Below are 104,441 nucleotides of genomic sequence, written 5' to 3' on the forward strand. Positions count from 1 at the left end.
AAATTACTTTATATCAAAGGCCAAATGTTCCATGATCCAACAAATAGATATTTTGTTAATGTTTATGTAACAAATGAAAATAAAAACAATTATACGTTTTTCAAATGTATACAGAAAAAAAAAATAACTACATAATTATTCCTTAATAATAAATGATTATTATTGATGTTAAATAACTGTTAAATTATGAAGACAATTATTGTTTAACCTTACGGTTGTTCTGTGTGAAATTTATTTACAATGGTTTCAGTATTTATTTCCTGTGCTAAAGCTCATAATCATGCAAGACAGTTTGTTTTCCCATTTGATCTTCATCAGGTCATTTAATACTTTTTCAAAAATCGAGGTATTTTATAAAAATGTGTTTATTTAATGTAATAAAATTATCACCTAATTTATATATGTATCACTCTCTCTCTCTTGTGTATATACTGTATCTACATACATACACAAAGGGAAACTGACCCATTTAAAGGTCCATTTCTTGCTCAGTCCATCCCTTATCTTCATATTTCCACTTCTCTGTGCATTTACGGTTTAGAAAAGGCTTGTTTTTTTTTCTTCTCCACAACATGTCTTTGCCCTTTGCCTGGAGGATTCCCTTTCATTGCAAACAAATGTATTTTAAGTAGTACTTACATCATGTAGTGTACATCGGTCTCAGTGTTGGGCTGTGATTTTCCTCCCTACTACAAAAGGTGTAGAGCCAGGCCGCCGCTCTTTCACAGCGTCAGCTATAGTGACTTTCGACGGCACGGCAAAGATGTCATCTCGTGATGGAGCCGTGATGATGATGACAGGCGCATGGCAGGGAGTTTTGGATGAATCGGTCTCAGTGTTGGGCTGTGATGAGACGTGGTTCTCTGAAACTTAAAAGAAGTTTAAGTTTCTTATAAGATTTATAAATGGCACATTCCTAACCGGACTCACCACGAAAAAATAATCTCAAGGGTGATTTGTGAGATTAATCTGGATTTAGTATTCCAGCATATTTACTAAGATGGTCATAACAGTCAAACACTTTCATTAGACCACAGGACATGAAATCCATTTTTATTGTGTTGCTTCTGAAGTAATGGTCTCTTCCAAGTTGAGAGGCTTTTCAGGAAATTGACAATGTCTTCTTATCAATTTCAAATTCTTTTGTTTTTATTCTATTTTATTTTATTCCGATCAAGTCTGGGACGCAGTGTGACATTCCCACAGTGTTTAAACTGCCATATAAAACAGATGACTGTCACCTCCGGATATTTGGGCATTTTACCCGAGGGTTAACCAGAAATGTGGAGGTACACATTTCTCATTTTATTTTAAGTGCTGGAAATCAATTTCAGGTCATCGAGATGTGGTTGGTGAAGCTGAACTCAAACTCATAGCCTTCTTATTGCCGGACTATGGTTTGTGAAGCATTCAACAAGCCTCTGGTGTGTTTTCACCGCTCTTCTTGACAGAATTCAATTGGTCAGAATCCAAGCACAGATTTAGCTTTTAATCACTGGCCATTAATATTTAATCCAGTTAAGGAGAAGGAAAAAATCAAAAGCCTGATACCTGGTTTTGATGTGTGTGTGTGTGAGATTCCTTTTTCTGTTCGAACACCCAGCAAATTGCAACCGTCTGGAAAAACCCAGAAGGCTTGATTGAAACACTTCTGCAGAGAAGAGCGGGACAAAAATCCTCCACAGTGATGTAAGAGGATCGGTACGAGTTATGTGGAACCCTGGATTCCAGTCACTGAAGTCAAAGGTGGCGCAACGAGCTACTAGATTTAGGGGGAAGTTTAGATTTTCACAGGTTAGTTAAGAAAGCTTTACCCCGAATAAACAAAATAATCATTTTAAAAAGCATTTTGTTAATACTCAGTTAATCAAAAAAGAAATCTGCAGACACTTTAAAGGGAGAAAATTATTTTACAGCAATGTATTGCATATTATTTTCAGAAAACCTTGGGTTTCACCTTTTTTGTATTTTTGTTCCCATAAATAAATATCAGCGTTTGAACTGACTGACTGGTATAAAAGCTGTCAGATTAAATAACCAAATAACCTCAGGAATGTAGACAAAGTTGACTACATGCTACTTTTCTTTTTAGTAGACTGATTATTATCTAATAAATAATAATAAAAACAAAAATCAACTGGCATGCATTCCCTGACAGTTTATCCAGAGACCAGCAGGCACTAATAGAAAAGAGCCTTAAGAGTACGTTAACAAAAGTAAAGCACGGTGGTGGCTGCATCATGCTGGTCTGTCTTATTACAAATAGAATCAGTGTATTGCAGTGAATTGTGGCATTTGAATCCTTGAAATTTACCTCAAATCAACAGCAAGAAAGTTGAAAATTAATCATTCAAAGACCAAAACTGACGTGGTGATGAATGTATTTTCTGTCTGGAAATGTATAAAAAGCCACTAGAAAGGCTTTCAAACCATCAGTGATCTTTTGCACTGAGCTGTTGAGTGAAGGCATGTTTAGTTTTTACTTATTTAAATCAACTTAAAATAAAAGACAAATCAATTTTTGGTATTTTCCTTAGCTATTTAAACGTCTTTGTTCTTATTTTTGTTCTTATCAATGCTCAATTATAAGAAACTGTTTTTATGCTTTGCTTTTAAGAAGATTCTGAACTTACAGTTGACATTATTCTGACCGGGACCGCTGCTGTTTGGGACTCATTTAAACCTGATTAATGGTTTCTCTCTTCACCAGATGCCTAAGCCTCCTTTGTTGTGTCCTGCCACTTGATAGAAAACCAGGTGACCGTCAATAGCCTTAGCCCAAAGTGCAGCTAGAGGTGATCTAAACGTTCCCCGCTGACGTGGACGTCTCCATCGGTGCGTGTTTACGCTAAGACCTGTGGTTAGTCTTTGGCAGCCCCGGCTCAATTGGATTGTTCTAGATTCCAGATGGCATGGAGACTGTTCGGCTTTCATTATGTGAGAAGTACGTGGTGGAGACTTGTTCGTTAATTACAAGAAAGAGTCCCAACGCATCCTGAATGATATAAACTTTGTGTAGATTTGAAGCTAAAATAAACAGCACAAACTGTTTTTGTACGAACATCAATGCAGTAAGCTCCATCTCTATCAATCACTGAGTAATTTTGTATTTTAACCATCTGCTAGGTTCAGATAAACAGGAATCGCCAATTTCTTGATATTTTAAAGTTGTGTTTTCATACTAATTAGATCTTCTGCATCATTGTGGGACATTTATACTAAAGTTTATCATGAATTCTGATGCTAAAACAAATCTTTAACACTTCACAAAAATGGCTTTTAAACAATTACTCTTCTAATTTTCCCTTTTGTTGTTTAATGTATCTCCAGTCTATGTAATATGTTAGTATATATATTTTGCTCACCTGAATCTTGTCTCTGACTCGCTCCAGACCCCATTGGGCTTCAGTCAGCTGTTAAAAAGTGCATACATGTCCACACGCATGACGTTCACATGCTGCCTGGTCTACAGGAGTCACAGCTGGCATTCATGCCGACCTCCCTGTTCCCGTCTCCCTCAGTGCCTCAGTCTGAGTGAGGGACGACTAATCCTGCGCAGTCTCTTAAGGCAACGTTAAGAGATCCTGGATTTAAAGGGCAAATCTTGTTTAGGAGTGAACACCAAAACACAACCTTGTTTCCAGGAATGCAGGAAAGCTGTGAACACAGTGATGTCTCTAAAAGGTTTGGCCAACCCATCGAACTTTAAATAAATCATATTTAGTTCATACAAACCTTACAGTCATCTTCTTTAATCAAAGTCTTTGCTGGCCTCATCTGGCCATCCCTGTGAAAGTTTTCTGGGGGCCTCACTGTGTAAATAAAAAAATCCCTTAAACTTTCTATGACACCATTTTTTTTTAATCACCGTCTTTTTATTGAGTTTTTTCCTTTAACACATACAATTTGTGAATACGAAGAAGTGTATCTAGTTAAAGTGTATCTAACACATACATAAAATAATACACACAGAGAAAATAATCCCTCCAAAGTAATCCCATTTAGCCCACCCAGGTCACTGCCCAGTAGGTCCACCCACTACATTCCTATCCCTGACAGGAATGGAACACATCTTAATAAAATTAATTAACTTAATTAATCTGGAGCATTATTGTATGTTTTGAAATGAGTCAAGAAAGGCTCCCCATGTTTTTTCAAATTTACCAGTTGCGTGTTGAAGAGAACATCTAATCCGTTCCAGTTTCAAACACGACATGAGGTCACAAAGCCACTGCTTGTGAGTTGGAGGAGCAGCACCCTTCCACCTGGTCAGAACTGTTCGCCTCGCTATCAGTGAGCAAAATGCCAGGGCCCGTCGTTTAGAGGCTGGTAAAGGCAACCCCTCACCACTGAGCCCAAAGAGAGCCAAGAAGGGGCCAGGTGTTACCACCACCCCGGCCAACCCGGACATCGTACGAAAAACATCTGTCCAGAACTGACCAAGAGCGGGGCAGGACCAGTACATATGAACTAGTGTGGCTACGCTAGTTTTACATTTGTCGCAGTATGGGGTGACTTCTGGATAGAAACGAGACAGTTTGCTTTTGGAGAGATGGGCTCTATGTACTATTTTGAACTGAATGAGACAATGGCGCGCACACAGAGATGTTGTATTCACCAGTTTAAGTATAGAGTCCCATGTCTCATCCAGTATAGTCATATTCAGATCTTCTTCCCATGCAGTTTTAAGTTCAGGTGAGGAGGACCCTTTTGTACTCAACATTTTATTATAAAGCCATGAAACCAGCCCTTTACGAGTTGGGTTCAACAATAGAATGGTTTCCAGCAGTGTATGCTCTGGTGGAGAAGCTGAGCCTGATAAGTGAGACTGAATAAAGTTTCTGGTTTGCAAATATCTAAAAAAATGGGACTTAGGTAAACCATATTTAGTGCTGAGTTCCTCGAAGGATGCCAAATTCTTCTCTATAAAAAGGTCCTTAAAATAAGTAAGCCCCCTCCGGTGCCACTCTAGGAACACCCCATCCTGAACAGATGGTTTGAAAAAATGGTTAAGTGCAATTGGACTCAGGAGGGAGAAGTCATGAAGTTTAAAGTATTTCCTAAATTGGCCCCATATTTTCAGCGAGTGTTTCACTACAGGGTTTGAAATGGCGTTAAATGAAGCGAGTGAAAGTGGGGAACAGAGCAAGGCAGGGATGGATATATTGTTACCACTGCGTAACTCCATAGCCACCCAGTCAGGACAGTCACCCCGGTTGTAGTAGAAATACCAAAACACTGAGCATCTAAGGTTGGCGGCCCAATAATAAAACCGGAAATTGGGGGAGGCAAATCCCCCCAGTTGTTTAGGTTTTTGGAGTTGTACTTTATTAAGCCTTGGGCGTTTACCCTGCCAAATAAAAGACGAGAGAGTTGAGTCTAGCTCATTAAAAAAAGTATTGGGAATAAAAATGGGTAATGCCTGAAAGAGGTATAAAAATTTGGGTAGTATATTCATTTTAATTGAGTTGATACGTCCCACAAGGGACATGGAAAAGGGTGTCCACTTTGTGAGGGATCCCTTCACTTGGTTCAACAGTTGAATCAGATTCTCTTTGAACAGGTTTTTATGTTTTTTTGTCACTGTGATACCAAGGTATGTGAATTTTTGTCTTTCAATTCTGAACGGTAGATTGGCTAAATCTGACATATTGGCTTTATTACCTATTGGGAGAAGCTCACTTTTGGTGAGGTTCAGCTTATACCCAGAAATCGGACCAAATTGGCTAAATATATCGAGAGCAAAAGGCAATGAGGTTGATGGTTTGGAAACAAAAAGTAAAAGGTCATCTGCATAAAGCGACACTTTATGTTCCATATCATTCCTCCAGATGCCGGAAATCTCTTTACTGGTTTTAAGTGCAATGGCGAGGGGCTCTATGGCCAGATCAAACAGCAGGGGACTAAGAGGACAGCCCTGACGGGTGCCTCTTTGTAATTTAAAAGGTTTTGAGGTCTGAAAATTGGTACGAACCGTGGCAGATGGTTGCTGGTATAATAGTTTAATCCATGAAATGAAGTTTCCTCCAAAGCCAAATCTGCTAAGGACCGCAAAAAGATAATCAAACTCAACCCGGTCAAAGGCTTTTTCAGCGTCCAGAGAGACAACACACTCATCTGAATCTGAGGCGCTGGAATAGATGATATTAAGCAGCCTTCTAACATTGAAATATGAGTGCCGACCTTTAATGAAGCCTGTTTGGTCTTTTGAAATAACCGATGGTAAAACAGTTTCAAGTCTACGGGCAAGAATTTTGGCTAAGATTTTGACATCTGTATTTAGGAGAGAGATAGGTCTGTATGAGGTGCATTCCACTGGATCTTTGCCCTTTTTTGAAATAAGTGTGATGCAAGCTTCATAAAATGACTGAGGAAGGGACCCTTGTTTAAAACAGTCAGTAAGGGTGGAGCTGAGCTCCACAGAGAGTAAGTCTGAGAATTGTTTGAAAAATTCAGAGGGGAGACCATCCGGTCCCGGGCATTTGCCAGACTGCATTGAGGCTACTGCTAGGGAGACTTCTGCCTGGGAGATGGGTTCATCTAACTTGTTCTTAAGTTCTGGTGAAATAACAGGAATGTGAAGTTTAGCCAGGAAATCAACAGTCCTGTTGGAATTGGTCTGTGATTGTGAGCTGTAGAGCTCCTCGTAGAAGTCCCTGAATACATCATTAATTTGTTTGTAATCCGTGACTATACTGCCATCTTGTTTTCGAATTCTAGAGATATTTTGCCTTGCCCTAGAGCATGGTCGCTAATAGTTTATCAGGTTTATCGCCATGCACATAAAATTTGGATTTGCTGTGTAAAAGCAGGCGTTCAGCTGAGTGTGTTGTCAAGAGGTCAAGCCTTGTTTTAAGTTCAACACGCCTTTTAAACAGTTCAGGACACTGATTCAGAGCATATTTTATATCAACCTCTTTGATTTGTTGAATTAGGTTGTTCTGTTCATAGATGGACTGTTTTTTAATTTTGGCTGAGTAGGCAATAATCTGGCCTCTAATGTAGGCCTTAAAAGCATCCCATACCACAAGGCTGGAGGTCTCATGGGAGGAGTTAGTGGCAAAAAAGAAACGTATCTCATCCTGAATAAACTTCACAAAGTTTTCATCAGACAATAGGGTTGAATTGAAACGCCATGGTCCAGTTCTTAAAGGGAAGTGAGGAAGGGACATGGACAAAGTGAGTGGGGCGTGGTCTGAGATAACTATGCTATGATAGTCACAGGAATGGATCTGCTGCAACCATTTAGAATCTACAATAAAATAATCAATTCTTGAGTAAGTTTTGTGTACATGTGAAAAGTATGAGTACTCCCTCTTGTCAGGATTTAAAGTACGCCACACATCACACAGCCCGTACTCAGATAGAAAGGTTTGGATGACTGATGCAGATTTGCTTATGGCATTACTTTTAAGGGATGAGCGGTCCAAAGTTGGGTCCAGCCAACAGTTAAAATCCCCCCCCAGGACCAGTGAGTATTTATTGAGGTCAGGTAGGAAAGAGAATAGTTGTTTAAAAAAATTCTCATCATCTGTATTAGGAGCATAAACATTGACCAAGGCGACCAGAGTGCCGTGCAGTTTCCCACTTACAATAATAAACCTGCCGTGTTTGTCAGCCACCACATTATCAGCCTCAAACGGAGTATTCTGGCTGATCAGTATTGAAACCCCTCGTGCCTTAACCTGAAAATGGGAGTGAAAACATTGTCCCTTCCAACAAGCCAGGAGACGACCCCCGTCCAAGCTCCTGATGTGAGTCTCCTGCAGAAACGCCACATCTGTATTAAAACGTTTAATATGGGAAAAAACCTTCCTTCTCTTCACTGGGTGGTTTAAGCCTTTGACATTCCAACTTAAAAAATTTAAATGCTGACTCATACGATTTCAGAGTGTGCGTGTTATCCTACTTTGATAAGTACGATAGCAGTGTGGTAGGCAGAGATTGAAACAAAAGAGGTGAAGAAAAGTTACAGTACCCTGCGGGACCCCTGGCCGTGACCTTAGCCTTCCCCCAACCCCCCCCCCCCCCCCCAAACATAAACAGCTGCCAAACAAAAAAACAACAATGTGGCAGCAAGCTCTTCAAAATGAACATTCTCAGAGATCCAATCTTCCAGTAACCAACAACCTCGGAATAAAAAAACCCAGAACTATCTATAGCAAACTAACCACTGCCCCTAGTGGGTATGAAGTAGATATAGACCCCCCACATTGATATTGATTTTGAGATATAGTTTACTGGCTGTCATAAACACCATAGGAAAGTAGTATTACAATAAAAATTGAGGCAACCACAAGAAATAGAATGACAGAGCTACCCTTCCATTCATTAAGTCCAATACCAACCAAAAGGATGGCCAGAAAAAGTCTATTGGAAATAGGGAAATATGACATAAGTCTATATTTACAGTACCTACTGCGCCCCGAGGAAAAGCAGCCTGTCTGTGTTTCTGAAAAAAGCCCTCGGCAAAACGTTGCTCCTTCATTGGTCCTCCTGTGGTTTTGGAAGCCTCTTCTTGATGAACTGTTGAGCCTCTTCCACAGAACCTAGAAATTTTCTGGCACCGCTGGGTTGCGTAATGCGAAGACGGGCTGGGAAGAGAAGAGCCGGCTTCAAGCCCCGCTTGTAGAGCTCCGCCATGGTGTCCTTATACTCTGCGCGCTGGGCCAGGACGTCTGGGCTGTAGTCCTCCACAATACGAAGAGACGCACCTTTGTAGTCGAGCTTCCCTCTCTTCCTGGCTTCTCGAATGATTAGATCTTTGGTCAGGTATCGATGCAGGCGAAGGATCACCGGGCGGGGAGGACGTCCTGCGGGCCGTTTGGCTGCCAGAGAACGGTGCGCTCTATCGAGCTCTGGTGGAGATGGGAGCACCTCTTTCCCAAATAACTCACAGAGAAGGTTGGAGAAAAACTGAGTAGGGCGCCCACTTTCAGTGTCTTCGGGCAGACCGAGGATGCGAATGTTCTGCCGCCTGCTGCGGCTCTCCAGGTCAATCACTTTATCTTTTAGCTTAGCGTTGTCTTCACGGAGAGCAGCACATGAGTCTTCGAGGCCAGCCACTCGCTGGCCCAGATCCTCTGTTGCGAGCTCCAAGGAGGAGATACGCTCTGCCTGTTCCTCCAGGGCCTGCCGCACCTGGTCCAGCTTGGAGCTCAGCATGTTGACAGAAGACCTGAACTCAGATTTCAGATCCTCACCATGCTGCTGAAAAAGTGCGGTGATAGCATCTAGCGTTAAGCTAGCGTCCTCCTTCTTACTTCCTTTCGCGCTCTTACAGGCCATCTCTAGTGCGTAAATAATTAAAAATACTTGCCAAGATGTTTTTTGTATTGATAGGTGGCGTAGAATTAGTTTTCTGTGGGGTGAATTTAGTTAAAAGTCTGGATTTTTCCGGAGCAGTCCGTTGCTACGTCTACCCTGCCCGCATGGCAAACCGGAAGTCCTATGACACCATTTTGAATGAAAATTGTGATTTTATATCACTGTCAGCTACAGAAGTCACAACATCTCTCTCAGACTGTAATTATTTCAATTTAGTAAATTCAGTGTTTTACTTGACCTCAAGTTAAACCCATTTCAGAAAACAAGCATTAAAATCCGACTGAATTTAAACCATAATAATTCACGTAAGTGCTTTTTTATTGTATTATTACCTCTTTCTTTTTGTTGCTAATACTACTAAATATATAGACAGAAGCAATATTAGCAGAAAGAAAGTACTTGCAGAGATTTCTTTTGTTATTGAATGTTGCCATAAATCATACATATTCTATGAAAAATTATATTTTTAATCTAAATTTTAATTAAGTTGGCTAAATAATTTATATCCTTCACAATAATCAATAGAAAACTAAGTCCAACTGTCATTTGCATAATTTTCAAATTAAACATATTCATCCTTTTTCCCTGGCGCCAATCTCCAGTGGTCAATAGGCGAGAGGCGGGGTTCACCCTGGACAGGTCGCCAGCCCATCGCTGTATATTCATTAAAGATTTGATCTTTCTCATTTGGAAATGTGTCCGTATGCAATAAACTCTAATGGCCGTCAAGTCATGGCTTTTATTTCTTGACAAAATACCCGAAACAACGAATCTTGAGTAAGAAAGCCGACAAACAGATGAGCATTAACACTGAACATGAGAATCAAGTTTACAAGTTTATAATCCAGCAGCTAATGCATCCAGTTCCATCAGCGAAGGATTTACAAGCAGTTACTGGGATTATGGTGCATTAAAAAGCTAAAATACGTCTAAAGTCATCAGATCAAGGATTTGAAATCACTTTACCTAAGAGACCAAAATTGGTCAAACATCCAGAGAAAGATAATAGGCTCATGAAGAACAGCATGAACAGAGGTTTGTTTATTCTGTCCTGTGCTTTCCTCTTTATTGTAACAGCCGGCCAGTTGAGCCTGATGTTGGGATTACAAGGATTCACTCGCCCAACGGCGAAGGTACTCCAAGTCCTCTTCATCATCATCCTCATCCTTGTCTTCAGCCCCGTCTTGAACCCCATCCTCCACCTCGTTTTCCACCTCATCTTCTTCCATAGCACCTTTGGTAAAACAAAATAGCAATAAGGTGAGAATTCAAGTTGTATCACAAGGGAACGTTGTTGACTAAAAATGGACACAAATATTTTTTACCAGGACGAGAAGGTGAAGCTGAGGACGTCACTGGAGAGGGATGGACTTTATCCTCTTTTCTGCTGACCTCCAAGAGGCTCTCATCCAGAGCTTTTTTAAGTCTCTCCAGCTCTGCCAGCAGCTCATCCTGATAAAAGAAAATGAACATTTTCATTCAAGGACCCAAGGAAATCTACTGTCTGAAGTGAATCGATAGTTTTTTGGACTTTTCCTGCTTTTCACTTATGCTTAGTCCAGTTGTCGTACTGCGTATAGTGCAAGTACATGACTAAATGGAGTGAAAAAGCAGCTGAAATCCAAAAGAAAACTTTTAATCCCATCTAGAAAACATGATGGGACATGACCCTGACACAAACGTCAGAGTCCCTGAAAGCAGACATAAAGAAATCAGGGACTTTTAAACTGTACTGCAAATCTTTTTTACAGAGTAATTCACAAAACACTCTTTGGCATGAATAAACACACACCCCAAGAGATGCCACAATCTGGAAAAATCCCTTCTAACTACTCCAATTTACAAAAAAAACTACAAGTTCTCCTAAAATACCTCAACAAATTCGACCTGCTCCAACTCCTGGTTTACAGACTTGTAGATATTGCCTGACGCCTCGGTCATATCATCTTCCAGTTTGATGCCCTTTATCATGTTGTTCACTTCAGTCATTTCCCTGCAAAGCACCAAAAAATGTTAAAGTCCAGGTCATATTGTCAGGTTCCAATTACCGTATTCATCATAGTGAAAAAACAGTGTTATAATAACAAAAAGAAATCATACATTTTACATGATTATACATGTATCTACGTAGAGTTTCTGGGGATTCACTAACTCCATTTAATTTCGCCTTGTAAGCAATAAGTGTTTTTGAATTCGGCTGATTTGAGTTTGGCTTATTCTAAGATTTAAAAAAAACAATGGGACACAAGAATCGGTGGTGTATTCTTTAAAAGCGAGATTATTGTTTCTATTTATATTGACACTTTTTATTATTAATTATTTTATTATTATTGGAGCCTGGCAACAACATTTCGCTCAATGTGTACGTTTTAAATGTACAACTGAATGACAATAAAGTTTGTCTATGTCAAGATTAAATTAACATTCAATACCTAAGAATGACAAGATTTTCCACTCTCTTCTCAACATGGTTTCAAGCACATCTGTACATGGACAATGTACAGATAAATTTAATGTTGAAAACCTAATTTCCTTGAATGTATTCTTACTTAATTCTATCAATGTATAGATTATTGATAATATTTTTCTTCTTACTTGTTTTTGTAAGCAGATCTTGTGGCCTTAACAGCATGGTCAACATACCGCTGATGTTTCTCATACCACCTCTTCCTTCTCAGAGCATGCAGAGCAGCTGGTAAGACAACAAATAAATAAATGCGTAAATAATGCAGAAACTGTTCTGACTTTTGAAAGATTTACAAATGGTAATCTTGTATCATTCAAAGTTTTCTTGAGAAAACAGAGAATCTTCAGTCAGAGGTTTCTTCATATTGGTTGTGATACAGGCCGCTAGAAGAGATCTTTCTTGAACATCTTCAATAACCCTTTGAAGAATCTGAATTAATGAGCTACAACAACATTTAATTTTGCCTTTGGGATTAATAAAGTATTTTTGAATTTGAACATAATTTTTTTCCACTTTTTGTGAATGTATAAATGGCAGCTACATCATGAATAAAATTTCAGAACAATTACTTGTCTACTATAATGAAAGTATGTCAAAATGCACACGTTATATTCTTTATTTACACAATATTTGAATACAAACAGTTTCCAAGGAAACGCTCAAGCTATTAGGTTAGACTTTATTTTCAACGTAGGTCTGTCGCTCTTAATTCATTAACACTGAAACTTACCTCTATTTATTAAAAGTGTAAAAGTAAATTAAATATCGTCCCTATTCAAATATTTACTTCACAGTTTAACCAAAGGTCGCACTATAGCTAGCTAGCTAGCTTGTTAGCTGGATTCTAGCTAGCTAATTATTTTCCATAATGCGTTATTATAAATGGTTTTTGAATTCACATTGGCAAGTTTTACAATCTATAAATTTTGTGGGGAAAAAAAAAAGCCTTCTCACCTCTTCTATTTGGCCCACAGTGTTTCTTGGCACACAGCAGATCGAGGTCCATGTTTGTTTCAGATTAGCTTCCTGCTCCACCAACGGCCCTCCGCCCGGATGATGCTAACCGCTCTCTTCCGCTCCAAGATGGCAGCGATGGGCTTTTCGACGCAAATGAGTAACTGGAGCCGTCTGTGACTATTTCTGGGGCACCAAACCAACTCTTCAGATGGCAGATGTTCGGTGGATGTCAGTAAGGAGATGGGGAGACGGCAGGCTCGGTTCGTGGCCGCTGAAGGTGTTTCTTCCTCGGCGCCTCTGAGTTCAGAAGAAAACATTCTGCAGCAGCAGCGCAGCTAGCAACAGGAGAATCTCCAGAAATCAGATTATTCAGATTAAAACAGTCTGATTAAGCATTTAACTACTAATCGTGGAGGAGTTTTGCTAAATATATTCTATAAAGCAAGACCGATGCAATTTTTCTTACTGTTTTTGTTTCCCTTGTTTTCACTTTTTTTTAATGTTTTTTTAAATCTTTTACATTGATTATTTATTTAGGGGTTTAATTAGAATTTTGAACTTTGATTTCTGTGTTTGCAATATTTAACCATTTTAAACACAATATTCTGACATAACGCTATGCCAAAAAATACGTTTTGTTATAATTTTAATCTATCAAATACTACAAATAAATGAAATTTAGAAGACCACATAATCACTGTTATAATATGTTATGCTTTTTTTGTATTTGAGGGATATTACATATTTTTCCAATTCACCCAAAACAATTGTTTTTTCTATTTTCATAAATATATTGAGATACAAGGGAGAATATTTTACTTTTTTTTATCTCTTTTCTCATGAACTGAGTAAATTTCTCTGTTGATATGATTTTGTTGCTCAATAATAGAGGGACAAGAGACAAGAATGACCAGCATAAAGAAAATGTTTTCTCAGTCATGATTCCTGCTTTAAGCCTCTTTTCTTTTTAAAGGTGATTTTTTTTTTTTAATCAAAAATGTTTAGAAATAAATAAATAAATAACTGGTAAAGGACAAATGAGGTAAATTATAAAATCTATGAATGTATTTTAACAAGTTCTGTTTTACACAGAAATACGCAAACAGATAAAGACACCTCAGGTCTGCCAATAACCCACTGTAAAAAAAAAAAAGCTTCAATGAACACAATGACTTTTTTACTCATTTAAAACATTTTATTAAAATTATTTTGCGTTTTAAAGATACGATTTGGTAAAACAGAACAACTGTAACAGAACAGGTTGCAGTCAGATGGTAAAACATTCACGTTTTGAGAAGTTATTCTCTTTTCCACTGATTCATTCAGTCAAAGTTAATGAAATCAGTCGATTAAAATTTGTAGAAAATAGATTTAGAAAAATATTATTTGCCTCACAATGGAATTCATATTAAAGCTAATATGTTTGGGAACAATCCTAAAATGAACTAAAAGATCAAATATAGAACAGTAAACAAAAAACTTTTTTTTTTTTTTTTAAATGAAAGACTCTTTGGTCTTTTCTGAATAAATCTGTAATTGGACATGGATTAGCACAGCAACTTTCTAGCCGTTGGCCTCCCCCCAAAACAAATCGGAGCCAAATAAAACAGATGTGAAGTAATAAAAAGGTGGATATGCTTTTGTAACTGGGCTCAGGATGATGATGCGATGAGTCTAAAAGAAGCAGGTGCTGTAGAGGGTGACCTTATGGCTGATTTCCTGCAGCAGCTTCTTCACTGCTGCCTCCATCTCAACCAGCTGTTCAGCTTTCAACTCAAGAGTTCGCTGATTGTCATCGTACGACTTTTCCAGATCTGAAACAAGGACATTTTTTATTTTTCTGTCACACATCTGTTGTGTTTTCTGGGTAACTCTTAAGTAAATGATAAGCCAAGAAAAATAAGCAAGCAGCATTCCTGGACTCAGAGGAAATTACCTTTCAGCAGCTGCAACTTGTCGCTGGCTTGCAGCAGCAACTGTTTGGCCTGGTTCTGCAGTGACTCCGCCCTCTTCTTAGCGTCGGCCACACCCCCCGCTTTCTGATCTATCAGCTGTTCCACTGTGCTGTACTTTTGCTTCACCTCCGACTCAAACTCCTAAAACATGCACAAGGACATCAGAACAGCAGAGGCAGAATTACAGAAAAGACTAAACTATCAGATGGGTGAGCCCACCTTTTTGACCTCCTCTGCGATCCTTCCGATGTCTGCGGCTTCCTGATTGGCCAGCTTGGTTCTCTGAGTAACGTTTGCGGATCTGTCGGCGAGCAGCTTCACATCCTGCTCGAGCCTCTGCAGCCTCTGGGTGGCGTTGTCCAGCTTTGACTCTGCGTCTGCCGTCTCCGTCTCTACCTGAAAACACAATATGTGCTTTTTGTTTTACCAGATCTGACGTCAAGGTATGACGAGGTGAATATCGATGGCGGCCGCCACTGACGGAGGAGAGCAGCTTGGCGGTGGTCTGGATGTCGGAGGCGGCCTGCTGGATGGCGCTGCTGGCAGCTGTGTGAGCTCTCTGAGCTTCTTCCAGAGCTTGTTTCACTTTCTCTGCAGAGTCCTTCGTATCTGTCGCCTGCTTACTAACAAGAACAGAAAAGTCTATTTAATGTCTATGTGAAACAAATATACTGTGTACATCCTGTTGTGTTTTCACCAAGTTCTCCGAGAGACCTTTAAAGTGGGTCACCTTGCTTGGCGGGCCTGGTCCAGCAGAGTCTCTGCCCTCTGAATGTCGTCGGCGCTCTGCTGTAAGATTGCCTCCACGTGTCCCAGCTCTCCCACCTTGTGTCGGATCTCATCCGTTAGGTTCTGCAGCTGAGCCGGTGTGGTCGGCATCTGCATGGCCAGAACTTCATTTGCCACCAGTTCGATGCTCTCCAGGTCTGCAGCGTCCTCTGAAAAGGCCACAAGAGTTTATATTCGACTGAAGCTTTTTAGTTTTGTCTCCAAGTATCTTGTCTGGATGGCGTTGCATCCAGACAAATGGAGTTGCAAGGGTTGGTTTTGAACACCAGGAATACCTAGAGATCTCGCTTTAAAGAAGGGGAAACATACGTGTGAGGAAGTCTTTGATCTGTCTGATCAAGCTTCGCAGCTCGTCGTTGCTCTGGTCAACCTTGTGTTTGGTTCTGTTGGTCTTCATAAGGACATTCTGGGCACTGAGCTTCGCCTCATCCGCCTGCATTTTCACCTCCAACACCTGAGGAGAGACTACAGCTGAAGACAGTCCTCACGGTTCAGCTCAGACCACAAACCAGGACTCCAGAGACCTACCATCTTGGAGAGCTTCTCCACCTCTGCCATGGCGCTGATGATTTCCTGCTCGGCCTCTTGAGTCTTCAACAGGATGCTGTTGGCTGCTGTCACTGCACCATCACATCCTTCTCCTCCACACTTGGGCTGACCTTCAGGGTCCACACAGCCCAGACCTCCGCAGGGCGAAGACCAGCAGGAGTCTTGGCCGGATGATGGACTGCCACAGGTCTGCAAAACCCAGGACATAAAAAGAACAAACTATAAAATCCTAAATCTGGTGAAAGACAAAGACTTTCTGAATAAAATACAGATATGAGCAGCAGGATTGTAAGGTATGATTTACATACTATTGACCCTACCAAGATCATGGATCACTCTGAAGAAATCAAAAATAGGTTAAGAGATCATGTTGCTTTATGTTTGGAAAGGAAATATTCTTGAAATGGGCATTTCATCAAGACGAGAGCCCTAAAAACTCCAATAAAAAAGCAGGTTCTTGGTTGAAGATACAGTTCAAGATTGTACTGTTCGCTATTGCAACCAGTACAAATGGTGCAAATGTGTCAGAGGGGATTTGACACATTTTGTTTCCACGGCAAAATAAAATAAATGCAGAAGATCTGGGGAACACGATAGCCCTGGACTACCAGGAGTTAGATCGATTCCATGCAACATATTGGAACCAGGACTTAAATGGTTATACAACATAAAATCACCTCAGTTCACATTAGAGGTAAATATTCAAACATTTTTTTCAGTTTAAACTGTAAATGTTGAGTTTACAAGACATTTATTTGTTTTAAACAGCCTAATATTCTTTTTCCCCCTCTTTCTGTAACACATTTTATTTATCTTTCCTTATGTTTTCCTTGTAAAACAAATAGCATTGTTTTTCCAATGCATTTGTTAAAATATAAATAGACATAATCATAATATCTTACTTTAAAAAAACACTGCTTTTATTTGTAACACAACTGTATAAATCAGACTGTATAATCTGCAGATGCTTTACCTTATAGCTGATCACTGATAGGTCCAAAGTCTCCATCTCTCCAGCCAGGTTGTCCAGCTTCTGAGCATGCTCAGACTGTCTCTCCAGAAACTCCTCCCTGGTTTGGTTCATTTTGTCTTCTGTGAGTTGCCGCAGGGCGGCAGAAGATTCAACTGGGTTGCCGGCGTTGATGGTTGAGGCATTTGCTCGCGCCTCGGCTGCTTGGGACTGCAGGAAGTACTTAGTGACGCTGTCTGTTGCCCCTGGTAACAGAAAGACTTTATATTGTGTAGATCGGAGAGGATCATCTCCATGCTTATAACAAAATAACTGATCCATACTGATGCGTTTTTGGTACAAATTATGATGATCATAAGGAAACAAACAGGTCTGAAATGCCATTCCCTCATGCCAGCTGCATTGGTTGCTTCTTCAGTGACAAACCAACCTCAGAAAACACAGAACTTATTTTCTGAAATGTAATCAGTTCAGTGATTGACCTGCAGGGGGAGACACAGCACATACAGGTAAAAGCCAGTAAATTAGAATATTTTGAAAAACTTGATTTATTTCAGTAATTGCATTCAAAAGGTGTAACTTGTACATTATATTTATTCATTGCACACAGACTGATGCATTCAAATGTTTATTTCATTTAATTTTGATGATTTGAAGTGGCAACAAATGAAAATCCAAAATTCCGTGTGTCACAAAATTAGAATATTACTTAAGGCTAATACAAAAAAGGGATTTTTTAGAAATGTTGGCCAACTGAAAAGTATGAAAATGAAAAATATGAGCATGTACAATACTCAATACTTGGTTGGAGCTCCTTTTGCCCCAATTACTGCATTAATGCGGCGTGGCATGGAGTCGATGAGTTTCTGGCACTGCTCAGGTGTTATGAGAGCCCAGGTTGCTCTGATAGTGGCCTTCAACTCTTCTGCGTTTTTGGGTCTGGCATTCTGCATCTTCCTTTTCACAATACCCCACAGATTTTCTATGGGGCTAAGGTCAGGGGAGTTGGCTGGCCAATTTAGAACAGAAATACCATGGTCCGTAAACCAGGCACGGGTAGATTTTGCGCTGTGTGCAGGCGCCAAGTCCTGTTGGAACCTGAAATCTCCATCTCCATAGAGCAGGTCAGCAGCAGGAAGCATGAAGTGCTCTAAAACTTGCTGGTAGACGGCTGCGTTGACCCTGGATCTCAGGAAACAGAGTGGACCGACACCAGCAGATGACATGGCACCCCAAACCATCACTGATGGTGGAAACTTTACACTAGACTTCAGGCAACGTGGATCCTGTGCCTCTCCTGTCTTCCTCCAGACTCTGGGACCTCGATTTCCAAAGGAAATGCAAAATTTGCTTTCGTCAGAAAACATGACTTTGGACCACTCAGCAGCAGTCCAGCTCTTTTTTTCCTTAGTACAGGTGAAACGCTTTTCGCGCTGTTTCTTGGTCAACAGTGGCTTGACACGAGGTATGCGGCAGTTGAAACCCATGTCTTTCAAGTGTCTCTTGGTGGTGGATCTTGAAGCACTGACTCCAGCAGCTGTCCACTCCTTGTGAATCTCCCCCACATTTTTGAATGGGTTTTTCTTCACAATCTTGACTAGGGCGCAGTGATCCCTATCGCTTGTACACTTTTTCTGACCACAGTTTTTCCTTCCCTTTGCCTCTCTATTAATGTGTTTGGACACAGAGCTCTGAGAACAGCCAGCCTCTTCAGCAATAACCTTTTGTCTCTTTCCCTCCTTGTGCAATGTGTCGATGGTCGCCTTTTGGACAGCTGTCAAATCTGAAGTCTTCCCCATGTTTGTGTAGGCTTCAGAACTGGACTGAGAGACCATTTAAAGCCCTTTGCAGGTGTTTTGAGTTAATCAGCTGATTAGTTTGTGGCACCAGGTGTCTTCAAAATGTAACCCTTACACAATATTCTAATTTTGTGACACACACGGAATTTTGGATTTTCATTTGTTGCCACTTCAAATCATCAAAATTAAATGAAATAAACATTTGAATGCATCAGTCTGTGTGCAATGAATAAATATGATGTACAAGTTACACCTTTTGAATGCAATTACTGAAATAAATCAAGTTTTTCAAAATATTCTAATTTACTGGCTTTTACCTGTAGATCTGATCCAGTCTAAATATCATTTTATGTTGCAAAAACCTGTTAATCAGGGAATGACATCATTTAAAGTTATTTAATTTACCCAGTTCTGATTGCCAAACAGATTACCGTCCATTTCTCGTAAGTTTTAGTGCTTTAATTTCGAAAAGATCGTGTTCAACAGCTCTCTACAAACTTTGAGCTGCAAGTCTTTACCTCTGATGTTGGAGTTCTTGATGAACTCCACTTGGTCCAGCAGCTCCTGGACCGTCCGCTCCAGTTTCTGAGCATCCGAAGTTACAGAGTCCAGTTGGGTTTTAATGCCAGAGTCCTGCTCAGCCACCAGATCCAGAGTCTCCTCGGTGTTGTTCATGGTCTGGCTCAAAGCTGCCATCAGGTCGCTGAGACACAAACGGAGATCAGAGTCCACATCCAGATGGGACATTTTCACACCAGGTCCCGTCTGACCTACCTGGCCTGTTGCAGCAAGTTTTGGACCTCAGTCAGAGGCTGCGAGGCCGGATCTTGATCTAAGATGCTCTGGATGTCTGAGGCACTTCTCTCCATGCTCTCTATGGACTTCCTGTACGGTCCGCTGATTCCACTGGCTTTAATGGAGCTGACCTTGTTGACCAGTCGGTGTGTCTGATTGGTCAGCTGACCAATGACGTTGTCCCACTCTGAGAAACACTGGTGGCACCGATGGCAGTCTGGGAAGGTCCCGTGGAAGCCGCGGGCGCAGGCGTTGCAGCGAGACCCGGCCACGCCCTCCACGCAGACGCAGTGGCCGCTCACTTTGTTGCACTGTGGCTCCAAGGTGCCGCGAGGGTCGCAGTCGCATGCTGTGGAGACAAACGGCCATGGCTTTATTCTGAAAAGCTGAAATCCTCCAGTTTCTCACACAACTCCACCTACTTCAAAGTTAAAAGAAGAATAAAAACCTGGTAACATGAGGACTTGAGCAACACTGGAAGTACTGATCTGTGGTTCCCCAAGGCAGATATAAGCAAGAGTCAATTAAGAATAGAAAACTTTGTGTATTTTTCTCTTTTTAATATCAGCAATAAATTAAACAAGTAACATTTTAATGAAACAACATAAACAGGTCTGAAAAAGGGCTGCAGTAGTTTGAGTTTGGATGTGCCGTTTTCCCGGAGTGACCAACGCAACCACACCGGCTGAGGAATGGGACGGCATCCCACAGCACTGTGTGACCAGTGACCACACCCTAATTATTAAATTACAAGTGTGCCATGTTTTGTTCAACCCAATGATTGTTTTTTCTGTATCTGGTTCAAATTAAGAAACAGCTGCTTTCAGATGTGGAAACTAACAGCAACAAACTGGGACTTTTCTACTCCAAACGTCCGTCGAAAACTAAAGACCCAAAAAGTACCGCAGACTCTCACAAAGTCCAGGTTTTAGGAGGATTTTTAATCATATTTCCCTGCAACACTTGGGTCTTCCTGCTACAGCTATCTTCATGCCTCATCCTTACATCCTAAATCTTCACTTTCAGCATCGACTCTTTGGTGTGAAGGACCGATTTAACGTCTTTGTGTATTTTTGAGTTTTGTGCTGGTTCTGATCAGTCTGGTCTTGTTCACATGGAGTAAAAATATTTGAAGCTCGTTGAACATCTGGATGTAATCCGACTGCAACAGAGAGGTTCTTTGAACACAGACATTCCCACAAAGTAGTTTGGGTTTTTTGTTGTTTTTTTTATGGGCCATTAGAAATGCGTCTGAACTCTGGATTCCTGGTTTTGGGGGAAAAGCTCTTGAAGAACACAAAGTTGGGGATATAAGCATTTGACCCCTTGCTGATTTTAGATTCATTTTAATGCACACTCAGAATATAAACAATAATTCAGAAAGAAAAATCCACTATATAAGACTTTGTAATAGGTTTGTGTCTCATTAAGGGATTTTAATCCACTCCTCCTCAGAGAAACTCTAAATCATGTCTGTTTTTTGGCTGCAGTTTGAATCTTCAGCACTCTTTGCAGATGTTTATCATACCACAGTCTGGAGATTTGCTATATGTTCTTCTTTTGCCACAGCATTGCTGTCTTAGCAGTGAATCTGAGTTTATTGCTATTTTTTAGCTCTCATCCACGACTCTAATTTACTGTTTTCATCCTAGTTTTCACAGAAAACATTAGTTTTTCTCCACAAATGGAAGAATTTCACCACTTCCTCTCATATCTCCTCTGGTCATTTAGGAAACCTAAGAGATTATCTGCAAATTTTAAATTGATTGAACTATGTGATATGACAAATTGTTAATTTAAGAGAGTCTGAACTCTGTTTCTGCTTGCACTTATTTCACTCACATGCAAACTACTTTTTACCTTGCATAAAATAATAATTACACCCCCCCCAAAAAACCCAAAACATTATTTCCTCTCAAAAATTATATATTTCTTTGGTTTGTAGGTGTTATGAACAACTCAGAAATTCAGCAGCACAGGAAGTACGAAACTAGATTTTCTAGAAACAGACTTAAAAGCCAGACTGATCTATTTCCAGTGAAACTCACCATGACACTGGACTTCAGGGTCTCCCCAGAACAGCTCTCGGCACTCGTTACAAGTTTTTCCTCCAAAGCCAGGTTGGCAGGAGCACTGACCGCTGATCTGAGGGAAATCAACCGTCTCCATTAATATTCTATCACTTCATCAAGCAGAAGCGTTTGTGCTTCTGCTTGATGAAGCAGAAGCAGAAGCATCATCTGCTTTATCAGAAGTTCAGCCTTCTGATGAACTTCTGATAAAAGTTCATCAGAAGGCTTCTTGTTATTCATGTTGAACTCCAGAGGTTAACAAACCGACACTCAGGATGAGTTGATGGAAATATTTGAGGCTTACATAAAGTCTGACAACAGAACAAAGCTTCAGTCTGAATTTTATCAGTGAAACAGAAAAGCTCTTCACCTCGTTACAGGTCGTCCCGTACGAATGCTCAGGGTTGCAGTCGCAGCTCTGACAGCCGGCGCCGCTGGCCATGTTCCAGGTGTCGGGCGCACAGCGGTCACAGTGTTGACCAATCGCGTTGGGTCTGCAATGGCACTGGCCGCTGCTGCGGTCGCAGTGGCAGTCGGTGGAGGACTGGCAGCTGGACTCGTCGCTGCCCAGCTGATTACAGACACATTCTGTGATCACAAAACAGAATTATGGACAGTTTATCAGCAACTCAACAACCTTTCAGCTGAATTTTCAATTTTTAAGTTTAATTTTTTCCTACTTTATGTATTTTTAATTTCACTTCTTGGCTTTTTGACTTCTGGCTACAGAGTCAGTTTCCTAATAAAAATTAAAAAAATCTTATCTGAATATTGTTTGCAATTTTAATTTAACAAAATATAGCAGCGACAATAACCCTTTGTTTCACATAATACATTTGATATTTTTCATGTTTAACCAGTCTGTACTGGATTTTTACCTATTGGTTTTCATTATTTCTGTCTCAGTTATACTGGTTTCTCTGTGTTGTGAGGTGTGCAGGAAGTTTTCACTTTCACTCACTCCTGCAGTCCTGAACCAAGGCGTTGCCGTAGTAACCCAGTTTGCAGTTCTGGCAGGACGGACCCTCGCTGTGGTACAGACAGCGCAGGCACTCGCCGGATCTGGCGTCACAGGACTCCGGGTCCAGCATGTCGATGTTGTTGTTGCACTGGCACGGGAGACACTGGCCACCGGCCTGTTCAGGGTTTCCATAGTAACCAGGTGAACACTGATCACAGCGAGCACCTGCAGAGGACGAGAGGTTTGGTTAACAACCCGATCATCAGCTTCCTTGAACTCTGCAGAGTTTTAAAATGGGTTCAAGATAATATACTGTAACACAAAAATGAACTCTCACACACAGATAAAAACTGAGATTCATTATTTCATTATCCAAGAGAACAAAATTCTATAAAGTTTGGAAAAATAAATCTCTTCAAGGGCCACAAACGGCCCCCAGGCTGAACTTGGGACACACTTCATCTAGGAAAATCCAAGTTTTCTCTTAGAAAAATAAAGCTTGTTTACTTTCATACAGGTAAACAAGTCACTGTACAAAGACACAGATAGTCCAGTTTTAACTTCTCCTCTTTTAGGTCAATCAGGATGACCACATTTGTTTGTATTTGCTAAAATCCCCACCCAACTTTTCAAATTGAGTGGGGATTCTTCCACAAGCTTCTCAAGATATAACATCAACGCCTTCTGAACTTAATGTTATATTCAGTCGAATAACTGCCTGTTTAGTTTATGAAAGCCAAGACGATGATGTCATGGCTTTGAGATTTGTGTTAAATGGAGAAACACCCAGTGACAAACATCTGCTTCCTTGTGCAGCTGTTTTAGTTTTTATTTCATGTGTCAAGAGATAAAAGCTTAAACTTAGCCTAGCTTCACAGAGAGTTACAGCGCTCCATGAGTCTGGATTATCCTCGGCAGGACCGACCCAAGCCTTTATGACATTTCCTCACTAATAATATGAGGAAATGTCTTCATATTATTTCCTCACATTAGTGGAATATTAAACAATATTAAGGAATTATCGACTTACATCAATCTCCTATACATTACTGAAAAGCTACTCAAGTTTTTTCATATTTTAAGTGAACTAAGACGTTTACACTAGAAACTAGACCAAAAATACTTGGTAAAATTTGTATTTTTTTTTAAGTGTACATCATACCAATGTTATTATGGCTCTTGATTTTAATCTTACAGGAGTAGCAAACAAGCAAAGATGATCTAATTAATTTACAATTTGAAATGGAGAGTGGCATTTACTGCAAGTGCGGCATATTAAGTTAAGTATTTGAAAATAAAATTTGGAGATGAACATTGAATTTACAGTAAACAAGTTACCAAATTTGATATCTTTTGTTTTTAAAATTGGGAACAGAAAGTGTAAACAGTGTAAAATGTGTAATCTATCACTACACTACTACCAGGTGGTATTGGGTGCAATTTCCAGAAACCTGCGGATGCCTCATTAATTTGCTCCAGTAATTATTTATAAATATAACCAGATAGGAAATGTCCAGCCAAAAAACTGTTGAGGAAAGTGACAGATTCTGTGTCCTAGAGATGTTTTGGTGCCAAACGCTTCTTTATCCCCATCCCATGGAGACTTTATGAGGACGTTGGCTTTAGCTAGCAAGATGTTGGCATTATCCACAGCAAAACAAGTCCAGTATTAACATGACGTGAAAAGTCACTCTGTGAGGACGAAGCCATTTCTAAAATAACAAAGAAAAGCCAGATAACATCTTGCAAATACTCTTATGGAGAAAGACCTTTACAGGAAGATGGATGAAAGCATCTAAACAGATTGGTGCACTTCACAAAGTAGATGAGGAAAGAACATGAGGTAAAAATTACCAAGGAGAGTAAAGAAATTAATTTAAAGAAAAGCATAAAAAACTCAATTCTCTGATTCTGATTGTTTTTGAATTTAGTAAATAGAATCATTGTGGTTGAGCTGAACTAAAACAAGTAAGGTTTAATCTGATTTAAGGTTATTCATCTATTCATACGGGGTATGTAAACATCTGGTTTCAGTTGTATTTGTTGGCAAAGCTGATCAATATTACTCTGGTCAACTTTGCTTCATCAAAGCAACCTGCCAGAAGCAATGACATTAGGTCAGACATGCAGACATTTAATCCCCTCTCTCAGCCTGTGTTTCTCCTGTCAGATGGAAACAAAGAAAGTTGGTGACTCATGCGTCTGTCAGCAGCTGATTTCCCCCTGAACATCTTATTTCCTGCTTTAATAACAGACCTGACGTCTCAACACATCCCCCGCTCTCAGAGTTTCCCTCGGACTGAATAACAGAGCAGCTTCTCCTCAAATTAAAAGCTTGTGTTGAGACCATAAGTCAGGATCATAAAGCAATCCTCAGAGAAACATCTGGAGCTCAGAGCTGGTCCCTTCAAGAGTGGTTTTGTTTTCAAGGGGAAAAGGTGATGCACTTTTTTATATATAAAAAATTAGCTTAGATCAATGTTGCAAACTAATTTACTAAAACCCCTTCAAAAATAAAGCGAACAAAAAAAAAAAAAAAAAGCCATTTTTTCAGTCTTATTGCTAGAGCTGGCATTTAAGGGAATAAAATTCAGAGATTTTGTGATTTATTTAGATTGTGTGGTGATGACTGTAGTGAGTAATGGCATTTGTATATTACATTTCAAATGCATTTTTTAAAAACGTACAGAAAGAATTTAGTTTTCACACAATATTTCTAGGCTTAGAAGAGCACAGGTGAGGTACAAAATCAAGAGACATTTATAAAATTATTCAGTTTGGATTTTCCTGACAGATTTGGACAAACTTGGAGAAAGTTATAAGTTCTATTTGTTTGTTCTGTCAGAGTGAATAAAGTTCCCACCTTTGAATCCTGGGTTGCAAACACACACAACCTGCTCCGAGGTGTCGCTGCGGTAACAACTTCCCGCAAACTGCCGCAAACTGTTCGGCCCGTCGGGACACAAACATGGGCGACAGTGGTCACCTGAGCCCAGAACCGGGTCGCCATAGTAACCATCCAGACACCTGAATGGGTGGGAAGGAATCTGTGAGGTCAGATGGAACTCATCTGAGATCAGATCCTGTCCCTACGGGTCACCTGGGCGCACCTGTCGCAGCTGTGTCCGGTGGTGTGATCCCTGCAGGCGGTGCAGCGGCCGGTGGCGGCGTCGCAGCTCTCCGTGTGTCCGTTACAGGAGCAGGGGCGGCAGGCCGGGAAGCCCCAGTGACCCGGCAGGCAGCGGTCGCACTGCCGACCGTAGGCGCCGGCGACACAGACGCACTGACCACTCAGCTGATCGCAGATTGGACTCTGGGACCCCTGAGGGTCGCATGCACACTCTGCAAAACACAGAACAACCTCAGAAAGTCCATCCACACTGCAAAAACACAAAATATCACCAATTAGGTTTGGTCTAGATTCCACTGCTACACCAAAAATAATTGGTGTAGCATTATTTTTGGTCTAGTGTATGTTAGCGATACATATGTTACTAAAATACCAGTGTACTAACATATTTATCATACTAAAAAGTTACTTGCAATTACTTCTTATTTTCAGCAATAGGAATCATCAACTTAAAGCAAACTCCTATATCTCACTGAAAAGTATTGTGTAGGTTAGTACATATGTACAAACATATGTACTAATATGTTAGTACATATGTCATACTAACATATTAGTACGCTAACATATTAGTACACTCGAATTAAGACAGAACTAACTTGCAAGTAACTTTTCAAGCAATATATAGGAGCTTGTTTAAGTCAATAATTCCTTAATATAAATAAAAAAAGTACTAGTTTCACTGGAAGATTATTTCACTTATAACAAGACCTTTTCCCATATAAAAAGTTAATAAATCTGCCAGTGCAAAAAGCACTTCTTCAACAATATCAAGGAATTATTGAAAAAAAACAAACTCCTATATCTTTCTAAAAAGTTACTTGCAAGTCTTAATTCAAGTGTACTAAGATATTTGCAGTAGAAACTACACCAAAAATAATTGGTAACATTTTGCTTTAGCAGTGTAGAAGTGTGAAACTATCCATACAACATATCAGCCGCTGCACCTTTTACTGCACCTATTGATTATCACATTATTGATCCGTATCTGACAGGCTGTTTATTCAAGAAAAGGTGTCTGACCTTTGCAGCCGCTCGGTCCAAACTGAAAAGTGGCCGGAGCGCATCTGTCACAGTTCCTGCCCGCCACGTTGGGTCGACACTGACACTGGCCCCCGCTGGGGTCACACACTGTGCTGAGGGAGCCCTGGGGGTCACACTGGCACTCTGGAAAATGGGAGTCCAACATAAGGGACAATTCAAAACACTAAATCTGCACATCCTGGGGAGAGACATGAAGAATTTACAAGCTCAGGGGAATTCAGAGAGGAAACAAGTCGAGTCTTGCTGAAGAAGAGAAGCTGGAGGCTGAGCGCTGATGGGAGGCATTTAGGGATCAGCAAAGACAACAGGTCACTGTTAAAGCAGCTGTGAGGGAGGCGGCAAGAGAACAAGAGGTGATGAAATCAGATGCATGTAAAGAGGGAGGAAAGGAGAAACATTGCTAATGGGATCGGTCACATCTTGATATTTTGAACAATAAAAGTCTTTCTGAAGTTTTTCTTCACTGCAAAAACAAAATAATTTTTTGTTTCTAGTGCAAATATCTTAATACACATGAAATAAGACAAAACTAACTAAAAATTAGCTGTTCAGCTCAATGTAGGAGCTTGTTTTAAGTCAATAATTTCTTAACGTTGCTGAAAAAGTACTAGTTGTAAGTAAACTAATCTGCCATTGCAGCAAGACACTTTTTCCAATACTATAAGAAAAATTGTCTTATTCCACTGGATGATTGTTTTATTTATTGCTAGAGTTTTTTAATCAATATTAAGGAATCTTCAACTTAAAGCAAGCTCCTTTACTGAAAAGTAATGTGTAGGTTAGCTTTGTCTTATTTCAAGATATTTGCACTAAAAACCAGACCAAAAATGTGTGTTAGAATTTTGTGTTTGCATTTGTTTTTACAGAGCTTTCTTGTTGAAAATGTTTTCATGCAGCTCTTCCTGGTTTTTACTGAGGTGTGACTGAAATAATCCCCTCTGAATCAGAGCGGAGCTGAAATCAAACCCTGAGGGGAATTCCTGCCGTCAGCCTGATTGGCCTGGGTCAAAGGTCGGAGTCCGGGGTTAAGTAGAGACATTCCTCAGAGAGCAAGAACTACCTTTGCTCCATCATCACTGCACTGCACTGAGTGCTGAGTACCTTTAGCTCCCTGCTGCAACAGGGCAGAGATGCTGAAGATGAAGTTCCTGCAGATGTCAGTCATCGGGGTTTTAATGACACTCTGGCTGTTCTCCAAACATCGATAACGCTGAAACGTTTCCCAAGCACTCGAGTCCCCTCCCACAGAGGAGGTGAATATTTCCAGGTTCTTACAGTGCGGCATCAACACGATCTGAGGGACGGGGAGAAAAACACTGAGCTGGAGGTCCAAAAGATGTGCAGACCTGCAGTCTCAGTCCGGTTAGCACGACATGGACCACTGATAAACTATGAATAAAACGTGTAAATGACTCAGTCGGTGAGCTATATGACCTCAGTGGCTTTGAGTGGAAGAAAGGTCAGAAATGAGAAGGTGAACAGTTCTCTCACCGAGTCGATCAGCGTGTACGGAGAATGGACTTCACTGAGGGCCGAGTAGAGCGGGAGACTGAGGCGGATCGTGTAGTTCAGCCCAGATTCAAAACAAACCGCCCTCGGCAGAACCACGTACCTGTGGACACAGATTCAGCGTACACTTCAATCACTCATGACTTTTAATCCTGTCTTTTAAAAAAACAACAAGTCAGTTCAGAATTTGCTGTTTTACTTGATTTGGTTTTTTTTTTATGTGGGGTTTCCAAAGTTAGCCAAATCCAGTCCTGACTGCTGGAGGTCACCATATTTTAAGATGTTTAAGATGAATCAAATGTATGGCTCATTAACAGAACTTGATGACACACTCAGGAGGTAATTCAGTCTGTGGTCCAGTCGTTTGAGACAGGGATGCATCTAAAACATGGAGGACGTGAAGATTGGAGTTGGCTATCCCTAATTCAAGGTTTTCTGGTCTTTCTGATTGGTTTCCTTTGAATGCTCCATTTTGTTCACCCTCTGATAATTTAAGGAAGCGGCCCACTCACCGCGAGCTGGGATGAAGGGAGATCATTTGGTTGTCGTCGTCTGGCACCGTGTTGACGCAGCGGCTGTCAGCTGTAATTGGTCCAGGCCTCATTACTATCATCAGAACCTCCTCCCATTGGTCAGGCAGCTGTAGAAATACATCACAGTAAAGTGAAACAGAGTCTTCCTGACTGACAATACATCCCACAGGTTTTCAGCTTTTCCTGGTTTGCGACATCAAGCCGACAGGTTGCGTCTCACCTGAGGCTCGTAGCGGATAAGAATGTCGTACTCCATGGAATGAGGGATGTTGTCCACAGAGAAATCCAGGAAGGCCCCTTCAGGAACATTGACCAGGCCAACGCCTGTCCAGGTGGGACTGCGGTCATGAGGGTGGGGTCTGGGCACCATCGTCACTCCCTACAGACACGCAGAGGAGGCCCAACAGGTGTTTGGGTTCAGGCTGATCCAGAAATAAATAAACACTACAGCTACTCTGTGACAACAATGAAGATGTTTGGAATAATGAGGAACATGGCAAACCATGTGAAGGAAACACTATTAAGTTATATTTAAAAGATTGGAGCAGAATAAGCAGCAGAACAAATCAGGGAAACAATTAAATTATGGAATTTTTGCATCCAAAGTTTTTCAGATGCAGATCAATAGTTCTCAGTCATATAATAATATAATAAATAATAATGTAATATCAGAGCAAACGTAAGACCCAGTTTGGTTAAAATATTTTAAACAAAGCAAACATAAAACAGAATACATATTGCCTTTATGTTTTTATAACTTTAATCTACTGTTTTACTATTGATGTTTTTAATGTTTATATGTTTTATATACACGTGAAGTTAGAGGCCAAATGTGTTAGAATATCTTTCATTACAGAGAACAACAAAAAGGATACACACTTTCAGCAAATTAGGGATCCATTTATGCAACCATGTGGAACTCCAAACATCCAAATATTTAGGTTTACCCCCCATGAAATGGATTTGTAGTTGCATTTTATTGCATGTAAATAACTTTCCACTAAAAAGTTTTCTTTCTTTCTTAAGTATCTGAACCACTAGTGAGGAACATTTAGGAACATTCCGAAATGTTCCTGAGAGTTTGTAATTTGCAGTTTATTTTCTGACCATGTACACATCGCCAGGTCTTTTTGTTTTTATCTTGAAGTTATGTTGATTGCAAGATAAAGAAAAAAAACTCTATTGGACCAAATGAAAACGAGTTAGAGAAACAGTTCTGTTTTCATTTCATGTTTAGTGCTTCAGAAATTAAAACATCTCAGTTTAAAGGTCTTGTGTCCTATAACAAAAACAACTAACAAGAATCTACCAGGTTTTTTTTTTCCATCCTGCTGCAAATATTTTGTTTTCTTTTTAGGAATCAACTTTAAAGTAGATGTTAGAACGCTAGAAAATGTTTTTCTTAAATGTTTAACCTTTTTTATTTTCCAGAGGTGACGTAGGATTCAAGCTCCTTCATCACATAAACAGGTCAGAGGTTAAACTCACAGGTCCAAACTTGGCATCTTCAGCCTCGTAGGTGTAGTGATCCAGAGCAACAAAGTAGAACCCGGACTCCACCTGATCGCAGCGACGGCCGAACATGTGATCCCTGCAGACACACTGACCGCTCACCTGATCACACCTGCAGACAGGAAGTCATACAAACTGATTCATCGCAACACAAAACTGCTTGTTTCAGTCAGGGAGTCTGATTTATTTCAGCAATTGTATTTCCTTCTTGATGGTTGAACTTCACAGTCAAACATTTGGTTCCGTGATCTCGTCTCACCAGTTCATGATGAACAGTCACACTCATATGGACACTCTGCAACGCCCAGCAGTTGTTTTTAGCTAATTTGAACTTAAAGATATGAGTTATTAATTATGAAAACACTGAGAAATTTAAGTTATAAAAACAAAGTAAAAGAAACTGAAGAACTTTTAAATTTTTGTAGAAAAAAAACATTGATTTTTGGTGAGGTCTAAATTTAATAATTTCCTCTTAAGATGGCTAAGCTTGAACATCATTACCCTGAATTTTACTGAGTTTAAGCCTCAGGAATGCAGTTTGATGCTCCATAATCAGAAAATGAACCACTGTTAGCTCAATGGGAGACATGAAAAGAGAAAAACATAAAAGTCTATGTAAGGTTTGTCAGGGAGAACTTAGATTGAAAGTGAGGAATGGGACAAAGATTTCAGAGACTGATATCAGAGTTTAGTGTAAGCCTAGAAGAAGTGTGTTAGCTAAAGAGACACAGAGTGTCTGTAGGTTGTCCTGACTGTTTTTCGTCTTTGCTGATATTGTTTGCTTAATGAGTAAATGAAGGTACAGTACATTTTGGTGTTTAAGAGCAATAAAACCTCTCTTTGCAGGGATAAAAATTGAGATTAGGCACTAAGCCTTTCTTTAAGAACTGATATTTAAGTGGGTTTCCTAATTTTCACCGGAATCCACTTAAACCACATGATACAATGAGTGGTGTTTACAGATCAAGCAGAACTTCTGCTGCAGTGTTAAACCTGAAGGTTAGTACCCAGAAAATCTATCTTTATGAAAAAACTCTCCCATCCTTCCTCTTTTCTAAAGTCAATAATTGGTGAGGGTGTATTAAAATGGACTCACCGGTTGTGGACGGCTCCTCCCAGATCGCAGTCGCACGGTCTGCAGCCGTCCATGTCGTTACTGAGTCCCCAGTGTTCATCCTGCAGACCCAGCAGTACGCCCAGTTACACATCCTCCAGTCTCCAATGTCTCCAACTGAAACTCTCCCGTTTTGTTTCAGAACGTGTCTCTCTGGTGTTAGCTCGCCATCTCTGAGGACCGCGATCTGATTGTAGGATAAGTGCAGAGTAATCTGAGTATTGTCCTCACCACACACTGGTCGCAGTCCCGCCCGATCACCAGACGTTTGCAGAAACAGCTTCCTGTTTCGCTGTCACACGGGTTTCCTCCAGGAGATGTTCCCAGGGGACTGCAGGTACACGCTGCAATCATCACAACTCATCAGTCCCAATCTACATCCTAAATATATCCAGTAACACCTGCTTCTGTCTAGGTTTGAAATAAAGGATTTAAGAATTAGGTTTTGCTCCCCAAAATCCTGATGATATTTGTCTTTCCTGCAGTCTTTTGTTGTTCTGCGGAGATTTCACCGATGCTCCGACATCCTTAATTATTCACAAGTATATTCCTAAGATCACTGATTTTTAATGTTTCAGAGAAAGTCATTGTTGCAACAAACCATGAGACTACCAACACCGTGCTTAGCACATCTAGCCATTTCTGTTGTTTCATTCACTTCAGTCTCTGTTTCTTGATATATTCCAGGGAGAAATTAATTGCTGACTTAAAGAGTCCACAGCCCTATACAAACTCACTGAAAGTCTGCCTCTAGTGTTGGTGCATTAGGGTGTAAATAAACCCATGGCAGGCCCCACCTTCAGATCTAACCACTCTGCATTTCCTGTCTTTTTTTTTTTTATAACCCCTCCAGGGGGTCTTTTTGTGGGCTCTAGAGTCCCTTTTTACGAAGTAGGCTGACAGGGAAGGGGGAAGGAGAGGAGGGAAGACATGCGGTAAACGTCGCCGGGTCCGGGAGTTGAACCCACGACAACCGCGTCGAGGACTTGAGGCCTCCAAATGTGGGTCGCACTAACCCCTACGCCACCACGGCATGCCCCTGCATCTCCTGTCTGTTTGTTACTGTTGAGAGAAAGTGAGGAAACATCTGTAAAAATCAGAAGAAGTGAAAATCTATCCTTTCCCCCCCAAGCGAATCTGCTTTCACACCGACTCATCGGTGTTCAGTGGGTCACGTAGATCATAGATGATCTGACTGATATCTGCAGCTACGCCTCCTGACAAGAAAATCTCCTCACTGCATCAAACCTGCATCCACCAAAGGGTGACATGCATTTTAGTTTGGGAGCGCCACATTGGAAATCTTTGCGCCTCATTTAAAGCAAACACTCCAACCTTCTCTGGAGCATGGCATATTTCTAAATGGTGTCGTTACTCCCAATGTAAGTGACATGGTATTTCAGAGGAAAACAAAACAAAGCGAAGAACCCACATTGTTTTGGTAGATGCACAAGAAAATGAAAGATCTGATCTAAAACTCTTTAGATCACTGCACGTGTGGTAGGAATAAAAAACGAAAATATTGGTACTTTAAACCACTTACGTTCATCCAAGCATTCAAATTTCAGATACAAGTTCATACTATGTTATCTTGTTCATTTATTTTCCCTACTGTGGGACAATAAAGGATATTTCTATATTTATTTATTCTATTTAGAACAGCATATTTCACACTGGCAACATTTATAGTCCTGTTTGAAAAGACCAAAACTCCTCCAACATGATTTTATTTTCATTTCATTGGTAATGAAGACTTTCTAAAAGATGAACAGAAATTATTCTGCAGGTAGATAACCTCGTTCATTTATTCTGCACGAAGCCCTTTACAGGTGCTGGGGATACTTTGGTTACTTTATCAAAATTTCTGATGGTGTCTTTATAGTATCAAAGCCAATCCAGCTGATGTTTGTACTCACTTATTCTTGTAGGATCGCAGAGAGGCAGAGATGCCGGGTTACCTGAACAGGTTGCCAGGCCATCGCACAGAACAAATATCCACGCACAAACTCATAAGGACAATGGAGAGAGACCAATTAAGGTAGCAGTCATGTTTTTAGACTGTGGGAGGAAGCTGGAGTCCCTTACATGAACTGGGAAAACATGCAAACTCCATGCAGAAAGGTTTTAAGAGCCTCTAGGAAATCCCACGTCCTCTTGTTGTAGTGGTTCTGATGTTTGTTACCTCGGATTTAACTCTTCTGACCCAAAAGGGGAATGTTTATACCAATCAGTTCCCCGTTTCAATATCAAGCATCTCAAGTCAGTCCAGTCTGATAACATGTCAATGATTTATCAGTGAATCTGTTCCGTCTGTGAGGATCTTTGAGAAATGATCAATGAACCGAGCCTCCATGTGAGCGTTTTATACCTTTGCAGCCTTCAGGTTCATCGCTGAGCCCGTAGTACGCTGGTTTGCAGTGTTCGCACCGTTCCCCCTCCACATTGACTTTACACCGGCACTGACCAGCGATCAGACCGACTCGGACATCCGTCAATCCGTCGCATATTCCTCCATTCAGGGAGCCCACGGGGTCGCAGTTACAGGCTGCAGACAAACAAATCACAGCTACCCAGTCGACATCAGAAGAGCAGAACTCCATGTCATGTCAACAAAAGGGGAAATCTTCTGTTGACATGGAAAAATATTAAAAACTAAATCTCTGGATGTTTTTCATATCTGCCTCAGTGTGATCATCAGGACGTCAGGCTGTAGATGTGGATGATTAAAAGTGTGATTCTGTCGTTTGAGGAAAAGGTGAGCAGATAATCTGTGAGGCAGGTCTAAGCCTGGATGAAACCACATCAAAGTCCTCCAACATGAAAACATTCCTAAATGTTTGGTCCCAAATTCATCCTTTCATCTTCCTTCATGAAAATGTCTGAGTGCCTGAAATCTGATCAGGACTCAGGACTTTAGCAGAAAATATAATACCATGTTATAAAGACAAAAGAACATTTGAAATGAAAGTGCTTCTGCAAAGCACAGAAACTGTACATAGATTTGTGGATCTTTGAGGATCCTGGTTCTTTCTAAAGACAGAACTCTGTACTGACTCAGAGACCTCACGAAACAGCTGGACTCTGGTGTTATTTCACACCTTCACAGGTTTAGATTTGAATAAAAACAGGTAGACTCACGCTGGCAGATGTTTGGGTCTCTGAGGTCCTTCTCCGGATGTTGGTAATAAAACGGTCTGCACTGCTCACAGTTGTGTCCGGTCGTGTTGTGCCGACAGTCGTTGCAAACTCCTCCGCTGACGTTTCCAGAAGCCATGAACACGGCCATGTCGAAGTGGCATGAGTCCGAGTGCTGGTTACAGTTACACTCTGTAGAGCAAAGAAGAAGAACAAGAAGGAGATTTCACCTCCAATCTGATATCCAGTTTACCATAGAAGCTGTTTCAGATTAGATTTATCCAATTATTAGCTGTTTTGATTTTATTAAGGCAGTAAAGAGACGATATAATTCTGACCACTGGCAGAATCATAAACTTGCATCTCAATTATAATCAGAACCCAATAAAGTATGAATGTGTGGCTCAATTTGGACCAGATCAGTGAAACCACTTTGGGTCATTGGAGATCTACATGGGCATTATTGGACCACTTTAAAGCTACAGAGACTGTATGGAAATGGCTTACACACAAGTGGATTCTTATGGACCAGTTTATAGCCATGTAGGCCATTCTGGACCAGTATGGAACCATGAGGACTCACGTTTGCAGGCATTGGTGTTGCGCCCCTCGGCTGGTCTCCAGGGCAGATCGTGGTAAAATCCTTCGCACTGTTCACAGTTCAGTCCTTTAGTGTTGTGGTTGCACATACAGTGACCATGAACCTAAAAGACACAGACAGATAATTAATAATCATTACACACTCAAAAACAATTGAAACTGAATTGAAGACTGAAGACGTGCACTGAAGACGCGCTGAGGCAAAAAACTCACCATGCCTTCCATGGTCTGGCCTGTTCCCTCAACAGGGGCGCATTCAGACGCATGTCCATAACAGAAGCAGTTTCCTCTGACCACCATGTCATAGATGGCATAGTAATATTTCTCCTTGATCTCCATCCGAGAGTCCAGCAGGTTGTCTCCGAGTGTGTGCAGCTTGGTGAACTTAACCCGCAGGTTGGTGATCTTCAACAAGTCTGAAAAAAGAGAAAATAATCACAGATCAATAACCTTTTGCTAACTGAGACTCTGGTTAAATTGTCTGATTCAAGGAGGCGCACTCTGGATCCGTGGACTGTAAGGGTCTTCAATACGAAATGCTGGGTCCAGGACTCTGTAAATCACCTAGAAGAAGAACAATTAACAACCAAAGAGCACCAAAAGGTCACAGTAACGGATCTTCATTACATCAATGTAAGGACACTGAAATTACCCTACAGTTGCCTTCAAATGTTTTCAGGAGCTACAGTACCTCGCCTTCAGTGGATGGCTCGATGTCAGAGTAACGAGAGTCACAGATGACATCATCAACCTTCTTCATCGGACCATGGGAAACTGATGGAAAGGATGACTCGCAATCGTAGGCAAAGTAGCGGTAAACCTGCCAGGTTTTTCCATAGTCTGCTGATCGCTCAATGACCATGGCAGCTGGTCGAAACGTCTGGCGAAAGAGAACAGGTAAAGATGACACGTCCAAAACTCATCTGACTGTCTAAATAAGCTTACCAATGAGCTCATCCAATAATCAACAGAGCTGGAATAGCCATGTTTCTACTTATTGCTGGTTCAAGAAATCAGGCACTGAAGTTACTTTAAAAAGAGAACCGAGTTGAAGCATAAAGATCTGGACCATTTTTATGGTTCCTCAAAGGTTCTTACCACCTGCTCTACCACACCAGCATCAACACTTTAACTCTACTTCATCAAATCAGATGGACTCTGTCTCCACCTCCTGCTGGATGGCACCCCATTTGGGCTCAGCGCCCAATTTCTCAAAATTTGTGATTTCTATCACCAGTAACTCACACTGTCAGGAAGCCTCTTCTGTGTGAAGAGCTCACCTTGAAGGTCATAATGAGATGAGTGAAGTGAAACTCGGCTTCAAGGTTCAGCTGGACGGTGACATTCTCCACACCTGAAGAAGCCACAAATGAAAATCAGTTCAGCAACCTCAAATGTTTTGGTAATGATACAGGCCACAGTGTTCTGGACCCACTAAGGTTAATATTTGAGAGAGAGTGCCACCAAGATGAAATTTGCAGTACGAGGAAGTTACTGTGGAGGGATTCAGTTTGGGAATGCAGCTAGGTGTTAGCAAAAGACCAACATGATTTAAGCAGACTGTTATTTGTATGAGCTTTGTACGAAAAAAGCAATGTCTAGAAAGACTCAAAAGGACTTATGGAGGAACTGTCAATACTGAAATCCTACCAAATGTCTTAGGAAAGTGTCCACATTTAATGTCTTGTGGACACTCAGAAAAAGGGGTAGATTGGAGGGAAGAGCTGGATGATATGTCAGGGAGAAGTTATATTGAAATTACAGAAGACATTATCAAGAGAAATCAGTTGTATGGTGAACATAAGGAGACCTAGGGTACAACATAACTAACCTCCATAGTGGCCCATAATAATGTGAACTTAAAAGGTTTTGATCTAAATATGTAAAAAGCCATGGAGATCAGTTTCAAACATTGTTAAGTTGATGAGTATCAGAATAGGTAATGGTCCAGAACCAGCTGCCCTGAGGATGTTGTTTCAGATCCTGTTTCTGTACGATGATGGGGATGGAAACCAGACTGAAATTCTCCTTAAGACAGTGTTACTGATAAATGGGAGGGAATCAAGTAGGCATTTGTTTTCAAGGACTCTGCCAATTGATGGTCTGTTAGCAGCTGAAGAAACACGCCTTGACCTCTAACTGTGAGGTCGATACCCGGCTCTGACGCTCATATCTACCGTTTGACCGGCAGAACAACACAACTGAATCGTTACCGTTCTCGGACTGCCACCAGGTCTTCAGCCTGTTGGGACCAAATGTGGTGACGACGTTTTCAATTCGGTGGCTGTGGTTGTGATTGGCCAGCTCATCGTCATATGGTGCTGCTGAGTCACACACAAAGCACTTCTTCTCCTCCTGGTTAAAAAAAATAAACAGAGGGGGAGGGCAAAGAGTTAACAGGGAGTTAAATTCCTCGGATTCCTCTCTGCTGGTGGTCAGTGGAGATAAAACTCCTCAAGCAAAGATTCCTGAGAACAAATTAAACCTTCAGCAACACCTTCAAGCTGGGAGGTTTCCACATGTGCCGCTGCTTTACCTCATTTGTTGGAATAAGACTTTCCTGATCCGAGGTTGTTGAGCACTACTATCTTTTCAATCACAAACATTCGATGTCTGATAAGTGCATCAGAGGCAACATGGGGTTTGGTGTTTTGCTCAAAAACGCAGAACCAGACCTCAAACACATCCTAAGCCCCAGCTGCTGCTTATATTTTCTTTGTCCTTTGAACCTCCTGACACCAACTGAGAGTCTAAAACTCAAAACTAACAGATCAAGTTCAAACAGTTTACGCAATCGGACCTGAAACCAACAGCAGGGTTAGTATGAACACTTTGTGCTGACAAAAAAATAGTCCCAGAAAGGTTTGGTTTTATATCAGAATGGATGGAGAGTGTTGGACCTTTTCGCCGTTCTGTTTGTTGAAACATCTGGATAAACATCTGCCTGCAGCCAGACTCTCGACCTCCTTATAGGGAGATCGTTTTACACAGGAAACACCACAGACTGTAACACAGACACACACAGTTTAACCAAACACACAGAGCGTCCATCCCAGGGACCGGCGGGACGTCTGCAGGAGGTCAGAAACTGAAGGTTGTTTCCCAGGAAACTCAAACATGCTGATGAGAGAGGTTCCTTTACCGACTTTACAGCCCTCAAATCTTTCAAAGAAGCCCATTCATTCATTCATTCATTCATTCATTCATTCATTCATTCATTCATTCATTCATTTTCAAACTAAAAAGCTCATAGAAATCCTTGGTAGCTTAGTTGAACGTTTACCCTGGACCATGAATTTTAACTTTAAGACGTTATTTCTGTCCACACACATATCCATCTTTGTGGAAGTCAAGTTTTGCTCCCCTACAACAAAGGGCAATAAGACTGAAGGTCACGACATAGAGCAGATTTCGTCATAGTGCGACGTTGAATGAGGCCAGTTGGTGTGACAAAGGATACTGGTGTTACAGTATCCACCTAGTGGCACCTAAACTCATCAGCCTTGAAGGAATGACTCCATTGGGAAAAATAAGCATCAAACTTGTCTTTTACCTGCAAGTGGCTGACAATGCAGAACGGTTCTGGACGCTTCAGTCCACAGGTAGAGGTGGACAGCAGCTGGTGAGCTCGGCCAATCAGAAGATCGCCTGTCGCTGGGTAACAGCTGCCTTCAGTGCAAACGTCGCCAAACTCTGGGAGGCTGAGGTCATCTGGGGTCCCACCCAGCGAGCCTCTGCCCTCCTGAGTGCAGGTGAGTGCCTGCAGAGCTGAGAGAATGAACCGGGATTACATTCAGACTGGCTCTTTCAAGCAGATGAACGTCTGAAGACGAGGAGCAGATACTACTCAATAGGATGAAGGTGGATGCATTTACAGCTGGCCACTACAGTTACATCCACTGACCTTCTAACCTGCTCTGCAGCGCCTCCTGCCCTGAGTTTAACTTTGGTCAATAGAAATCTAACACCTGAAATTACTGGAGGAGTTTCAGACAACATCATAAAGTTCTGCTCCACCAGACTGATCTCAGGTCGGACTTACAGCATTTCTCTAAATTGTTGAGTTGAATATTTAAAACACCAAGCAGAGACAAGAGCTGAATTAAATTAGTCTCCATCAAAGTTTTCTGAGATCAGATTTATGTATAATCTCTTTTCAACAAGACGGATCTTTCTATTCACGTCCAGTTTTTCCTCCATTAGACTGATCCCAGGTCAGATTTAGAGTAGAAATATAGTTGTTTGTTCCACAGTGGAAAAATTCAGTCAGCAGCATGTATAATCATATACATTAATAGCCAATTTAAAACATATAAAGAACTGAGTAGGGTCATTAAAAATTAGAAGAGTGCGCATGAATATTTGTGAAAATAACTTTAGATGTAAACACTTAAAAAGTTGAAGTTTGTTGGGAGCTGAGCTGATTTAAACATCTCATCATTTTTTCCTCTTCTAATCTCAGACCAGAGTTTGAAACTGAACAGATTAATTGATCTAAACTCAGAGGAAGAAAAGTTTGTTGAACATTTTTCAGCACTCTAAAGATTTGTGTCCACTCTCTCTGAACTTTCATTTTAAAGTCATTTAAATTTTCTCTTTGTCCCCGATTGAAAACAGCTGTTTCAGGATTCACCTTGTTCCGGTTCGGATCCAGTCCGAGCCCGTTCCAGAAAACTTTTTTTTTCCCCATGGAGTTTTTAATATGTTTGAAACTGAAAGTTGAAGAAAATTAAAGTTTCCAAACTGCAGCTGATCTCAGGTCAGATCACCGGCGCTGAGTTCTAGAGCTTGTCTGGAAAAACTTCTGCAGAACCGAGTCACATTTACTCACCGAGCAGCACCGCGAGCCGCAACTGCAACATGATCCACAACCAGAACCGCCGATGAAAACCTCCAGGAACCGGGATCAAAACTTGTCAGACCCTGCAGACCTTCTGAGGATCCCGTGGGCTCCCAGAACCCCCCACCAGACCCCCGCAGCCTCCGCGGAGCTCCGCCTCATGAGAGCCACCCACCCCCGCTTCCGGCCGGCCCAGATTAAAACCACTCGAACAGAATGGTAGAACGAACGTAAAGCCCGTCCAGAACCAGAACAGCACTCAGATTTAAAAGATAAAACCTGAAGAGGAATAAAGAAAAGAAAAAAATCCGGACTGAGCTCTGGAGCCATCAAACGGCAGCTGATCTGACGTCAGCAGAACATTTTTGGCAAAGAAAGAAATGAAGAGTTCAAAATGAGAACGTTCACAGATTGGATCCCGGATCAGTTTCATGCTGAAAATGTTCAGTCTGAAGAGCCTAGATCACCTTGATATTTTCTCCATTGATCATCTGTTACTGATTAATGCTGATATATTGATTTCCCTGTCTAAAACAAAGTTTGACTCTTAACCCCCCTCTAGAGAAAACACACACCCCTCGGGAGGACCAGAGACAAAGACATTCCTGAGCCCCTTCCCTCCCCCTTTGATGAAGCTCACCTGCAGCAACAAAGAAGATGTGTGTGTGAGGGTGTGTGTGTGTGAGTGTGTGGGCTTAATGTTACCTGCTTAGGATCTCTTCTGGTTCTCTCACCCATCTTCTGATGTCTGGTAAGGCCATATGGGACACAAACCCAGTCCCGGTTCAGCAGAGCCACAGGTAGTGTCAGGGTTTAAGTTGAGGGTAATGTTAGGGTCAGGAGTGTATTCTGACTGCACTTACCTGCTAAGTGCTTGGTGCAACTGGGAGTTACTATAAAAGTCATATAAAGTCCTGACTTGATTAAAAATAAAAACTGCTTGTATGCGTGTGTGTATGCGTGTGTGTGTATGTGATGTCAGAAGGCTGCCACATGTTCAGTAACAAAGCACTGCAGTCACACTGAGCCCTGAGTTGTTCTGCTGGGGCTTCTCTCCTCTCTCCCTTCATCTCTCCATCAGGTGTTTACTGTAAACTTCCTGTTGGATTATAAACAAAGGCTGAGTGCTGATTGGCTGCTGCAGATTGGTGTGAGAAACTGATTTAAAGAATCATGAATCTTTTAAAACCTTAATAACTTTGCATCTTTTCCCTCCTTGGTTTTTTATCCTTGCATCGTTGATTAGTTTACTTTCAGTCATCGGGTTTTAACTGCATAGTGGGGATAATGATCTGTGTTAACTTCTGTGCTTACATCTGGTTTCTTTGTCTCCTTGGAGTCTGTTTCAGATGCCGTGAAAATGTAGAACTATCTGTTTTGAATTTTTAAAAATAAAAACATGAAGGTTTCTCTCTTACTTTGTGAGTTTAATAATTATTTCACAACTTCATCATTTAAATCAATGTTCCCCAATCCTGTGCTGCTTGTTTCAAGCCCCGTGGTTCTCAGATTTGTTTTTTTTTTGTCTTGTGCTCTATGCACATCATACTCTATCATATTTAAGAACATCTCAATCTAGGATTACATGTATTGTACTGAGCAGGATAATATGTACAGGGCATATTTACATTGGTGTTTAAAGGAGTAGTCTGGTGTTTTCTTGTTTTCTGATCAATTCCACTTTGCTGTCCAAAGGAAATGCACAGATGGAGAGTTTTAAAACATCTGGGTTTGTTTGAGCAGCTGTTCCTTTCCTTGATTTGAGTTGTGGTGGGTTTACTCTAAAAGCTTTATTGAAAATGTCCTTCTGACACAGTTGACGCTTCTGTAGGAAACATTCAAATTTATCTGAAAATCAGCGCCCCCTGGCGGATAGAAACTGAATAAATCAATTAGTTTTAACAGACATCCAGAAATGTTTCATTCATGCAGGAAAGACTTAATCTAAAGTAGATTAAAATGTTTTTTTTGTGTGTTTTAGAGTTTCTTTCATGCCACTAAGCTTTTTTTTTTTCAATGATACAACTTGACACTGAATGTAATACTTAAAAAAGAGGCAAGGAATTATGAGAATTAGTTAAATTCACTCTACTTCTCAAGTAACCAACGCTTTTTAAAGGCAGAGGAAACAATGCACCATTATTCAATTCAGTTTGGTTCAAATGAGCTTTTTCATTTCCCCGATTCAAAACAAATGTTACAAACCTGTAATATTTAATGTGTAAAACACATTCGTCTAAAATGAATAATCTGGCTCAGGGTGAGAGGTCATCCGCTGGGTTTCGAGAAGACCGCTAATGATGAGAATTTTGATAAATGTTTGGATACAACATCTGAAACTATAATCTGTCCCTAAAGAAATCACCCAGAGCCAATCCAAATATAATATTTTTTATTTTCATGATGTAAGGTGTGATCTTTGTAAAAGTTTCTAACATAAAAAAGCAAATATTGCAAAATGTAAGAGCATTAATTTTAACTTCAGATATATATGTATAAAACATTAAGTCATCATTTGTCTTTATTTTCAGGACCCTGCAGGACTTATGAGGAACATGTGACGTAATATTGAGCTTTAGAGTTGATTTCCTTTTGAAGTGACTCCACCGTGTTCAGCAGATCGGCCACCTCGACTATTTTCTCCTCCTTCCTCTGGATCAGCAGCTGGATCTTCTGCTCCACGTCTGCCAGAAACAAATGTACAGGAAACATCAACTCAGATATGTCAAAAACATTTGCAGAAACCACATACAAACATTCAGAACCCAAAGAGAAAACATCAGGGACATTCGGACTGCAGGGAGCAGCTTCCTTTTCTCGGCCCCCTCCTTCACATGCAGGAAGTAGGATATGGGTCAGAACGAAAAAGTTTTTTGAGGAAGATCCGTCTCACTGTCCTGCTCAGAGTGAATTTCAGTCGTTTTCCTAAATTACATAATCTGCTTCAGTCTGATTACAACTGTTATTGCTGTATCTGCGTTCTGTTTCCTCTGCTGTCGTATCACCAACATTTACCAAACAAAAACGGGTAGAAAAAAAATCCTTGGTAACTGAGAACAAAAAGACCTAATTCGTTAGGTCTTTTAGGTAGTAGTGGACTACTACATTTTTAGCAGTGCTCTAACCATCACTAATAAATGTTTATATTTGTCCATCAGATGGTGCACTTTTTCCTCTTTTCCAATAGCTGCTAAAATAAGTGTCACTTTGTCACATTTGATGTAGAATAATATTGTGTATTCTTTATTCACCTGATGCATATGTCATGTTATATTTTTGTTTATAAACGTTCTCAGAGGGAACTTATCAGAGCCAAACCCTGAAGCTTTTTCCCAGGATAAATAACTGTCTCAAACATTGAGACAGTCTCACACTCCGTTCAGTGTTTAGGATTTCTTTTCTTCTACTTTTCCTGTAAAACTGACGTGTTAGGGCGTGGCGTAGGGGATAGCGCGACCCATGTTTTGAGGCCTTGAGTCCTCGACGCGGACAACGTGGGTTCGACTCCCAGATCCGATGATATTTGCCGCATGTCTTCTCCCCTCTCCTTCCCCCTTTCCTGTCAGCCTACTGTCATATAAGGGACACTAGAGCCCACAAAAGACCCCCTGGAGGGCTAAAACAAAACTGACATGTTGTCCAACCTGTTCAGTGTATCATTTGTATCATTCTGTACAGGACATTAATAATCCTACAACAACTCTTAGTCTGATGGTTATAACCTTCTATCTGTTGGAGTCTGTCCTCCATTTGTCTCTGCATATCTTCAATCTCCTTCAGGATTTTCTGCAGTCGATCTGCGGCTTCGTCTTCAAGTGTTTTGTTCAAGTGCTTCTGATTTAAAAGCTCAAACTGCTCCTGAACTCCTTGCAGCTCCTGTTGGGAGAGAAAATGTCTCAGAAATCTGGTCAAACCCCAGCAGCAGCTGCTGCTAACAGTTTTCAGATTTTACCCTGTCATTAGAAATGTTGGTCAATGCTGACTCAGCAGTTTCTCTGGCCTCTTTTGCCATTTCTCTGTTTTGCTCTGTTTTATTTTTCAGCGCTTCACTCTCCTCCAGCAGACCTACAGACTGGTTCATCAGCTTATCCTCAATGTTGTTCAGTTTGTTTTCCATCTGAAACATGGCAGAGAAACCATCAGTACCAATCAGGCCGAGATGATTACTGTAAAACAATTGGAAAGTTTGAGTCTCACCTCTTGGATTCGGTCATTGGCGTCGTCTCTGTCCTTATTTGCAACCTCCAGGTCATCGTTGGCTTTGCTCTGAGCTGTGTCTGCAGCAATAATGTCACTGAGGATGTCTTTAACGTTGATGTTTTTAGTTTGCTCCCTGTTAAAATAAAAAAAAAAAATAAAAATGGTTTCTGAACAGACCTGTGTGTTAAATAATTTTGCTTTCAGACACCAACTTGACATCTGTCGCTTTCTGCAGAAGTTCCTGAGCTGTTTTGGCTTCATCCTGCAGCTTCTTCAGGTCCTCCTGGAATTTGTTGTTCAAAAGTTTATTGATCTCATTGATCATCGATTGGATCTCAGCAGGTGATCGTGGCAGCTGGATCCTCAGGACAGCGTTCGCCATTTTCTCAATGTCACCTGGAGGAACCATTTCATCTGCCAGGAAGGAAACAGACAGATATGTTTCCCACAGTAAGATGCATCACTCTGGTACATTTTTAGAGGACGTTAGGCGCAGAAATTATCATTTAATGGTTGGATTATTTGGTGTTGAAGGTCTCCTACAAGAACTGACTTTATGCCTGTAAACACTAACCCATCAGATATTGTTTGACTCTCTGGATGAGCTCTCTGGTTTTGTTTTTCTCTCTCTCCACTGATTTGGTGATGTCGCTGATCTGGCGCTGCAGGTCTTGGGCCTGGTCTTTGGTGTCCTGAGCCACTTGCTGGACATCACTGATCTGAAACGGTCAAAATAATAGAAACACTTCTTAAAACAGAACAATCCTCAGAGAAGACTCACCAACTAGTCTACATCAACTGTTTACCTGCAACAGATTTTTCAAAGTGTTGCTTCTAACAGGACTTGGTAAAGTTCTGGTTTGGCTCTCAAGCTTTCCCGCCATCAGATTTTTTACAGTTTCTATCACCTTAGGGGATCTTAGAGCTGTTTTGTCATAAAGTCTTTGCAGCTCCAGAGGAAATAACCATTTTAACGAGGACTGGGGTGTTTGACTCATGGAGACTAACAAGCAATTAAAATGCTGCTGGGTAAATCTGATCTTGAACTGCTCGGTTTTAGGGTAAGTCAATAAAAACTTGAACCATAGGGAGTTTTAAAGGGGTTCCAAGCCCAACACAGCAAGTTCTTCCATCCAGGATAATATTCCTGCCCAGTTTCCCACAAGTCAACCAAGTTGGGATTTTGCAGAACAACACTGATTCCTGAAAGATTTGGCTACAACGATGCATTTTGCCTGTGGATGATATTGAAATCAGTTTTAAAAATTCTTTTAAAAAAATGTTTTCAAATAGCCATGTCTATAACTAGAACAATATAAATCAATGCACTAGACTTAATGCTTTTTTAACCAAAAAATGTTAAAATGTCATGTCAACATCTGCAGTACCAACCTAAATTCGTACATTTTGTAAAATTCAAAGTTTCTGATAAAATTCATAAAATATTCTCAGAAGACTGTGTTTATATCTGGAATAATATAAAGTTATGTGTACTTACCTGCATCAAATGCTTTTTAATTTAAAAATGTTTCTAATATAGAGCCACAAATAAAAGTAATTTTATTACAAAATTCCCACAGGAACCAGCTCAGTGGAGAAACCCTCCCAGTGTTCCCAGTGGCAAACTCGCCTTTTTCTTTGACTCGTCCAGGCTGGATGGGAATTTGATGAGTTGCTCTTTTACTTTCTCTGCCGTCTCAGAAGCTTTCTGGGCATGAGGAACAGCTCCATCACAGATCTGACCTCCGGGACATCCAGAGCAGTCCTCCGGATCCGGTTGCCCACAGACCTGAATCAGACCAAAACAAGTTGCTCAGAGGAAACAAAAGATCATTCAGTTTCTTTATTCAAGTGTAATACCACTGATGAGCACTAGAGGGTTTCTCCATTAGATAAACAATGACAGTAACCAGTTCAAAAGTAGCAGCAGATACAGCTCTCTGGTTAGTTGATGGAAATAAAAACTACTGTATTTCCTGCTGTAACATACTGAAGTGTTGATTGTCAAAGCTTTGCAGATGGACACTGAACTGATGTTTCAATCATCATTCTTGAGTTCTTGATCTGCTCAGAGAAACAGCTTTGCAGACAAGATGTCACACATTTGAGAGTACTAAAAATATATATTTTTAGGAGATGTTTTCATCATTAGCCCTAAGTTAGCCTTGTAAAAACCAACGTCTTTTTTTATGCTTTGCTTCATACAGAGGGTCTGGACCCTTGGCTTTGGATAAATTGTTGCTTTCTCTATTGAAGTTTTACATTTTACCCAATCGCTAACATTTGCCTGTGATGCAGGTAAAGCGCTATTGGCGTGTTGGTGTTAGATGTGTTGACGCGGTTGGATTTAGAAACTCCATCAAGGAGAGGAAGTTCAGCTGATTGGACTTTGATGTCAGAAAAGTCCCAGCCATCTCTCTGCTGAATATTTCTCACCTTTTGGTTGAGTTGGCGCATGTTGAGCTCCTTGACCTTCTTCTCCAGAGTTGCCAGATCTTCTCTGCCGCTCCACATGCTCAGTTTGCGCTTAGTCTCCCATCTGGTGTCCATGGAGTCCTCCACAGCTTTATTGGAGTTTCTCACCCGCTTTTCATCTGACATGAAAGTTTTATGAAGCTTCTGGATCTCCTGCAGCATCTCTGCAACAGAGTGGAACACAACAGAGTTGATTGTTTTATTATTCAAATTAAAAATATATATTTTAAGGTTTTGCTTTAAATGAGTGCATTTTATATCAAGTCAGAAAAAAGGTGTTCTGTTTAGTTGACCTAAATCTATATCTATGCCAGTTTGTTACTGGCATAGATATAACGCCAATCATGTCTCACCTTCCACTGGCTGAGTTTCTTTCTTGTTTGGATCCTTGATGAGTTTATCCTTCAGGTTTTTTAGCATCTTCTGAAACTCTACGTTAATGTTATTGATTTCATTGTTAAGGAGGACAGACGGGTCGATCAGAATTATGTTGGTGTCAACAGCATCTTTCATCTTCCTGCAAAGAGAGGTGCTTCAAAATCACTGGTTTCTGCAAACAACATTGGTCTCTAAGAACCAGGAGCCAGATTATCTTGGATACCACAAAATGTAAAATATGGATCTCACCTAATCTTCATGTAGAGTTTCTCTACCTTCTCCAGCTTTGGCAGAGAGAAACCAGTCATGTTGCCAAAGCTGTCCAGTCTGGAGTGAATCTCCAGCATCCGTTGCCAGTACTGACTGTGAGTGGAATGCTGGGTGTTGCCATGGAGAAGGATGAACGTCCTCATCCTTTGGGCGGCTCGCTGGATGTCAGTGACGTTTTCGGACCACAGAACCATGCATTCATGGCATTTCTCACAGGCAGGAAACTCTGAGCTGTAGCCTGGAGTGCACTCGTCACAGAGGATACCGGTGACGCCAGTCCGACAGATGCACTCACCAGTTTCAGGGTCACACGACGGGCGCTGCGTTCCCTCAAGGTTACAGTCACAAGCTAAGAACAAGAAGTGATGAAATTAGGCAAAACAAGCCTAAAATTCATAAAACAGATTAACAAATAAATAGATAAAGCTTGTAAAAAATTGCAGCAATAAAACAGTTATTTGGGTAAGCTGCAGTAAACAGCAATGCTTTGAGTCCTGCTTTAAAGGGGCCAACACTTCCTGTGGATCTCAGATTTTCAGGGAGTTGTTTGGTTCTGGTAATCGACACATTGAGTGAACACGTCTGGGATGCTCTGACGGATCAACATGGTTTATATTTGACCAGGAACTCTGAATTTGAAAAGGTCTTTGTTGATTCATTTGTTTGTTTTCTGGTGTTGGTCAAGATCCTGAAATCAGGGTTTTTCACCTGAGTGAAGTTGCCATGACTCCCAACTTTCTTCAAATGAAACAATGTTGGTGTCAAATGTTTATGCCGGTTTGTGCAGTCAAAATTTTTGTAGCACAGTTGATTGATACCAAATTAGTTTGATGTTGTAAATGTGGATGTATGTATGTGTGTTGAGTTTAAGAATAAAGTCATTGACTCAAAATGATTTAAATGAAACCGAAGACAGTCTCTGACAGATTAAGTAGTTCACTCACAAAAGCACTGCAGGTCTGGATTCCCAAAATAGTTTTCTCCACATTCGTCACACTGTCTTCCTCCAAACTCAGGACGACAGGGACACTGTCCCGACACCTGGACACATCACAGCTTCAGCCAGCTGACTTTTCAAACAATCATCTGCTGCTGTATGGAACCTGGATGACCTCTGACCTCTTCATTCTCAGCCTGAGCAAGACCTCAGGAAAATGCTCTCACCTTATCGCAGATGTTAGAGACGGAGTTAGACGGGTCACAGCTGCAGGGCTGACACCCTGACGCTCCGTCCAGGTTCCAGAACCCGTCCTCACATTTATCACAGAGATTTCCCACCACACCCGTCCTGCAGGGACACTGTCCTGTCTCCCTGTTGCAGAAGCAGGGGCTCTCCAGGGGACATAGAGTCGCCTTGGTCCCCCGGCGATCACAGGAGCATTCTGGGAAACATCAATGTACATATACCAGTAAACATGTGATACTTCTGTGACCATATGGACCAGTCGTAACCATGTGACACGTTCCTCACTGGCCGCTTTACCTTTACAGTTGTGTTGCAGGGCGTTGCCATAGTAACCAGGCTTGCAGAACTGGCACCGTGGACCCGTTGTGTAGTGAAGGCAGCGGAGACATTCTCCGGTTGTGCCGTCGCAGGCATCGCTGTCGTCCGGGTCGATGTTGTTGTTGCAGGAGCACGCCCTGCAGACGGCACCTGGCAACCTCAGGTCGCCGTAGAAACCCGAACTGCACCTGTCACATCGTTCACCTGAGAGGTCGAAGGTCAGAGGATTGATCAGGTGAACTTTAATAATTGCTTTACTTTTTCGTCGTGGGGTCTGGGAGTTTTTATTAGAATTTAACTTTATATTTAATGATAATCTTCAACATCTTTAAGAGTTAAACTCAAACCCAAGGAACAACACAGGGGTCAGGGAGGGGAAGTGACCTGCAGTCAAAAATTTTACTTCGGTTCAAGAAAAATCTCTGCTCCTATGTTTATTTCTGGTTCCCTGGATTTAAACAACAAACTAATAGGAACTAAGCTTTGGCTGCACACCTGCAGACCAGGTGATCCGCAGACACGGCTCCTACCTGTGTGTCCCTCCCTGCAGGAGCAGCTCACTCTGACGGACTGCGGGTCGTATCGACAGGAAGAGGCGAAGAACCGTCCACTGCTCAGGATATCAGGGCACAGGCAGGGCTGACAGGGTTGCCTGGAGACCGGGTTACCATAGTAACCCTCTACACACCTACAGCAGCCACACACAGGTGGGTCAGAACCACATGACACCATCAGGAAGTGAGGTGATCTTACGTGAGGGGATAAAATATCTCACATTGCTGATGAAACAATTTTAATAAAGGAAGGCAGAATATTCTGTAATCAGATCCAGAACCTTCAGTCCAACCTGTCACAGTGCGACCCGCTGCTGTGCTCCCTGCAGTTCACACACTGTCCGGTCCATCCATCGCAGGTTTCCGACAGGCCGTTGCAGTCACAAGGCTGACACAGCGGGAATCTCCAGAATCCAGATTCGCATTGATCGCAGCGTCGACCGGATACCCGGGGGCGACACGTACACTGACCTCCGCTCGGGTCACACGCCTCCGACAGAGAACCTTGAGGGTCGCACTCGCATCCTGCAACAACATAAAGGATTCGCTGTAAGACGAAGCGTTCCTATAGCAGGGCTCTGACTGATTCAGAACTTTCTTCTTACGTTTACAGCCTTCAGGTCCAAACCCAAAGGTCAGAGGTGCACAAGCGTCACAGCAACGGCCGATCACGCTGGGCTTACAATCACATAACCCGCCCAGCGTACTGCATCCCGATCCAAGAGAACCAATAACGTTACACGTGCAGGCTGAAACCAGGAAGCACACAACATCAAACCAGGTTCACGTGAAACTGTGTCAGCTGCCTCCAGAGACACATTAATGCTAAAATTTGACCACATAAAACTTTGGACACACCCAATTTCTAAATTAGGCATATTAAGTTCATATTTATTATCTGTAACAAACCTTATTTTATCATCTAATTGTAAGTAAACTCAAGCAGCAAGAGAAGAAGTAGTTTCTACAAAGAACCAGCAGTTTATGAGGATGAAGATAATCTACAGACCACAAGGTGGAGTTCTTCATTTGAGATTATAAAGCTTTTTATCTGAACTCTATTCAGATAACGCCTGAATGGCGATATTGCACCTGGGCTTTGAGACAACCAGAAGCTGGATCCAGAACGTCCAGCAGGTGGCAGTAAAACCCATAAATACATTTGTGTAAATTGTGACTGTAGTGATAAAAGGTGGACCTTGGTCCGGTTTGATTGGATGTTTTCTTCAATAAAAAAAGAAAAAATAAATAAAAATATTAATATTGCTGTAACTCATTTTTAAAGCATTATTGTCGAGGCTGAAGGCTGGCGGACAGGAAGGATCTCCTGTAGAGGTCTGATTAATGTTTATGTTATGAAAACGTGTAAAATTGCCTGGGGATTTGCAGTAAACGGCTCACCCACAGCTCCGTTGTGGATGCGTGCCGACAGACTCTTGATCAGTCCTTCGCAGATTTTTGGAAGTGACTCCTGAGAACCGAGATACACGTCCAATCCAACGCAGCGAAAGTGACTGAAAGAGTCAAAGTCACTCTGGGAGCAGAAGTCTTGGACTGAATAGAAACTCTGAACCAATCCCATCTAAAAAATAATAATAATAATAATAAAGGTTGACAGAGAAAACAACACTGAGTTTCATTTTAATCAAACAGGCTTGTTTTCATTTTTACATTTGAGGTTAAGATGATCTGGGTAATAATAAAATAATGTGATGACCAGAGCATCACAAAATGGTCCCCTCTGACAGTATAAGGTACTTTGGTCTCATTAGGCCTGGTTTACAGGATTCCTACTCTTCTTCTATTTAAAACATTCAAACTTTTCAGAGACCAAAGTTAACAACCTTAAGCTAATAGAAAATAAAAAAAAAATCTTATTGCTCTTATTGCTTTAGCTTACGGTTACTGAAAAATATAGTTTTTCATATTTCTACACCACTTTATTTACCGAGACACTTTATGCTCAGATTGAACTATTGCTGAAGCAACTCTTTAAATACTTCCCTCTAGTTGTGCAGAAATAAGTTTTTAGATCATGACTTTCTCACCGAGTCGACCAGCAGAGGAGCGTAGTCTGATCTTTGCTGCCTGTCAAAGAAAATCTCCACATAGTATCGACCTCTGGCGTTCAGACACACCCGGGAATCCAGAATACTTAATCTGGAAAAAAACAAACGTGTAACATAAAAATATCAGTAGTTAAAATGTCACGGCAAACAGTTGATGTCATATTCATAAAAGTTCTCTTGTGTTAGAAAATATGCCACCTAGTGGACACTAAGGAAATTAGATAACAGGCTGAGAAGCAATGCAGCGTTCACATCACTTTTATTTGTGTGCTGCAATCAATAATAAAGTTTCTGCCATGTTCACACTACAGTCATCTACTTACAAGTGCTAGCACAGTCTACGGAATATTTTCGCTAGAGTCTTGGGGTTTATTAAGATGTTTTTTGGTGAATCTTAGATGGGACTGTGTGTTTGTTTGGGTCAGGAACTCTCCTATTTTGGCCCAGTTCCTTCTTACTGTTGAATCATGAACTATAACTTTAACTGGTGTTATTTTGGGATCATTTATGACTTTCTCGATGAGTCATCAATGCATCATTAATGATGTTAGATTTCTCATGTATTGCTATTAGATTTGCTTTTGCCTGCTCTGTGTTGCCAGACAAGTTTTACTTAACTGGTTTCTACTGGTGTGAGCCAAGTTTGGCTAATAAAATTAAAAAGAAATGTGGTCAATTGCTGTAAAATTATTCTTTAACAATCATATTTTTCTGTCTTTTTGTCATACCAAAGCAAAAATTGAATTGCTTCAGAGACACTGCATCACTTTTTTTGGGAAAAATCAGAAAAGAGCTGATGTCGTACTTCGGCGGAGTCAGCCAGTCCCTGTGGAGGACGTTAAACTGGAGCAACTTAGCTACATTTTAATGTAATGCTCTGCAGAAAGTGGTCAGCAGAATCGCAATGTGAACTCCCAAGGTAAATTACCTGTTGCTCACGAAGGCCGACTCACCTGGAGCTTCTGGGGAGGATCAGTGTCAGACTTCCTGATGGAGGGTCGTCACTGCAGCCTCCATCTCCTGGTGACAGCGTGATGATGTTCACTCTCGCCACCCAATCGGTGACAGACTGCAAAGGGAGATGGCTGATGTTTAATCCAGGGAGAAAAACTTCCTGGATTAAACTCCAACACAATGCTACATTTCTCGTTTCAAAATGTGGGCAATACATTTTTTTGATGTTACAGTGTTGACATCTAAATGGAAAAACTCAAGATCAATGTCTTGTTCTGATACTCACATTGTTCAAGATTATGTCTATGTTTTTTTTGTTATATATTGAAATAAAAATAAAGAAATAAAATCTGTAAAGCTGACTATTTTTAAGAGTTCATAAACAAGACCCTGAAGTTCTCCTCACCTCAGATTCATAGCGGATCACCAGCTGGTACTCCATCGATGTTGGCAGGTTGTCCACAGTGAATCTAAGCCCCACCCCCTCTGTCACTCTGACCAATCCAAGACCAGTTCCTGACTGCTCAGGTGAGCCCTGGTGGGGAAGGATCTGCAGGGGCCCCCGGTTCAAAGGGTTGGTATTCTGCTGCAGGACCAACAAAAAATAGGGGAAATCAACGAAAGAATCACGTTCAGTTCTATTTCAGAGACAAACAGGAAATGAACCAAAGCTGTACCCGTCTCCTCCGACGGGTGAGATGACGAGGCCTCCGTATCAAAATCACTTTTCCATTGGAGATCCGGAAGTCATAGCCCTGACGTCTGAAATACTGCTCACATGAAGGCAAAAGGGCGGGATTCACCTAAAAACACAAAGAGTGAGAATGAGTCTTTGTAAACAGGCTGTTAAACACAAAGATGTTAAGATGGGGCTGGTGAGTAAATTAAAATATTTAAACAACTTTCTGATGAAAGTTTTGCAGACAGGAGAGGTGGTTTCTACTAAAAGTTTAACCCATCCATACATCTTTGCTCACCGAACCTTGCATGGCCTCTGGAGGCAGGTTAAGACACTGAACACACAAGATAAACAACCATGCAGAGAGATGTTAGCTGGGATTTGAACCCAGGACTGGGTTGCTGTTGCCATGGTGAGACATTCCTCCGTAACAACATTGTTCTGTCTGAGTTCGATGGATTACCGAGGTTTGGACTCCCTAGCAGAATCAGTGGCTTCGTCAAGATAACTTAATGTTTGGTTTGGGATTTTTAGCATCTGGATCTGAATCTGGTTCGGATTCAGATCCAGATGCTATCAGTCACTGGTTCTGATGGCTTAACTGGACCAGATAGTTTTCCATTCAGTGATGATACACACCAGTGGAGAGGAAGAGGGAAAAACAGGAAGAGGAGCAGGAGGAGTAGGGGAGGAACTCCCTCCTGTCAGCTGTGCAGCGAGTTCCGCCTCATACAGGAAGTAGATGAGCGAGGGCAGGAAGTAACCAGGAGCAGAGTCAGAGCAGCGCCGGCCCACCATGTTGGGTAAACAGGAACACTGTCCATTCTCTGAAGAACACCTGAGCACATTCACAAACCTTACATTTTATATCCTTGTGAGAGAAGATTGAATTCCTTCAGAGTGAGTCACATCTTGTTAAAGTTTGCCTGTATTTCTTAATGACTTGTAGATATTCAGATGAGAACTAGTGACTGGATTACATTTTATTAAAGCATTAAATCACTTGAACATAGAGAGTCAAAAGTAAAAAAAGAAAACTCCTACATGTTGCTGCTAGCTCCGCCAACATCACAGTCACAGGGTGAACATTTGAAGACTGAGTTTCCCAAACCCCAGAAACCTGCCTGGAAACAAAACCATTAAACCTCAAAATATGACATAATACCAAGGATCTGTTTCTGCAGATCACCGTTTTACAAACTTTAACCTACCACACAATGATCACACAGCAGCCCGGTGGCCATTGGCTCACATTTACAGCTCCCTGTAAGCGGATCGCATGGTCCAACACTTCCCAAGCCGTGGCACCTGCAGACTGAAAACAGCATAAAGTCAGATCAAAGCTGCACAGAAATAACAGAAAGAGCAGGATGTTGTCTCATCTGGTCTATCCGTTATCTTAAATGGTTAAAAAATAGTTGCAAATCAACTATATGAGCATCTATGCTGTAACTTGACCTCATCATATCACTGAAACCTTGAAAATATTCCCATATGGTAAGTGGGCTGAATTTATATCACTCTCTTCTAGCAATACTGACCACTCATAGCACCTTACATGATACACAGATTAGTATGCAACCTAAGGTTGCCCAAGGGCACATCGACATGTTACAGCATGTTACAAACAATGTGCAGTTTGGAAACTGCAATCCTGGAGAGATTAAAGAAATTTTATTGACAATTTAAAGAACCCGCTCCCAGCAGAGACGGTCCTAGCCTGTTTGGCGTCCTGGGCGAACCACTTTTCCAATGAGTTTATAATTAGTTTATAATTAGACCAGCTTAGGTTATCATCAGCTATCTCTGTAATTCTGCTGCTAAAGACCCAGGCAGCTGGAGGACAAAATGATGACTTTTCTTGACTCTGCTACTTTCTCCTACCACTCTCCAGTCATGCATCATAATACAGTTATTGCTACTTTTAACTTGGTCTTGAAAGTTACACCTAGCAGGGTGTTTTTAAGCTGTTACCTTCCTACAGGGGGCTCATCTGCAGAGATATTGCTCCCAACAAATTGATCTTCCCTTTCTACAGACTTTGCCTCATCTTTCAGTGTTTAATCCAGTCTCTCTCCTGTACAAAACCACTGAAGGAGCTGTTACTGCAACAGATTAATAGTACTTTGTTTTTCAACCCATAGAGTTTACAAATGGCTGCATTTTTCTCCTAGATGAGGCAACTAAAGGAGCTACTGCTGTCATTGACTCTATTTTCTTCTCTAACATAGAAAGTATTTGTGGATCAGTGCTTAAGTGTTTTTGTTTGTATGCTTCTTCATCTCAAATCCCCAGTTGGTCCTGGCAGAGTGGTGCTGATGGTGAACTTGGTACAGTTTGAGGTTTCTTCCTGTTTAACTGAGTTGTTCCTTTCTACTGTTATCACATCCTTAATCAACCTGAGGGATTGCTGTGAATTCAGTGACACGACACAGCATTTTCAAATAAATTTGACTGAATTGTTTTCTCTCTAGCATCAAACTAAAATGTAAGTGAAGAATTTGAGTCTGCTTCTATGATTATATTCATCTTATTAAATATTTCTGTCAATAAATCTGATCTCTTGGTTATACCTTTTAAATTATTATTCTTAATTGATAAAATATGAATAAAGAGATTTGAATGAATGTAAAAACAGGTCTTCTGGTACCTTCACACCCAACCGGGTTGTCCGATCTCAAATTGAAGAAACCATGTTTGCAGCGATCACAGCGTTGACCCTCCACGTTTTCCTTACACAAACATCGACCGCTTGAAGCATCACACAAACCGCCGCTGTGGGAGCCGGCGGGGTCGCAGTCACACGCTGCAACAAGAACGTCACTCCATGATGCTCAGACTCAGCATACACCCTTAAAGAGAGACAACATGCTGAGCTTCCTGACATGATGCTGCTGGAAGCTACAGAAACATCAGTGATCTCTGACCTGTGAGTCCTCTGAGAATCAGAACTCAAACCAGAGAAAAAAACTGAGTTTGACTCAGTTATGAAGCACCAATTTCAATCACAGAGGTGTTAGAACTAAAATGCTACGATCAGGAGACATTAGGATATGTTTGGAAGAAGGTCACGTTAATGCAAAACTAAAAATCTGACAATGCTGATCATTGGTCATCATCTCAAATCAAGATCAGAGCTGTCCAGGTCCATGCATCCCTTCTCCGAAATACCTGGTAATGAAGGTCAGATTACCAGGCGTCTGCAGAGTTCAATGACTGAATGCCGATGAGAGAGTTCAGCCATTTTGTTCAGGTGTGTTGGAGAATGGATGCATTTAAAAACTGCAGGAGAGCAGCTTTCAAGGACTGAATTTGTGCACCATTTTAGATGCCTCCCTCCTCCAATATTCTTTATTCAGATGGATAAGTCATTGATTTGGTCCAGAAGAGAGGAAGAAGGGGAACGTATCAACTTTGTACCAATCCCTGCGGATGGCCGATCCCACTTATATAGAAGAACCAGAAAGCGCAAGCCTTAACCATCACCAATTTTTTAAAAAGCTGGAACAGCAGCTTTTATTTGCACTGAAGTGAAATATCAGAACCATCACTCCTACCAGCATCACCTGGTTTGATGCTGCACTGTAAAAGCAGCGAATATGAATAAGTTGCACATGATGAAGCATACGTATGCAGGCGTGGGGGTCCTCTAACGCCCTCTGCGGGTCCTGATACAGGAAAGGTCGGCAGCGCTCGCACTGAGGCCCCGTCCTGTCATGGCGGCAGTCGTCACACACGCCGCCACTTGCACCTCCGGTCTCTTCGTAGCGAGCAGCATCAAAGTGACATGAGTCTGAGTGACCGTGACAGTTACACCCTTAAAGAGAGACAAACAACGTCGCAGACATGGAGGTGAAACCTGAAACAAGTCAAAACAGCCCAATTTCTCAAGCATCATAAATGTGAAGGTTTAGAAGCACAAACAATCTATATGTCTGTATTTAATCCAAAATAAAATGATAGCTGATTCATTTGTGCGGAAACAAAAGAGAAAATTAATAAACATTACTCCTGCAGATGTTGGGTGTAGTTTCTCCTCCAGGCTTCCAGGGGGAGTCATTGTGAAACGGCTGACATCTCTCACAGTTCTCCCCAGCTGTGTTGTGCTGACAGACACAGCGACCGTGAACCTGGAAGAAGAAAAAGCCTCGTTACCTGCAGAAACCATGGGAAAACCCAGAAATAGACATCGGATCTGTTTTCTTTCTAAACTCCTTATATAAGTCGAAATGTAAGAGTCAAGCCAGCGACCCAGATCTGATGAATTCAGCACTGAAAAGGAACTGGTAATTTTCTCCAAAGGCAATTATTTTACTATGATTTCCCTCCAAAACCAAATAATTTACTCCTCTTTTAAACAAGCGGTTCTCTTTTGATAACAAGCGTTTATCAAAGAAAGTCATATTGTTGCTTCTTTTCAGCAAACCTCTTGCAGTGCTATTTCTAAATTAACTTTCACTTCAACAAAACTCCTCCATGGGCTGCCACCTTATCGAGGTGGAGGGGTTTGAGTGCCCCAATGATCCTAGGAGCTATGCTGTCTGGGGCTTCATGCCCCTGGTAGGGTCACCCAAGGCAGACAGGTCCTAGGTGAGGGACCAGACAAAGTGCAGCCCGAAGACCCCAATGATGAAGGAAAACCTTGGACTTGGTGTTCCCTCGCCCGGACGCGGGTCACCGGGGCCCCACTCTGGAGCCAGGCCTGGAGGGGGGGCACGATGGCGAGCGTCTGGTGGCCGGGCTTTTACCCATGGAGCCCGGCCGGGCTCAGCCCGAAGAGGAAACATGGGCCCCCCCTCCCATGGGCCCACCACCCGTGGGAGGGGCCAAAGGGGTCGGGTGCACTGTGTGATGGGTGGCGGCCAAGGGAGGGGACCCTGGCAGTCCGATCCTCGGTTGCAGAAACTGGCTCTTGGGACGTGGAATGTCACCTCTCTGGTGGGGAAGGAGCCGGAGCTAGTGCGTGAGGTCGAGAGGTTCCGGCTAGAAATAGTCGGTCTCACCTCGACGCATGGCTCTGGTTCTGGAACCAGTCTCCTTGAGAGGGGCTGGACATACTTCCACTCTGGAGTTGCCCAGGGAGAGAGACGTCGGGCAGGAGTGGGCATACTTGTTGCTCCCCATCTCGGCGCCTGTACGTTGGGGTTTACCCCGGTGAACGAGAGGGTAGGATCCCTCCGCCTACGGGTGGGGGGACGGGTTCTGACTGTCGTTTGTGCTTACGGGCCGAACGACAGTTCAGATTACCCACCCTTTTTGGAGTCCTTAGAGGGGGTACTGGAGAGTGCTCCTCCTGGGGACTCCCTTGTTCTGCTGGGGGACTTCAACGCTCACGTGGGCAACGACAGTGAGACCTGGAGGGGTGTGGTTGGGAGGAACGGCCCACCCGACCTGAACTCGAGCGGTGTTCTGTTGCTGGACTTCTGTGCTCGCCATGGATTGTCCATAACGAACACCATGTTCAAGCATAAGGGTGTCCATATGTGCACTTGGCACCAGGACACCCTAGGCCGCAGTTCGATGATCGACTTTGTCATCGTTTCATCGGATCTGCGGCCGTATGTCTTGGACACTCGGGTGAAGAGAGGTGCGGAGCTGTCCACTGACCACTACCTGGTGGTGAGTTGGCTCCGGTGGTGGGGGCGAAAGCCGGTCAGACCTGGCAGGCCCAAACGTGTTGTGAGGGTCTGCTGGGAACGTCTGGCGGAATCCCCTGTGAGACGGAGCTTTAACTCCCATCTCCGGCAAAACTTCGAACACGTCCCGGGGGAGGTGGGGGACATGGAGTCTGAGTGGACCGTGTTCCGTGCCTCCATTGTCGAGGCGGCCGATCGGAGCTGTGGCCGCAAGGTTGTCGGTGCCTGTCGCGGCGGCAACCCTCGAACCCGTTGGTGGACACCTTCGGTGAGGGATGCCGTCAGGCTGAAGAAGGAGTCCTATCGAGCCTTTTTGGCCTGTGGGACTCTGGAAGCAGCTGATGGGTACCGGCGGGCGAAGCGGCATGCGGCTTGGGCGGTTGCTGAGGCAAAAACTCGGGTGTGGGAGGAGTTTGGAGAGGCCATGGAGAAAGACTTCCGCACGGCTTCGAGGCGATTCTGGTCCACCATCCGGCGTCTCAGGGGGGGGAAGCGGTGCAGCACCAACACTGTTTATAGTGGGGATGGTGTGCTGCTGACCTCTACTCGGGACGTTGTGGGCCGGTGGGCAGAGTACTTCGAAGACCTCCTCAATCCCACCAACATGCCTTCCACTGAGGAAGCGGAGCCTGGGGACTCTGGGTTGGGCTCTCCAATCTCTGGGGGCGAGGTCGCCGAGGTGGTTAAAAAGCTCCTCGGTGGCAAGGCCCCGGGGGTGGATGAGATCCGCCCGGAGTTCCTTAAGGCTCTGGATGTTGTAGGGTTGTGTTGGTTGACGCGACTCTGCAATATCGCATGGACATCGGGGGCAGTTCCCCTGGATTGGCAGACTGGGGTGGTGGTCCCCCTGTTCAAAAAGGGGGACCGGAGGGTGTGCTCCAATTATAGAGGGGTCACACTCTTAAGCCTCCCTGGCAAGGTCTATTCAGGGGTCCTGGAGAGGAGGGTCCGTCGGATAGTCGAACCTCGGATTCAGGAAGAGCAGTGTGGTTTTCGTCCTGGTCGTGGAACACTGGACCAGCTCTACACCCTCAGCAGGGTCCTGGAGGGTGCATGGGAGTTCGCCCAACCAGTCTACATGTGTTTTGTGGACTTGGAGAAGGCGTTCGACCGTGTCCCTCGGGGAGCCCTGTGGGGGGTTCTCCGGGAGTATGGGGTACCGGGCCCTTTGATACGGGCTGTCAGGTCCCTGTATGACCGGTGTCAGAGTCTGGTCCGCATTGCCGGCAGTAAGTCGGGCTCGTTTCCGGTGAGAGTTGGACTCCGCCAGGGCTGCCCTTTGTCACCGATTCTGTTCATCACTTTCATGGACAGAATTTCTAGGCGCAGCCAAGGTGTTGAGGGGATCCGATTTGGTGGCCTTAGGATCTCATCTCTGCTTTTCGCAGACGAGGTGGTCCTTTTGGCTTCATCAGATCGTGATCTGCAGCTCTCGCTGGATCGGTTCGCAGCCGAGTGTGAAGCGGCCGGGATGGGGATCAGTGCTTCCAAATCCGAGGCCATGGTCTTGAGCCGGAAAAGGGTAGAGTGCCTTCTCCGGGTCAGGGGGGGTGTCCTGCCCCAAGTGGAGGAGTTTAAGTATCTCGGGATCTTGTTCACGAATGGGGGAAGAAGGGAGCGGGAGATCGACAGGCGGATTGGCGCAGCGTCTGCTGTCAAGCGGGCGCTGTACCGGTCCGTCGTGGTGAAGAGAGAGCTGAGCCAAAAAGCGAAGCTCTCGATTTACCGGTCGATCTACGTTCCCACCCTCATCTATGGTCATGAGCTTTGGGTCATGACCGAAAGAACGAGATCGCGGATACAAGCGGCCGAAATGGGTTTTCTCCGTAGGGTGGCTGGGCTCTCCCTTAGAGATAGGGTGAGAAGCTCAGTCATCCGGGAGGGACTCAGAGTAGAGCCGCTGCTCCTTCACATCGAGAGGAGCCAGTTGAGGTGGCTTGGGCATCTGGTCAGGATGCCTCCTGGACGCCTCCCTGGTGAGGTGTTCCGGGCACGTCCCACCGGGAGGAGGCCCCAGGGAAGACCCAGGACACGCTGGAGGGACTATGTCTCTCGGCTGGCCTGGGAACGCCTCGGGATTCCCCCGGAGGAGCTGGAAGAAGTGGCTGGGGAGAGGGAAGTCTGGGCCTCCCTTCTGAAGCTGCTACCCCCGCGACCCGACCTCGGATAAGCGGAAGAAGATGGATGGATGGATGGATGGACTTCAACAAAATTTAGGAATGGTTGCTATCCAACTTTCTGGAACAACACAACACTTTTACTAAACACCGATCTGGATTTCTTTGTAGAGGTAGTTACAGAAAATGTGATCTTTGTCTCTTGGTTTTCATCATCTGTTTTTCGAAGCGTTTTAATTGTGTTTATAGTGATTGTACTCATGTTTGAGCCGCTTGCAGGGTATTTAAAATTGCTCCCTACAGGGACAGATAAAGTCTTTCTTAACTAAATTTAGTTACATTGTTTTGCTTGCATGTCAGGAGATGTCTGAATTTATGAATAAGAAGATTTGCTCTGACATGTTTTTAAGACCTCAGATGGGTTAGACAGGTTAATAGTCTGAAATAAATTTTGCTTGATATGGAAAACCCTGTTCTTCCTTTGAGCTGAGAAAAAAAACTCATACTGGTACTGATCTGACAAGAATACAAATTTGTCTGATTGGTGGCGCTGCTTCAGCCATCAGGGAGTAACTGAGCAGCAAAACAATTTAAACTGAAGATAAACAAATTTAATGTCAAAGCAACTGTGGAGTTTCAGTGTGTGTACCATGTCAGACTGGGTGAAGACGTCCCCACGTCCTCCGTCCACAGGGACACAGCGGCTGGCGTGTCCGTTACAGAAGCAGCTTCCCTGAACCACCATGCTGTAAAGCGAGTAATAATATTTCTCCTGAGGATCTCTGCGTCTGCGAGCCAGCAGCGTGTCACCAAGCGTGAAGAGACGAGTGAAGTTCACACGGATATTCGTCAAGGTGATCAGCTCTGAGGATAATGTATAAGCGTATATATAAAAAGTTATATTTAATAAATTACAATATGTGTTCCAGTGAGGACCGTTTGGCAGATTAAAAGTACCTTTTGGAAAAAAAAACACCAACCTTTTCCATTGTCTCACCTTGAATGTTTGGAGCATATGGGTCATCTATTTCAAAGACAGGATCCAGAGCTTTTAGCACCACCTGGTGGACAAGCACACCGGGTTACAGATTTTTCTAAACTTCTATCAGTTATTTACGTACACTGTATAAAAAACACACAATTTGTACTCTCTGATATTAAATCAGACATATTTTTCCTGTATTACGTCATATGTGCCAGAATATTTAGTGCTCACAAAATATTTGGGATATTTGTCTTTCGAGTGAAATTTCAGGCTGAACCTAAAATACACAATAACTTTTACAGGTGAACTTACTATGAACTTTTCTAAAAGTTCGAATGTCCAAATTGTTCAATGTTTCAATAGGTTTTGCACAACTTGCAGTTCTCTTAGTGGTTAAATTCACAAGAGGTATTTGATTCTTGAATTAACAAAAAAGATCTATTGGTGGAAAACAACCTTTATTATCACGCTGTTCATATTTTGACATCATGAGACCAAGATGGCACCTAGAAACTGATCAACAGTACCTCACCATTGCGAGATTTAAACAGGATGGTCTCAGATAAAAATGGCCGCTGAGTTTAGAGTCACAGAGTTATCGGCTGGTATTAAAAATATTTAAAGCTAAAAGCCCGCTTGTTTAGAGCTACTTTTGATTAGTATAAACTAAAACATTATAAACTGAAGTCTGTTTTTCAACTTGTCATTGCTTTAAACCTTACCTTGCTACTGCAGTGTGATGTTTTCCCTTGATTTATTTTCCTTCTAGTCCTGTAATGAACTTTGAAATGGCTGGCTGCTGAAAATATGTGATAAAAATTAAACTATCCTGCTTTGCCTTGGGTTGAGAGGGATGAAGAACTAATATTCTCCCCTTATATTCAAGGTTTGGACCATTGAACAGACAAGAGTCCATGTTACAATTCAAAACCAAAAACAATAGTGGCACATTAAAAATACTCTTGTCCCACATTACAAGTTTGTACCTGAATGTTTTTTTATTCCATGAACGGAGCAAATAGGTTGGTGAAGGTGTGTTCAAATGTGGTACCTACCTCTCCACCTGCGGATGGTTCTGGTCCAGAGTATCTTCTGTCACAGACAACATCGTCAATGAAGCTGGCAGGTTCTGCAGGAACTGAAGGAAAATGAAGGGAACAATCGTCTGCAAAGTAGCGAAAAACTTTCCAGCTTCGTCCAAAATCCTTCGAACGCTCCACCAGCATGGCTGCAGGCCTGAAGCTCTGCAGGAAGACAGACAGGAGGCATTCTATCAAACAAATCAGACCCAGGGGCTCATGCAGCGCTGCCGACTGAACCCCGTTCATCTTTAAGTCCGACGTCTCCGATGTTCTTAAGAAGAACATTGTGTTGTCAGACCAGAGGATAAAGTTAAGGATAACCACGCCTGTTCTTGTTCATGGCCTGTTCTTTGTAAGAATGAACCTCCAGATTTCAAACTGAGTTACCTAAATCTACGTTCAGCATCAGAGTCAGTGGAGCAGCGTCAGTGGTTAGAAATAAGGCCGACAGCTCAAATTTCAGCAACCCTGGGTACGCCAGTCCCACCCAATGTCACACCTCTGCAGTCTTTTATTCCCCTTATGTTGCTTCGGATGTCCATTCTGTTGCTAATCCAGCAGGGCAATACTAATCTCAATGAAAAGACTTATCTCTCCCTCTTCACATCACCTTCTCAGCTCTTATCAGAACAACATTTTTTTCAGATAAAACTCATCTTCAGTGAGTGAGTTGTCTTGCAAACCTGGTTTGAAATCTAATCGTCTCAAGGATATTTTTATTTTACTATTAACTAATAGGTATATCACAGCTTTAGACAAATCTTATGCTTAATTAAGTTGGTGAGTCTGTGGTGGATTTTAATATGATAGTCAATGGGGAGCAGGAAAATAATGTGTTGTAACCCAACCTATAGGAACTGTTCATTCAGATGTGAAACCACATTTTAAAAATCATCTGACTTAACAACCTGGCAGGAGAAGAACATTTTAAATGAGTGTCTTTAGCGGTTTACCTTGAAGGTGAGGACCAGGTGGCTGAACTGGAAGACAGTCTCCAGGTCCAACTGGATGCTGACTTGATGAACTCCTGCAAACAACCAAAAGCTGAACCTTTTATGTTTTATTCTGCACATAATAATGTGCTGTGATAGGACAGCTTCCAGCTCACCGTTCTCAGACTGCCACCACTTCAGTCGTCTGTCGGAGTCAAACGTTGTGATGACGTTCTCGATACGATGGCTCTGTGGGTTGCCTTGGGGACTAAACGGCAGTCGGGAGTCACATGTGAAACATTTTTTCTCCCCCTGATGAATCAATAATAATTTTGAATTAGTCATTCAACCTAATCAACAATCAGTGGTTTACTAATAAGTGCTGAAAGGTTAGGGTTTGTGTCTAACGAGCCCACTCCATTAAGAGCAACATGAAGAGGCTATAGCGTCACTAAGGTGTAAAGAAGTGACACTGACGGGTGTCTGATTTATGGATGAGCCTGGAGGCTGGAGTTGTTGGCCCATATCTTTTGTACAGCACTAAGTATTTCCAACCTAAGCCATGACAGAAGAGGAGAAAGGAAAACGCATTAATGGGGAGAGGAGTTGGAAAAGTTCCTCAGGCTGAAGACTGTCAGAACGTAAAGTGACAAATCAAGACTTGTTTCGGTATGAAAGTCAGAGAATGAGGGGAGAAAAAAATGAGTTCAGCAGCAGCTTATTCAAATCCACAAAACCTGTACAGTCCTACATATCGTCACACATTATTACCTCAGCATAAACAAATGTTAGCACAGGTTAACCCACAGAAATAGCTTGAGCTTTAGCCAATGAAAACACCTTTATTGCCCGTTTCACAGATCCCTGTTTGTCCAAAGACGACTCCGGCTGACGGTGTGTATGTGAGTGCTGTCTCTAACCTCCAGGTATCCAACGATGCAGTAGTTCTGGGGTCCGTCCACACCGCAGGTGGACGAGGCTGAGAGCTGCGCTCCCCGTCCCACCATCAGGTCACCAAGCTGAGGGTGACAGGAGCCGCCAGGGCACTGGTCCTGGAGGTCCTGGGGTTTTACAGCCGGGAGACAAACTGCAGAGACAGATGAGTCACAGTGAGCAAATCCATTGTTTCATGAGGTACTCAGAGCTTGCTGTCATGTTTCTCGTTTTGGAAGAGAACATCAGCTTCTGCTCCAAAGACTCTAGAAGTGTTTCTGACTCCAAATATCTCTAGAACAGACCCAATAAAAGCCTGAACAGATCTTCTGTCTCATTTTGCTTTGGTTTCTGCAGTTCGGTTCTCTAAATGAGATTCTGGATTCCTTTCCTATGGCTTCAAGTAGACAACCTTCCCAAACTCCCACAGTTTAATTGATTCCACTGGAGTTTAATTTTAGCTTAGTTCCTCCTCCATGAAGAGACCATTGAGAACATTTCTTCAGTCAGGGATGTGATGAGTCAAACTCACCAAAAATAAAGATGAGGATCATGTTGAGACATCTGGTGGATTCTAGTTTCTGGTGGACTGAAGATGATTCCTATTCTGTTGGTGGAGAAAAAGTAGGTTTACCTCAATGTGTCGATGATTGTAAACAGGGATTACATGCAACTTTACAATGGATTAAACAATTAAACATAATTAAACAAAATCCCTCTGGGAAGGAATGTAAAAGCATGGACGACATACAGAACCCCAACAATTAAAGTCATAATTTTATCATTTAATGTCTCCTACAGCAATGTGAGCTGAATAAAATCTCATTCAACAAACAAGAAACAAACTTTTAGGCCTGTCGCAATAAATCAATTAATCGCCATAATAAATTAAAATAAGCTTGATAATTTCCACTTGAATGATTTATCGAGATTTTCTTTTGTCGCTCTTTCTACCAAAAATGGGATGACAAAAGCTTTAGTCTTTTTTGTAGAGCATTTTGTTTACAGAGATTTCATAATTAATTAATTTGTTGCTTCTGTTGTTTTGTCTATTTGTTTTAGAAATTTACAATGTCTTCCAGTTCCAGTGTTAGATGTTTATTAGAATTTAAAGTTAGTCATCTTTGAGAGTGTATTCTCACATTATTATGTCATTACCATTACATTACTTGAAAATGGTCTCAAAATGGCAATATTTGTTCATCGCAATAACTTCTAGGACAATTTATCTTCCAGTAAAATTTGTTATTGTGACACGCAAACTGTACAGCTTGGAAAGGTATAATCAAAATACGAATTAAGCATAGACATGTTTGACTCCATTTCACATTTAATTAAATGTTGAGAAAATTTAAATCTTTAATATTTTGTTTGACTTCCAAGTCTAGAAATGCTTACAGTGATATTTGCACAGATGACATTCTGCCTTATAAACTGGTCACAAGCCAGAGGAAGCATGTTAAGACTCATTGAGTCTCTCTTTAAACACTGGTTGACAGGAAACATTTTCATTTCCATAATTGCAACATCGTCAGTAATCACAGTATTTTGAAACCGCCAACTGTTTGCTGTTGTACGCCTCATTAAACGTTTAAATGCACTCAATTTTGTTATTTTCTTTTTTAATCAGCCAACAGTCAACAACACAATAAAAACCAGAGGCTCACATTGTGTTTTAACTAGTCTGCTATATGTGGGTCTGTATCAGTTTTTAAGGTGTAAAATTGTGTATGTGAAACTGCTGAGGAGGACTTGGTGAACGTTTATGTGAGGTGTAAATGTAAATGTGTTTGACGTCTATAGTTTCTACCTTCGGACAACTATTATCTAAATTTTAGAATACAAACTTTGAGGCAGTGCATCTTATTTCAACTCAAAGCCCCAGTATACCCAGACAGGTGAGAACTAGTGGAACAGCCAAGTAAAATAAACTAAAATAAAAGTACAGAGCAATACGTAACCCTGAATTGAAGCTTTATAGAAACCGTACAGCATCTGAACCCAGCCAAGAGATAAGTGCAACAACCAAACCAACTGAAGCTGAACTCCAACTCGGTTCTTGTGGTTTGATGGGAGAAACTTTCTGAGAGCTGGAACCCAGCTGCAGGACTCTGGATGATAAAAATGTGTTTATCCAGCAGTGAACCGTGCACCCTGAAGGGACTGATGAACTTTAACTGGAATGTTTGGGCCTCTCCAAAACCTGACTGAACTGTACTGCATTTCCTGCTCAAATGCTGCAGCAACACACACACACACACACACACATAACAGATTTACTGGAAATGGAGGACAATGCACCAGTAGAACCAGCATCTCTAAGTATGTGGCATGTGGATCTTTTTGCTGCAGTCTGCCGTAAATCTATCCTCAGTCACTGCGATGTTCTTGTTGACTCCGTCAGCAGCTCAGAACTATACACGCAAATACACTCTGGACCTTTATATTAAGAAATAGGAAAAGTTAATAAAAATCTACAGCAACCTGATTGTTCAGAATATTTAAGCACCAGATTTTTAAATCAATATAATGTAAACAGGACATTTTTATTTGAACTGATTTCTTTAATATCAACAGGATTAATTTTTAGATTTGTTTTAATTACAATTTAAAAGTAATCTGTTAACAGTTGTGGACTTGTGACCTGTCCAAGGTGTAAACATCCCAGCAACCCTTCAGGACACGTGGATTGAGATTATGAATGGATGAATGAATGTCATTTATTAAAATTGCTCTGTTAAGAAGTCATTTGTCTTTCACACACTCAGAAGAACCTATCAGTCCCTGTTCTTTGGTCGGGACCCCACCCACTGTTGCTGCACCTCCATGAAAAAGATACTCTAAGATCATCTTACCATGTGCATGCACAGTCCTCTGGACCCCTGATGAGCAACACAACAAATACCTGCTGGATCTGAAAACACTGCAGGTCTGACCAACCAGGACGTTTACTTTGTTCTCTACAGAGATAAAAATGTTCATCTGCAGTGATGAACAGCTCTGATACCATCAGTAGCAGCAAGTCTAATTGGTTGTTTTTCCTAATGATATTAACTTTATGGTTAATGAAAGAAAAAATAAAGGGAAGAGAAAATACGCTGAATTCAAAAAGTGGATCACGTTCAAGAAAGATCCGACCAAAGCAACCGGAAAGAGAACTGATGGGAGCAACCCAAACTGGAATGTTTTTAAACTGACATTTTCGTAGGTAACCTAATTTATGTAAAAATAACTGGGTTTTGGCGAGAGTGATAACTGAATCACAAGCTTTTACAATGAGAAAGACACAAAACTCAGATCGAGAGTTAAGCATCTGATCATCACAATCAAACAAGCAAGTCTGAGTCTGTTGTTGATATTAAATCTGACTTATTTCAATTTTAGGAAACTCAGATTTTCCAGCTGCAAACTTTCACGCATGATCGACGTTAAAGCAAAAAAAGCTAAAAACATGGCTTAGGGACAATAAGAAATAGAAGGAAATCAAAAAAATGAAACATCTATAGAGCTGAGGGAACATGTCTCTGCAGATAATTGGGATTTTACTCTGACAGACATCTCAGGTCTAATTTTACTCTTTAGATATTAGCCTGAGGAATCCTCTGAACTAAACGTAAATGAAACATGGTTTTTCTTTTAGCTTTCAGGAATCTGCAAATGGGTTTAACAAGGAATGTGCGGTTATTTTGTAAAAACTGTGGAGCAGAAAGTGGGTCTTAGGTACAATAATAAGCATGTACGATTTCATAAGTAACAACGCTGCATTTAGGTTCATATTTGAGGTTTCTGTTACCATGCAAAGTGTTGGCTGCAGTGCAGAGGGATAAATCACCTTGATATTCATGAAACACAACGAGAAGATCTGCTGGAGATCAGAGACAGAGTGTGAGTCGTGTGGCTGCTTTAAAACAAGATAGAACATCAGAGATAAGGTCTTGTTTCTTTTCATGCCACTAATGTTTCAGCTCTCAGACGTTGTCAGGTCATGTCTGTGTTTTTATACGCAGTTTTCAAGGAGTGGGGGGTGAAAACCAAACAGTTGAAGATTTCAAAAGCTGCATGAAGAAATTATCCTGCCATTTCTCCAGGTGTTAGAGAAAAAAATGATGAATTGAGGAAAAACCTCACTGAGATTTGCACTGTCTGTGTGCTAGGTGATGCAGAGAGGAAAAAAGGACATTAGAGTTGATATAAAGTCATTAAGCTGTGAAATATATCTAGATGTTTAACTGCAGCTGTTGGATGCAAATGCATAAATTACACACAAATGCCAAAAAATCTGCCAGTTTAATTTGAAAACTGGGACAACAAGATTCATTTAAACCAATGCATCTTCCACGATTTTAAAATAATGACACAAGAAACCATTTAAAATGTGTTTACCCAATTAAGAGGACAACTAAAAACTGTAAAATGAAATGTAACACCACAACGAGGCAGCGCTTGTTTTCAGATTTCAGCAATCCAAACTTCACTGCGACTTTAATTCCTGACATGTTCATCTTCTGTTGAAAAACATTACATTTTTAAATACTTTTCATCTTTCTTTCTAGCGTCTTGAAACCAAACCGAAGCTCAAAGCAAACAATGATTTATCTTCAGCGTATCTGACAGCGTGTTAAACCCCAGTACTCCGTGTGCGTCATGTTATTACATGCACAAGTTCTTCGGAATTGTGGACCTTTTGTCATTTGGTTTATTTATGAAGAAGTCAGCATGGCAATGGATGAGTTAAATTTACCTAACAGTGACCTTTACGCAGCTTTTTTCATTTAAATTTCGAAATAAAACATCACTTCTACCCAAACACACAAACGCGTGAAATTAGTTTCTTGTAAAATTTCTTTGGTTGGTTTTCAGAAGAACATCATTTTTTTTTTCTGCTTACACAAAGAAGCTGCACAGAACAAAACCTGCAAAATCGATTCAATGCAAACTCCGTTACTTCAGCAGAAGTCATTTAAGATCATTGTAAATATCTAAATTTAATTTAAAAACTGACTGTTCAAGAGAAAAGGCTGAACCAGGGGATTAACTGCAATCATCTGACAGAATTAGTCCAGTTTTCTTTTCCTTTAGTCTGAATTATAACAACATAAACTTCAGTTCCATCAAAGACATTTGGCGTGCTACAGAGAGAGAAAGTGGACCTACCTGCTTGAGCTGCCATCCAAATGAATGAGCACACCTGGGCAGGTAACAGCACACCTGAGACACTTGCTGCCCGAGGCTGAAGCTGTCAGAGATGGAGAGAAAAATCACTGGGAGGAAAATCCAGAATAAAACTAACTAAATTATTCAACCTCTCTGATCACATTGCTCTTACAAGAGTAAGACTGTACAGAGTAGTGGTTGGGGGAGGGGTTTCAGGAACAGCACTTTAGGTCCAATGGAGCCCTCAGGTTACCTATTGTCAGCCCCGGTTCCCCGCCCAAAATTACAGTAATAGATATCTTTAACACACGTGTGTGTTTGAGCCAGGATATTTAGAGAAAAGACACAGTGACACATTATGTTTCAGATTTAGCTGCTCTGAAGATGCGGATCTGATATCACAGGAGAAATTCATCCTAAACTCCTGAAAGGCAGATCTCCGGATGGTGTAAAGGAACAAGTTCTCGCTGGAGACCGTAAGGAAGCTCTCTTGGAGACAAGAAGGAGGCTCCAGGGTGTCATAAAAGAGCCCACTTTATACTCCCAACTTTGTAAGGGAGTCCATTTCTGGAGAATGTAAAGCTTTGGGATGCCATGAAAGAGTCCCCTATGGGGGTAAATGGGTTGAAAAGCAGGTCTCTTTCAGACAAGAAGGATTTTCCCTGAATGTCCTAATAAAGCCCACTCTGGAGGTCGTAAAGTTACCATCGTCATGGTGTACAGAAGTCCCCTCTATAGGTCATAAAGGAGTTCCTTCTGGATATCGTACAGGAGATTTCTATGGAGGGTTTTGGAGGTCCTAAAGAAATCCCTGCTGGAGGTTATGGATGTTGTGAGGGAGCCCCCACTGGAGGTGGAGTTGTGAAAAACATCTGGAAGACAGAAAGGAGCCCGTTGTGGAAGTTATAAGAAGGCCCAATGAAGGTCAGAACCAGAAGTCATGTTGAAGGTCACGAAGGAAGTTGTCAGGGTATCAAAATAAATAAAAGAAAAAAGAATCCCCCAACATAGGAGCTAAATGTTAGCTCACGCCTGATGATGATGAGGACTTGGTTGTCGGAGAAGAACAATGATCCATCAGAGTGAGAACATCTTCAGAAGGATAGTATATTTAAATTATGATCCTGAATCAAATATCTTCATGATTTTTACTCTCCTGTTCAGAGAATACAGTAGAGGTTACAATAAAGCTCCTGTTGATGCTTCCAGTGTCTGAGTTTGTTGTTCCTGAATGAAATTGCATTATGTCGGTGCTTTAGAGGTTGTCAGTGTTTCTGGTCTTTATTATTTCTGCCGCCTGTGTGCTCAGTGGGAGGTGAGTGTTTTCACCACTGATGTAATCTCAGCTTCACCTTCTTTCTGTAATTTTCTCAGTGTGAGTCGTCCACTTAAAGGTAGGAAACAAGTGAGCTGTTTTGCCATAGAGCATACTGCTGGTGTGGATGAAAGCCGCTGCTGAAGGCCTCCCACCGTCATTGTTAAGCCCCTCAAAGAGGCTTTGTGAGGGACACATAACCACATGCTGAGTCTGCACTCTGACACACAAAGCAATCAATGTCGCTCAGGTGTATAAAGGTTGTGAAGTCACAGAGGTATGATTGCACTGAGCCTCCTCCAGCTCCACGCCAACAACATGTCCACCACAGACATGAACATGATGAGCAGGGTAAGTCCCCGCAGGTGTTTCAAGCTTCAAAGTCAAACACAAAATGCTAACAGGGAAGTTCAGTCATAAATTTCTTTTAATTAATGGGAATTTATTTTAAATGTCCTCTATAAATGCTTCCTATCTGACAGAGCAGAAGAAAGAAATATTGCTGTCTCTGTACTAAGACACGTGATTGAGCATAAAGCCAGATTTGTGTCATTAGTTTGTTTCAAAAGTACAAATGAGATGAATACAGCTTATCTGAAAGACCAAGATGTTCAGAGCAAACCGGCAGTGTCTGTGTTGACAACTTGATTTCAGCAACCTCAGCAAGTTCTCAAAGTATAAGAAAAGCCACATCTTTACTTTCTTTGTTCAACTTCTTTCTTCTCAGGTCATCTTCTATGAGGACAGGAACTTCCAGGGGCGTTCCTATGACTGCAGCAGCGACTGCGCTGACATGTCCTCCTACCTGAGCAGGTGTCACTCCTGCAGGGTGGAGAGAGGCTGCTTCATGGTCTATGACCGCACCAACTACATGGGCAACCAGTACTTCATGAGAAGGGGAGAATATGCCGACTACATGAGCATGATGGGAATGAGCGACTGCATCAGGTCCTGCCGCATGATCCCCATGGTAACTGCATTTTACATCACCACACAACCTGTAATGAAGGAACTGAATCACTGTAAGCTGACATATAGTCGGTGTCAGTCAGGACACAATGTGAAGTTTTTTTTTGTCTACTTCATTGAAAAGATTTGAAGATTACAATCACAGCTATATTCAGACAGACTTGAAATATCTTTTGGTGGTTTGGTAGCTATCTGAGTGTTTATGTGTGGTCCTAAAATACAAGCTAAATCACAAGTAAACTCTTAAAGCAAAAGTTCCTTACATATAATAACGAAATTAGAATATTCAAATGAACTTGTACTTAAAAGGTACACAGATCTACCAACATTAACTAGCTAGCCTAGGTCGCTTTACAAACTCAACTGCTAGTGACTCAGCAATTATGCTGTCAATTAACAGTGAACATACAGGTACATTTACTATGAATTTATGGTTAATATATATATATTATTGTTAATAAAAAAACAAATGAAGAATTATCCCTCAAACAGCATGTGACTAAAAACTGAACAGTGGAAAACAAGGTTACAAACGGCTAATTATGCTAATTAGCATGACACGACATGCTATGCTAATTGAGCACAATTAGCATCGTAATTATCAAACTTCTTATATTTTACAACTTATTTTATTTCCTTAAAAAAAAAGACAGGAGATAACAGGACCAGATAAATAACTTATAGGACTACTTCCATTGGTCAACAGCGCCCAGTCAGGGAAAACCCCACAGGCTGCGATAGTTGGGCCAAGACAGTTAACATGTTGAAAATGCCCGACGTTAGATCGGAGCGGTCCCGACGTTCTACGTAACACACAGCACTGCGGGAGGATCGGTTACGATTATCGGAACGTTCTAAGATTGTCATAAGGGGAAAATCGGGGCAATTGTTTTTAAATTGTGCCATGTGAACTAGGCTTTAGCGGGCACATGCAGAAGCCTGTCTGATGGATCACACTCCCCCTACCCCTCCTACCGGGCCGCAGTAAAATTGCCTAGCCTTGACCTGTCAGCAGTGATAAAAAGGTTGGGGACCACTGACATATATGACTACAAAAATAAAACTTGAGAACTAATAAAAAGTAGATGGGGATGTATACACCTCTGGTAACCAGTCAGCGCACATATTCACCACTGCTACCAGTAAGTTTACAGCACTATATCGCTCCAGTGTCAACCAAATGGATTATAGCTCACATAATCACCATGCTAAACAATCCCAATATTGCTCCAATGGCCTCTACAGAAACCAGTTGCATTGCAGCATACATAACCACCATGGAAATAAGTGACAAAACAGCACAAATTATCTCCATGGTAACCAATCATACTACAGCTATGGCAAATAGTAAATGAATTGAATTTATTTAACCCTTGTTTATATAATTCTTTACCCACCACTACAGCCACAATTATGTCGTTATACTCCACGCACCCACACTTACACGACCGGTAGGCAATTTAGGGTTAGATGCCACTTCCTGGCACGCAGCCAAATCCTGTACAGAGATTAACTGACTATTGATTATCGGTATCTTCTAGTACCGCGGCTCCTACAGGATGAGGATCTATGAGAGGGAGAACTACGGAGGCCAGATGTACGAGATGATGGACGACTGCGACAACATCACGGACCGCTACCGCATGTCCAACTGCATGTCGTGTCACGTGATGGACGGACACTGGCTGATGTACGAGCAGCCCCACTACAGAGGCAGGATGATGTACATGAGGCCTGGAGAGTACAGGAACTTTACAAACATGGGCTTGAGCAACATGAGGTTCATGAGCATGAGGCGCATCATGGACTCCTACTATTAAAGTCACCAAATAAAAAGCCATTCTTATTTTAAAGTCTGCTGACGCCTCAGATCTGTTTTTCCAACCAGTAAAGCTCAAAGTTGAATCTAATGTTAATAAAGAGAAGTGTGGTTGGTTTTGTCATGTCTGTGGTGTTGTGAAGGCTCAAATGAAGGTTGGCAGCAAGTCAATTTTCCCCCAAATTTTACGAGAGATAACCTGATGAGGTCAAGCTGGCAGGACGGAGAGTGATGTACATGACAGGAATGAGGAAATGACAACCAAGTGAAAAAACAGGAAGGAACAAAAACAGAGGATGGTGATTACTGGATGGAAAACAGGTGAGTGAATATAGTGGGCTGCAGTTGTAAGGAAGACCAGGGAACAGTGAGGAAACAAATGAGTGTGTCCCAACTCCAAAAGCAGAAAATGTTTCTCTTGAAGTTTGGATATTTTCAGTCCATGAAGCAGACGTCCTGTCTACCTTTAAGACTAGGCTCAAAACTTTCCTTTCTTTCTCCTGGAAGGTTGCTATGTTCTCTCAGCATCTACCTCAACTTGGTTTCCTCTTGTGGAAAAGTAGTTCCTCTCCACTGTCACCACATGTTTGCTCAGAAGGAAGGATTGCTGCAACGTTAATAAATCGATAAAATTAACAGGGCGTCCTTGAAATCAACAGTAGACATGATGCAATGACTACAGATTCTCTCTCTTTGGCCCCAGAGGGCCACCTGCAGAAGGATGAAGGTCATTAAAAAAGACAAAATAAAACAATAGTTTCATATTCATGTTTATTACTTTCTGTTTTTATAAACTAAACAGAAGCATAATGTAGTAAAAGTCCTAGCAGTTTGGTAAATATGTATTTTTTGTAATGTTCAGGTATGAAGCTTAATGTGTTTAACTCTAGCTCTTGCTTTTGTAAGATCAGTAACTCTGCCTCCAGAGGTTCTGCTGGTAGCTGGTTTGTGTTCAGATCAGCTGATCATTAGATGTGAGTTAGTCTGTTAGTTACTGACAAAAGGTCACTTTTAGGCCCAGAATGTGTTAGAAAAACATAAGATTACATGAGAAGTATTTTCACTTCCTGTTGTGAGGGAAGCATGATGTGAGCTAATCGAAGTAAACCCAGATGGAGAGGTGGAAAATGTCACACTTTCCCGATAACAGCATTAGTAGAAACTGGAACAGGGAGACTTCCATCAGGACAACACCACAGAGGACGACCATCCCAGTTGGGAAGTTTCTCTCCAAACATTTCTCGGACAGGAGAAGTCGTCAAGTGCTCATTGGGAAGACGCCGACACGCCTGTGGTTTTGTCCTCAGGCTGGTCTGGAGCTCCATTCTGCGCCCGGTGCTTCCGGAACGCTCTCTGGATCACTGCTGCTGCTACCTCTTCCTGTTTCCTCTGCAGGGTGCTGCTGATTGGTTCATGAGACACCTGTAGCACAGAAGGGGTCATCCCCGTGAGTCTTGGAAACACCACCTACGTCAACCAGCTTCATGATGTTTTATTTACACCTAATTCCCCCGAAACCCATCCAACCCAAAGGAACTGATGAGTTTTTCACAGCAGAACTCTGAACATCTGCAAAGTAGCATTCATGGTGGATTTTGTGATGTTGAGCTGGACAGGTCTTGTTACAGAAAACAATACCCAAGCCATGACACTTCCACCTCCATGCTTCACAGTTTGTATGAAGTTCTTCTCCTGGAATGCTACATTTGGTGCTAAGCATGGCATATAATATGATTTCATTATAATTCAGTTTTAGAGTTTATCCAAAAGACAGGATTAAATTTTTCCTGGACTTCAGTCTGGCCTTCAAGTTTTCCTCGGAGAACAAAGGTTACCTCTCATGAAAGTTAACACTGTGTTGTCTCTTTCTGTTTGAATGTCATCATTTGTGGACTATTGCAGACTATATGTTAACTTACTATGTTAAACATCCAAATTTCCAAAAATGTCAGAAAAAACACAAAAGCTTTTTTTATCCTGTTTTGTTCTCTCTCTTTTTTTCTTCTGATTCTTGTGACCGCTTCCACTTGTGGATTTATAGGATGAAAATGTTTTTAAAAAGTCTTATAGTGAACGCCCACACAACATATAAAGTGCACAATTTAGTTAAGTTAAAAATAAAATAAAATAAAAGAGAACCTGTTTTCTATTGTTTCCGGTAAATTTCTTCTCCAGCTGGTCTTTAAGAGATTCCATTTCTTTCTCTTCACCAAATGTCTGCATACAAGACAACAACAACGATAATAATAACAATAATAATAATAATAATAATAATAATAATAATAATAATAATAATAATAATAATAATAATCAAGAGTTGGGCTAAGTTGTGTCACCTGAGTCATGAGTGCTTTCAGGACATCCAGGCAGCAGATCTGGTCTCCCGGGAGCAGAGGCAGATTCATGTTGATCAGCCGGATGTTGTTTGGCTTAGGAATCCTCAGCGGATCCTGGAGCGCATCGCAAAAATCTGACAGCTCACTGTGGCAAACAACAGAGTTCAATAACCACCAACAGAGACTGACAGGGTTTATTTAGGTCCAGGCTGCATCAGGGAGAGACTCACCTGTACTGTATGACCTGTGAGGCTTCAGGATCAAACTTTCTCCAGGTGTTGTAAAACATCTGCAGAAGAACGGCGTCTTCTGCTTCCCTGCTGTTGAAACTCTCCAGGATGACAGCAATGAAGAGGTGGACCACCAGCAGGAGGTGCAGCAGGACGTAGGAGCAGAAGAAGACGACGCCTGCCGGTAGGTTGGCCCAGTACCCGAGTGGGATGACTGTGGGTGGAGAATATGTCGTGCTATTCCTCACCAGAAAGGACCAGGTAGGGGACAGGCTGAAGAGAATCATACTGATCATGCTGTCCCCAATTGTCCCAAAGTTGATCATGTAAAGAATACGCGTCCCAATGAAGGAATAGGTGTATACCACAAGGAGGAAGAGGAGCCCGATGTTCATGAGGGCAGGAAGAGACATCATGAAGCCAGTGAGCAGCATCTGTATCCTTCTACCCAAACGGAAGAATGGGAGGACTCTGCTGATGCGAGCCAACCGTAGAAGAAACAAGGCAGCCGGGCTGACAAAATAGTGCGCCAACAAATCACTGATGAACAAGCCTGAATGCAAAGAGAGAACAGTTTTAGTTTTTCCTCTCATGAAAGTTTGTTGGTTTTAAACCTCAAAAGATTGATGATCAAGAACGTCTAACATGAGGTAATGATGTAATCACACTCAGTCAGAGTTCAATAGATGAAAAATCTCAGAGACATTTTGAGGGAGAAGTCACAGCAGAAAAGTCAGGCGGTTTCTCACTAGCAGAGGCTTTCTAGCAGATCTGTTTAAACAGACATAATTTGATTCATAGCCTTTTCTTTTACCAGAAGTGATCTGTTTTCTTTAACATTTAATTGTTTTTCCAGGGTACTACTGAAAAAGGATGCATATTTAATTATAATAATATGTCAAATATTAATAATTGTATTGGGATTCTTTGACGAAAAACCCAATTTGGCCCAGATTAAATCACCTGCTACTGATCTGAAGTTTGATCAAACCTTTGTTTTGATCATTTAAATTTAAAATGTTGTACAACCAGGTGGATGCCAAATATTTGTTTTGCCCTTTATTCAATAATTAATTTCGCCGTCACTTAAAACTAATGAACTTTATATGACTTAATTTGTCTTGCCCTTTTGAACATTTGTCTATATAACAAGTTGTTTGTATTTTTTTGCTTGTTGTTCACGCACATACACATGTATACAATTTTCCCCTTGATCAAAACCTGCGTATGTGATCAGTGGCATTGACGATATATTATTGAGCTCCTTCAGAAGTTACAATCTATAAATATTTTAAATCATCCAATTTACTATGGAGGTTAATAAAGCAGCTACATTTATTTGGTAAACCAGCCAGGAGACAAACCTAGAAGATGAACTTAGAAGGTAATTCTTAGTTTTGTTTGTTTGTTTCATGTGCAATCACACATTTCATAGCAAAATAAATCATTAAAATAAAGCATGCTAGTAGGTAATCTATGTTAAAAAATCTTCAGGTTTTCTGTAGTTGTCTGTGAGTACAGCATATTATTACAGCAGCTAATTATTGGGAGCAGTTCTGCTTCAAACCCCTCTGGAGATGCTCAAACATATACAGTCACATTATAAACATGTCAGTGATCTGAGAAGATCCCACCAGCCGCCTACAACTCACCTAAGATCATAAAGATGAGGACTACAAAGTCCAGGATGTTCAGGCCGAAGCAGAAGTAGTGCCGTCTGAGAGCAGTGATCTTCAGGAAGAACTCGATGCAGTAGAGAATTAAGAAGATGTACAAAAACCACATCAAAACCTCTTGGCCTTGCTCAGACAGATCGTCTGACTCCATCATCATCACTACCACGTTCACACAGATCAGCACCACCACCAGGATCTCAAACAGCGGAGCGGTCACCAGGTTGAAGAGCCGAGCCTGAAACCGGTTCTGGTGACAAACAGGAGACTGGTGTCAGTCTCTTCCCGTTACTGCTAAAAGCCAATAAAGTTCAGGAACCTTCACAGAAAATGGAGCCTGGAACAGATAACTAGGTTATTTAACGTTTACTGTACTGGTTGTTTCTGGGGGAATAAAATTGGCGTCACACCAAGGACAGGGGTTGACAGTTTTAATGAGTTCAGGGCTACAAATCTCTGTTTTATTTTTACACTTCAGGTGAAAGCCTTCCCTAACCCTGCAGATTTTAGAGTCTGCTCCAGCCTGGATTGTGACCTGAACACCGCGTGACCTCACCGTTGGGCGTGGAGCAGCTTTCTCAGGTGACTTGGGGAACATCTTCCTGACGGTGCCGTGAAACTTCAGCTGCTCCTCCGTCATGAAAACATGTTTACCTCCAGCGTGCAGAAACACAGGGAAGACGAATTAACTGACAGAAACCAGGTAGCCATGGCAACCACTGAAATAAAACTTATCTTGTTGCTCAGCTGATGGAGAGCGTCGACAAAGAACCTGATGAAGAGGTTGGCGCTGAAGAAGCAGCCAAAAATGATGAAAAGGACAAAGTACAGGTACATGACCGGTCTGGACTCATATACGGGCTGACTGTCCACCTACAAACAAGAACAGACCAGTAACAATACAATTACCATTACAGTTACTGGTACCACCAATGGGACATTTATTAAGACCACTTCCAGCAGTTGAAACCTTTATTGAAAATTGTAATTTTTCAATTTAACCATACGGGCTTTGGAAGCTGTTTTAATATCATAAAAATATTTGGATTTTCACAGCATTTAGAACAGTGAGCCATAGCAGAAGTTGTTCTAGATTTATAAATGCAACTTATTAAAACAGGATTTCAGCTTTTATAAAAAGTTTTTTTTACATATTTGTTAAAACCATTACCATGTCCTGACAGTGTAATAGAAGACAGAAAATCTGAAAACAGTGGATTTCCTCTGCCTTCCCTCTCAGTGAGAACTCCAAAAATAAACCATTCTATCAGAAACAATCAGAGCCAGGAGGAGGGTCTTAGTGATGTCAATCACTCTGGCGTACTTGCTGCCCAAATGCTGTCTCTTTCTCTCTTCTACACCATGAATGCTTGGGGGATAAACGATTTTCCTGGAATGGTACCTTCCAGAATGCACATTTAGCAGCGCGTTCATAAGGTTGATTGACATCGCTAAGGCCCTCCTCCTCGCTTTGACTGGTTGTCTTTCTTCAGACAACAATAGTAGCTCAGGGAGGAGAAGGAGCTCAATCTTTTCGCGACTCATCTGTCTCAAAACAAACAGTCACAACATGCTGACAGTTTTAACAAATAATTAAAATCATATTTTTATAAAGGTTACATGCAACTTTTAGAAAGTATTGAAAATGATCTAGGTTGCACTTGATGTTAAGGGTATTTTGAAAGTACTTTTTGCATAATTTTAGCTTGGCATGGGCCAGTGCCTTACAGCACTGTCCACCATCTGCATGGCAGCAGACGGTGGAATTTGTCTCGACACAACAGCGCTACCTGGTGGTGCACTGACCTCTGTGGAGTCCACAGCGGAGTAGATGATTTCTTTCCAGTCTGCTGATGTGGCCTGCATCAAAGCACAGGTCTTCGTTAGAAAAACATGAACACCTTTATGGGTAAAGCTGCTGGTTGAATCAACTGACCATGATCAGGAGCGAAAGTAAACCCATCCCCACATGGTCAAAGTTAAACTTAGTGTATTTCCAGTAGACTTCTGTGGGGCTGCTGTCATTGAGCTCATAACACTGCGTCTTGTTGTTCACTTCAAAGATTATGCCGTCTGTGTGGTTGGAACAGTAAGCGAACCTTCCTGCAAACAAGTTCACTCCCAGGATGCTGAAGATCAGCCAGACAAACAGAACGACCAGCAGAGAGTTGCACATGGAGGGCGCGGTGGCCACCATGACCCGAAGCACCGCCTGCACGGAAAAAAGACGAGGCATCAGCCGGTGCTCAGACCAATCACAGCTGCTCTCTGTCAAGAAGGCTACTGGTCACTCAGTCGACCGCACTTGAGAGTTCTTATATCTGTAAATATTACCTGTCTATTGTCCTGTGTCTTCTCTATCCATCTTTCCATCTGTCTAACCTGTCTCTTTGTCTGGCTAACTTGTCTTCAGGTATTTGTGTCCATCCGTCTCCCCAGTCTGTTTATTTAATCATTGGGGCCTGCAATCTTTACAATCCAAAAAACTACTTTTGACCACTTTTGTCCTCCATACAGCTAAATAAAACAGATTTTGAACTACAAATATTACTTGACCTTTAGAGAAAAATATATCGTATATATTAATTCAAATATACAGGAAGCCTGTTGTAATTTTAAAGAGCAATCATTTTACTCATATTTTTAGGTTTAATATAAGGAAAATCATAAAACCTTTTCGAAAAGATGATGGCTACATTTTTTTAAATGGGATGTTGATATATGCACGTAGTATCAGCCCCATAACAAGAAAAATAGAGTTAGATAAAAACCATTGGTACTTTTAATCTCATTCTGCTGTGGAAATTAAATGTAATTATCCCATAAAAAACTGAAAAATAGCTACATTTGTTATTACATCTAATTTTAAAACTTTAGTTGTTTCTTTATCACTTTTAGTCAAATTTCTTGAGAGCCATTGGGGAACGTCCAAAGGTCCAGTTGTGGCTCCGAAGCCACAGGTTGCAGACTTCTGACTCTGTCCCTTAATCTACAGAAGGGTGGATTAATTTCTGTGTTGGATCATATTATTCACATCAACGTAAAGCTGGAGAATGGGAATGTTCTATGACTGCTTCTCAGTAACTGATGATGAAGCAATGAAAAGGAAGAAAGCTCAGTTACTGCTCAGACTCTGTACCTCACCTGGCCAACTTCTACCAACGCACTGCTGACAGTTTCTCTGCAGGACTTGAGCTGTTCTGGATTATTATCTCAGCACATCAGTGAACTCCCATTCCCATTCCCATTTCCATTCACACCCCCTGGGGGTGCGAACGCAAACAGGCTGCACAATAGATTGTTCCCAGAAGTCAGCGAGTGCATCAATTATAGTTTTCCAGATACAAATTTGTGATTTTTTTTCTCTTTTATTTTAGATTTTATTTTTGATAACAAAGCATCCCCACACACTCTGTGCTCTAAGGTTCCCGTCCTGTTTTAACACCGCACATCTAAACATTTTCAGTTTCTTTGTTCTGCAGGATTTTAGATGTGACCCGTTTCAGATTAACTGTTTTGTCTGTACTGGGCGTGATTGATTTGCTGTCAGTGTCTTGATCCTTTACAGAAAAAACCTCTTTGTATCAGCAGTGGTGAAATATTGAGAGCCCAAAGTGGGGCCCCATCACAGGCAGATAATGAGGGAGAAGAAAAACTCCATGGATGTAGTGGGGAAAAAAACCCTTCTAAACCCAGATAAACTGAGTGAACCGGATCAGAACCAGCAATATGGGAAAGAACACATGATGATGAATTAAGTTTCTACAAACCAGAATGGAGCAGAGAAAGGTTCTGCAGACAGACTCACCTCTGGGAGGGGGTCAGCTGCTGTGTTTTCATTAGATGCTCAGCTCGTTGCAGTCTGCTGCTCCAAAACTCAAACCAGGACATTTTCCACAACTTAGTCCTGATCAGTCTCCGTCTCACTGTCCCGGTTCGTCTGTCCCAGCTTCTTGGTTTCCTGCAGCTGTTCTTCTCTGCGAGCCTTCTAGGGTCTCTGCGGTTTTCAAACAGGTCTCTTGTTTTTCTGTGTGTGGGAGGAGATTCTGAAACCCCAAGTGTGAGAAGCTCCTCTACATCAGTGTGGTTCCCAACCGTGGGCCTCAGAGCACAACGCATTACATGTTTCAGGTGTTATCCGGCTCCGACACACACAAACTAAATTACTGGATTAGTAACTTCTACTAAACAACAATCAGAATCTATCCACTCAGGCTCCACATAGTTCATAGTTAGACTAAACACTAGAGCTCAGAAACAGAGAATGTTTAACAGAATCCATCTTTTACATTACTTGGATCAGATGCAGCACTGAAATCTGTAAATGTATTTAGTAAAACATTGACAGGTAGTTTTAATCAAATGTTTAAACAGGAATGAAAGGTCTTATAGTTCTGTTTCAGAAATTATTTTGTAGCTCTTTTTATTAGTTCAGATCCTCCAACCTCAAAGACTTTTTGCATGTTTTACTGTTGGAAAACATGCAAAAAACCTGCTCAATAATTATAAGTGCAATAGCCCTGATCCTGTTAAACATTTTCCCATGAGTTGAGAGAGGGGTATAAGTTTGACATGCAGGTGTTTTGATTTTTTTTTATTCATAACATGTTAATAAAATCCATGTTTTTAAGCAATTTTAGAATCCTTTCACAATGTTTGATTAAATCTAAATCTGTCCAGGGGTATGAATAATTTTTGGATCAAATCAGAAGCAGAAAAACATTCCTCGGTTTGTCCTTAGAATATCGAATCACCTCAGAGGCAATAATGTTGAAGAAAACTCAGGTTCTCTGTCCTGTTTGTTTATGATAAAGAGATTGATTAAACTCCGGGTGGGACAAAAGTTCCTTCTCGTTGCCTTATTGTCGTCCTATATGAGCAGAATGATCAGAGATCGGAGTTAGGACCAGATGGTGAAGCTCTTTAGCAGCTTCGACATCTAAATGTTCATCTAAACCAAATGTGGGAATCTATCTCCCATGTGTGATCCTGTAGCTGTCCTGGACTCGGGTGCGTCGGGTTCATGATCAGAAATCCTCTGATCATCGTCATCAGTGATTGGTCAAAATATTGAAAGATTTTTTTTTTTCAAAGCTAGAAGAAGTACAGATCAAGTTTCTTTACGATGTGTTCAAAGTCAGTCTTTAAGGGTCGGTATCCTGTATGTTTTCCATTCTCTCTCTGGTTCAACACTTGGATCAAATGATGCCTTGTTAAGCCTCTGCAGAACACAGACATGCAGAGGAGGGAGAACTAAATCATGTTCTCTGACCAAGAGGTTTTCCAGGTACACATTTGATGAGAAAATTTTTTATTTTACTTGTTAGTGGAATTGTGCGTTGCCCGTTAAAGATTTGTGAACAAAAGGAGACTAAATTTGACAGGAAATGATCCCAAGGAATGTGGGCTGCTTTCAAAAATAATTCCCAAATTCATAGACACGCCCAACTGAGGCCCATTGAGTCTCACAGCAGCGCTCCGATTTGACAGAAAAGTCTTTAACTTGAACACTTCCAGCTCTGTTAGAGGGTCTGTGGAAAGCACATCCTGTTTTCCTGGAATCACTTTCCTCAAATACAGACACACACACAATGACAGAATTCAATTGAAGCAGACAGCCTTTCGTTTCCCCAACAAAATTCCTAATGGATTACACACTTGTTTGAATTAGAGTCTTTGTGAGGATCTACGAGGCTCAGAGTGAAATTCCTCAGAAAAACTTAGATGTTACACAACTGCTGTCGTTTTCTCCATTTCTAACTTCTGGAATATATTTTCTGAGTCTATAAATGTTGTGTAGTGACTATGAACATTTTAAATCCGATATTTTAGACAAAAGCCGTTTTAAAATTTTTAAAAATATAATTGTTAGACTCTCAAAACATGCAAAGCCTTGTATCTAATGCAGATGCCTGAACGCCTTTGTGCCTCAATGTCTCCTCCCCCTCTTGATTCAGCAGCCAAACAAAAGACACGTCCATGAACAAACTTTGTTTTGTTTTGCCGAGATTTTAACAGTAGGCCAAGCTGGGAAGGAGGTCGGGGAGAACCACAGCTCCAGAGATCCACTCGGCTATATGGTCTGGACCAGAGGGAGGCATTCCGCTTCTAGTGTTGGGTAAAATGATAAAACCGGAGTCTTTATCCATCTTTCCATTTATCTTTAAGATCTAAAAAATTATGTCAGAGTAACAACAGTAAAAGAAATGTTAGAAAAGAATTTAATTAGAAGATTTACACATAAAAAACAAATAGAAAACTGGTAGATGATCCGGGTGGCAGCGACTCGTCTCATGCTGCCACTCGTCTCTGAGAGGCGAGTCGGTGTTCGGTCGTCTGTTGCACCATGTTGTGATACTCGTCCAGTTTGTCTCGAACTTTGATGTGAAGCTAGAAAAAAAAAAAGAAAGAATATTTCCTGAGTTAAACTCGAGCAGGGAAGTGGGTAAACAAAAAGCTGGGATGCAAACAGGAAGTGACTCACGTTGCCGTGTGTTTGTGTCTCGCTCAAGGCGTGCAGAAGCTGATCGATGGCAGTGTACGGTAGCCAGGCGGGCGGCGACGTGGCTGACAGCGGCCTCTGGAGGAAAACAAAAACAAAAACAGGAACAATAAAAAACATTAAATTACTCTATCAAAAACCCTGACAGCAAGGGCTGAGAGAACCCGTACCTCAATCCCAAAGTATTGATGTCCACGGCCGAGGACGGCGTCCACGTACTCCAACACGAGCTCCGCGGCTGATTCTAAGAGGTCAAAGTTCAGCAGGAGACGCAGCAGTGAGGGAGCGTCCACACACTAGAAAATATAAACAGGGTATCCACAGATAAACAAATACACAAGGTAACCACAAATTACACAACAGGTAAATATACACACACGTTTTAATTGGACTTTCATGTCGCACCGATCACCGATGGACTTCAGTTCATTCAGAACATCTAAAGAATCAATAAACCGATGAACCGAAGATTGTTGAGGTCAAATAACAGCTCAGCTGTTGAAAAGTGTAACCCCGCCCCCTCTCACCTTGTAGGACTGCAGTAGCCAATCAGGCAGTGGCACACCATGTGACAGCAGCTTGTGGATGACGTGGCGGTGATGCTGCCCGTTGGTGGAGGGATACCTGTCCAGGTAGGAGGCCAGCAGCCGCCAGGCCTCGTCTGTGGCACTGAGGAAGAGGAAGAGTCCCAGTTGTTACAGATCAGTCTGCAGTTCTGCTGCTTATTGATCAATTGATTGATCAATGATTATCATAGCTAGGCAATAAATCAATAATATATGTTGTGACAGACATGTGACCAATATCAAAAGATATGTCTGATAGAATGTTTAATAATTTCACTGAACTCTGAGCCAGAACTGCACAGCATTCTGGGGGATGTAGGCAGAGGTAATCTCTCACGGTCAGCAAAACATGGTGAGTGGCAACTAACTCACTCACTCATTCTTTGGTTACCAAGCAACAACCTGTTGAGTAACTTGAAGCAGTTTTATGTTTCACCACAGTGTCTCATATCTGATTACAAATAAAAACCAGTGTGGAGTGAAAGGAGAACAAGAGAAAAACAACTAGAGAAAAAACTGGATAAAACATGACAGATCATGTCACCAGGTTGGCAGAATTTCAGATGTTTAAAACAAAAAAAACTCATCAATAATTATCAATATCGACCGATATCAAACACATATGGTGACATGTTTTTCAGTCATATCACCCAGTCCTAGATTATTAGCGACAACGCACCTGGACTCCTTAGTGTTAACGACAGAGAGCTGGTTAGCAGCCAACCAGCTCCAAGCTTCACTCTGAGGCTCCTCCCCCCCGGACTGCAGCTGGATGCATCTGGACAGGTAAACAACAAGGCAGGTAATCAGACACGGAGAGAAGAGCAGGCGGAGGGAGCAGGTTTTCCTGTGAACCCACTTGAAGGCCAGGGCGTCGAAGATGGGACTCAGATCCAGTTTGAAGATGCGACTGAGCGACAGAGCAGAGTCGAAGAGTCCAGTTTGGACCAGGAGCAGAACCAGCTCGACTGCAGACGCGCTGCCTGGATCAGAGAGTGACAACCATCAGCCGGTCGATCAACAGTTCAGGAGAAATTGATTACTTCATCAATTTATTCTCAGCTCATCACCGTATACCTGCGATGGCTGCTGATGGCGGGTGGTGCTGAGCCAGCGTGAGGCGAGCTCGGGACAGGAAGTACTCCTTCTCCAGGTCATGGAGCTCCAGGATGTCCACCTGTCGCCTACCTGCAGCTGCAGAAACACACTCAGGATTCACACACTTCTCCCGCAGTAACATGCAAGTACATTTGACGCATCTTCAAGTTTTCAAACTGATCTAAAAGCACACTTTGGAGATAAAACAATACAAATGAATTAAAGAATACATATCATTTTTACTGTTAATAACCTTTTGTGGCACTATTCCACAGCAGGACAGAGTAAACTAAAATATAACATTTTATGTTTTGAAAAATCTCTCTTACACACCTGACAGGACTGAGAAAGTAAAAAAAAAAAACGGCTCTTGCTAATTTTTTTCGAATTTAGCAAATATAAATAATTTTGTTAATTTTAGCTAAGTTAAAACAAGAGACATTTGGTTTGATTAAACTTCAGAGAGTGAGGAAAAAAACATCTACTATCTTTAATTACTTGGTTTAAATAATGTTTCCAAATTAAGACTTCATACAGAAATCAAGCACTTTCCAAATCTTGAAAGACTCATCGAAGCTCAAGCTTTTTCAAGGATTTCAAGCAAGGTGCTTTAAATCCTTGATTTCCTTTAAATCCTTGATTTCAAGCACCTAGAACCCTGGTCTCTGGATCAGCTCCAGACTCCCAAGCCCACTCACAGGACGGCACCTCACCTGGCTCTGCTGGAAACTCTCCGTCTGAGTTCCTCTTCGGAGACGCTCCGGGTCGCTCGTACTGCAGTAGAAACACAGTTAAATGCACACACACTGCTGTGTTACTGGGTGTGAATGTTACTGTGTGTGTGTGTACGTACTGTGCTCCCGGACACCGGTTGGACGATCCAGGCGTATTCGGGCCTGATGAGGCGCAGACAGTTGAGCGCAGCGAGGTAGCAGTTCACCTGTTTCTGCAGACCGAGTCGAGTTCGAACCTCCCGGCCGAGACGCATCCCAAACTCAAACATGACTGTCCCCGCTGAGAGACAGACAGATGGACTCACATCAGTGGTTCTGGCTTTAATTTTAGTGCTAAGAGACCAGTGAGACCAGTCTGGCACTGGGAAGAGAGCCTCTGAGCCCAACCTTTCCTGTAGTTGTGTCGGGTGATGTGGAAGGCGTACAGAAGCTCGTAGTAATTGTGTGTCAGCAGATCCAGACCGCGAGCACGAGACTCAATGATGCCGACCACCTGGGGGTCACATGACCACAATGTCAGATCTGAACCATGGTGTAGCTGCAGCTTCATGACAAACACACGGGTCATATAAGATCCGCCACCAGCAGGAGAAAATGGCCAGAAGATCCATGTGGACCATTGAATCCAACTTGATCGGTAGTTCATCATGACGGAAACTACCAAAAGTTCAAAAATCACTCCCCATACCCGACGATATCCGATCATTAATGATCATCAATGATAACTGATCACCTCCACGTTTTGTAGTAGTATCTAAGTTTTGAAAATGTTAGGTCTCGCCTCATCATATTGTTTATTGTGATCAATTTCTAATCATAAGAATTTTGATTTATTATTGTCACAATAAAGTCCAATTAATGATGTTTAAAATCAACCAAAACTGTCCGTATTGTCTGGGTTGTTATTTTTACTATTTTCTCAGTAGACAGCAATAAAATCAAATTTGAAAATAGGATTAAATGCAACTATCATGTGCAGTTTAGTGACACAAATCACACTTTTTTATGTGACTGGTGTCCTAAAGACATGTGTTATAAAGATTTTTTTTTTCCAGAACAGTACTGAAAAAGTAAAAAGTTCTTATCGTCACGTTTATTGTTGTTACAATAGTACCAGAAAATATTGTGAAAATGTTAAATCCACCCGCCCCTACCTCATCATGCAGGTTCATGTAGGGAAACTGGACCAGGTCCTGCAGCTGGGAGCGTTCGCAGAGCACCACGACCAGCTGACGGAGACAATCCAGCTGCCTGGAAAACAAACAGGAGTTCAGCTGTTTCCCATGTAAACTGGATCTGATTTTAATCAGGACTGAGACTTAAACGACATAAACACGAGCAGATCGCTGGGATCCATCAGAAGATCACACACAAACAAAGCTTGATCTGAAACTGGGAGAGATCCGCTCCCCCAGGTTCTGTGCGTGCGTCTGGACGTACATGCTGCTGTCGGGGTTCTGGGTCAGAGCTTCATAAGCTTCACTGTTGTGTCCCAAATCCAGGTGATGTTTGAAGATTCTCGTCCACAGCGCCGCCTGCGGGCAGATACACACGCCAGCATGTTCACCTGTTCATGCGTCCCACCTGCAGCAACAGGCCACGCCCACATACCTGACAGTGGACGTCATCGTCTGCTTCTGCTATGGCCAGGGAGGCGAGCTGGATGACGAGCTCAGGAAGACCCACGTCCTCCAGCAGCCGCAGCACCTGATCACACACAGGACAGGTGAGTGTGATCTCATGCAGGTGGTCCTGCAGCGGCGACACACCTGAGCGTTTTTACCTTGTTGTAGTACTGCAGCCTCGGACTGGCCGCCGCCTCCTCGTCCTCGCTGCCTGTCAGCTTCATTAGAAACTCCTCCCTCTCCACCTCTGTTGCCGCCTCCTGGAAACACCGCAGAGCCTAGGGCCACGCACACACGACAGGAAGTGATGTCAAGATCTCAGGTAAGCAGGCTGAAAGGTTATGGAGGCAGCAGAATGTTCCCCCTACCTTCTGGCCCTCTCCGTTGGCCAGGTGACACTGAGCCAGCATGAAGCGGCAAGAGCCGATGTTCACCTGACACCAAGGGCCAACCAGACGCACGAACTCCTGCAGGGGGACAGGAGGGACACGTGAGACAAAGGCGAGGAGGAAGATGTGTTCTGTGAATCGAAAGCATCAAACCGTTGCCTGACAGAAACACTGCAAAAAGACAAAGCTTTACCAAGTAGTTTTGGTCTAGTTTCTAGTGCAAATATCTTAGTAAACTTCAAATAAGACAAACTTACAAGTAACTTTTCAGCAAGATATACAGGCTTGTTTTAAGTAAATAATTTCTTAATTAAGAGTACTTGTTCCATTGGCAGATTATTTCACTTATAAAGAGACATTTTCCCCATGTTATAAGTTAATGCAAGTACTTTTTCATCAATATTAAGGAATTGTTTAAGTAAGATTTTGTGTTTTTGCAATGAAAGTCCCGCAAGAAGCAAATAAATAAATAAAATGCATAAAGATTAAATAGGTCTGCCGCAACAAGATGTACCAATTTACATTTTATTGCCTTAGTTTTAGATACTTGAATTTAAAATTTTGTAAGGTTCCACAGAGACATCAGAACCAGCAGGACCTGACTCAGCTTGATTAATCAAACAGAAGCTGGACCAAATGTGAAGATCATTTGGGTCTGTTCTGTTCAGACACAAACCCGACTCACCTGCAGCTGAGTAAACTGACAGTTGGCCATCAGACACTCTGGGAACTGGAAGCCAGGGTTACTGGGCCAGCTGGGACACACCAGTTAAGACAAAAACTCAGGAACAGAAGGAATGTGAGACTCGCTCCTCGTTCTGATGAAGGATACAGAAGCTGAGCCAGCAGCTGGACCACAGTGGAGGTCAGGTGAGTCCAGAGGAGCGGAGAGTCGGGGTGCTGCTGGGAAAATATCTGGGAGACGATGATCCTTCTGGCTGCAGTCTGGTAGAAGAGCTCCAGGACCGTCTGAGGGTTCAGCACTGCAGAGACGGTTCGGATCAAAGCAGAGTCAGAGAAGTCCACTTCAACCTGAACACAACCTTTAGCAATCCCAATGAGCCCAGACTGTCTTCTTTCATGGTTTTACCAGAATGCAACAGCAGATTAATCCTTTCATTCAATAAATACCAACTATGAATAAACTTGATATTTAGCTGGATCAGAGCAGATTTTTCGATTTCAACGTTTTCAAACTGCAGCTCAGATCACTAACTTCAGGCACAAACTTCTCCCACAGGAAGAAAGAAGCTCAGAGGTTGGCCTGTTTTTACTGAACGATAAATCAGCCCTGAAGTTATAGTGACAAACAACGTCTATGTCTTGAAAAAATTCTTGAAGTAATGTAATGCTAATGGTATAATAATGCAAGTACACCGTCTCAAAAATAAATAAGCTTTCAATTCTAACCAACACTGGGACTGGAAGACATTTAAAATACACAAAATAAATTAATAAATGAAACACTAAATAAAATAGACACTGAAGTCTCTGTAAAACAAATTGTCTTTCAAAAATACAGCTAGTTGGTATGAAAAGCAATCATACAAATGGAAGTGAATTTACCGTGCGATTAATTGATTTATTGCTTATTGCAGTAGGCCTTCTTAGAGGGAGCAGCCTTTGTGAGTGTGTGTGGTTTCTGACCTGATCGACCCGTCGATATGCTCGGAGTGTCCGACAGCTCCAGTGCTGTGAGGTGCTGCAGGTTCACATCTCTGAAACAACAACAGGAAGTCAGGGAGAGTCGTGCAGGATCTGCTCATCGGCGTACCTGTGTGTCTGCTCATACTCACATGGTGTCCATGGGAACGGAGGAGGCGAGGCTCTGACTGACGTGTTTGAGAAGGTGGTAGGAGGACAGGAGGTGGGAGGTACGCGGGATCAGATCCTGCTGGAGCTGCAGCAATTGGTTTCCACCGCCCAGAAACACCTGGACACACACACACAGTCAGCATGCAGAACAAATGAGGCAGAACCCTGAGCACACCTGGTCCACAGGTAACATCACCTGTTATCACACAAAGCAGCTGTTGGAAACATGAATCTCTGTGTTAACTATCAGCTCCAACCATCATAAATGGATCTGGACATTTATGTCTCTTCTAAAGTTGCTTTATTCAAAACAGAAGAAACTCTCAGCCATTTTCGGAAAGAAATGATTAGTTAGCGACTTTCAGTGTAACGTCAACTACTGAGCTGCATGCATGTGATTAACTAATGATTATATTAGTAATTCATTAATCTATCAGTTATTCTGACAAGTAATCAAATGAAAAAATTGGCACATTTTGCAGGTTTTTCCCTTTAACCACTTCAGGCATTTTTATACATTAGAAATATGTTAAAATATAAATAATAAACAACTCAATTCCTTTTTTAAATAAGAAAATATGTTTTATTTTTGTCTAAAATGCAACAACATAACTCTCCTTTTGTGAACGCTTAGTCATTTAAAGCAAAGGATGCATCTGCAGTTAAAAATACTTCCAACATCAACGTGTGAAAAGTCAAATTTTTATTTTTTTTTTTTTTTTTACAGAATTTCAACCAAGTGAAGCATTTGAGTTCTGAGTATTTCCAGAATGTTTTTTTAAATCTTAAATGCAAAATGTATTTTTTGAGTCTGTATACTCCAGTTAACTATTAATCGATTACTAAGTTAGTTGATGATTATTTCAATAATCCATTAATGGTTTCAACACTACATGTGACGCTTCAGGTTGAACGTACGTTGTCTCCGAAGTGCAGGTAAAGCTTCTGCAGTATGAGCAGGTCTCTGCAGAACTGCGCTCGGGTCATGGCCATGTGGCAGACACCCTGACAGATGACGGAGACGGCGCAGCTGCTGCCGTAGAACTGAGACAGGCTCATCCTGACGTTCAGACCTGCAAGACACAGAGCAGGGATTACAGGATTACAGACGGGGGCGTTCACACCCACCAAACGCCCCCGTCTGCGTTTCGGGCCTTCTACCTGGAGCGACAGGCCCGTCTCCGCCCAGCTCAGAGTCTGTCTCCAGGTCCAGCTCCCTTAGCAGAGCCACCATGGCTGCTATGGGACTCCGGATATCCTGAAGTTTGTTCTGGATGTCTTCGATCACGCCATCTCTACAGAAGAAAGGGCAATAATTTGTTAAGCTCTTAACTGATTGGAACCACCAAAGAGTGGAAAATGTGTCTGATCTGGTCGGGTTCAGAGCCTGGCCTTCCCGTCAGGTGACCTACTTGTCGTTGCACACCATGTTTTCCAGGACCAGCTCGGCAGCTTTCTCAGGAGTCTGGAGGTACTCCAGAGCTTTCTCCATCTCGTACGCCATCTCTGCAGAAACGGCGTCGCTGACGAGCCGCAGAGTCCGGACCAGCTGCAGGATGTCTCGGGCCGCGTCGGGATCTGAGGGAGGACAGGAAGAACAGGCCGTGTGAACAGAGGAATTCATATTAAAACACGCAGAGCCGAGACATTCATCTGTGCAGCAGTGGTTGGTTACCGTCGCTGATGGGCGTGTCCTCCTCAGACAGCAGGTACGGATCGAGGGACAGGTACAGGTGATCCACAGCGAAACACGGCAGCAGGAACGAGACGAAGCCCTGAAGCAGAGACAGGAAAAACAGATCAACCCTCAACCTGTTGACCAGCTGCCACTACCGACAGATCTGATTGGACCAGCTGAGCAGAGACACCACTGCAAAAAACACACAAAATGAAGATCTACTTTCTGATCCAAACGTCTTATTACACTTGAAATAAGACAAAATTAACTTCATATTGCTAATAAAAAAAAGTACTAGTTATAAGTACAATAATCTGCTAGTGGAACAAGGCATATTTTCCATATTATATGTTGAATTGTCTTTTTCCACTGGCAGATTATTGAACTTATAACAAGTAGTTTGTTCTCAATATTTAAGCACTGACTTAAAACAAGATCCTGTAGTTTGCTGAAAAGTTACTCATAGGATAGTTTTGTCTTATTCCAAGCGTACCAAGATGTTTGTACTAGAAACTAGAACAAGAATATGTGGTAAGATTTTGTGTTTTTGCAATGCTGTGGTGGGGTTACATTGGTCAATAAACAATGTAACTTTATTTAAATCAGAACTTTATTTTCATTTCAAGTGGACTGAAAAAGAAAGTTCAGTTGCTTTACATCTTAACACACAACTGAGCTTTATGAACAAAAATAGTGTTGTTCAGGACACAGAACCGGCCCCTACTGGGATATTTAGGATGAAAAGCACTGATGAAGACTCTAAAGTTTGAAATAACTTCCTGACTGTTTCCCATCAACTTGTTGTTCATAAAGTCCCTTGTTAATTTTTCTACAGGAATATTTTTCTGAATAAAAATCTAAGAGCCAATCAGGCAGCAACTAATCTGTGCTTCCCTGCTTTCACAGGTTAGTCAATGAGAAGCTCCGCCCCCACCTTACGGAGCAGACAGGCCATCCCGGTGTGGTGGCTGACCGTCAGACCCAGCGGAGTGGACTCCACCTCCTGGTACTGCAGACAACAGGAGTAGAACCGGGACCAGAACTCCACCTGCAGCTGGCGGTACTCCTCCTGAGAAAACTCGAACTCTGTGACGCTGCTCTGCAGCTGCATGGAGGGAGAGTGTAGAAGGTGAATCAGCACAGGCGAGTTTAATCTTTCAGACAGCCTCTGAACACATTTAGAGATTATTTAGTGTGGCTGAAACTCTCTGTTGAATCATTTTCAGGAAGTCAACATGTTCAGCACACGTCACACACACACTCGCCTGGAAGAAGACGTCTGGTACTTTAGAAATAAGGTTGACTTATCTTTACCCACTGCCTGTTTCTTTGTTTTAAACAGGGTTTTGTGGGATAAATAACATCCTGAAAGAGTTAGCCTGGTTTCAATCTTTAGGAATGTCACACAGCGCCACCTACTGCCCTGGTTTCACCAGGTATCTGTCACCACCTGCTCAACCATCAGCTGTTCAGGAAATCAAGACCGTTACCTCGCTCTCCACGGCCTGGGTCACCTCCTTCTTCAGATTCTCCCAGGATGGATCCAAGACCTTATCAGAGCCACGACGAAAGATCTGCAGAAACGACACAAAACTGTGAAGACGCAGCTCTGTTGAACACTTTTCTCACAGTAAAATTCCAGCATTTTAAAACTTTTCCAGCACCAGACTTTGGAAAGAAAAACAATACAAATTAACTAAAGAAGACAGGTTCAGTTCACTATTATATGATATAATATGTAGAATAAAAAATATTCTACATTCTGCAGCAGGAACAAGCTAATCTAAAATCTAACAGAATATTACGGTGTCTCTCTTACACACACCCTGCACGCCTGACTGGTTTGAGAAAGTGACAAAAAAATATATTTTTTAAAAAGTTTCTCGCTAAGTTTCTAGCATTTTGCAAACAGAATAATTTTGGTATTTCTGACTAACAAAAAAGAAGAAAAGTTTAGTCTGAATTAACTTCAGACAGAGAAAAAAATGTGTATATGTGTCTTTATCATCTTTAAATATATGATTTCAACTGTAAATAATGTTTTCCAAATTTAGGCTTGTAATCAAATGTTAGATTGCTATTTATTACCAAACTGTGAAGTTTGAATATCAAGCACTTTCAAACCTTGAAAACACCTAATTTAAATTCAAGCATTTCCAAGGATTTTAAGAACCCTCCAAACCTGTGAACTCCAGCCAAAAATGGCCGACTGGTGGACTCACCTGCAAGGCTCTGACGATGGCTGTCGCAGTGAAACGCAGCGGAGAGAAGAGATGCTCCAGGTAGGTCTCCTGAAACAGCAGCATGGAGGAGATAAAGCAGATAAACACAGAAAGTCTCGTCCCAAATAACACATTGAACCCACTATGGACCCAGTAAGCTCAGTACCAGAGCAACAAACTGCTCTGGAACAACCTGAAAATAATAAAGCTGCTGGAAAGCCCTGATTACTGGGTGTATTTTTTGTTTTTCGCTGGTGTGCGTCCGAACTTACCCTGGGGTCCAGGTCTACTCCTATTAAGACTTCTTCTTCTGGTGGTGGCTGAACAAACACCTGGTTCCACTGACCTGCTGTGTTGCTGGAAAGCAGAGACACTGAGTTTAAATCAGAACCTCTGAGACGGCAAAGCATGTAATGTTCCTACTTACTGTTCGAAGTTGATGTACTTGACCACGGCAGAGTTGGACTCGTCCACCCACAGAGCCCACACGTCGGTCGGGGTCAGGGCGAAGTCCACCAGAGTTTCCTGCAGCACAAAAAATCACATCAGATCAGTTTACGACAGAGCTGTCTCGTATATTTGGACCCGCAGTTCTACGGCGGCTCACCTGCGTGCTGAACAGAGAAGAGATGTGTTCCAGGCTGTAGCGGTTGTTGTCCGTGGCGACAAGCTGCAGGACGATGAATTGTCCTCTCTGCGGGACGGCCAGGTGCACGCACAGACACAGCCCGGTTCTGGATGAGAAGGCGAGCCTCAGACGGTGACCTTGACCCGACAGCCGCCTCACGCCTTTACAGGCCGGCATGTACTCCAACATGTCGGCCTCTAAGAGGCACGTCTGCTCCTGGGGAGGGAAACAGAACCACGTTCAGTTTAAGAAGGATCATGAGATATTTCTTGAATTGAAGTATCTGTTCTAGATACTTCAGTTCAAGAAATATCTTGCAGCCCTAAACAACCCGGTTCTCTTTAGGGCTGCAGCAAACAATTATTATAGCAATCAATTATTCTGACGATTAATTGGACAAAAAAAAAGGTACATTCTGCAGATGTTTTATTTAATCCCTTTTTTGTGCAATATTAGAAATAAATTATGAAAATATAAACAAATTACTTTTTCAAATGAGAAAATAAGGATTTTATTGTCTATAACGCTGTAACATAGCATACCATTCTGTTTGACTTAACACCAATGCAGGGTTGATCTGTTGGCCTTCCTTTTCTGGATTAATCAATTAATAATTGGAAAACACAAGGAGATGTAATAGATTCTTTTACACAATTTCAACCGGCTGAAGCAAAACCCATTAGCTACTTTGAGTTACAAGGTATTTAAAGACAAAGGTTTTTTCTTTATATCTTAAATGCAAAATAAATATAGTTTTTGCACAGTTTTGGCTTAATTACTGCCCTGGCTGTGTTCTTTCAGTAAATGGGCTTTTTGAGTTAATACTCCAGTTAAGGAATAATCGATTACTAAATTAGTTGATTATTTCAATAATCGATTAATCACAGTTAATAATTTCTGTCCTAGTTCTATTCTGATTAAGTTACAGAACATTTAGAGCCTCACAACAGACCCACCGTGAGCGACCATATGCGCAGCCGGTGATCCTGACACAGAGCGAAGATCAGCGAATCGTCCTCCTCCTCCCGGACCGCAAGATTCAGAACCAGGTCAGCCGGACTCTGCTCACCCCGGATGGCGGTGGGCATCCAGCCGGAGATCCTCCTCATCATGGAGCTCCTCTTCAGCTCCACCACCGACACGCTGCCTGCAGACATGAGCACGGACACAGCTCGACTGCCTGCCCTCGCACACAGAATCACAGCGAGGTCGCATGACTCACCCTGCGAATTGTGAGGTGGCAGCGTCACCACTGTGATGCCTCCTGCAGGCGCAGCCAGAGCAAAGTGAGCGTCTCCGGGAAAACTGAGCCATGCCGTCACAGCGCCAGGAATCGCCGTGTGCCCCGCCCAGCCGGGAATTACGGCGCAGTGGGCTGGGTCCTGAAGGTCAAGCTTCATCACATCGGTGAAGACAGATTGCATGTGGCACTCTGTAACCAGCTCCTGGAACAAAACAACGTCCATGACGGATCATGTGTTATATCAGCAACAACACACGTCAAGAAACGCAAAAGCACAAAATCTTACCAAGTATTTTTGGTCTAGTTTCCAGCGCAAATGTCTGTAAAAAATACTACTTGTAAGTTAAATCTGCTAGTGGAGCAAGACATTTTTCCATGTCTTAAGTTTAAATGAAAGTTCCACTGGCAGATTATTTCACTTGTAGTTAGTACTTCTTCATCAACATTAAGGAATTATTGACTTAAAATGAGCTTCTACAACATGCTTGTCTTATTTCAAGAGTATTACGATATTTGCAGTAGAAACTAGACCAAAAAGACTTGGCAAGATTTTGGTTTTGCAATGCAGAGTTTATCTGGAGCATAGAAGAAGACCGAGAAGAATCTGCCAATTAGCTGCAGGCTGGAAGGCTGCAGAAGAAGCTCAGCAGATCGTTCAGATCGAGGAACAGGAAACATTCCTGATGGGAACTCACGCTGCGGTACATGCGCGCCGGATGAGGAAGAACCAGTCTGTGGACAGTATGATTGGTGCAGATGAGGATGATGATGTTGTTTAGGGTCTCGTGGACGGTGACTCCACCAGCCAGGATGCTGCAGTAGGTGAACTTCAGTCTGACACCATTATTCAGCAGGTTGGTGTCCAGAGACTCCTCCACCAGTTGCACTGTGTCCCCTGACGTCCACCTGAAGCAAAACCAGAGAAGACTCGAACATAGCAGCAACCAATATTGTTTTAGAAAAGCCACGATGTGTCACCCACTCACCAGTGGATGAAGCGGTTGCTGGTGACAGACAGCAGCTTGCCACTCTCATTGTAATGGAATGCACCGGCGCTGTCTGCAAACTTTAACCCGCCCGGAGGAGCGCTTACACCTGCAGATAGGCGTGGTAAGTTGTTAGCCACAGAAATGGGACACTGGACAATCAGAAGTGGGATCTCAGCAGGGTGAAGCTCGTTTCCCCCTTAGACTATCTTTGTTTTCATCAGTGTACAGACTGCAGAGCTTGGTTCCCAACAATCCCAGTTTAACTTCAGCTGAACTTTCACTGAACTGCTGGATGTTTGTCTTTCTGACTCAAGTATGTTTGCACTTTAATTCTAAAAATTACATAAATCAACCATATTTGTGGAATTTATTCTCCAGATGTCAGCTTTCCTTCATTGCATCTTGGCAGCCTTCAGTATCATGCTATTTTGCTTTTTAAGCATTTCTTGTTGGAAAAAGGTTTTTCATCCTTGCATTAATTTCCATTTACTACGGTGCTGAAAGACTACTTGCACAGATTTCTTCTGATTTTCTCTAACATCAAACAGAGTAAATACAAAAAGGTGTTTTTACATGTTAATTTCTTTGATCAAGGGAAAAGCTATCCAAAAGAATCTGGTCCTGAAAAAAATATTGTCTAATAAACTTAATAACTGGTTGTGCCACCATTTGCATCAACAACTACCCTTAAACTTTTATGATATCAGGGTCAAAGGAGACTGATCCAGTTGTGTGGAAACACAATATATCAGCATAACAACGCCCAGTGTCAGTCAACTCTCAACATATCGGAATTGGTCCATCAGATGTTTATTTCCATGTTGTTGTCTTTTTGTGTTTCTGGATGGGGTTGGCCATGTGGTATTTGTTTGGGCATGTGACAATGATGCAGTCCAGGAATGTGGGGTGTAAAAGGTCTTCCGCCAAAAGGATATCGCTTTTGGCCTACTTTCTAATATCGGTGCATGCTTCCCTTCATTTTGCAAAGCACTTATAATCTCCCACACAAAGTAGGTCTAAGAATGGTTCTGATTGGATCCGGACGTTTGATCAGAACCGGTAAAAGCAGTAGATTTTACGGTCTGGACTATTTAAGGAGACTGGTCTGTGTGTTGATGCCAGTAACTAATTAACTCCTATTGACAGTTAATAAGCCTCATTTATTGACGAGGCTTATTAACTGGTGCCTGACCTGCTTAAACCCAGCTGTCTGGTGCCCATCACCGCACCGCTAAAACCAGTGAGGACCATGAGCACAAACAGATAGCAGCACTGCTAGCTGGTGTTAGCTTCAACCTGCCGGTCCAACTGCTTTTACAGTACATTTAGAACCAGAACTCAGTTCCGCCTGCATCCGTCAGAACCTGACTCTCACCAGGACTCACTGTGACCTCTCGGAATCGCCGTTCCGCTTCCCGCCCGAACCCGCAGATCTCCACGAGACTGCGCTCCAAAACAGCCGCCATCTTCTCTTCCTGGTTGCGTGCCAGGCCACGGCTGCGCGCGCCGGTCTTTCAAACAGCTTTTAGTTCACAGACACAGAAAAGGGAACGCCCCTCCTCCTCATTGGCTAAGCTGCGTTGTGGAAACATTACGTCACAGACACGCAAAGCTGCTGGAAAACGGAGTTATTTTTACGTAAACATATTATTCTGATGGCTTCAAAATACAAAGAATCTTTACAATGAATAATTACTGTCACTGGTGCAGGAACAAGGAAATATAGTTTAAAAACTCTTCTCAGGGACAAAGTGCAGAAGTCAGACTGTATAAATTAAAATAGGCTGCCTGTATTAAAAGAATATTCTTTCAGCTATTTAATGAGTGGGTGTGAAACTGTTTAAATGAAAAAAACATCAAGTTACTGCTATTAATAATAATAATAATAATAATAATAATAACTTTTATTATTATTATTCATTATTTTTATTGGGGAGGGGTTAATTTCCATTAAAACTGAGTTGGAGGCATTTTTATTACGTTTATTTTTATTACGTAATAAAAATTATAAACGTAATGTTTATTACGTTCATAGTCATATACTCATGAGTTTATTAGGACAAAAATATTTCAGTTTTCTTAAAGCTGCTGCAAAAATTTGATTTTTTGAAACTTAAAATAACAAAAAGTTTAAAACTATTTCAGCTCCACATTTTTGTTTTAAACTACAAAAATATGAAATAAAGTTTTGATCTTATGCAAGCTCTTTAGGAATCAGCTATAGAAACAATCGTTTTTAAACTAATTGTTTAAAAATGCTTTCATATACAAGTTAAATATTTATTATTAGCCCTTAGGAAGTGCATAGGTTTTCTAACCTATGCGCAAAATTCATTTCTTGGTTGTATCTATATTTAAAAACAGTAATATCAAGAGTTAAAAATCTTTTAAATTTTGATATTAAAAGTTAAAATAACTTTAATATTATTACTAAAGTCGCAGAACCTTTAATTTCGGCGACTACAAACAAGAAATACATAAAAATGTATATCAGAATGTATATCAGAGAAAGCTAATTCTCCATAATAATGCAGGTCAGTATAACTTAGTCTTCACGTATTTGTTTTTGTTTTAGCCAATGTTTCGTCTGGGAATCGAAAACTCTAAGATCAGTTTCCATTTGTATTCCTGGAGGTGGGGTCTCTCTGTGCAGGAGATATACTAATCAATCAGGTTACCGTGGGACTGACCACTTGTCTGAGCTCGGGGAAGTGGGAGCTCACCGCAGCGTGGGAATTCTGACTCTTTTGGCTCGGATCACTAAAAAGAGTCGGCTCTTTCGGCTCGAAAGCGGCTCTTCAGATTTTTTTTCTTCTTCTTTTTATTCCTTAATTTATTATCCAACAGAAAAATGTTGCAAAATGAATGAGAGCTCATAGTCGGAAATGACTTTACTCAACAGCTCTTCTTCTGGGTCAGTGAAATGCGCATTTTGAGTTTTAAAATGTCACATGAGTTTGTTATTTGGCTTTTCATGGTTACATTTACAGACTTACCTGCGGAAAATGGATGGAACGGGAGCTTTTAATTCATAGATCTTCACATTTGGTCTGAAACTTGTGTTTGTATTGAACCAGCAATCAGAAAACATGCTTCTGTTACATGGCTCTAACGTAATGGGTTTTAAATGTTTTCTTTGAAAAACACGCCAGCAATAAATCTCAGGCGCTGAAAGGAGTGAAGGGATCATTTAAATCCACAAGGGGGCGCCCTGAACTCTCTTACACTAGAGATTGGAAAGAGAATTAAACCCAACCACAGTTATTGTTTTAGTATAATGTAGGAAATATATGACATTAGTTACACACAAAAAATTTAAATTTTAACACTATTTGTGGCCTATGATGGTACAAAAATATAATAAAAAGCTCTTTTCTTGTATATATTCTGTATTGTTCAATGGATTGAGACTATGATTTTTCCCCCCTCCATATATGGGAAGCACTGTCCTGCCATGACTCGGTGACATAATTCAGGGTAACAGCCGGCAGCTGACAGAAAGTTTTTAGGGGGTGTAGACACACTGAGCTGTTGTCTTGCATGTTAATACACAATTTGATCACTATGTTGTTTTATGCAACCACTGCACATTATCAGTTCAGCTTTATTGATACTGTAAGTTGATTCTTTTTTTCAAAACATATTCTAATAATATTAGGGATAGATTATGAATAAAACATATAGTGCTATTAACATGAGTTTTATTGGAGGTTTACATTCATACTGTTTCTTTGCAGTTGGGCAGGTTTTACAGGTTTAGCTGTACCCTGTGTTTTTACTGGGAAAATTTCAAATCTGGCAACAGTGACTAATGGCGCCAATTTTGTTATTAATGACCGTGACAGGCATGCGCCATGTTGGATAAAAATATGACGCGGCTTCTACGTGAACGTTTTTAAAAAAAGATGCAGTTGGCCGCACAGAGACATAAAACTGTCAGTCTGATATTCATGAACTTTGGGACCTGAATAGGGTTGCCACATTTCAGAAATTAAGATAAGGGATGCCCACCATGGGGTGGGGTGGCCGCTGCAGTGATAGACGATATTTTATGGCAGTGTTGTTTGTTTTTAAAAAGTGATCCATAGAGCAATCCAAAATTGTACTCCAATCAGAGTAGCATACCTTAAACACGTTTAATTAAGCAAATGTAAAAAAATATTTGGTAAACTGCTCAAGTACTGAGTAAATGATCATAACACCTGATTAAATATAGTTATGTGAAAATTCTGGTATTGTAAAGAGTATTACCAAAATATTTATAGAAATAATGAGTTACGTTTGGAGGCTGGTTCTAGACCAAATTTACCATGAGGGCCAGGCTACTCAGTGTTTTTTCATGGCAACACTTAAAAAAGAATGAAAAAAAAAACAGAGCAATATGTCATCATCTGATATAATAAGTGAGCCAAGAGCAACTTGTGCATCCAGAGATCCAGGTTGCAGAGCCCTGACCTATTAGATGGAAAGTGTGATCCTATTTTTATACAGCAGCTAGAAGTGCAGCAGTAATGTTTAATTCAATGTTAAAGTTAAAATTGTGATGGTTAAAATAATCCACCACTGCAGTATTAACAAAATACATTTATTTAGCATAATTTCTTCTGTACGCTTGTTGGCCCCCATCTAGAGCCGCAGGGAGGTTAGTTTGACCTCCCTGGCAGGAGGTCAAATCAACATCTGACATGATTAACGTCTGACATTAATAATACATTAAATAAACACTGAATTAATTACAGATGTCAAAATTTCTTAATAAAACATACAGAAAGCCCTAACAAACATAAAGTAGGAAATATTTATGCATTTACCGTTAATCTATTTGTATGATTTGTTCTTTAAATGGCCACTTACAGTATTTTGGCTGATATTAACATTAAATAAGCAAATAATCAAAACATAACAATCTACCACAAGCACAATAAGAAACTTAAACACAGCAAAATGTTCTGTACCATATCACCCTCAGGAGATGATGGAGGGATGAAGAGACACTGATGCACACATCAGTGTCTCTGATGCCGGGTCCGCAGTTCCTCTCCTGTTCATTCTGACATCAAGCAACACACCGCGCCAGGACCAACACGTTTGTTTTAAATGCCTGTATTCATCCTCACACTAACATTGTTCAGCCTGGGATTTGCGTCTTCCTTTTCAGGTCTGTGTCTTTACAAGAGGCTTTGCTTCTAAGGACATGATGGTATCGGGTCGAGGACGTTTTAAAAAGATAGCAGCTCACCGCGGCTGCGTAGTGTCCGTCTCTAGGCAACCACAACAGCGTCGGTTCGTAGCTTTCTGGGGGTCCTATTTACATCCCGCCACGACAATTTAGCTGACCTCTATATTTCCTGTGTTTTATTTTGGTCATTATTGTTACACTTAGTGTTGATATGTGTGTGACAGGTGTGTCTGTCGGGACATTTATAGAAATACGGAACAAATCGCGTCAAGCTGTAGAGTTCCGGTAAATTTCTGACGCAGTGCTTGAGTTATGATTTTTGACCCAATATTTGGTCAAACTAACCCAACCTATGACCCAACAGCTTTTACCTAGCATTTTGTACTGTGTGGTGATATTTATAACAGTCATCAAACTATGGCTCCTACAGCATATTTAAAATAAAACGATTGACCAATATAAGAGAAATTTGCCCTTTCTTGCATCTTGACAGAACTAACAGAAACCAAACTGTTTATAGATTTGTATCAGAAAAAAAGGATGCAATATTTATGTATCAAACATCAGTTTTCTGAGCTTTATTTTAAGTTGTATTTAATAAATATATCTGATAATAAATGATGGCGCTACTAATATCTTTGTGACAGATTTCTGCTCGTCCTACATTGGAATAGAATGGTTTTCTGGACATAACTCAATGCATCACATAGTGACTAATAGGCGCTGTCCAATCCAGTAATACATATCAATTAGCAGCAGTACCAAAGACGTAAAAATAATTAACTATACTACATTAAGAAATTATATTTAATCCTCAGTGCTACATGAAGCTAATTTTGAAACAATGCAAGTTAAAAACAATATTTTGCAACAAGTAAATTAAGGCCAATGTTAGGTCTGTGTAAGCTAAACGTGAGAATATATATATATATATATATATGCCACCCCTGAAAAAACCTTGCCCCCCTCTTGCCATCCCAAAGATATTTTTCTAGATCCACCCCTGAGTGGAACACACAAAAACTACTAGGTTTTTTTGTACTGTTGTAACAATTAACCAATCTCCCCTTGAGTTCAACCTTATAAGTAGAGACACATAGTTGATGTTACCATCATACAATAACTTGCAATTAAGTTTTGGCAAAGCTCAATGTAGTTTTCACAGGTGGTGGAACATTACTGTCAACACCTGCTGAAAGTAACTAAGACTTACTTTTAATGTAACTTACTTGTTCAAGGAGTAATCAGTAATCCGATTAAAGTTACTTTTTCAAAAATAACTATGCCATCACTGCATATAACACATTGCTGTGATAATGCTGCAGTGTGAAGATGTGTGATGATGATGTGACGTCGTAGGATGAAAGATGCGGGACCATGATGTGTTAAAACGATGCTGGTCTTCTGGTTCTGGTCTGCATCCCCAGAACCAGAACCAAATATGGAGAAGGAGC

At 41.7% G+C, this 104,441-nt stretch overlaps 6 protein-coding genes across 7 annotated transcripts; 1 reads left to right on the plus strand and 5 right to left on the minus strand.

Moving 5' to 3' along the window:
- Positions 1–10,144: 10,144 nt before the first annotated feature.
- LOC114160004 (charged multivesicular body protein 4c-like) lies at positions 10,145–13,070 on the minus strand. The gene is made up of 5 exons (XM_028042342.1): positions 12,749–13,070; positions 11,923–12,019; positions 11,200–11,320; positions 10,653–10,779; positions 10,145–10,561 (listed from the first exon to the last, which is right to left on the minus strand). The coding sequence occupies exons 1-5, from the start codon at positions 12,798–12,800 to the stop codon at positions 10,431–10,433; spliced, it is 528 nt and encodes a 175-aa protein (XP_027898143.1). The 5' UTR covers positions 12,801–13,070; the 3' UTR covers positions 10,145–10,430.
- Positions 13,071–13,924: 854 nt separating this feature from the next.
- Positions 13,925–40,203, minus strand: lamb1a (laminin, beta 1a). The gene is made up of 33 exons (XM_028042330.1): positions 40,047–40,203; positions 38,769–38,983; positions 37,429–37,570; positions 36,496–36,569; positions 35,907–36,095; positions 35,716–35,779; positions 35,429–35,631; positions 35,199–35,319; positions 34,619–34,807; positions 33,849–34,025; positions 31,712–31,824; positions 31,463–31,542; positions 30,343–30,478; positions 29,075–29,233; positions 28,834–28,961; positions 28,304–28,424; positions 27,914–28,106; positions 26,792–26,935; positions 25,752–25,983; positions 25,505–25,668; positions 22,642–22,866; positions 22,051–22,268; positions 21,657–21,753; positions 19,588–19,957; positions 19,332–19,516; positions 17,018–17,259; positions 16,024–16,233; positions 15,805–15,949; positions 15,437–15,644; positions 15,188–15,329; positions 14,926–15,102; positions 14,688–14,847; positions 13,925–14,565 (listed from the first exon to the last, which is right to left on the minus strand). The coding sequence occupies exons 1-33, from the start codon at positions 40,075–40,077 to the stop codon at positions 14,426–14,428; spliced, it is 5,394 nt and encodes a 1,797-aa protein (XP_027898131.1). The 5' UTR covers positions 40,078–40,203; the 3' UTR covers positions 13,925–14,425.
- A 2,229-nt stretch (positions 40,204–42,432) lies between these two features.
- On the minus strand, positions 42,433–70,076 carry lamb4 (laminin, beta 4). Its single transcript, XM_028002391.1, has 35 exons — positions 69,978–70,076; positions 65,356–65,430; positions 64,811–64,977; positions 64,067–64,202; positions 63,912–63,985; positions 62,932–63,120; positions 61,889–61,952; positions 61,541–61,755; positions 57,148–57,268; positions 56,767–56,955; positions 55,789–55,944; positions 54,350–54,453; positions 54,183–54,262; positions 53,778–53,976; positions 53,137–53,262; positions 52,866–53,045; positions 52,459–52,574; positions 51,485–51,596; positions 50,838–51,018; positions 50,042–50,185; positions 49,730–49,961; positions 49,413–49,570; positions 48,862–49,086; positions 48,543–48,760; positions 48,323–48,419; positions 47,358–47,727; positions 47,084–47,247; positions 46,692–46,894; positions 45,886–46,044; positions 44,830–44,974; positions 44,468–44,669; positions 44,253–44,388; positions 44,008–44,172; positions 43,778–43,931; positions 42,433–42,739 (listed from the first exon to the last, which is right to left on the minus strand). The coding sequence occupies exons 2-35, from the start codon at positions 65,375–65,377 to the stop codon at positions 42,600–42,602; spliced, it is 5,343 nt and encodes a 1,780-aa protein (XP_027858192.1). The 5' UTR covers positions 65,378–65,430; positions 69,978–70,076; the 3' UTR covers positions 42,433–42,599.
- Positions 70,077–71,550: 1,474 nt separating this feature from the next.
- LOC114136419 (gamma-crystallin M2-like) lies at positions 71,551–74,195 on the plus strand. The gene is made up of 3 exons (XM_028004345.1): positions 71,551–71,643; positions 72,020–72,262; positions 73,803–74,195. Exons 1-3 carry the CDS (start codon positions 71,572–71,574, stop codon positions 74,079–74,081), a joined length of 594 nt encoding a protein of 197 aa, XP_027860146.1. The 5' UTR covers positions 71,551–71,571; the 3' UTR covers positions 74,082–74,195.
- A 638-nt stretch (positions 74,196–74,833) lies between these two features.
- LOC114136417 (sodium channel protein type 4 subunit alpha B-like) lies at positions 74,834–80,540 on the minus strand. The gene is made up of 9 exons (XM_028004330.1): positions 80,256–80,540; positions 80,126–80,179; positions 79,055–79,192; positions 78,876–78,980; positions 78,299–78,569; positions 76,647–77,199; positions 76,417–76,561; positions 76,220–76,297; positions 74,834–75,502 (listed from the first exon to the last, which is right to left on the minus strand). The coding sequence occupies exons 1-9, from the start codon at positions 80,514–80,516 to the stop codon at positions 75,347–75,349; spliced, it is 1,761 nt and encodes a 586-aa protein (XP_027860131.1). The 5' UTR covers positions 80,517–80,540; the 3' UTR covers positions 74,834–75,346.
- A 3,983-nt stretch (positions 80,541–84,523) lies between these two features.
- On the minus strand, positions 84,524–99,352 carry nup160 (nucleoporin 160). Of its 2 annotated transcripts, XM_028044859.1 has the most exons (34): positions 99,184–99,348; positions 97,806–97,914; positions 97,515–97,725; positions 96,799–97,021; positions 96,533–96,723; positions 95,556–95,792; positions 95,376–95,473; positions 95,221–95,305; positions 94,949–95,017; positions 94,217–94,300; positions 93,661–93,831; positions 92,724–92,823; positions 92,461–92,626; positions 92,210–92,343; positions 91,967–92,121; positions 91,030–91,166; positions 90,881–90,951; positions 90,066–90,216; positions 89,919–89,988; positions 89,213–89,311; positions 89,003–89,122; positions 88,831–88,926; positions 88,660–88,754; positions 88,374–88,470; positions 87,607–87,712; positions 87,339–87,499; positions 87,199–87,259; positions 86,465–86,581; positions 86,247–86,370; positions 86,067–86,165; positions 85,349–85,490; positions 84,992–85,117; positions 84,804–84,899; positions 84,524–84,709 (listed from the first exon to the last, which is right to left on the minus strand). In XM_028044859.1, the coding sequence occupies exons 1-34, from the start codon at positions 99,272–99,274 to the stop codon at positions 84,611–84,613; spliced, it is 4,191 nt and encodes a 1,396-aa protein (XP_027900660.1). In that variant the 5' UTR covers positions 99,275–99,348; the 3' UTR covers positions 84,524–84,610. The 2 variants fall into 2 exon arrangements, 1 of the variants encoding a protein (XP_027900660.1); XR_003599046.1 differs by lacking the exons at positions 84,524–84,709; positions 84,804–84,899 and adding an exon at positions 85,201–85,260 and having other exon boundaries at positions 99,184–99,352.
- Between the last annotated feature and the right edge of the window lie 5,089 nt (positions 99,353–104,441).

Source organism: Xiphophorus couchianus, chromosome 2 (genome assembly GCF_001444195.1).
Source record: "Xiphophorus couchianus chromosome 2, X_couchianus-1.0, whole genome shotgun sequence".
NCBI lineage: Eukaryota > Metazoa > Chordata > Actinopteri > Cyprinodontiformes > Poeciliidae > Xiphophorus > Xiphophorus couchianus.

Bases quoted from the DNA above. Each gene is read 5' to 3' on its own strand.
- LOC114160004 (XM_028042342.1), bottom strand. From the start codon at position 12,800: ATGGACCTCGATCTGCTGTGTGCCAAGAAACACTGTGGGCCAAATAGA. The intron at 11,321-11,922 runs GTAAGAAGAAAA...GGTGCTTTGCAG, and splicing joins AGATCTGCTTACAAAAACAA to GGAAATGACTGAAGTGAACA. The intron at 10,562-10,652 runs GTAAAAAATATT...GTTTTACCAAAG, and splicing joins AGCTTCACCTTCTCGTCCTG to GTGCTATGGAAGAAGATGAG.
- lamb1a (XM_028042330.1), bottom strand. From the start codon at position 40,077: ATGTTGCAGTTGCGGCTCGCGGTGCTGCTCG. The intron at 29,234-30,342 runs GTGAGTTTAACC...GCGTGTCTGTAG, and splicing joins AAGATGCCAAGTTTGGACCT to GGAGTGACGATGGTGCCCAG. The intron at 22,867-25,504 runs GTGGGAACTTTA...CGTCCTCTGCAG, and splicing joins TTGCAACCCAGGATTCAAAG to GTGCTCGCTGTGATCAGTGT.
- lamb4 (XM_028002391.1), bottom strand. From the start codon at position 65,377: ATGATCCTCATCTTTATTTTTG. The intron at 64,203-64,810 runs GTTAGAGACAGC...TTGATTCATCAG, and splicing joins GCATCGTTGGATACCTGGAG to GGGGAGAAAAAATGTTTCAC. The intron at 49,087-49,412 runs GTAGGAGCCGTG...TCGACCTCTCAG, and splicing joins CTGCAGGGAGGGACACACAG to GTGAACGATGTGACAGGTGC.
- LOC114136419 (XM_028004345.1), top strand. From the start codon at position 71,572: ATGATTGCACTGAGCCTCCTCCAGCTCCACGCCAACAACATGTCCACC. The intron at 71,644-72,019 runs GTAAGTCCCCGC...CTTTCTTCTCAG, and splicing joins ACATGAACATGATGAGCAGG to GTCATCTTCTATGAGGACAG. The intron at 72,263-73,802 runs GTAACTGCATTT...GGTATCTTCTAG, and splicing joins CCTGCCGCATGATCCCCATG to TACCGCGGCTCCTACAGGAT.
- LOC114136417 (XM_028004330.1), bottom strand. From the start codon at position 80,516: ATGGTGGCCACCGCGCCCTCCATGTGCAACTCTCTGCTGGTCGTTCTG. The intron at 78,570-78,875 runs GTGAGGTCACGC...GTTTGTCACCAG, and splicing joins AAGCTGCTCCACGCCCAACG to AACCGGTTTCAGGCTCGGCT. The intron at 76,562-76,646 runs GTGAGTCTCTCC...TGTTTGCCACAG, and splicing joins TCACAGGTCATACAGTACAG to TGAGCTGTCAGATTTTTGCG.
- nup160 (XM_028044859.1), bottom strand. From the start codon at position 99,274: ATGGCGGCTGTTTTGGAGCGCAGTCTCGTGGAGATCTGCGGGTTCGGG. The intron at 92,122-92,209 runs GTAGAAGGCCCG...TGTGTCTTGCAG, and splicing joins AGACGGGCCTGTCGCTCCAG to GTCTGAACGTCAGGATGAGC. The intron at 87,713-88,373 runs GTAGGGGCGGGT...TGTGACCCCCAG, and splicing joins ACATGAACCTGCATGATGAG to GTGGTCGGCATCATTGAGTC.